Genomic DNA, 135,074 nt, shown 5'->3' on the forward strand with positions numbered 1-135,074 from the left:
GAGACGACCCTTTTATTTTCATTCTTTAACATACACAGGGTGGGATGCCTGGGTGGTGATGGGTCATGGCCAGCTCTGGGTCATGATCCCAGAGTTCTAAGATTGAGCCCCAGGTCCGGCTCCTTCCTCAGCGGGGAGCCTCCTTCCTCTGCCTGCTGCTCCCCCTGCTTGTGCTCTCTCTGACAAATAAGTAAAACCTTTAAAATATATACATACATGTGGGGTTTTTCGAGAGGCTACCTGATGTGTGATGAAACTATGTAATGAAATCAGTCAATATTTGGAAGATCTGCAGGACTTGGAGGACTGATATTTTTCAGAAGGCTAATGCGTGTCCTTACGTAATCACACGTGGGTAAAAGGCCAGTTCAAAATGCCAGATAGGGGCGCCTGGCTGGCTCAGCCGGGGAGCGTGTGACTCTTGATATCAAGGGTGTGAGTTCAAGCCACACAATGGATGTAACACTTACTTAAAAAAAAAAAAAAAAAGATCAGTGGAGTTGGGTGTAACAGAGCATGAAAAAGTAGTATGTCAATATGGTTTCAGATCCTACGTTGTCTCAACTTCAAGGAGATAGCACACATTGTTTGGGCGTAGTAGCAAGGAAAAATATCCACAATTTTCCTCTTTTTTCTTTTTAAGATTTTATTTATTTATTTGACAGAGAGAGATATTACAAGTAGGCGGAGAGGCAGGCAGAAAGAGAGAGGAGGAAGCAGGCTCCACGTTGAGCAGAGAGCATGATGCGGGGCTCGATCCCAGGGCCCTGAGATCACGACCTGAGCCGAAGGCAGAGGCTTTAACCCACTGAGCCATACGGGCGCCTTTTTTTTTTTTTTTTTTTTGAGATTTTATTTATTTATTTAAAAGAGAGAGAGAGAAAACAGTGAGTGGCAGTGCAGGACAGGGAGGGCAGAGGAAGAAGAAGAAGCAGGCTCCCCACTGAGCAGGGAGCCCACTGTGGGGCTCCATCCCAGGACCCTGGGACCATGACCTGAGCCAAAAGAAGACGCTTAACAAACTGAGCCACCCAGGCGCCCCTATCCACAATTTTCTGAAAACACTGTTAAAATATTAAAATACTCCTTCTTTTTCCAACTATGTATTTATGCATATTTCCACAAGCTTCCACGGAAACAAATGTATCAAAACATATTGAGAGCAGAAGGAGCTAGGAGAATCCAGCTGTCTCCTGTTAATAGCCACAGCACAGAGATTTACAAAGCCACAAAACAGTGTCACTCTTGTCCCCAAAATTTTTTTTCCAAAAATATAGTTTTTACTGAAAATAAGTTGTATATGCTAACATATAGCATGTATTGTTTTTAGTGAGTTGATACAGTTTTTAAATTTGTTTAATTTCTAGTAGAGTAAATATCAATAGATACAATCCACATAAAGCTGATTTTATAGATTTCTTTTTTTCTAAGATTTTATTTATTTATTTGACAGAGATCACAAGGAGGCAGAGAGGCAGGCGGTGGGGGGGGGGGGAGCAGGCTCCCCGCTGAGCAGAGAGCCCAATGTGGGGCTCGATCCCAGGACCCTGAGATCATGACCTGAGCCGAAGGCAGAGGCTTAGCCCAATGAGCCACCCAGGTGCCTTGTAAAGCTGATTTTAAAACATTTCTTCCAGGGGTGCCTGGGTAGCTCAGTTGGTTAAGTGTCTAACTCGGTTTCACCTCAGGTCATGATTTCAGGGTCCTCCTGAGATTGAGCCCCTCTTGCTCTCTCTCTGTCAAACAGATAAATAAAATCTTTTTAAAAATCTTTTTTTAAAAACTCACACCCTTTTTTATTTTTTTTTTTTTTAAGATTTTATTTATTTATCAGCGAGAGAGAGGGAGAGAGCGAGCACAGGCAGACAGAATGGCAGACAGAGGCAGAGGGAGAAGCAGGCTCCCTGCTGAGCAAGGAGCCCGATGTGGGACTCGATCCCAGGACGCCGGGATCATGACCTGAGCCGAAGGCAGCTGCTTAACCAACTGAGCCACCCAGGCGTCCCCCACACCCTTTTTTAAAAAAAGATTTTATTTTAAAAGATTTTATTGGGCGTCTGGGTACTATAACAAAGTATCGTAACAAAGTACCATGCACTGCGTGGCTTAAAACAACCGAAATTTATTTTCTCACAGTTCAGAAGCCAGCAGTCCCCGATCAAGGTGTCAGCAGGGCCACGGTCTCTCTGAAGTCTAGGGAAGAACGCTCCTGGGGTGTTCTGGCTTCTGGTGGCCCCACTTTAGTTTCAGGCTGCACCACACCAGCCTCTGCCCCGTCTCCGCATGGCCACCTTCTCTCTGTGTCCCTGTGGTCCTCACTCTCATCCGGACACGAATCACTGGATTTAGAGCCCACCTTAATCCAGTGTGACCCACCTTTACTTAATTACACCAGGAAAGATCCTATTTCCAAATAAGGTCACATCCCGAAGTTCCTGAAAGACAGGAGTTTTTAGGGGGACACAACTGAGGCCACTGCAATTGGTCCGTTACTGGAAAGAAGCGCCCTCCACGGTGTGATCTTTCAGGAAGTAAAGTAATGTGCTGGGAGCAGGAGCGAGGGAATGTGGGACTGGCCTCGTCCCTGTAGGACATGAGCTTTGTAGGACCTGCCCTGTCTCCTGTCCTGGCCATGAGGTTCATAACTGGGATTAAATTACCGCAGAGCCCGGCTGGGCCATGCTGAAGCCGGTGATGGAGGACAGGGACCACAAGCCAAGGAGCTGCAGGTTCTGGAGAGAAGAGATGGCGGGAGATTCCAAGGATCCTCAAAGGCGGTAGAAAACAGAGTCGCTAAAGGGAGCTGGTATTGCTCTGACAGCGTCAACCCAGGACACGGGCTCTATCACAGCGGCATTTATCTGTTGAGATGGTGCAGTCTTGTGGTTAAGGTGGCTCTTAGAGGCATAATCACGTGATGACTCACTCAGAGAGGCCAGGCGCGCCTAAAGTGCTCAGAGAAGGGGCCAAGCTGCTATGGACATGTCAGCTGTGTAAGGCTAGAAAAAGCCCCCGATGACTTGGGAGATAGACATTTACCAAACCAGGAAGGAAGGCACGGCAAAGGGACACCAGCATCCCTGAAGCGGATGCCACTGCAGGAACAAGGTCACGTCATCCCGGGATGACAGACCCCAGACCACAGAGGCCTGACGGTAGCACTGACCTGTGAGACGCCAGGAGATCAGAATGATTGTAATGAGGGACAGAGACAAGGTGGCACCCAGGGAGGCCGGATCCACCGAGAGTTACGGGTCAGCTATGAAAACTCAGCCTCCCCGGGTGGGGGGGGCAAAACAGACAGGCAGCCCACGAGGGGACTGCTCAGTCTGTACAAACAGAAGAAATAAAAGATGGTCACCAGGGACTATGGCAGTGGCCCCAGTACAAAATAATGAGTCCTTGCCTGCGTGCCGTGAACCTGAGACAATGTTGGATCTGGAATCCACTGACCAAAGCAAGGCAGGGACCCCAGGACCTCAAGACACAAAGCAAATGTATGGAGTCATGATTCCTCCCAGACTCCCACCAAGGAACCCATGGCACTTACATGAGTAACTGTGCCCTAGGCAAGGTGTAATGCGCAAACATTTCCTGGACACAGGAACACAGGACACTGGACACAGAGTCCAAGTTCACATGGGTCCTCGGAGATCCAAAATGTCATTTTATGTCCCTCTTTGGGTGGGGATGTCAGTGGAGTCTTGGTCCTGTCTGGCTCACGATGGGTCCATTAAGTGTGTGAACACTGTGGTCATTTCTCTGGTCCTCCAAAGTATAATTGGAATATAGAAACTTTTATTTGGCACAACCCTTAGCTCTGTGGCCTGTGGGGTAAGACCTATCCTAGTGGGGAAGGTCAAGTGTAAACCCATAAATCAGGAATCTCCTGGGGGTTTCAACACTTGCATCTAAACTATGGGGAAGCAGTATTATGACGTGTGGGTTAGGAGACTACAGAATAGTGAGACATGGGACAGTCTGCCACTTTGGTTCTGTTTGCACGACTCTACACACATCCTAGAATCCTTTCATACCTGAGCCAAACGTGACAGAGTCGTATCACTGAGGTCGGGGAAGCGGGCTCAGTACAATATGCTTTTAGGCAGGAATTGAAGAAAAACCAAAGGTAAATTAAAAAGATGCAGAAAGATGAATGAAAACATTCGTGGGGAAAATACTGTCTCTTAATTGAAGCCCTCCCAGGCCATTCTGTGTCTAGAAGTGAAGCACTATCACACACATCTATCTGTGCATACAATTTTTTTTCTTTTTTAAAGATTTTATTTATTTATCTGACAGACAGAGATTACAGGAGATCACAGGTAGGCAGAGAGGCAGGCAGAGACAGAGGGGAAGCAGGCTCCCTCCGAGCAGGGAGCCTGATCCCAGGACCCCAAGACCATGACTGGAGCAGAAGGCAGAGGCTTAACCCATTGAGCCACCCAGGCGCCCCCTTTTTCTTAAATAGAGTGCTAATTTTGGAAGAGGATACTTAACGTCTGTTGAACCATCAGTATGTTGCTAAAACATACTGATGTTGCTAAAACATACTGATGTTGCTAAAACATACTGTGTGCTAAAAGCAAAAAGTTGCTAAAGTTACCATTAAATTACTAACAAATTCTTTCTTTCTTTCTCTCTTCTTTCTTTCTTTCTTTTTTTTTTTTTTTTTTTTTTTTTTTTTTTAAAGATTTTATTTATTTATTTGACAGAGAGAGATTACAAGTAGGCAGAGAGAGAGAGAGAGAGAGAGAGAAGGAAGCAGGCTCCCTGCTGAGCAGAGAGCCCGATGCGGGACTCGATCCCAGGACCCTGAGATCATGACCTGAGCCGAAGGCAGCGGCTTAACCCACTGAGCCACCCAGGCGCCCATCTTTCTTTTAGAAGAAATGTAAACACGGGCGCCTGGGTGGCTCAGTGGGTTAAGCCTCTACCTTTGGCTCAAGTCATGATCCCAGGGTCCTGGGATCGAGCCCCGCATTGGGCTCTCTGCTCAGCAGGGAGCCTGCTTCCCTCTCTCTCTCTGCCTACTTGAGATCTCTCCCTGTCAAATAAATTAAAAAAAAAAAAAAAAAAAAAAAAAAAAAAGTAAACACTAGGGCGCCTGGGTGGCTCAGTGGGTTAAGCCGCTGCCTTCGGCTCGGGTCATGATCTCAGGGTCCTGGGATCGAGTCCCGCATCGGGCTCTCTGCTTGGCGGGGAGCCTGCTTCCTCCTCTCTCTCTCTGCCTGCCTCTGTGCCTCTATGCCTACTTGTGATCTCTGTCGAATAAATAAATAAAATCTTAAAAAAAAAAAAAAAAAAAGTAAACACTATACCCAACATGGGCCTCAAACTCATGGCCACAAGATTAAGAGTCACAATCTCCAATGACAGAGCCCACCAGGAACCCCTTTTTCCTTTTTTCTTTAAAACAAATTATTTTCTTTTTCTTTTTTCTTTTTTAAAGATTTTATTTATTTATTTGACAGAAAGAGAGATCACAAGTAGGCAGAGAGGCAGGCAGAGAGAGAGGGGGAAGCAGGCTCCCTGCTGAGCAGAGAGTCTGATGCGGGGTTCCATCCCAGGACCCTGAGATCATGACCTGAGCCAAAGGCAGAGGCTTAACCCACTGAGCCAACCAGGTACCCCAACAAGTTATTTTCTTTAATGTGCAAACCTCTCAGAAAACTGGACCCCTTTCTCACACACACACACACACACACACGCACACACACTCACACACACTCACAATGGATTAGAGACCTAAACCTGAGACCTGAAACCATAAAACTCTTAGAAGAAAACACAAGCAGTAATCTCCGTGACATCAGTCACAACATTTTTCTAGATCTGTCTCCTCAGACAAGGGAAACAAGAACAAGAGGAAACTATTGCGACAACATCCAGATAAAAAGCTTTTGCTCAGCGACAGTAACCACCAACAAAACAACAAGGCAACCTACCGGATGGGAGAAGATATTTGCAGATGATACATCCGATGAGGGGTTAATTTCCAAAATATAGGAAGCACTTATACAACTCGGCACCAAAAAACCAAATAGTCTGATTAAAGTGGGCAGAAGACACAAACAGACATTTTTCCAAAGGAGACATACAAATGGCCAACAGACACATGAAAAGATGCTCAACATCACTAATTATCAAGGAAGCGCACATCAAAACCACAATGAGACATCACCTCACACCTGCCAGGATGGCCAGAGTCAAAAAGACAAGAAACAACAGGTGCTGGCAAGGATGCGGTGGGAAAGGAGCCCTCATATGCCGTTGGTAGGAAGGCAAATTGGTGCAGCCCTGTGGCAAACAGGTTCTTCCAAAAATTCAAAACAGAACTACCATATGATCCAGTAATTCCATTACTGGTATCTACCCAAAGAAAACAAATATATATAATATATTTGAGAGATATATATTGAGAGATAAATAGAATGTTACTCAGCCATAGAAAAGAATGAGATCTCGCCATCTGTGACAACATGGGTGGGCCTAGAAGGTATAATGCTAAGCAAAAGAAGTCAGGGAAAGAGAAACATTGTATGATTTCATGCAAATGTGGAATCTAGGAAGCACAATGGATGAATAAACAAAGAAAAAAGAGACCCAAAAACATAGACCCCTAAATACAGAGAACAAACTGGTGGTTGTCAGAGAGGGCGTGGGTGGGGACCGTGGAACAGATAAAGGGGATTAAGACTTCTCTGGGGCGCCTGGGTGGCTCAGTGGGTTAAAGCGTCTGCCTTCGGCTCAGGTCATGATCTCAGGGTCCTGGGATCGGGGCCCGCATCGGGCTCTCTGCTCAGCAGAGACCCTGCTTCCTCCTCTCTCTCTCTCTCTGCCTGCCTCTCTGCCTACTTGTGATCTCTCTCTGTCAAATAAATAAATAGAAAAAATGCAGAACTCTGCCCCCAACCAGGATAGTAAATCAAAAGTCTAGATCCCCAGAGTGGCAAAAATTTGTGACAGTCTTAAAAGACCGAGACGATGCACCATAGCTTAATTTATCTCTCTGCCCAACGTGGGGCTCAAACTCAAAACCCGGAGATCAAGAGTCACATGCTCTACAGACTGAGCCACCCAGGCGCCCCGCCTACCATAGCTTAATTCAATCGGCCAGTCTACTTCCCGCGAAAACCGGATGGATCTTCTGAAACAACCTATTGCAGACTGAATTGAGGAGTCGCCCCAACTGCAGATATGGTCTCTTTTCGTTCATTTATTCTCTCCGTGTTTTCCTGCTCCTCCTCCTCCTCCCTGCCTCCCCCCTCCTCTTCCTCCTCTTCCGTCTTCTTTTTTTCTTTTTTAAGATTTTATTTATTTATTTGACAGAGAGAGATCACAAGTAGGCAGAGAGGCTGGCGGGGGTGGGGGACGGGGAAGCAGGCTCCCCGCTGAGCAGAGAGCCCGATGCGGGGCTCGATCTCAGGACCCTGGGATCATGACCTGAGCTGAAGGCAGAGGCTTTAACCCACTGAGCCACCCCGGCGCCCCCTTCCTCCTCCTTCTTTGGTGGTAAAATACACATAGTATTTATCATCTTAAGGATTTCTCAGTGTGCAGTTCAGTGCCATTAAGTACATTGACCTTGTTTTTTGTTTGTTTTTTTTTAAGATTTTATTTATTTGACAGACAGAGATCACAAATAGACAAATAGGCAGAGAGGTGGGAAGAGAGAGGGGGGGGAAGCAGGCTCCCCGCTGAGCAGGGAGCCCGATGCAGGGCTCGATCCCAGGACCCCGAGATCATGACCTGAGCCGAAGGCAGAGGCTTAACCCACTGAGCCACCCAAGCGCCCCTACATTGACCTTCTTAATGGAACCACCAACACCATCCACCCCCAGGACTCTTTATCTTGCAAAAGTGGATCTCTGTTTCCCCTGAGCACGAACTCCCCCTTCCCTTCTCCCAGTCCTTGGCACCCACCATCCTCAGAGGTAGTGTCTTTGCTGGAGCAGACTAACCTGACCTCAAGTGCATGGTGTGAGGCTACTGACTCAGACACCGGCCATCAGAAGTCCTGGAGGCGGGACCTGGAAATCTGCTTTTCACAAGCTTTCCAGAAAGAGGTAAAGGGAAAAAAGTGTCACAAATGTTGTAAACGTTCATGTAAATATATATCTTGTAAGTCATTTACCTTATTATTGTCATTTGAGCATTCTGGACTCTTAAATTGGAGTGTTGAGAGTCCATTCTGAATTTGCCAGGGGGCTGACAAAGCTCAAGCTCAGATCTGCTCCCAAGCCAGGGCATGGTGTGGTAGAACGTTCTGGAACCGAGGAAAGGCCAGGGCTGTCACCAGGAAGTGTGTCAGATGAATTGCTTAGAGAAAAACTGGAACCACGGACATCAGTCTGGAGGCACCACTGGCTTGATGTGACTTATTTTTTCATTCTGAGTATTTATTTTCACACCAAGTCTGTATTCGTAATTTTATATTAGAAAATATCCCTACAAAACCTGGATCTCCCTCTGATTTCTGAGGTCTCGAAAGGTTCTTCGTTCTTTAAGATGTTGGCCCCATTCTCCCTCTGGTTTATAATCTTCCAAGCACCATGGCGGGGAGCTCTGGACCCAGCCTGTGCAACAGAACCAGCTGTGGGCTCATATTCGGTGTGGGATCTCCTTCCTTCGCCCGCAGGGTGGGGAACCTCGCCTCCCAAAGCAGGCTCCTGTCACCAGCCACCGGACCCGGCTCCTCCCTGCACTGCAATGGATCTCAGTGACAAGACACCACGCGTGCACGTGGGCATACTGGGCGTGCCCATTAAGCGCCTTTCTCACGCCCCTGAAACCATTCAAAGTTTCTTTATTGCTGCCTTAAGTGCCTGGGGCTTTGCCAGGCCCTCTTAAAAGCCAGAGTGAAACTAGTTGCTCCCTGGGAACCCTCAGTGGGTGGCAGCCTTCTCCTCCACATCACATGCCCAGGCAGCTCCCTACAGGGCGGTCACTTGGCTGTGCAGGGACAGACACACACACACACACAGACACATGTGCACATGCAGGTACACAGTCAGTACCCTCAAGACACCGCCACACTGGTAAGCAGCCAGTCAGGAAGTAAAACCAAGAGGGAAAAACACCTTTGGCTAGGTTTGTTCTTCTCTGGGATATCTACAGCAACCTGGTGTTTTTTGTTTGTTTGTTTGTTTTTTGTTTTTTTTTAAGATTTTATTTATTTATTCATTTGACAGAGATCACAAGTAGGCAGAGAGGCAGGCCGGGTGGGGGGTGCAGGGGGAAGCAGGTTCCCTGCTGAGCCGAGAGCCTGATGTGGGGCTCAATCCCAGGACCTGGGATCATGACTGGCGGAAGACAGAGGCTTTAACCCACTGAGCCTCCCAGGCGCTCCGCTGGTGTATTTTTAAAAAGTAGATACAGCTGCAAGCTGAGGGTTCTAGCAGGAGGGAGCTGCCCACAAGCACCTCCCTCCATCCCCCCTCTTCCCAGCGTGGTCATCCCAAAGCATGATGGGGATGGGGTGGTTCTGCAGAGCCGCAGATTTTTTTCCCCCAGACATTGCCCTCAGGCTATGCTCCTTCTGACCGTATTACAGAGAAACCAGTGGGAGACTCATTGGCAGAGTCTGGGCATCCCAGGCAGGGCACAGCAATTTGCAAATGTTTGTTTAAAGAGTCCTCCTGGGCAACCTGCGCTTCATCCTCACTCATGGAAACGAGATTTGCCCTTTCCAAATTACCTGGCACCGGGGGTGGGGGACACATGTGGGTTTGGCCCCAGCCTGAGCTTCCCAGACAGCTCCGTGCTCTCGTCAAAGGATCATTTCACCCACCGGTTGGTGAGACGCAGGAGCCTTTTCTCCAGCCAAGCGTGATAACCAGACAGAGTTCAACAGTTAGACTCAGTCATGGGACCACGGCAGAGGAGGCATCATAAGAGCTGGCCAGCGGGCACATCAGCCTGAGCGAGGCCGCCCCTCCCCCACAGAAAAGGCCTGCAGGAACACCTGGGTAGCCTGCAGGCATCCCAAGGAGGAAGCCAGTGTTCTCCCAGGTTCAGGAGCTCAGCACAGACCTTCTGGGCAGCTCTTGCTCATCCCTGCTGGGAAACTGGCCCAGAACCTCGCCCACCTGGGCATGCCTCAGCTCCCTGCCAGGGCCTGGGGGGCCGCCCGGTTCAGGTTCTCTGGAATGCCTGATCCCGTGAGTCACTGGCTCGTGCACGCTCCTGTCCTCCCTGACTCCTGGCATTATGGCTTGACTGGAGTCAGGGGCTCAGAAGCAGGAATGACCCCAATATGAGCAAATATGACCCAAAGGAGGAAAGAGGCCTCTGGCGGACCAGTTTTTACACAGTTCAAACCTGTATGGAAAGCTCTTATTTATTAGGAAAAAGGAGCCTGCTCAGTGTGTGCCCAACCCGGAGTCCTTGACCCAGCGAGGACACTTGCCATCATGTGGTGCACGTGGGTTACCTGTCCCTCCTCCACCCGCTCCCAGCAGCTCAGGAGAGCAAGCTTACATTCTCAAGAACAGTGGAAGCAAGCAGACACTGCTCTCTGCTCTCCACACACTCCCCCACATTTGTCCTCGGGACACACAGGCTTTGGTGGATCAGATTTTCTTTCTTTCTTTTTTCTTTTTTTTTTTTTTTTGTTTTTTTTTTTGGTTTTTTTTTAGGATCAGATTTTCAAAGTGACATTTGGGACTGGGGGTAGCAGTTGAGGCCAAAGTGTTCAATACAGCTGTGGTCCGGTGACATCACCTGCTCGTTAGCTCACGATATTTACTGAGCAGCCATCACGTGCTGAGGTCCCTGGGGACACAGAGGTAGGCTCAGTCCTTGCCCTGAGGACTGAGGACTGCACTGCCCTTGCAGTGCAGCCAGCTGGGGCTGTGAGGACGCAGGACAGCACACCTTGCTGGGGGCTCCCCTGTTGTCTTAACATTGACTCCTTTTATAACGCCCACAGCTTCCCACATCTGGCCCCCCAAATCAGTGCCCAGGTTCCCATGGGTTTTTGTGCCATCGCTGGATCTAGTGAACATCCCCACCCTGGCAGCTCCTCTTGTCCCTAGTGCCCTGGTCCCTCGCTCAGGATGTCGGACTGGGGACAGCGGGGAGTCCCAACCTCCTTCGCGTGTTCAGTGAATCCCTGTAAACCTGCAGAGTGACCACAGGCCGCAGGTGCCCCTGCCTTCTCCTGGGCACCCATGACTGGGGGCCACAGGCTCCTCCCTGAGTCTCCTCAGACTCCCCTTGCTTCCAGACAGAGGGACAAGAAGTCTGAGAAACAAGTGGCTTCCCGTGACCTGTCCTGACGAGGAGCAGGGAACAGTTTGCAAGAGAAAATGGGGGAAGGGGTTTCCTGTCCCCTTACTGGCTGTTATCTGCAAGTAAACGGAATAGGCCTGCTCGCCAGACACCGGCACGGACTCAAGCTTCCTTGAGGCCACAGGGCACCCTCTTTCTTAGCCTACCCCTTCCTCACACCCCAAGGCCCCCTAGACAAGGTGTGTGGTACACAGGTGGGAACTGAATAGGGGGGAAATAAGTCCTTCCCAGGGCTGCACCCTGTCCCTATAAACAAGAGAGCCCAGGAGTGGAGGTGATGGCTGCCCAGCCGGGAGAGGCCCTCTTGTGTGTGTCTGGAGGTGCCTAAGCCCAGCCTTAAGGAGGCAGCAAGCTGCGAGTCAGAACAGAGGCCTGCACCGGGCCCAGCCCTTTGGCCGGTGCCAGTGCTGGGCTCGGAGCCTCAGCTGCCTGCTCGTAGCTGGCCTAGTTGTACAGCCACTTCCAGCAGCGGAGGGGGCAGGGGGGCTCTCCCTCCCCACCTGCCCCCTTGTCCAGCCCAGGCACACAGTTTGCGCTGCCCTCCTTATTTCCTCCAGCTGAGCCCGCATGGCCTTCAGACGTCCGCACAGATCACAAACAGCCGGGTCCAGCCTGGTGGTAGGTGCTGAGCTGGTGGCCCGCGCCGGAAACAGCAGCCGGCACCGCGAGTTTCCCGGGTCTGCTCGGCGCTCCCGGTCTCTTGCAGTCAGCAGGGTCCGTGGACTGGCTGGCGGGCTACCAGGGCCTCCAGAGGCCGAGGCCAGGGCCGCGGGGAGGCGCGGGCGGCGCGGGCGCAGGTGCGGGCGGCGGGGAAGGCGCGGGCGGGCCGCAGGAGACCCCAGCGCGCCCGCCGTCGGGGGTGGTGCCGGCCGCCCTCCGCCGCAGGTGCTCCAGGAGGCGGGCGCTCACGGCGGGCTCCAGCACGCGCCAGGCCGGCAGCAGGCGGGCCAGACGAGCCAGGCAGGCGCGGTAGCCCTCGCCGTAGCTGTCCGGGGTCGCTGCGGACGGAGAGAGGCGTGAGGCGCGCGGTGGGGTGCGGGACGGCAGGCGTGGGGCAGGGCTGGGGCGGGACGGGTCACTCACTGGGCGCCGCGGCCGTGCAGGAGGACGCCGGCAGCTCCTGCAGGAAGCGCACGGTCATTTCCAGGATGTCCGCCTTCTCCAGCTTCGAGTAGCGGGAGCTCTGCGCCCGGCCACGAGGGAGAGCAGAGACACGGACAAACGAGACAGATCTCCAGCGCCAGCCCCGCTCCGGCTCGGCCCCCTGCGCCACGCGGAGCCTGCTCGCCGACTCCTTGGGCGAGGGCCCCTCAAGCCACCCGTCCTCCTCGCGCTGCACCCCGGAGCTCCCACCCCGGCCCCCGAGCGCCCCGGCACCCACCTCCCTGCCCAGCAGCGGCAGGATGAGCCCCTTGAGCTGCCTGAGGCTTGCGTTGATGCGCGCGCGGCGGCGCTTCTCCAGCAGCGGCTTCAGGCTCTGCGGACGGACCCGAGGCCGAGGTTACGCGGGTCATAGGCCCGGTCCCCGCCCGGCCTTTCAGCCCTCACTCCCCCAGCTCCTACCTTGCGCAGCTCCGCCGGGTCCCCGTCTCTCCGTGGCAGCCCCATGCTCGGATGGGAACAGGCGCGGCTGCGGGGCCCGCGTGCGGGAGACCTGTGCTCGCGCGGATACCGAGCGCAGACCAGGGCCGGAGGGGATGTCCGGCGCTTTGCAGGAGCGGGCGCGGGAGGGTTGCGCACCACGCCAGCCGCCCGGCTTTAAGGAGGCGGTGTCGCCCGCCCCGCCCCGCCCCATCCCTCCTCACCGAGTCTGGCAGCCTGCCGGTCCCACCTCCCGCCTTTGTTCCCTGGCGGGGTAGGGGCGGGAGGGGGACAGCGGAACCCCGGCGGTGCCGCCCCTGGCCTTCGCATCCCATCTGCAGCGGGGTCGCGGGCCGAGGGCGCACCCCAGCACCTGCACGGGTGTGTGTTGGCGCCATCGAAGCCTTGGCTGCCCTGAGCTCGCTCAGCCTGAGGTGCCGCCCGTCGAGCTCACCTCCTCCTCCTACGCCCGGGCGGGGGACGAAGCGGCGGCCGAGCCGCCGAGGCCCGGGCCTCAGTGAGCTCCCACCTAGGTTTCTAGCCAAAGGAAGGGACTCCCCCCGCGAGCTGCTCTGCGGACTGAGAGGCCGAGCTGGAAGAGGACACGAGGCCCGGAGGGAAGAGTCGACTCGCTCGGACCTAGCCACTGGGAACTGGCTGGTCGCCGACCTGCCTGCCCTGGCTCTAGGCACTCGGGAGAACCTTCCAGCGGCTCAGCAAGTTAGGAATCGTGTCCCGTGCTCAGTTTTGGATGGATAAACTGAGGCCCAGAGAAGACGAGGCAGTCCAGGAGCCCTGGGCTCATTTTCATTAACGCGGGCTCCAGCCGCGGGTTCCTACCGCCGGACGGCCAGAGCGCACGTGACGAGCGGGGCGGGGCGCTCCCGGCGCCGGTTCCTCGCTGCCCGCCTCCGCCCTAGCGGTCCGCCGGGCCCGCCTCCGCGCCGCGTGGCCGTTGCTGTACCAAACTGGCTGGGCGTCCCCCGCCCATATGCTCGGGGCTGCCCTCCCCCAACCGGCTGGCGGGGCAACGGACAGCCCGGCGGCGGGCACTGGGGACTGCGGGGCCGACCCAAGGGCGGATGGTGGGCGGGACCCACGGAGACTGGGCGGGAGGAGGTACCTGGCTCGGAGCCGACAGGCGCTGTCCAGGGTGCTGAACGGGTCCCCCACTCGTGCCGCCCAAACCCTGCCTCCGAGCAACACACCCGCCGCTCGCTCCAAGTGCCCCTATCCCATGCCCCCCAGCAGCGCCTGAGACGACCAGTATGGCTATCAGGAAGGGGCCCGGAGCATTCGAGGTGACTGGGAGCTCAGGCCACCCATCCCTGTCTGTGGCACTTAAAGGAGAAACTGGCCACCATTTATGGAGCACGTACTGTATGTCATGCACTTTTTAGCCCTCACCTCCATTGTCCCCCCTAACAGCCCTAATTATCAGAGTAAAACATTCAACACATTTGGCCCAGCAAGGCCTGGGAATGCCCGAGCCCCTGTCCCCGTTGGCATCATTGAGCCCAGAGTACCCACAGGCCAGCCTCCTCCAAGGCAACAAATTGCTCTTTAAGGGCTCAGAAAAGGACTCTGTGGATTACTTAGTGGATCACTAATGCCTCACATGTTCCCCCTCAGCACACAGAGTGGCAGACTCAACTCTGTGCCCGCGAGACCACCCTACACCATTGTCTGCATCTTTGTTGAGAGACCGTGATGCGAGCTCCTGGGGAAATGGTCTGGGGAGGAAGACTCCTCCTAGAACATCCCCCTCTGTGCCTGTGGACCACTGGAGAGTGAGATTGGGGCAGCAAACTCCCTTTTCAATGCCAGTTACTCCAAATTCGAAGTTTCTTCTCCATTTTCCCATTGCTGTGAAGGGCTTTGACCACATGGTCCCACCTCTCCTTGCCACCAAAGGATTCTGGAGGTTTTGTTGGTTACCTGGAGGAAGCCGTCCTTTATAACCAAGGAAACAGGTAAGGCAGCTGAGCTGAGTGGGCAGAGTGGGGGGGGGTGCAGGCTTTAGGGAAGGGTACAGTGAGAACACACTCCACCCCTGGTCCCTGCCCTTGAGTGGGGGGGGGGAGAGGTCTGAATGGGGTGTGAATGGCCTGAGTCCAGGGGAAGGATGAGAGGAGGCCTCCTGGGGGACGGAGCTGACACCCAGGGAACACAGTGGAGGTGCTCTAAGCATTTTTGTCTCCTTAGGCAAGATGCATTAAAAAATAGAAACAAACAAATCTCCTGGTGCCTCAGTTTCCCCAGCTGCAAAATGGGGGTAATGATTGTATGTCTCTCATAGTGTCGCTGTGGAGATTAATATGCAGGTGAAGACAAAATTGTTGTGTCTTGCCCTGGCCATTTGTATCACTCATTCCATTTGTTGCATAAAGGGTGAGTCACAGAAACTGAGGCAGCCTGGGTGGGCAGGCTACAAATAACAACCCACGGAAATACACCTCCATCTCATCATCTGTCCAAAGCAGAGCCTGCGGCTAAGAAGGCAGCCTCAGACCCTGTCCCGGACCCGCAGCCTCAAATCCAAGCATTTGATTGGCTTTGCCATCTCTTCCAGACTGGTTCTCCCCACAGAAGTCTCCTAGGATCACAACTACAGGCCAGGTCAGCGGCTCACAGGGTGACCTTGCTTTTAACAGCATCTCCCAGAATGAGACCTTCCAGCCGCACTGTGTCCCACCACCTGTGACCGAGGACTGAGTCCTCTCTGGGGTCTGGCATTGGGGACCAGAGACAATCCCGAGACAACTGGGGAGGGAGGGCCTCTCCAAGTGGCTTGGCCCCTCTGCCTCCCCAGCTTCTGAGCAGAGGTTCTGACCTGGACTTCTGTGCCTGGGGCTTTCTCCCTGCCCACCACTCTCCAGGGCGCTCCCTGCTTCTTCCAAGATCCTGCGGTAGCATCAATTCACCAAACCGGTTGATTCTGTTTTGCTTGTTGAGCAAAGGCATGTCACATACCTCCCTTCAGCTTTTGCAGAAAATGCACTTTGACTGTTGGGAATGTTTCCTGTTTCCCTGAAGCTTAGAGAAGTTTAGAGAAGGTAGGGCTCTGGCAGGTGACATCCTAGAGTCTGTCATACACTGTCCCTTCCAGCTGCTGGGTAATAGGGACAGACTTGAATGGTCGCTGCTGGGACGAGGGAACAGTGGTCAAGCTGCTAATGGTAGAACTGAGCCCTGCACTGGAGGAGCCAAAGACCTGTGAAGGCCAGGGCATCTCTGATCTCATGCCTTGATGTTAAAACCCTGTCGAGGGGCACCTGGGTGGCTTAGAGGGTTAAGCCTTTACCTTCAGCTCAGGTCATGATCTCAGGGTCCTGGGATCGAGCCCTGGATCGATCAGTAGGGAGCCTCCTCTCCACCACCGGACTGTCTGCCTGCCTCTCTGCCTACTTGTGATCTCTATCTGTCAAATAAATAAATAAATAAAATCATAAAAGCAAACAAACAGTTGAGTGTAAGATTGGCTCTTTGTGGCAATAAATGCCTCTGTGTTTAGGTTCAAAAAATATATATATATATATTATATATTATATAATATATATATTCCAGGAATATATATATTCCAGGACAGCAGAGGGTCAGGAGAACATATATATATATTATATATATATATATATATATATATATATATATATATATATACACATATGCAGGTGAAGCTTAGCCTAGTGTCTGGGAAGCAGTAGGGCTTCCATAAATGTGTTCTTGTTGGCCTGGGCTCTCTAGAGGCTTCCTGGCAGGACCTGGTAGACCCAGGGGAGCCCAGAAGGCCTGGGTCTCAGCCTGAGTGTAGGCAGTGTTCTCAGAGGAGTCTGAGAAGACAGTCAGCAAGAACAGCTGCTCACAAGTAACCTATCCATGGTAGAAGAGGCTAGGGCGTCTCCTCTGGGTTTGATGCCACATCGGCAACCAGCTCTGGTTTACAGAGGCACCTAGGAGCCCTGGAGGTAATCGTGCACAGTGCCACCAGGTGGCAGCCCCTTGAGGCCCACACTAGGACCCCCACTGTTCCTGGAAAGGGGTTCATTCTGTAACATTTCTGTAGCTCAGGGCCTCCCTGAGTGGGGCCTAGCTAGGTGCTGGGTGAAACGGCCCATGGCCGGACCCTCCCAGGGCTCCAGTGGGGAGGTGGGAGAAGGGAGGAACAGGAAAAGAAGGACATGGGCTGCGTCAACTTCATGAGACGTGCTGACTGTGCTCCCACAGCTACGCAGCCCCCGCCTTCTGGCAGCTCTCCCTCCTGTCCAGGGACTGTGCCTCCCTCCAGCTCCCATGAAAGGCTTCCGGCTATGCAGGTAGGCTGGTTTGGCGACTGTGTGTTCTCCCGACCCTCTGCTGTCCTGGAACCTTCCTGAGCCCTCAGAGGAGGGTCCTGGTCCTGCTCCCTGGATGACTGCTCGGGTGCATCTCCCCACTGCCCCCAGCCTTTGCATTCCCACTTTCCCTTCTCCCCCATTAGCCAGCCCCAGGCCCTCAAGCTCACCGTTGACTCCCCCCACCCCAGACAGAGGCTCTGGGTGCTCTCTGAGCCCCACAGCCCCTGGATCCAGAAACCTGAGCCTCAAGCGTCCCAGGCATTCCTGCCTTTTCCTCCTCTTTCTCCTGCCGCCAGGAGGCTCTGAGGACAATTCCTGGGGCCTGAAGGAACCCCAGAAGACTGAGGGCCCAGCACCTGTCGCCCCACTTTGGCACAGACCCAGAGCCCCTCAGGGATTTGCGTGGCCTGTTCCTGCCCCCCAGGATCTTTGCCTTTGCAGTCTGGCCTGCCTGGAATGCCCCTTCCTACCTTTCAGAACCCAGCCCACCGCACCTCCTCACATGGACCTTTTCCCTGACCACCAACGCAGTCCAACCCCATAGTCCCGTTCTGGTGACACTCTTTACTCTCTGAAATGGCGGTAATTGTTTGCTGGCTTGTGCCCCCAGGGCCTGGAACAGCACGTCGTGGACACTGGGCTGATGAATTAATTCCCCCAGCGCCTGGATCTCAGATTTGAACCGTGCGGCCTCCCCGGGCGGTCTCTATTTATAGGTGAGCTAAAGCCAGGAGCGGATTCCCGGGCGGGCGCCCTGGCCACTTGCAGCCTGGAGTCCGGCCCTCGGCGCGGCGGGGGCGGGGCTGAGGCGGTGCGGGGGGCGGGGCCCAGACTTAAGCCCGGCGCCCGCGGGGGCCCCCGAGGCCCAGAGCGCCGCGGAGGCGGAGCGGATCCGGCGCGGCCGTGCGGGCCGGAGACCGGGCGGGCAGGCGCTCCGCCTCCCCAGGCCGCAGGGCCCCGACGGCTCTCCTGCTGCCCCAGGACGGGTGCATGGCGCCCGGGGGAACGCGCTGAGCGGGTCGCGGCGCCGCGGACGGCATCATGGCCCTGGAGCGGGCGCTGCAGGCGGCGCGGCAGGGCGACCTGGACGTGCTGAAGTCCCTGCACGCCGCCGGCCTGCTCAAGCCCTCGCTGCGGGACCCGCTGGACGCGCTGCCGGTGCACCACGCCGCCCGCGCGGGCAAGCTGCACTGTCTGCGCTTCCTGGTGGAGGGGGCCGCCCTGCCCGCCACGGCCCGCGCGCGCAACGGCGCCACGCCCGCCCACGATGCCGCCGCCACTGGCCACCTCGCCTGCCTGCAGTGGCTGCTCTCGCAGGGCGGCTGTGGAGTGCAGGTGGGTCTGCTCCCCTCGCTGGGCGCCCTGAGGCTTCCTCCCCAGGGGACAGCTCTAGCCTAGAGCCCCCGTGGCTCAAGGGTGGGTGAGAGTGGGCACCTCCCTACTGAGCTTGCTTTTGAGCTCCTTCCGGAGGGCTTGGGATGGAGTGGGCTCCCCAGGTCAACGGTGACGGTGGAAGACATCCTGGCCAAGCTTTGGCCACTGCCTAGAAGAGCACTGGGTAGTGGGGAGCCAGAGGGAATTGGGCTTACCTGCGCCAGTATTTAAGCCAGGATGGGAGTGGGGGGGAGAAAAGCACAGATCCAAGGGAGTCCTGGAGAACGGGCAGGGCACAGAATCAGAAGCCCAGGTCTTCTGGGATCAGGTCTGGAAGAGGGGTGGGCAAAGTCCTACAGTCCACCCCAGGCCCAGACCCAGGTGTCCCCAGGGCCAGGACATGGGGCAGGGGTGATGGGCGTGGTACATGGGGCCTCCCTGGAACCTTAGCTGACCCTGGGACATCCACACCTTCCTGCCTTCCAGCTGTGAGTTGCTTCTCCAGCCCAGCCTGAGTCTTCCTGCCCTGGGACCCCACCTGCTCTCACTTGGGGTCCCCCAGGCTGATCTAAACCTGGTCCCTCCTGAGCTAGAGGCGGGGGCAGCTCAGGCCCTGATGTGTAGCTCTCCGGCTTGCTCCCTCGGGCAACAGAGCATCCAACAGGCACTAGGCCTGGAATTCAGGAGTGCCCCGATCTCCCAGAGCTGCCAGTCTGTGGGGGCAATGGACAGCCACCGCAGGTACCATCAGGTCTTGCTGGGCCTTGTGGTGGGGGGTTTCGGGGAGCTAGCTGCTTGGGTGAGGTGGCAAGGAGAGAGTGACCTCTGAGGGGAGTCTTAGATGATGAGAAGGACATGGTCAGGTGTGCTGATCAGAGAGTTCTAAGCACAAGGAACAAGAAGTGCAGAGCCCTGAGGCGCACTTACTTGTCCTGTGGCAGGATCAGCAAAGAAGAAGGCAGCTGTGGCGTGGGGGGAGGGCAGAGAAGCCACCGTAGGCTGGGGTTAGGAATTTGGATGATATCCTAGTTGCGGGGAAAAGCCACTGGAGGAAGGAACCAGAACTGGTTTTCCACTTGGGAAAAAACACTGGGCTAACTGAACGAAGGAGAAGAAACCGGGGTGACTCTGAGGCGGCTGGTTGTACGTTAAGGATGACCAGACCCTATTCCCCCACGTCGCCCTCAGGATGGCAAGGTCCCCCTTCCGACGCTTCCTGGGAGATGGCCGGACCCCTTATCTCCTGGCCCGCTCTGTTATCAAGACTTCCTGGCACATGGCCCCTGCCCACTCATTCGGGAGGTGGCGTGCCTCCCTGTCCCAATGTCCAGGCTTGGCCGGAAGCCTCCCTAGCCCCTGCAGAGGAGAGGGGGGAACAAGTGGCCTTGTGCCCAGCTTATCAAGTCTCCCTCCCAGCAAGCTTGGGTCCTGGGGACGGAAGTGTGTGTGTGGGGAGGATGACCTCGATCCCCAGCCCCGCTCAGCCCAGAGATAAGCAGCTTTGTGGTGTGGACCACAGCACGTGAGGGCCTGCAGAGCTGTTGGAGCCTTGGGGACAGGCCAGAGCCCATAGGCCCAAGTCCTCTCCTTGTTGCCCCTCCCCCTCCCTGGAGATCTGGGCTCAGGGGGACAGACTGGGCATCCCAGCACACGAAAGGGTCCCAGTGTGGTCCTCAAGTGCCTGTGAGCCGCTCACTCTGCCTCACCTTCTGGCTACCCGCTTCCTAGCCCCGCAGCCACCCCCGAGGTCTGACAGATGACTTACTAGTCATGGCCCCCGGCCCCTGGCCCCTCTGTCCTCTCTCCTGTTTTTCAGGAACCTCTGAGATTCACTACCTGCAGCCACCTTGGCCACACCTGTCCCCGCAGTGCCTCTCTCTGTGGGGAGAGGGGCTTCCTTCCCTGATCCTAGGAAACCACGCCCCCCACGGCTGCCCCATCTGTGCCCTGCCCCCCCCTCTGCCCACCTCTCCATTATCCCGCCTGCTCGGTGCTGGGAGTTCGTGCTGTTCCTGCACTGGTGCCCGCTCACCTACACCCGCCAACCTTTGAGTCCTGATGTGGGTTCTCTGGGATGCCCCTCCTTGCCCAGGTAACATGAGTGGCACCTACCAGCCCCTCCTGCAACAGACACACACACACACACACCTGGAAGGTCATGGATGACACATGTGGTACTTCTGGGCCCAGACTATCGGCCAGCCCTCTCTGGGGTGCCCGGGAGGTGGGTCTAGCCCAAACCCCTCCCAGGGCCGTCTCTAACCCACACCTGATTGTCCAGACCCTGTGACCAGTACCCGGAAGCTTCCTCCTCCACAGAGCTAGAACACAGCCCGTTTCCTGGGCCAGGAGCAGGGAGTCTGCCGCGTGCCTGGGCAGGAGCCGTTCCCCGCACCAATGTTGGGTTATTGGAGGTCCACCAACCTGGAGGCCTCTTTTCATGTGACACCTGGGGAGGGGGAGCAGGGGAGGAAGGGGCCAAGGGTTAGATGCTGGGGGTGCCCCCCAAAGTCCTGAAGCCAGCCTGGGACGGCCAGAGCGGCCCAGCCCCAGCCGCACTTGCTCTCTCCCTCGGGCGTTCCCTGAGCATCTGGGCAACCATTGCTCCTGTGGGGAGCCCAGGAGTGCTGTGTCCTAAAAGCCTCCTATATGCGAGCTGTTCACAGTCATGGCCAGTAGGCCTCAGGGAGCCCAGCACAGGTGGCACAGGTGTGGTTCAAAGAGGGCCAGTTAGGGGCCCAAGGACAGAAGGGCCTCCGTGGCTGGGGAAGGCAAGGACTAACGGGCGCTTCTCCCACAGGACAAAGACAATTCTGGTGCCACAGTCCTGCACTTGGCTGCCCGCTTTGGCCACCCCGAGTTGGTGGACTGGCTGCTGCATCATGGCGGTGGGGATCCCACCGTGGCCACGGAAACAGGCGCCCTGCCTGTCCACTACGCTGCCGCCAAAGGAGACTTCCCCTCCCTGAGGCTTCTCGTCAGGCACCATCCCGGGTAAGGCCGCCCCTCCTCACCTGTCTTCTGGGTAGTATGGGCCGGGGCCCTACCCTCCTCTGGCATCCTGGGGGACTCGCTGCTTCTGGGCCGTCCCAGCGGCTAGAGGGCCAGGGCAGAGATGTTTCCTGAAGTTGTCCCCTTCCTGGAAGGCTGCCCACAGCCGCTTGCCCCAGAGCTTTGCCAGCAGACGCTCCCATGCAGAGCTCACGGCCGCACCTGGGACGCTGGCACACGGGCCCAGATCACCTGCGGCTCTCCAGGAAGCTTACGAGCCTACAGCAGGTGGCTGTCTTGAGCTCTGGCCTGTGCCCATTCGCAGGACTGTTGGAAGGGGGGTGGGTGACTAAATGGCTGGTGGCTCAGTCAGTTGAGCGTCTGCCTTCGGCTCAGGTCATGATCCTGGAGTCCCGGGTTCGAGCCCCACATTGGGCTCCCTGCTCAGTGGGGAGCCTGCTTCTCCCTCTGCCCCTCCCCCTCCCCCGGCTCGTGTTCTTGTTCACTCCCGCTCTCTCAAATAAACAGATAAATAAAAATCTTTAAAATGGGGGTAGGAATGAAGATATGGGAGACTGTCCTAGAGCCCCTAGTCAGGAAGGAGGAGGAGGACTGAAGGGAGAGGGCTGCCCGTGTAGACCCCCAGGCCGCCTCCCAGCCCCACAGCCCCCTGACAGCAGCTGCTCATTTCCCGGGGCCCGTCCGCCCACTCCCACTAGCAAGGGAGGTGCGGCCCCCAAAGCTCCCAGGGTCCCCAGCCTGAATGGCAGTTCTGAGAAAGCAGCTGAGCAGTGGGCTGGGAGCTACCCAGGGTAGCGGAGGGTTGTGGAGAATGGGGCTTGATGCAGAGCAGGGAAGTCCTGGGGGTTCTGGGGGGAGGGAGGGAGCCAGGTCTTCGGTGCACCTGAGAAGAAGCAGGGGTCCTGGGGAGTGTCTGAAGGAGGACAGTAGTGGCCTCAGGGACCTGACAAATGGGGGCCCTGAGCAGTGACTTTTCCATCAATCCAAATGGGTGCCCGGGACATTAAGTGGTGACGGAACACCGAGCCTCGGGAGGAGAGCAGCCACAACACGAGGGGTCAGCCCTCACCACTGGCTCCGCGCTGCGGGAGCCTGCAGGGCGCGGACTCCCAGGGAGCAGGCAAGAGACCCACCTGGCACCGCGGCCCTTGGGGCAGGATGGCAGCCTGTGGGGCCCAGGTCAGCGGGGTGGTATAGGGCAGCCCTGAGAGACCCCGGCCAGCCTACAGTCCATTTGCTGAAGGGAGTTCCCCGGTGTGGTTGGTGGGAGCTCGCAGACCTGCTTCCTGGACCACAGGTTCTCCTGGCCACCCTGCCAGAGGCCACTTGGTGGTTCCTTGCTCTCGACGAGCTTGGGCGTGGGTCACGTCAAAGCGGGGATTTAGAGTTGGAGGCCCCCCATGAGGCAGACTCCCGAGCTGGCACCAGCAACAGCACCCTGGCGGGCTCGGTCCCAGGCTCCCAGCTCCGACTCTCCAGGCTGAGGCCAGGTAGTGGCCCCTGAGACAGGCCTGCAGACCCCCTGTGACAACGCCAGTGCCCCTGCCCCACCCCCTCACTTCACATGGAGGACACTGAGATCCTGCGAGGAGAGGAATGGGCTGTGGCCCCCTTTCTGCACCCATAAGCCCCCACACACATAACGGGCCTCCAACAAGCCAGGCTAATGGCGATGCCAACTTAGCCCAAATTTTGTAAACTGAGAGAGGACCCCCAGCCCACCTCTGGAAGTGCTGATGAGGACCTGGGCCTGGAGGGGTAGGGGCGAAGACCCAGGTTGCCCCTGAGCCCCTCCTCACGGAAAAGCCTGGGGCCTAGGATGAGCTAGAACCCTCCAAGGGCTGGGTTCCCACTGTTAGTGCCCCTTCTTGGCCTCAGGGCCTTGGGAACCCTGATCCCGCCCAGGCCATGCCAGGTGCTGACCGTGATTGGGCCCTGGTGCCAACCCTGAGGCCAGATGGCCTGGGCTGATGAGCCGTCAGCCCCTCCGAGGCCTCTATGAATCTCACAGACGTGGTCAGAAGACTTGGGCCCATTCCCGCTGCAGCGAGTGACCTGGCTGATAAGAAGGTGCTTTTCTGAGGTTGCCAGGCTGGGCTCAGGCAGGAAAGGGCAGATGGGAACTGAGGTGGGGCCTGCTGGGAGCTGGAGGCCAGTGTCCCCATAGCCCTCTATCTCTGGGATGGAGACTCCTGCTCCCCCAGGCTGCACAAGGAGAGGGCAGTGGCTCAGGCGGCCCCAGGCCACAGGGCTCAGTGCGGGGACCCAGGCAGCCTGGCTGTGGAATGCCTCGGCTCCAAGCTTTCACTCTCGTGAGCCTCCCAGAGCTGCTGTGAACCGCAGTGAATTATTCACAAGGGCTCAGCTCCACCGACCGCAACCGCCGTGGAGGGAGGAAGGGACCTACGGGTGAGAAACTCGATCCCTCCCCGGGAGGCTGTGGGCCGAGGCCCTGACGAGCTGCAGAGGGGCAGGAGGGCAGGACCACCTGCAGGGGTGGGCTTCCTCAGGCCAGTGCACCTGGGGCTGTGAGAAAAGGCCTGGCTGCAGGAACACACTGCGCCCACCTGCCCCTCGCCCAGTTTATCCCAGTCCCCCAGGCAAGTCCTTCCAGAGGTGGGAGTGTTGCCACAGGGACCTCTGGCGCTCTTGCCCCGTGATGAGCCCCCCTGTAGAAGGGGGTCCCGAAGGTGGCGTGGAGGCTGGTGGGAACCGGGCTGACGCTGTTTCAGGCCCTGGGTCTTGGGAGATGGAATTGGGGGGCCGGCCCCCCCGGCCAGTCGCATTCGTGGTTGGCAGAGGGGAGCCGGGTATCCAGGCCTCCAGTCAGGGCCGACAGAGAAGGGGCCAGGAGCAGGGAGCCTCGGAGTCCGGCTTGCTTGGCCACTACCATGTGCTCCCCTGGGCTCTGTGCTGCTGGAGGGGAGCCCCAGGCTCAGCACAGACCCCCAGACTCGGAGAATGGCTAAGGAGCTCTGGGCTCTTCCTTTCTCTGGGGCCCCTGTGCTCTGCCGTTCAAAGCAAGCAGGAGAATCAGTCTGCCTGAAGGTTTGTGCCAACTGCACCTCCCTGCAAGGTCTCCTCTGCCTGAGGCCAGGCCCGCCGGGGACAGAGATTGGAAAACGCCCTAGCCAGGGGTCAGGATGAACTCAGATGAGCCCCAACCTGCTGAGGGCTTACTGAGTGCCTAGCACCACCTGGCCATCCGCACCTTATAACCACCCCAGGTGGCAGCTCTGTACACGGCCCAGGTCACAGACTGATTCATTCAGCTAGCGCTTATGGAGCGTCCGCTCTGCGCCAGGCAATATTCTAAGGGCCAAGTATACATCCGTGAGCCAGACAGATATCCCTATGGCGCGGTGCTGATCAAGGGAGAAACAGCGTCTCAGAGAGGCTCACTGAGCAGCTGAGGTCCCCCCGTCCCCTGGGTGGCCTTGATCAAACCGTACCTCCTCTCCAGGCCTGTCTCCCACTCCTGCTCTAATTCCTATTCTCTCAGACCTCCCCGGCCCTGGCCTTCATCCCATCCAGCTGTGCCCACCTTTGAGAATGCAGGTCAGACTGCTGGACTGCCCACAGCTGCCTGCTCACCCACAGGAGAGGCCGTTTCCTTCTAAGAACCCAGGGGCCCTCCCGCCTCTGCCCTGCCCCCACGCCTCACCTTTACGGCTCTCCCACCTGTGAGGCTCCCCCATTCCCCTACCCCACCCCCTTCCACCTCCAGAGCCTTCTTGCAGCTCCTCCCAAGGGCTGGAGCCTTCCAACCTCCCACAGGCTCTTCCTGCTGCCTAGAACCCCCCCGAGTCTCGGGGGCTCTCTCCTCCCCTCCAGGCTTTGGCGCCCTTCCCCTTCTCAGCAAGTTCTGCGCAGAGCCTCCTTCAGATTCCACCTGGTTCCTTGCCTTATCTTCCTTCCTGTCCTTATCACCACCTGTCCTTACGCTCCGTGCACCCTGGGGTATCCTCATACGGTGTCTCCCCAACTAGTGAGGGCAGACGTCATCAGCCGCCCAGTGCCTGACACGCCGTGAGTGTTGGTTGAGTGAATCAGGAGTCTGGGAGCCCTGGGACTTGCCTAGCCCTGCGGGCAGCTCACTGCGGGTGACCTCAGATGGAGCTCCCCACTGGGTCTCCCCGGCCCATCCGGCAAATGGACTAGCCGAGGTCAAGAGCAAGCAGACGGCACAGAGTTCCTAACCTCACTGCCCATGTCTCTCGTCCCCATAGCTTCTCGCTCAACAACTAGCAACTGGGCAGGCCTCCGGTGCTTGGGAGGTAGTGAGCCCTCCCAGCTTCTTGGAGCCGGCTCTCAGGGAGGCTCCCAGAGCAAACAAGGGGACAGATGGAGAGCTTGAGCGGTGTTCAGAGACGTTCTTGCTAATGTGCCTGTGTGTTGGTTTGCCAGCTGGTGCTCCAGTGGAACCGAGCTCTGGGACAGCAGGGGTCTGCTCCATTCACGGCTCTGTCCTGTCCTGGCTTGTGGCAGCCTAGTGACATGTGTCCCTGGAATGAACCAGACAACTCCAGTCACAAGTGCCATAATGCAAAACGAGCTACCTAGGTAGAAACCAGTGAGGTTTTCTTTAAATTGAGAGAGTCAAGAAGGCCTCCTAGGGCAGGTGCGAGCTCATCTGAGACCTGGATAAAAAGCGGGGCCAGTTCTGCAAAAATCTGGCTTGGCAGCGTGGCAGGTAGAAGGACCCCCCAGAGGCGGAGGCTGAGGTGGAATCAAGCTTGGGTTCACTGAGGACCAGAAGGAAGGCCTGGAAGCCTGGGAGAGTTGCAGGGAAGGGTAAGCTTCCGGAAATATTCCAGGCTTGGAGGTGGGTTGCGTATGAAGGTGACTATTCTAGAACCTTCCTCAAGTAAGGACTGCATTTCTTCCCTGGGCCAGGCCTAATTTGGGATCTTTTCAAATAAGCCAGGAGGCGCAGTGAGAGGACAAGAGAGATAGAGCCACCACAGTACCCATGACTTTTCCAGGGTCGCCTTAACCTACAACGGCGAGACCTGATACTTGTGACCTTCCTTGGGGCCAAAATTATTGCGGAAGGGGAGGGCCGCTGGAAATGCTGCTCTTTGATCCGAGTCTGGTTCCGTGGGCTGGTAACTCCTAGCCCCTGGAGGCAAAGGACGGAGATCTCCAGCAAGCATTCCGGGCTTGTTTCAAGTCATCACGCGGCGACCTGCTTACTCTTTGAAGTTCATTCGTGTCACCTATTTCCCAGAGGGGAAGAAAAATATGATTTATGTGATTGTTGCTAGAGAACTGCAGACCATAAAGATGTCTTTGAGGGTCTCCAAAGATTCCTAGGGTTTGGGCTCGGGCTACCCTTAGGGGAAGGGAGCATAGTGTCCTTTACCAGAATGGAGTTCGCAGCTGGGGAGGGTTTGAGGGAGAAAAGCGAGGTATCCACTCCAGGCACATGAAGTTGCAGAGGCCTGGGCAGTGCACACACGGACAGTGGGTAGACATGGGGACAAGATGTGGACTCCAGGTCTAAGCCAGAGAGAGGGAGAGTGTCAGGTGCAGGTGACCTTTGACCCCAGAAAGTAGATGACCTCACCAGCAGGGAGAGAGAGTGTGTTCAGAAAGGAGATTCGGGGCATCTCCACCTTTGGAGGGCAGGTGGAGGCCAGGGCTCAGCAAAGAAGGCTTAGGAGACTTGGCCAAGAAGAGTGGGAAGAGACACCTGTTAGGGAGCGCGCGCGACCTTCCAGAACTTCCTCTTCTGTTCTCTTATAAGAGCCAAGGAGATGCTGGACAATTATGATGCCCGATTGCCATATATGGAAACTGAGGCTCAGGAGGTTAAACACCCACTAGGGCCCTGCCCAGTGAGCGAAGAGCCAGGGTATGGGTGGTGGCCAGGGCCACAGACAGGGGCTGGGACTGGAATGGTCACCCTTAGCGTCACTTGGGTTACAGCTCGATGGGCTAGTGGGATGCTGAGGCCAGAAGGACCCCCGGACCCCGCCTCTCTCCTCTGGGGGACGCTCCACTGCAGAAGCAATGCCTCACCTGACCTGTGGTTGGTTGGGTCTGGCCACCCCAGGCCCGCAGTGCCCCCACCGAGGTACAGTGGCTCCCGGCTTGTGCCAGGTGCTGAGGGCTCTCTAAGCACGTCTCAGGGATGCTTCCTGCTCCTGCTCCTGCTCCGTGGGTGACTTTGAGACAGAGACAAAAGGCAGGACTGTGACGCAGCGGGGTGGGGCTCACGGCCCCCGGTCCTTCTCTGCCTCTCTCTCCTCCGGCGAGCTGAGCCTTCTGTGCACAGCACCTACCCCGTCAGGTCCCTGAACAGACTAGATGAGACAGCATGTCCGTCTGCTCATCACAGGGCCTGGAACAGATCCATCGTCCCATGAACGGCACCTGCTGACCCTGTCATCGATCATTGTGACTACTGCTATAAATTTATCTCTCTCCCCATCTAAATTAATTGATTTTGTTCCATGTGCTCATCCATAGTTTTATAATCCCCCCCCCCCAGTGAGCATTGGGGGCCCCTGCCCTTCTTGCCTCCAGGCCAGAGTACAACAGGGTAACAAGGCCAGCTCCCGCTTGCTCACTCTTGCCCGTCTGCGTATCTGACTGCCCCATGGTGCTGGGGCCTCCCGGGCTGGGGGCTGTGGCTCCAAGGATGCAGAGACGGAAATACTAGTAGGAACGGTGGTAAGCTGGAGCATTTGGGGCTTCCTCTGTCCCAGAGACTCCAGCTGAGGGTGGCAGCCACTGGCCTGGCAGGAGGGAGGTTGTGGCCATGACTGCCCCCTCCTGCTCAGGTCCTGCTCTGCACCAGCTTCTCAGACCTTCTAAGACCTTCCCAGACTGACCAGACCCCTCCGGAATATGGACACCTACCAAGCGGGGGGTGCTAGGAGGGGCTGAGGTCCTGGCAGATCTGGTACCCCAAGTTTTATACATTGCCTTAGGCTTCCCCAGAGAGATAGCAGGGGTCCTGGCTGGTGGACCCCTCAGCCTCTGATCCCCAGATCCCAGCACTCCCTGTGTCTTGGTTACGGGGTGAATAATTCAGGCCGCTGAGTGTTGGTCATGAAACATTAAGCAGGCTGTTACTGTCACATCAGTATGTGAATGTGTGTGTGTGGGGGGGGGGGGACAATGGCACTGGGGCGTGGAGGCTGGTGGCTGCAAGCCAGAGTGTTCCTGGGAAGAGGCGTGTGGGCGAGTCTCTGTCGCCAGGTGCCGTGTCAGCTCGTGAGCACCACTGCCCCGACTCAGGCAGGGAAACAGAGGGCAGCCAGGCACGGTCCCTGTTCCACCCCAAATGAGTGAATTGTCACACTGGGCATCAGGCCCAGAAAAACGGCAGCTCTGTGTCTGGGGTGATGGTGCCCGTGTAGGAGTAAGGAGAAAGCAGGGAGGTGCCCAGTGAGGGCTGCAGGTGACCAGAGGGGCGGGGTCAGGGAAGAGGGCAGGGAGGAGGGACTGAGGAGTGTGTGAGGGGACAGGACCAAGCCTTGTCGGGAGTGACAAGACGGTGGGCACGTGGGCAGCTAGTGGAGGACTGGGTGGCCCGGGGCCCATATTAATGGACAGCTGGGCTGGCACTTGGATGCGGGAGGGAGGACATGCATGGCCGTTAGTGGAGAGTGTGAGACTGATGTCACCAGTGGGTAGATCGTGGGGCAGACGGACGGGACGACATTTAGTCAGGTGAAGAGGTGCGTTTCCGGGGCTCGGAGGGCTGGTCCTGCTTCCTGGGACTCAGCCCCAGCCCAGAGCTTCCCTGTGAGCCAGGCGGCTGCTCCTGCGTCTGGGACTAGATTGTGGCCCCACCTAGTGTCTAACTATAGTAACTGTGCCCTGGGCTGTCCACCCTATTACGAAGTCAGAAGACCGGGGGCTCCTTCAGTGGCGGGTGCAACTTCCCTGCTTCCCAGCAGCACTCCACCTCATGGGTCTGATTCCCAGCTCCCCAGATAGGACTCCTCCTCAGCAGCCGAGGAACAGGGATGAGGGACAGAGCCAGCTGCAAGCTGGACCTTAGGAAAGCCCCAAGAGTGAAGACAGGGATGGTCGTTCCTGTGTGCCTATTGCATGCACTGGGCCCTGCATCACAAACATACACTCAAGTGCCATTTACCAGTTGTTTTACCTTTAGGAGGTCACAGCCCCTGAGCCCCGACTGCCCATCTGCAAAAATGGGAAAGACAGTAAGACCTAAGTAAGGACATCCAATGAGAACCTGTCCATCAATATCACGGCACACCAGGATGCTCCGTGAATGGTGGCCGCCTGTAGAGCTGTCGAATTGACAACAAGATATCCAATTGAATTTTAATTTGGATAAACCGCAAATCATATTTTAGTATAAGTATAGTCCATGCCTTGTTTGGGATATACTTATACTAGAAAATGATTTCTTGTTTCTCTGAGTTTCAGAATTAACTGGTTATCTTGTATTCTATATGGCAGCCCTACTACTCTGCCCCCTGGGGATTCAGTCTCCTGGGGGAGGCAGAAGCCAAAATCGCTTAAGTTCAATCAAGTGTGACAGGCAGTCTTTGGAGTGAGCCCAGGGCCATATGCGACATGGAGGTAGGAAAGGCCTGCTCTGCCTGGGGAAATCAGGGCACGCCTCATGGAGGAGGGGATCTGGACTGAGTCTTAGGGAAGAGGAAGGAAGGGCATTCCAGATAGAGGGGGACCCGATCAAAGGCATACAAGTAAGACAGAAAGTTTGGGGATTCACAGTGATAATGGGTTAATGTGGCTGAAAAGGTAAAGAGGCCAGATCTCCATATCCTTGTAGGCCTGGGTGAAAAGGGGGGTTATTTACTGAGGACAGGGACTAGAAGGAGGGGGGTGACCGCGTCAAAGGGGACACCCTGGAGAAGACTGGCATAGGACCAAGTGTCCAGAGGCAGTCAGGGACAGCGGGACCCGGTGACTAGACTTCTCCAACCCACTCTCCCAGCCCTCCAGAGCTCCCCTAAAGAGCGCCAGGAGCATAAGAAGGGTTTGGAGGGAGGTGGGCGCTGGGAGCCCACGGTGGGTGCTGTCTCCGCAGGGGAGTGACTGCCCAAACCAAGACCGGTGCCACGCCCCTGTACCTGGCGTGCCAGGAGGGCCACCTGGAGGTGACGCAGTACCTGGTGCAAGAGTGCGGCGCGGACCCGCACGCGAGGGCCCAGGACGGCATGACCCCGCTGCATGCCGCGGCGCAGATGGGCCACAGCCCCGTCATCGTGTGGCTGGTGAGCTCGCGGTCAGGGCGGGGCGGGGCCTGGGAAGGGGCGGGGTTTGCTCGCGAAGCGGCCCGCGCGGACGGGGGGCGGGGCCTGGCGGGGCCTGGCGCCCAGCCCCCGCCCCTCTTTCCCGCGCCCCCTCGCGCCCAGGTGAGCTGCACCGACGTGAGCCTGTCGGAGCGGGACAAGGACGGCGCCACGGCCATGCACTTCGCGGCGAGCCGCGGCCACGCCAAAGTGCTCAGCTGGCTCCTGCTGCACGGCGGCGAGATCTCCACCGACCTGTGGGGCGGGACCCCGCTGCACGACGCCGCGGAAAACGGGGAGCTGGAGGTGGGGGCGGGGAGCTGAAGGTGGGGGCGGGGTGGGGGCTGGGCGAGCGCCCTCTGCTGGCGCCGAGCCCGCCGCACAGCCCTGCCGCGGCGCGAGGGGTGGCGGGTCTCGGCGAGGGGGCGGGGGTCCTCAGTACGTGGCGCCTCGCAGTGCTGCCAGATCCTGGTAGTGAACGGCGCGGCGCTGGACGTCCGCGACCGCGACGGATATACTGCCGCCGAGCTCTCGGACTACAATGGCCATAGCCGTTGCACCCGCTACCTGCGCACCGTGGAGAACCTGGTATGACCCCGAGCCCCTGGTTAGCTCGTCCCCCTCCCCATCCCCGCCTCCCCCCAGGGGCAGGTGTTCTTACCCCTTTAACACGGAGGAAGCTGAGTTTCGGAGACATGAAGCCCTGTCCGAGGTCACAGACCATCACCCTCTCTCCGCCCACAACCACTGACCATGGAGGGGCGAGGCGGTGTAGGAGAAAGGGCCAGGGGGAGAAGGACCAGCATCATCCTGGTAGGGAGGATGGCGCCGAGAAATCACAAGACACACCTGCCGATGGGAATAGTCGAGTTCATTCACCTGCCCACAACCCACACTAGTAGCTCATTTAACTGTCCACTGCCTCTGAGGTAGGTGGTGGTAATGCCCCCGGTTCATCCAAGGTCACACAGCTACGTTGTATGTTCCCTCACTTCATGGCTACCTCATAACTGGAAACTTGTGTGACTTTTTAAAAATTATTTTATCATGGCTGCACAGCGTGAAGTCGCCTCCTGGGACTTGAGCTCAGGTGTGGTTGGCTCCGAGTCCAGGGCCCTGCCTTTTCTGATGTAATGCCCGCTTTGGGGCAGGAGGGAAGACAGAGGGCAGGTCTCACAGGGGCCTTCCGAAGGACCAGCCCCAGGGGGCAGCGTGGCCAGAAGAGGCCTGGGAAATGGGAAGGGTCGGGGAGAAGGTGGGATGGCCTCTTGCCTGCAGCACTGTGTCTGCCCCTTCTGCAGGCGCGGGGAGGGGGGCACCCTGGTTCTGGGTGCCTCAGAGCACAGCAAGGCCCAGGGGTCAGAGACGGCAGCTGGACCCAAGGAAGAATTTTCCCCCCAAAAGGCCACCCAGAGAGACTAACAGTCCAGCAGATAATGAGTGTCCTGTCAGTAGGGTATATACCAACACGGGTGGATGCTGTGAAGGGCATTTCTGCACCACAGGTCCTTCCTTCCCACTGAGGGAGCAGTCTGAGAGTGGGATGGGGGGGCACAAAGCCCCAGCCTCTGCAGCCTCCCCCTTTTTAAGATTTTATTTATTTATTTGACAGAGATCACAAGTAGGCAGAGAGGCAGGCAGAGAGAGGGGGAAAGCAGGCTCCCCGCTGAGCAGAGAGCCCGATGCGGGGCTCGATCCCAGGACCCTGGGATCATGACCTGAGCCGAAGGCAGAGGCTTTAACCCACTGAGCCACCCAGGCACCCCCTCTTCCAGCCCCTCTTTTTTTTTTTTTTTTTAAAGATTTTATTTATTTATCAGAGAGAGAGGGAGAGAGCGAGCACAGGCAGACAGAGAGGCAGACAGAGGCAGAGGGAGAAGCAGGCTCCCTGCTGAGCAAGGAGCCTGATGTGGGACTCGATCCCAGGACACTGGGATCATGACCTGAGCCGAAGGCAGCTGCTTAACCAACTGAGCCACCCAGGCGTCCCTCTTCCAGCCCCTCTTAACAGCAGCTCCAGCCAAGAGAAACATGACTGCCTGAATTCTGACTCTGGCAGGCACCCTGCCCAGTGCTCTATGGTCTGATCTCAGTCTCTGCTGGAAATTAATACTACTAGTTCACATTTACTGGCTACCATACCCTGGCACTTCACTAACTTTGAAAATCTTTGTTTATACCCTCACAAGGCAAAAAGTACTGATATCAGGGCGCCTGGGTGGCTCAGTGGGTTAAAGCCTCTGCCTTCTGCTCAGGTCATGATCCCGGGATCCTGGGATCGAGCCCCACGTCGGGCTCTCTGCTCCGTGGGGAGCCTGCTTCCTCCTCTCTCTGTGTGCCTCTCTGCCTACTTGTGATTTCTGTCTGCCAAATAAATAAATTAAATCTTAAAAAAAAAAAAAAGTACTGTTATCCCCATTTACAGATAAAGAAACTCAGGGAAACTCAGGGGCACCTGAGCAGCTCAGTTAGTGAAGCATCTGACTCTTGATTTCGGCTCAGGTCATGATCTCAGGGTCATGAGATCGAGCCCCTCGTGGGGCTCTGCACTGGGTGTGGAGCTTCTTGAAATTCTCCCTCTCCTTCTGCCCCACCCCCATCCCACACCCCCACAGGCTCTCTCTCTTTAGGTACAGCAAGGATAAGTGACTTGCCCAAGGTCATGTAGCTAGTAAGTGGGAGAAGTGAAATTTGAAGCCGACATTCCAGGCCGCAGAGCCTGTGCCCCTAACCTCTGCTATCCATGGGGTCAGGGCTGGGTACCCCCAGTGCCCACTGCTGTCAGCTGTCAGTCACAAAGAGAGGCTTTTCAGCTGCCCACCTCCACCCCGTCCAGCCCAGCCCCTGTGCTTTCCCTTGGCTCCTGGAATGGACAGCAGGGCCTGCCCCGCCCCTCTGACCTGGGTGGGGGATGGGAGCCCTTGGTCCCCTCACGCAGACAGGCCCAGCTACAGCAGTGGAGGATCCAAACTGTGCAGGATGTTGGCCCAGAAAAGGCAAACACTCCCACAGAGCCCCTAATTACAGGGCCAATGAGCATGGCTGCCGAGCTGTTACCTGGTGCTAGGCTTGCCTCCCATTCCCGGGGGGCCTGTGACACTTCTCGGGCAGGGAGGGGGCCCCAGGCAGGGAGGAGCATACTTGGGCAGGAGGCAGCCAACGGAGCCAGCGAGCAGGCTTGCCGGCAGCAAGGCCAGCATGGGCAACGTAAGCAGGACCCCTCCCCCATCCCGCTCCCATGCAGGGAGGGTCAAGCCTGTGGTCAGGGACACAGGCAGTGGTGGGGACAGCAGGCTTCCAGTCTGAGCCTGGGCTGCCCACCAGACTCAGCTGGGCTGCCCCAGACACCCCCCGGCTTTCAACAGCTCCACCGGGGGATCCAGGCTGGGCTGGTGTTGGGATTTGCCCCAGTAGAACAAGGAAAGACAAGGGCTGCTGGCCAGGTAATGGGAAATTAGTCTTTCCTGCAAATTGTGGGGGCCCTGCATGCCTCCCCTGCCCCCTGGCAGCTGTGACACCTGAGCCCTTCCCACAGATACACTGGAGCCCAGTTCCTCTAATGAGGAAGGAGAAGGCTGGTGCCATGGTAGTCTTCCCCTTGGGGTCCAGGCCAAGGCCCCCTCTTCTGACAGTCTCTCAACCCCCCTGAGCAAGGAATGGCTGGGGTGGGCGTTTCCCAGAAACCTGTGGTCCTGCTGCCAGGGGGCCAGGCTTGGGCCTGAATCTTCCCCTGGGAAGAACCCAAGAGACATTCTCAGAAAGGGGAGGAAGCCCAGAAAGGGAAGCGGCCGGGCCCAGGTCGCACCGCAAGGACTAGCCCCAGCAGGACCCTGGCCTGGAGCGCCCTGGTCTCCAGGTCAGGCTGTCCTTCCTGGCTCCCTTCCCATTCAGAGTGTGGAGCACCGTGTCCTGTCCCGGGATCCGTCTGCTGAGCTGGAGGCCAAGCAGCCCGACTCTGGCATGTCTTCGCCCAATACCACCATGTCCGTCCAGCCGCTGAACCCTGACCTCAGCTCGCCCACCAGCACCCTCTCCAACTACGACTCCTGCTCCTCCAGCCACTCCAGCATCAAGGACCAGCGCCCCCCACGCCGTGAGTGGGCCGGCTTGGGACGAGGGAGGAGGGAGCGAAGACTGGGACTGGCCTCTGGGCACTGAGGGCCGGCCTCGGCCCACTCTGCCTCCAGCGCTGGAGGCTGCCCAGGTCTCTGGGAGGGCGGGGCTCCTGCTTGTGGTGAGGGGACAGCTGTGCTTGTGTGTGCCCATCACAAACACACCTGTATCTCCACAAGGACTGTTCCCCAGACGGAACCCCCATACACCCCACAAAAGCTTCATTATCCTCACTCACATGCACAGTGTTCCCCAGACTTTATGCACACCTGGTCACACTCAAGTGTGCACACTTGTACGTGTGTATGCACAATATACAGATGGGAACACATGCGCACATGTAACAGCCCCATGCAGATGCATGTGCACACCTGTGCTATGGCCCAGACACATGGCCTCCATCTCCATACTCCAGACGTGCGCACCCATGCAAACACACGCAGACACACCCCACGTCCACAGCCTGTTGCAAACCCCTTTGTACGACGAGGAAACTGCGTGGACTCACAAACAGGGACCACACCCTGAGCCTGGGTGGCCACCTGCCGGTGAGAGCTGCCCCAAGCCACTGGGTGGCAGCCTGCAGAGCTGGTGGGGTGCCTGGTAATCTGGGCCGTGGCCATCCATGCTGCCGCCACCCCACCGTGCCGGGTCTGACCCCAGGAGCTGTCCCTTCACCCTCCAGGTGGCTGAGCCCCCCTGGCCTGCTCTGGCATCAAAAGCCCTCTAGGGCCTCCCCTCCAAACTTGAGTGCATGGTCTTGCCCCAACACATGCATCGCCAGAGCAGGGGAGGGGAGGGGAGGGCAAGATGGGCCGTGCCCTGCCTGGGCCCACAGCGGAGCCGTACCGGGCTGCGTCCCTAAGCCCACCTGGTCCCTTGGTGAGTCGCTTCTGGGTGGAAGAGGGTCTCAGTCCTGGGGGACAGCCTCCCTGCAATCTCCCACACCCAGTCTTCCCTCCCTCCCCAGGGCTTCCCAGCTCAAGAGCTGCAGACATACAAAAGTACATAGACAAGCTGAGCCCACAGCTGGGCCGGCCCAGGGGCAAGACGGAGAGAACCACACCACTGCCACCACCGCCCAGCTTCCCTCCGCCGCCCCCGCCCCCGAACACCCAACTGCCCCCACCCCCACCAGGCTACCCAGCTCCCCAGCCCCCCGCGGGACCACAGGCTGCTGACATCTACCTGCAGACCAAGAGCAAACTCCGCCACGTGGAGACAGAGGCCCTCAAGAAGGAGGTAGTGAACCTTCCCCCACCTGCCTGCCTCCTAGCCCAGGGACTGGGCGGATAGGCCGCCCCCGAGGCCAGGGGACCAGCTCTTGGGCACAGGGTCGGGGGGCCTTGGGCCAGTGTGGCAGATTCAAGAGTCAAAGCTCCTGGCCAGCCCCATGGGGCACTAGGGCTGGGTCCTGGGGACAGGCAGATGAGTAAGACAGAGCCACTACCCTCTCAGGAGCTGGGACTGGGTGAAGGAACGTATCATCAGACAGTTGGGCCTCTCAGGGAACTGGAGTGCAGAGCGCAGAGAATTGGCAGAGACTATGGACAGACTGCCTCCTCACAGCCCTACCCATGCCCATAGCCCCATGCTCAGGTGGAGAATGGCTCCCAAGGGGGTGTCTGGCGGAGAGTGGGGAGAGACACCAGTGGCATGGCTGTGAAGGGCCCCAGAGGCAGGGACAGAGAGCACTAGCAGGACTCCGCCCTCACGGGGGGCTGAGGGAGGGTGAAACTGCAGTTGGCTCCCTAGTTTGGGGCTTGGAGTGCCCAGGTTGGTGGGAAGGCCAGTCCTGGGATGGGGGCCATGGGGGCATGTCCAGTGCGGGCACACTGAATGTGAGCTGTCCTGGATGTTAGGGCCTCTGGGGCCCTGGCTGAGGCTCTGGAGCCAGAAGGCTGGTCTGGGTAACTGAGAGTCCCGGCCTGGGAGCCCCATAGGGAGTCCTGGGGTCCTGGCTAGTCTGGGAGGTGGGGGACAACTGAGACTCCAGGTGGCTGAATATGGGGTAGAGGACCCTGCGGGTCCCGTGGGAGCCCTGACCTGCAGTTCTCGCTCAAGCCCAAGGCAAGCCATTCCAGAGGCAAGACGAGGAACCAATTTGCCCACAGGTGACCCAGGTCACAAGGCCACTGGGTTGGGGAGGGGAAGGACAGCCTCCACAGAGACTCCACCCTGCCCTCACTGCCATCCTGGACTAAGTTCCCAGTCGGGTCCCCTTTCATCTCTGTGAGGTGGAGAGAGCCCAGGAGAGGACTGCAGGGGCCTCAGGGCGAGCCGACTGTCCCTGCTGGCGGCTTTGTGAGCCCTGCCCAAAGCCACAGGACAGGTGGCCCAGCCTGCGCCCCCTCCACTCCCTTGAGCAACAGGATTTCGAGGTTCCTACCCGGTGTGTGCGTGCGGGGCTGCAGGCGACCAGCAGCTCCACAAAGAGCCCTTTGTGTGTCCGCTGCTCCTCGCCCCCCGCCTCCGCCCCCTGGGCCTGGCCGTTGCCTGACCGCGTCCAGAGCGGGGTCGTGGCATCCGGGCCTTGGGCTGCAGGGGGCGCCGAGGGGGGCGGACTGGCCCAGAAAACAAATCCTGTGGTGTCGGGTTTCCTGCAACAAGAGCCGGTTTGGGTGGGGTGTGGAGGTCCGGGCCATGACGGGGACGCACGGGGGGGGGGGGCGTGGAACAGGGGACACCCCCCCGCACGGTGACTCGGCCTTTGGCCCTGCCGGCTCAAGTCCTTTTCCCTGGGCTGGGCTTAGTGGGGGGCCAGCTGCGACGGGGCGGGCCACCGCGCGGTCATCTGAGCCCGCCTGCCGCCCCTGAAACCCGAGGCTTAGGCGCGGGTGTCGGTGTCGCTTACGCGGATGTCGATGGTTTCCAGATGCGCGAGGGGAAGGGCGGGGGCGTGACCCAGGACCCAGGGGTACCAAACGTGGGGGGCTCCGCTGCTCGTGGTCAGGCCTGCGTTCTGCCCACGGGGTTTGGAAGGGATCGGTTGGGAGAGGAGATGGAGGCCGGGTCGCCCAGCACCTCGCGGAGGGAGAAAGGCACAGGGGGCGGGGCCACATCTGGCTCGCGGGACCCGTAAGAAGCAGGGGCGGGTTGCTGCGATGCAGCTGGAGCCCCCGTGGCGTCCCCTATTTCTGGGAGTGGGTAGGCCCGGGATTGGCGGGCCCTGGGTGATGTCAGGCCGGCGGCGCTCATAGGCGCTCTTAGGCGCGGGCGGGCAAGGGCTGGGCTGTAACCCGAGAGGAAGGATCAGGTAGCGCAGGTGTCGGGTCCATGCCGCCCCCGCCGCCAGGTGCACAGCGGGGGCCACCGGCACAGGCGCAGGTAGGAGCAGCCCCGGGGCCGGGCGGCTGAGAGCCCTGGGCAAGCAGGAGCCTAACAGGACAAGGGATCTGAGGCGGGCTCCCTCGCCGGGGTCCCCGAAAGAGCGTTCCGCAGAGCCGTGGGGACGCGCGGGACGGTCGGGTGGCCGGGAGTCGGGTGAGGCTGAGGCCTTAGCGCTGGCTAAACGGCGAGCTGCCCCTTCTCCGGCTCCCCCTGGCGACTGGGCTGGGTCAACCCGCCCCTGGTCCCGCCCCTTCTAGCCTCCGTGGGGGCCCTGGTGGCCCTTGGCCCGCGCCCAGAACCCCTCCCTCTAGGGCCGACCGAGCCTGCCCTTCCCCGGGACCCTCGCCCCATCTCCGCTCTGAGAACAGGCGGGTCTGGGGAGCCGGCTGGCTGCACCCTTGGACGGCCGCTGGCCGGGAGCCTCGGGAATGGGAAGAGCTGGGGGGGCGGGGCGTGGGAGGCCGCGGGGACCCGAGCCTGAAGCCCCCGCACCGCTGTCTTCCCGCAGCTGGGCTCCCGCGACGGCCACAACGGGCTGAGGAGGCAGGACTCCGGCCGCAAGCCCCGCGCCTTCAGCAAGCAGCCCAGCACGGGGGACTACTACCGGCAGCTGGGCCGCTGCCCCGGGGAGCCGCCGGCCGCGGGCCCGGGCATGGCGCACAGCGAGGAGGTGCGTGCCTGCCCGCCCGCGCCCGCCGGCCGCCCGGGCCCCGGCCCGGCCTCCCGCTCCTCACTCGCGAGCCCCTCCGCTCCCCCGCAGGCGGCGCTGCTCCCCGGGAACCACGTGCACAACGGCTGCGCGGCGGACCCCAAGGCGTCCAGGGAGCTGCCCCCGCCGCCCCCGCCGCCGCCGCCGCCGCCGCCGCCGCCCCTGCCGGACGCCCTGAGCTCGCTGCCGCCGGCTCCACCTCTGCCCTTCGAGGGCGCTGGCCCTGGTTGCGGGCAGCGTCGCTCCTCCTCGTCCACTGGCAGTGAGTAGGGGCGGGTTGAGGGGCGGGGGGCGGCGCTAGCCCTGAAGGGGAGGGAAGCCTAGACGTCGCTCCCGTCCGGTCCGGCTGCCACGGTCCGGTCCCGGCTGCCACTGCCCTAGCGCTTACTCCCTTCCTGCTGGTTCTGCCTGCCGCAGCCCCTGGCCCAAGGAGGACCCCGGGGGAAGGCTCTGAGCGGCATTAGTGTGAGCCCAGCCAAGTCCCCTTCCCTCTCTGGGCCCACGTCCCATCCAGCAGCGAAGGCCTCCAGCTCTGGTGGCTGGTGTTTCCAAGGAGCAGGTGTTAATGGGAAACTGGGAGAAGAGCTAGTTTCAGGGAGGCCGGGCTGAGGGCCGAGCCTCTTCCTGCCCCACATCTATCCTCAACCCTCTTCTGCTTGCCTTTGTCTTGCTCTTCCGAGCTAGCTACGGCGGAGCTCTCCCCAGATGCTTCAGGGACACTTCCCAGTCAGACCCCCCCAGAGGCCCCAAGCCAGCTAGGACCTGCTCTGGGGACAAGGCCAGTGACCCATCACGCCCTGCCCTTTCCCTCCTGATGACCAGTCCCCCACTTGGCAGCCCCACATCCTTTGTAAGGTGTAGGCTGGTGACCAGGATTCCTGAGCTTCTCTTCTGTAACATGGGCCAGACTCCTGCCTGCCAAGGCTCGTGTAAGGCCCAGGAGGTGGTGCCCCGGGGACCTACGCTCCCACCTGAGCCTGAGGGGAGGGGTTTGCCCAGCCACGCACTGCAGGGACCATGTTTAGTGACACCAACCAAAGTTTCATCTCCTTAACTAAAAGTGCAAGGGTATGACGGAGTGCAGAGTAAGAGGAGCTTGGGCTCCCTAGGGCACCTGTGGAGCCTCAGCCCCTGCAGCCCAGAGCCCATGGTAGCATGGTCACCCCCACCAGGGCCTCCAGAATGGCCCCCCAGCTCTGGGGTGAGCTTGTTCCATCTGGAGCAAGGCTGAGGCTAGGAACAGAAGCAAAACAGACTCTGGGCTTCTCGAGACAACGCTTCTCATGGAAGAACCTGGGCTGGGTGCCCTATCCCAACCCAATGCCAAGATTGAGGCCCTGGCTGGGGGGCAGGGGGTCAGGGCCAGTGGCAGCTCTACCCAATCCCCAGGGACCAGTAAGAGCCAGAACTGGGTAGACCACCCTCGTGGAGCCCCAGAGCAGCCTGAGCCAAGTCAGATGAGCTGGAAAATTCCTTCTGTCCTCTCCCCTCCTCTGTGCATCTCCCTCCCATGTTTCTGCCCTCCCCTCTCTTGCTGTCTTTGCCCCCCCTGCCCCCCCCCGCCCCCGCTGTCCTAGCCTCACCCGGCCCCTTCCCCCTCCCTCTCCTAACTTCGCTGTCACTTCTCTCCTCTCCTCTCGGTCCCTAGAAGTGAGAATCCTGAGGCTCAGGAAGAGTGAGTAGCTGTGTTGCATGTGTGGCTCCTGGCTGAGGTGTGGGGCGGGGAACGAGGCATGCTCAGGGAAATCAAGGCCGAAGGACAGGGCAGGGCCAGGGGCCAGCAGGCCGGGGGTCTTCTGCACTACAACCACTCTCCTACCTGCACCTCACCCGCGTGCACACCCACGAGTTCTGTCCGGGGCTTTCAGTTTTGCCTAAATAAATGGGCCTGTTGCCAGTGCCCACCTGGCACCTTTTCCTTTTACCCCTCCTGCTACTCAGTCAGGGATCCCCCGCCCTGGGGGAACCAAAGAGTCCCCTGCTGGCTTGTTTTGTTGCCCTCACCCAGCCCTCACCCCTCCTCGGTCTCTAAAGACAGCCCTTCCCAAACCCCAGTCACCTCCGCTGGCCTTGTCAGAAAATGCAAACTCCGTGCGCTGGATATTTGCATGTTTTTCACCTGGCTCTTTTTCCTGGGTGTTTTCACCCCATATCCTTAGTAAGAGCTCCTCTCTACTAGGTCTCCCCGAGCTGAGCAGCGCTTTGCCATAAGTGCGCTACGGGCTTGCAACCAGCGTGTCTGTGTGTGTCTGTCTATGGGTAATGGTGGGGGGGAGGGACCGGTTGGGTTCCGACATTCAGAGTTCCGAGTCTATATGGCCATGGAGGCCCTGGGTGATTCAGTCCAAGGGTCACTGAGCTTCGCTGATTCAGAGAAGGAGGGAGACTCCACCCCAGCAGGGCCGAGCCAGGGAACCCAGGACAAAGGTCGGGTGGCTTTGCCCCCAGGTAGTGTCTTGAAGCTGGTCAGTCAGTGTCCTGGGCGGAGACATTCACTGGAGTCCCCGGGGCAGTCCCAAGAGCCAGCATGTACTCCCGGGGGCCTCCAGGCGGGGCCCCCATGCCCTGTGAGTAGGGCCGGGAGGATGGTGGGGCCCCCTGAGCTGGGAGCAGGAACCTCCCTCTGGGGGTCTGCGGGAGCCTCCCAGGGGCCCCGCCCTTCCTGATTAGGGAAGGGGGCAGCAGAGGGGCAGATGGGGGGCCTTAGCGATGCAAGCCCCAGCCCCAGCCAGCACCTCCTCTCCTGCCTTCGTGTAGGCACCAAGTCTTTCAACATGATGTCCCCGACGGGTGACAACTCCGAGCTACTGGCTGAGATCAAGGCGGGCAAGAGTCTGAAGCCAACGCCGCAGAGCAAGGGACTGACCACGGTGTTCTCGGGCAGCGGGCAGCCGATCTCCCAGGTAGACGGCGCGCCCGGCCCTCCCGTCCCGGCTCCCCTCGTCCCTCCCCGCCAGGCCCTCAGTGTCGCCGCTTCTCCCTGCAGTCCGACTCGCCGCTGCCTCCCGCGTCGCCGGCGCCTTTACGGGCCCGCAGCCCCACCCCGCCCGCCGCGGGGCCCCAGCCTCTGCTCAACGGCAGCGTGGCGCCGGCACCGCCCGCCACCCCGGCGCCCGGCGTGCAGCTCGACGTGGAGGCGCTCATCCCCACGCACGACGAGCAGGGCCGGCCCATCCCGGAGTGGAAGCGGCAGGTGATGGTGCGGAAACTGCAGCTGAAGATGCAGGAGGAGGAGGAGCAGAGACGGAAGGTGGGCGGGGCGGGGCTGCCTGAAGTCCCGAGGGTCTGCCCCTGGGCCTCCGCCCATCCCCCACATCCGCCCACGGCAGGCGGGTCCCTTCCACCCCGGGCGGCTCCCACTACCTTTGGGGGGGAAAAGCAGGGTTGGACGACCTCCCTGACCTGGGGCTGTCCCCAGTTTCCACCCCTACCTCCACCTCCAGCAGCCCTTCTAGTGAGATGGCAAAGTTCATCAAACTCTAATGTGCTTCAGGCTGCCTGGAATCTCGTAAAAACTCTGATTCTGGCTCAGGAACTCTGGGCGGGGCTGAGCTTCTGTTTTTCTGGGAAGCTCCTGGGAGAAGTTGTGCATCCTGGTCCAGGGACCACACTCAGAGGAGCCCGCAGGGACTTTTGGTTGCCGTCAGCCTGGCCTGGGCCCGGGCCCTTTCCCTGCACTGCCACTTTCTAGGCACCAGTTCTGAGCCTCATCTAGCCCAGGATATTTTCTTCTCTGTCAGATGATTGATCATGACTGGTTGGTAGGATGGTTTGCCATCGACCTGCTCAACACACGTTTCCTGAGTGCTGTGTATATGACACACACTGTGGAAGCCTCTAGGGGTTCACGACGAACATATCAGGGCCTTTTCGAGGTGGCCGCGAGGGCAGCAGGGGTGCCAGGGGGTCAACCAGCAAGCAAACACAGCACCTTAATAGAGCCGTAAGTGCCCCCAAGAATAAAAAACAAAGTCACGTGAGAGCCTGAGTGGGCAGGGAGGCCAGTGGCTGGGCTGTTGCAGCGCACTGTGACGGGGCATGCAGAGGACTGAGACGGCCCTAAACCCACCATCCTCTTTGGGCTGGAGGCAGCGTTAGGGAAGAAGGAAGTGATGTCCATGGTGGACTTGGGAGATGAGCACGAGGTTGACTGGGAACAGAGCGGGCCAAAAAGCAAGCAGGCTCTGAGCCTGTCTAGGAGAGGGCTGGAACTGGAGAGGCCAGTGCGGATCAGATCACCAAGGCCTGGCCTTGAAGAAAATGGACTTTCTCCTGCAGCAGTCGGCAACCTGGGAGAGGGGTTACGTGGGGGAAGTGGCCTCATCCTATTTGTCTGTGGGGAAGGGATTGTAGTGAGTCAGGATGAACCACCAGGAAGACAGCACCCCCCCTCCCCGCCCCCAGGGCTGGAGAAGCCCTCACTCAAGTGAGGAATGAACAAAACTGTTGGAAGCTCCTGGCGCGCCTGACCCCATCAATTTATTATTATTCCTGTTGCGGGGACTAGGGGCTGAAGCCACAGCCTGGCCGCGGGCTCCGCAAACACGCCGGCGGAGCGCACAGGGAGGGCTTGGGCTACAGAGGGCGCTGAGAAGGGGTCCTCCGTTTGGGTGAGGCCTCGCCGGGTCGCAGACCTGAGGCGGGGTGGGGGAGGGCCACCGGGCGTCGCGGCTTCAACGCCTTTTGCATGTTCCTTCGGTGGTGTAATGAGCAACCCAGCCGAGTGTGGAGACGCCGTCCGCGCCCTGTCTCTGCAGCAGCGCCCGACGACCCCGCCAGCGACCAAAGAGGACACTGCCCGGCGCCCGGAGTAGCGGCCTGGGCCGAAGCCTCGACCCAGTGTAGTGACCTGCCGGCCGGCCGGGCTCGGCCCATCCCCGCCAGCACAGCCCCGCGGAGCCATTACACCACCCGGGACATGCAAATGGCGCCCCCGGCGGCCGCTGCGGGAACCGGGCCAGAGGGAGACGCGCCTCCCTCCCCTCTCTTGTCTTCCCCGCCTTAGCTGACCGCCGCCAGCTCGTGCTGCTACCCCCGCGAGGGCTGGAGGTACTCCAGCGCGCACAACGCCATCCTCGGGCCCTTCGGCGAGCTCATGACCGAAGCCGACATCCTCCGCATCGAGCAGCAAATCGAGAACCTGCAGGTGCTGCACAAGGCGCAGAAGCTGGAGGCGCGCCTGGAGCAGCTGGAGCTGGAGCTGGAGCAGCTGCTGCCCATCTCGGCCGCCCTTTCGGCGCCGCGCTTCACCGTCGACCCGCGCCGCATGCACGGCCGCGCCGCCAGCCTGCCCGCCTGGTGCAGCAAGATCTCCACGCTGCTCAAGAGCATGGCCACGCTGCTGGCCGCGCTGGGCGGCCGGCCCGCGCACTTGGCCGAGCTGCTGGCCGCCGACACGGGCCAGCCGCTGGCCCCGCTGCCCGACGCACCCTGGCGGCCGGGCCCGCTCTGCCTGGGCCGCTCGCACTCGCTGAGCTGGTGCCGCGAGGCCGTGGCGCGCGAGATCTTGGAGTGCGGCGTCTCGGTGCAGCACCTCCGCGCCGTCTACGAGCTGCGCGCCCAGGGCTCGGCGCCCGCGCGCGACTCGCGCCACAAGCCCTCGCTCCCCGCCGGCGCCTCCGGCCGAGAGCCCATCCTCGAGGAGGACTACGTGGCGGCCAGCGCCGGGGAGCCGGACCCCCCCGCCGCCAACGGCTTGCCGGCCGCCGGGGACTCCCTGGGCGCCCTGGGCCCGCCGGACGCTCCCGGCCACCAGGCAGCGATGCCCGAGCCCGAGCCCGAGCCGCCCGCGCGCCGGCCGCCGCTGGCCCCCGAGCTGCGCGGCGTCCAGGACTACATAGATATGCGCAAGGAGCGCATCGTCTACCTCTTCCTGGAGCACTGGCGCAAGTGGACCTTCCGCGGCCCCGGGCGTCACGCCCAGGCGCGCCTACGCAGACTGCTGCCCCGCGTGGTGGCCGCCGGCGCGCGCCCGGCCCCGGACGCCGCCGACGCCCCCCAGCCACCGGCCGCCGACGGCCCCGACGGACGGCTGCTGCGCCTGCTCAAGCAGCGGCAGGTGGTGGGCAAGCTGCTGGGCCACTGGCGGAGCCTGCTGCGGCAGGTGCCCGCCCGCCCGCCGGGCTCGGGCCTGGCGCACGGCCTGTACTGGCCTGAGCACTTCCTGCCGCCCCTCGACGGCGGCGCGCCCCGGCGCTACGACAGCCTCACGCTCGACCTCTTCATGCTCGGCTACTTCCAGCTGCTCGAGATGGGCCTGAGCCGTGAGGAGCGCAAGTTCCGCCACCTGCTGTGCTACGAGATGTTTGACCGGCTGGGCAGCCACCCGTGGGAGCTCATCCGCCTCTTCCACCGCGTGGTGCTCGAGGAGGTGGAGGCTGGTCGGCGCAGCTGGAGCGACGGCTTTGAGGACCTCAGGTGCCAGTTCTTTGGAGACAGCCCAGAGGCCGAGCCAGCCCAGGAAGATGAGGAGGCCCAGAAGGAGCAAGAAGAGGAAAAAAAAGAGGAGGAGGAGAGGGAGCCGGTGGAAAAGATGGCTTCGGCTCAGACGGTGGACTGGCCAGAGGGGCAGCCCGAAGCCCCAGCTCCTGCGCCGCAGCTCCCCACCCCACCCCCGCCGGCTGCACCGCCCCCCACATGGGACCCTCCTGGTTCCGAAGCCCCCGCGGAAGATCCCCTGGAGCTGGTGTCTGAGATGGGCGAGTTCAGCAACGAGGACATCTGCCGCTACATCGATCGCAGCTTCTCCTTCTGGAAAGAGAAGGAGGCAGAGCTCTTTGATATCTGAGCAGAATTTGGAATTTCCCCTCAAGCACCTTAACCAGGGCCTGGATGCCTGTCTGATGCCCTCTGGAGGCCAAAAGTCCGCAGGAAGAACCCAGAAGCCAGCATGGTGGCTTTGGAGAACCCAGAGTGCCCAGGAGGACCAGGCTGCCGCAGCCTTTGAAACCCCAGCATGGCCAGATGTGGGGCGGTGGCCAGAACGGGCAGGGCGGGGCACAGGGCAAACCCGGTGTTCCCCTCTGGCCCTACAGTCTTGCCTGGCTCTGTGTTGGAGCCAGATGGAAGAAGCCACCCCCTGAGGGACCGTGGGTCCCCCTTGGGGCAGTGGGGCTCTCCTCTCTCTGGTTTTCCACTGAATTCACAGCTACTTCTTTGAGGTCATGGAGCGACGTGTGTAGTGTTCCGTGTGACATGTTCTCCTGTGTAAACACCCAAGTAATAAAACTCTTTGCTGTGAGCCGCCTGTGTTGGATGCCCGCCCCCACTCCTGCCAGGTCACTACAACCACACAGTTATGGAGTAGTGTCTGCTCACTTGGGAATAGGATACATGTGGGGCAGAAGGTTCTTCACGCTGGAGGCCAGCCTGAGCCTCTCTGAGCTGGCTGGATCTGTGGGGGCCCAACTTGGGGTCTGCCCAGAGAGTCGGGTCAGGGGCCTGGGGTCAGCTGTCAGCCTGCCCCAGTGGGGAGGAAGCTCATTCTCTGCTTCTCTCCCACACCTTAGCTCTGACCTCTCTGGTGCCACCTTTAGGATCCGGGAAATGAGTTACAAGGAGGCAGAGCCTAGGAGATTCCCTTTAAGGGGATTGTGGCCAGGCACCTTCATCAATGTGCCCTGTAGGAGGGCACCTCTAGCCCACTGTCCCTGACTGGTGCACATGCCCCCGGGTTGGGCGTGCACCCCCCTCTGATCCCCTACCTCCTCGCCCATGCTGGTCCTAAAGCTCTGTGCTTGTGTTTCAGGAGGAAGAGGAGGAGGCCCGGCTGGCCAGCATGCCTGCCTGGAGGCGAGACCTCCTGCGGAAGAAGCTAGAAGAGGAGAGGTGAGCTGGGGAACCGGAAGCATCAGGGCTTGGTAGGATGTCCTGATCGCGTCCCTGACATGGTGGCACCAAATGATGCTGTCTCTTTTTCCTTCTAGGGAACAGAAGCGGTGAGTGTGGGACTGGGCCCAGCCTGCCACCCATCCCCAGTCTGGGCACCATGCTTTTGCCCCCTTGTCCAGCCTCATCTTGAGCACACCCCCTTTTCACTCTGGTCTGTAGCGCCACCTTTCTGCTCCTAGTGATGCTACCAGACTCCTCTCCCCCAGTAACTGAGCCCCTGCCCCAAAGTCTACATCTTATGCCCTACCGGCCTAGTTCCCAATTACCCAGGCCCTGTCTCCCATTAACCCGGCCTTCAGTTAACACAGTCTCACTGTCAATAACCTTGATCTCTGTCCCTCAGAACATAGTTTCCACCCCAGTAATCTAGCCCAGTGCTGATGGAAGTATAATGTGAGCCACTCTGTAATGTCAAAATCTCTAGTAGCCACCTTGAAAAAATAAAAAGATATAGGTGAACTTAACATATATATTTTATTTAACCCCACATAAAAAATACTATTTCAATACATACTCAGTGTAAAAGTTATTAATGAGATCTTTTACACTTTTTTTTAAAAAAGATTTTATTTATTTGACAGACAGAAATCACAAGTAGGCAGAGAGGCAGGTGGAGAGGAAGGGAAGCAGGCTCCCCGCCGAGCAGAGAGCCCAACTTGGGGCTCGATCCCAGGACCCTGGGATCATGACCTGAGCCGAAGACAGAGGCTTTAACCTCCTGAGCCACCCAGGCACCCCTCACAAAGTCTTTGAGATGCCATGTGCATTTTACCCCTACAGTGTGTCTCATTCTGACATTTCATACGGTCAATGGCCGCATCTATTTAGTGGCTATCTTGTGAACAGTGTGTACTTAGCCCTTATTTTATTTTTAAAAAGATTTTATTTATTTATTTGACAAAGAGATACAGTGAGAGAGGAAATACAAGCAGGGGGAGTGGGAGAGGGAGAAGCAGGCTTCCTGTTGAGCAGGGAGCCGGATGTGGGGCTCTATCCCAGGACCCTGGGATCATGACCTGGGCCAAAGGCAGATGCTTAATGACTGAGTCACTCAGGTGCCCCTAGCCCGTTTTATAATAACTGTCCCTAAGTACCCACCACTGCCTCTCAGTAATGTGGTCCTTCTGCTGTCCAGCGGCCCAACCCCAGTACCCCAGAACTCATTCCCCCTTACCCTCCGCCACACCCCTGACCCAGCACCACTGTTGCCAGTAATACCCCAGCCAGCAGTAATTCAGCCATAGCCTCTCACTCACCCCCCAGCTCGTGGGTGTGCCCGGGTGACTCCAGTCTGCCCTCAACCAAGCCCCCCTGTGCCCACCAACCCTGCCCTGTGCCTCCCCACGCAATCCCCATCCCCTAGCCCTTCTGCTCCTGGAACTCATTGCCCTGGCCACCAACAACTAGCCCCTCTGTCCTTAGCAACTCAGCCCCCACCCTCCGGGAGCCACTACTTGACAGCCGTGAGCCCCTCACGGTGCCTGGCCCCCCCTCACCCCTGCCCGCCCTTCTGCCCCCACACCACGCCTAGGAAAGAAGAGGAGCGACAGAAGCAGGAGAGGATGCAGCGAGAGAAAGAGCAGTCGGAGAAGCTGCGGACGCTGGGCTACGACGAGACCAAGCTGGCGCCCTGGCAGCGACAGATCATCCTGAAGAAGGGGGACATCAATAAGTACTAGATGCCGCCCTCCTGCTCGCAGCCGCGTGAGCTCGAGGGGCCCCAGCCTCAGCCCCTGCCTGCCCGGCCCCGGGCGGAAGGGCTGGGAGCCGCGCTGCTTTCCCCCTCCCGCGCTGGAACCCCTCCCTGCCCCCTCTCCGGCCTCCGCACCCCCAGCTCGGGGCGACGCTGGAGCGCGTCCGCCGCCGCAGCCGCCCAGAAAAAGTGCCCAAGCAAGCTGCTGACGCAAAAAGATGCTGCTTATTTGCATACCTATTTACATACATTTGCATGCGCGTGGAAGGTCGCGCAGAGATCTCCCCGGCCCCGTGGGTGGCGACTTTGTTTCCCCGCGGGGCGCGCGCGACCGGCCGCAGCCCCCTCCCCCGTAGCCCGGAACCCGCGTGGCTGGCGCATCCTGGGCGGAGGCAGGCCCCGCGCTCGGGGAAGGGGTTTTCCTCCAGTCCTGACCCAGATCCGCGCCCTGCCCGCCCGGGCCGCATTTCCCATCCGCGCAAGGCCTTCCTCTCAGTCACTTGTTTACCAGAAGCGGTAACAGCAACCTGCAGTCGGGACGGAGCTGCCGCTCGGGCCCGGCCCCTGCCCGCCCGCCCCCGCCGTGAAGTCTCCGCACCCACGCCCCGCGCTCCCGGGCCCTCCCGCGGCGCGGGTGGGGGTGGGGGGCGGGGGCCCCGCACTCGTGTCCCCCCACCCCCAGCTGCCTGCCGCCCCGCTCCCCTATTAAAGCTCTCTCAGCCGCCGGGGCTGCCGTTCACTTTCTCGCGCCGTCGCCGCGACTTCCTCTGCCTTTCGGGGTAACTGGGGCACGGCCGAGGGGGCGGGGTGCGGCCTGGGAGCCGAGGGCCGCACCGGCCTCCTACGTGGGTCCCCGACCCCGGGGTGACGAGACTTCCGGCTCCCTTTCGACGCCCCCAGGAAGCCAGGCCAGGGCCACGTAGCGCCCCAGCCCCGCGGAAACGCCACGCAGTAGATGTGTTCACAGATTTAATAGCGGGGCCTCCCGCGCTCGGGCGCGGACAGTGCGAGCCGCCGCCGGCCGCGCCCGTCCGCGCGTCTGGGCCGCGGGCAGGAGCCGGGCGCAGGCGGGGAGGGCGGCCGGCGCAGGGCGGGGTCGGGCTCCGTAAGTGACATAAGATGTCTACACGCATAAGTAACCGTACTTAGGGCTCTGTTAGGACCGCCGAGCTCCGGGGCGGCGGGGTTGGGGGGGGCACGCCCTGGGTCAGGGGCCGCGCTGCAGGCGGCTGCGCAGCTCCTCGGCGCAGCCGTCCAGCCCCATGCGCTCCAGCGCCGCGTAGACGGCGCCCAAGCCCGCGGGCTGCTGCTGGCGCCAGCGCTTGAGCATCTCGTACTGCTGGTCGCGGAAGCGGCCGACCTCCACCTCCACGGCCTCGATCTCCGCCTCGCGCAGCCCCAGGGTGCGCACGAACTCCTTCCAGCGCCGCACGGGCACCGCGTCCATCACGTCGTAGAGCTGCGGGCCGGGCTGGAGCGTGGCGGCCGCCGAGCCTGCAGGGGGCGCTGGCGAGAGCGTCGGGGGCGGTGGCGGGGGCGGCAGCGGAGGGTCTGAGGGCGGGGCGGAGAGGGCCAGTGGGGAGGACGAACCCGTGCCGGAGGTGCGGCAGGGATGGCGGCAGGGATGGCGGCAGGGGAGGGCAAGGGCGGGAACCGCGGTTAGGGCGGGCCAGGGACGACCCCCTGATCGGCTCGGGATGGGAAGGGGCCAGGTGGTGCCCCAGGAACCGAGTCCGCGTCTCGGGAGGGTGGGGTCTAGGCCTCAGGCCAGCGAGGTCCCTTACCAGGAGCTCCGCTGGTCAGCGTGTTCCAGGACCATGCCACCTGCGGGCAGGGCGCCTCCTGGGTCTGGGGGGAGCCAGGGCTCCAGCCGTTGCCAACCAGCTGGACGGTGTGGACCTTCTCACTACTGCCGACTGGCATTAGGAGGGCGTGGGTGCTGTCCCTGGGTGAGAGGTGGGTGGCCTGGAAGCCAAGAGAAGCCCCAGGTCAACCCAACTTGACTAAATAAGGCCCCTTGTCTGCGGTCCCTGCCCGGAGCGGCCAGTCCCTGGCTGGGTCAGCAAACATTCCCCAAGGCTGCCTCCCGCAGTTGTCCATAACCTTGCGCTGTGGCCCAGAACGACTATTTCCTCGGCCTGGAATACCCTGCCCTTGCTGGCCTGCTCTTGTTCCCCCAGCCCAGTCTGAGGCGGGGCCTGGGGCACTCATCCCACAGAACCTGTCTGGAGCCCAGCCCTTTGAGAGCCACTTAGGAACAGGTGCTATGCTGCTCTCAGTCGCTCAGAACTCAGTGAACTCACAGGCGTTCATTAGGTCTACTCTGTGCCAGGCCCCATGCCAGACCCTGGGGATCACGGGCTATCATAAGGCCCAACCTCTCAGCTCCAGAACGTTGCGGCCTGGGTGCCGGCTCGCCCTCTTCCCAGAATACTCCTTCTGTGCTTACCTGTAGGGGAGTCAGGGCCTCTGTCCCAGCTTCATCTGCCGAGGGACAAAGAGAATCTCATCAGCAACCAGGCAAGACTCCTAGACCTGGGTGCTGGTCCAAGTCCTCTTGTGTTCCCCTGTACACCCCCGCCCCAGCTCTCTGCATCAGGGCTGAGTGGGCTCGGGGCAACCCATGCTGACCACATGCCCCTAGAAACGTGTGCATGCATGCGCCCCTGGACTTACTAACAACACTGGGCTTGCAAGGCTGGCAGCGGTGGTAGGTGTAGGTCAGCATAGCACCAAGCAGGAGCGGGACCACCAGGCCAGCCAGGAGCACCTGGACCCAGAACACTGCGAGAAGAGCTGGTGAGCGGTGGGGTCGCGGCCTCCCCCAGTCTTCCCCAGTCTCCCCGGGCCCATCCCAGCAGTCCTGCTCCAATTCCCAGCACCCACGTACTCTGCCTCCAGCCACAAACAGTCACGCAGGGCTCAGGACAGCTCCCGAGGGTGCTCCTGCAAGGAGAGGGGAGGGGGTGGGAGTGAGGGAGAACACACCCAAGAGGGGCTGCTTCTCCATCCCAGTGGCCCTTTCCTCCCTAGGCCTCTTCCCTGGGAGCCACACTACCAGGAATGTTCCCAAAGTAGTGTCCCCAGGAACAACAACGACAGCCACTGCTTAAGAAGCTTCTTGTAGACTAGATTGAGGGTCACAAGAATGTCAGCCCCGTGAGCACCGGATTTGCCTCCTTTGTTCCCTGTCGTGTCCCCAACACCTAGAGCATCTCTGGAAGATGGCAGGTGCTTAATACAGCCGGGGCTCAGGAGATGCTCGGACAAAGTGCTTTACCCCTTACTCTCAGCCCTGGGGAGAACCTGCACACGGGGAAGCCATGGATCAGAGAGGCGAAGTAACTTGCCCAAGATCTCCCAGAGGACAAGCGGCAGATCTTGAATCTCAGCCCAAGTTTTGAAAGCGTATCAACGTGGCTCTCTCTATAAACTGACAAAGCCTATACTTCTTTAATGCGTAGCTGGAAAGACCACAGGAAAGTCTGATGAAGGGTGAAGATACGCCCCCTGTTTATCTGTCCTAAGGGGAACGCAGATTTCCCTCTAGCATCCAAGGACCAAGCTCCCTCCCCTTCCCTGAGATCGGCACTTGGCTCCCAGTCTCCCTTTCCCTGCCCCGGGGCAGCCAGGAAGTTACGTGGGGCAGGGCGCGCAGCTGTTGCCCTCTTCATAGAAGCCAGGCAGGCAGGTCCCGCAGTCCGAATCGCTGGCAGCACCTGCAGTCCAGGAGACGGCTTGTGGGTCAGGAAGGGAGAGAGGGAGTTGGGGGGCGGGGGAGGTAGCCCGGAATGGGGGTACTCACAGGGCACCCGTGTGTGGCGGTGCAGGGCCCTGCAGTCTGAGCATGGGTGGCAGCGGAAGGGCGAGCCGACCTTGCAGGGCTTGACCAAGCACTCCGGGAACCGGCCTGGCTCACAGCCACAGTGGGTGTCCGCCACCGTTGAGCAGTTCGTCACGGCCACCTGGGAGACTGGCCGGAGTGTTCAGGAGATGGGGGAAATGGAGGCCATCAGGGCCAGAGCCCCCTCCCCCGGGGCCTGGGGGCAGATCCCCTGGAAAATGGAGACTGGGACAGGGACAGACCAGAGACAGCGCCACCCCCAAAGGGAGAGAAGCATGGAGATGGCCACAGGTCCCAGGCTGAGGCACACGCAGCGAGAGGAGGGGCATCAGGGAGAAAGGGGCAAAGGCATCTCAGGGCAGGATCAGGGCGGAGGCCCGGCACGGGTGGACACAGGCCTGTCACACCCAGAGGTTAAGTCCAAGCCAGCCCCTCCTTCAGAAATACCTGGCCATGGACTGCTCGAGCCCCCCACTGAGCACTAGGCCCCTCACCCTCCTCATCACAGGCCCGGCAGCGGGTACAGCGGGTCTCATGGTGGTTCTCCCTGGCCAGGAAGGTGCCCCGGGGGCACGGAAGGCAGGTGGCGGTTCCGCAAGGCTTTGGGCAAGGGGCCTTCAGGTAGTGCCCTGTGGACATCAAACCTGGGTCAGACAGTCACAGGGGTTCCCACGTTCCCCTCTCTTCCTTCCTCTCTCTGGCTCCCTACTCCCCCCACCTCCCGTCTCCCTGACCCTGCCTGCCCTCAGTTTCCCCCAAGCCCTCCCACCCCTTCAGCGGCTCACCTGCTGGACAGCCCTTGCAACAGAACCGACCGCTCCTCTTCTGGACATTGTAGGCACAGTCACACGGAGGACCGGGAGTGCTGTGCTGGCCCCGGGCGCCCGGCAGCACAAGGAGTAGAACCTGGAGGACGGGCGCTGCTGGCTCCAGCGGGGCTCGCCACACCGGCCCCTCCCTGCTCCAACTGGTCTACTTCGGGGGGGCACCCCCGCTTGCCCTCAGAGCAGCCCACTTCTCGGGTTCTTGAGTAGAAGAAGTGCCCCTGGCTGTGGGGTCACGAGCTCCCCTTCCCACCCTGTGAGGACCAGACTTGGGGGAAGCAGAGCAGACGTCCCCAGCCAGCTCCTCTGGCGCGTACTGCCTCCGCTAGGGCGCCGACATCAGCGGGCCACCCCATCCCCTGATGCTCTCTTTAAGGTGGGGGACCCAGATCTTTCCCCACCTAGGGCCCCTAGACCCCTCTGGCCCCGGGGCGCGGGTTTCCTCTCAGCGGAAGGGCCCCGCCCGGCTGAGCCTCTAACTAGCTGAGTCTCTAAGTAAGTTGAAAGGTGGGGGGTGGGGCTGCCACACTTCCCAAGGAAGTTGGGCCCCTTCATTCACAGCACAGGGACCGAGCCTGAGGTCAGGCTCCAGGCTGTCCACCCCCGCCCCCCGCCATGCTCCCCCACTCACCGCAGCCACCGCTGCCATGTAGCCCCCCAGCCGCAACTCCATGGCTCTTGGCACCTTGCTGGGCCCTCCGGCAGCAGGCGACAGGCATGCGCCAGCCCGGGGGCTTCCCCGCTCTGCCCGTTCTGCCTGCCTGCTCTGCCCCAAGCCGCCCAGAGAAGCCCGCCTCGGGGGTGGGGGTCAGGGCGGGGCCCCCAGCCCACGCGGCCTGCCCCTGGGCACCTGCGCTCACCTGAGGCGGCCTGGGGGCAGCAAGGTGTACACAGGTCAGGGCTGCATCGTGGTCCCCAAGCCTGGGTTCTAGCCTCAACCCCGACACTACCACTTCCAGGTGCAGTGACTTCCCTTCTTCGGCCTCACCCCTCCCTCAGCCACGAGGGGCTGGGCCAGAACTACGCAGGACGCAGGACGGAGATCCAGCCTCCCCAGATCCTGCCGGGCTGTGGGTTCAGGGACCCGCCCCTGGAGGGGGGATCCTAGGGGGCATTCTTCATGAAGCCTTAGACACATCGCCCACCCTGCCATAAACTTATGGGGACCACCAGGGTGGGGCCCTCCAGGGCACCTCCTGGGAGGGAGCACTTCATGGGGGCTCTAGGGTGGACCTTGTGGTTGAGGCAGGGGTGGGGCTGATTTCTTTGCTGCTGTGTTAATGCACTAATGCTCGTCCACGGTCTCCTCCAGTGGTGCCCTACCACACATGGAGGGGGACAGGAGTGACAGGTACCTGCGCCAGGGCTCCAGCGCACCTGAGTCAGGAAAGGGGTGGGTTCCAAAACCAAAGGACTCCTTCCAGTAGTACATACAAGTCTTTATAAAAGAATCAAAAGCTCAATAAATATGGAAACTTACACAGCGCCGAACCCAAGCCTGGGGTGGCCTGTGGGACTGGGAGGGAGGAAGGCCAGACCAGGGGAACAAACATCCCAGTTGGGGCCAGATGAGGCTGGAGGGGAAGGGCCACCCCGGAGCCCAGCCCAGAAGACTGGAGTGGGTGATCCAGGAGCAGCGAGCAAGGGACTCTGTGGGGTTGGGGAGGACTTGGTGGTGGGGGGGTGGACAGGTTAGTGAAGGTGGCCTTGTTGGGGGTCCTGAGGAAGTACTGCAGCCTGGGCCTGGCACTCAGCTCAACGCTCCTCCACTTCCATCCAGTTCGGCAAAGTGCAAATCGGGGGTCCTGCCCGGCAGTCTGGCTGCTGCGGGCACAGGCAGCAGCCAGAGCTGGGGGCGGGATGCCCCAGTAGGCACGCTGTCTGCTGTCGCTCGGTCAGGGGCTCCCTTGGGGGCCTCCCTCTGCTCAGACCTCCCTGCAAGAGAGGGGAAGGGAAAGATAGTCCTTCTCTGGTTGATGCCCCTCGGAGGGGCCCTGGCCGCCCTCCTGCCCCACTGGAACTCTTAGGCCCCTTCCCCACTGCCCTCTGCAGATACCATCGTGTAGGCTCTGGAGCAGGCTCCCATCCCCATCCCCTAATGCCACCTGCTCCCAGCTTTAAGAGTGCCCCTACCCATTCCTGAGGCTCAGTGCCCCCCACTGCCAGCACACGGGGCCACCAGCCTTCGACCCCAGGCCACTCACGAGGCAGTAAGCGTCGAGTTAAGCAGCAGGGTGGTCCTGATTCGGTAGAGCTGGGCGAGCGTCAGCTTCCGGTGCTGGGCAGAGATCCCTGGGGGGGGCTCGGGCTGGACCCTGGGCAGTTCTTTGCTTCTCCTGGCGGGTCTTTCAGGCTCCCCCACCAGGCAGCTGGTTCTGCCCTCCAGCTCTGATGGCTCAGAGCCACAGCCAGGGTTTTGTGTCCCCCGGCGAGCCCAGCTGGACCCAGCTTCCCGAGGGAAACCCTGAGTCCTCGTGCCGGGGACTGTGACGGCCAAGCAGAGTTCTGACAGACTGCGGCTAGGCGAGGAGGGTGCTCTGCACGTGGTGGCCCCTGACAGCAGCTGGAGGAGGCTGGCCTCAGATTTGGACTTGAGCAGGTGGGGCAGACGGGGCAGCAGCTGAACGGGTGTGCGGCGGCGGAGGCGGGGTGAGGGTGGAGGTGAGGGGGCTTGTGGCAATTCTGGGGGCCGGGGCACTGGCTCCCCCGCAGGGGTGGGGGCCGCAAAGTCTTGCAGGGAGGTTGGGGAGAGGGTGCCGTAGGCGGAGTCCATGGAGCAGGAGCGGCCATCCACGGGGCCCAGGGGCAGCAGCTCGCTGGTGGGCGTGACAGAGGAGGCCGTGGTGCTCAGGGAGGTCTCGTCCGACTGGGAGCTGAAGGGGCCGCCCTCGAACTCCGGAGAGGATGGCGTCTCCCCAGGCTCCACCACAACCATGGCCAGGGTCTCGGTGGAGCCATCGGAAGCACTGCGGAGCCAGGAGGAGATGCTCAGGCCAGCTGCCCGGGTGGCCTGGTACAGCCCCTGCTTGGGCACCCACAGGTCTACAGCCTCTGGCCTCTCCAGAGCAAGCGTGTGGCCACCAGCCGGATCTCCCAACTCCTACACCCGTAACGCGGACCCCGGGAATGGCACCTGGCACCACCACAAGACTCCTTCTGGTCGGACACAGTTCGAGAACCCTTGGCTTGGCTCTCCGCCCGGCTAACACCAGACCATCAGAGTTGGCACTCCAACTAAAAACCCTTTGCCAAGCCCACCTGGACTCAGGTGGGTGGCACAGCCCTCTCCCCCACACGGAACCATTCGGAGGAAGGGGCCGTGCCTGGGCCCTGTGCAGGGTCAGGTGCCTTGGGGCCGGGTCTGCTCTGCTGGCAGGGGCTGGGGGGCGCATACCAGTGCTGGGAGTTGAGACTGTTGCTGCTTTTGCGCAGGATGGTGGGGGAGCTGGCAGCAGAGGTGCTACTCTCCCCGCCTTCCTCCTCCTCCTCTTCCTCGTCGTCTTCCTCCTCCTGCTCATCCTCCTCCAGGCTCTGCAGGTGCTGCTGGCTGCCTGGGTGCTCCTGGGCACGCAGCTGCTGCAGCTGGTTCTGCAGGTGGGGGCGGGGGTTGTGAACAGCCGTCCCCCCGCCCCCCGACACCCTGCCCGCGCCCCCCTGCACCCGTACACCCACCACCCGGTCCCCACCTGGGCGTTGTAAATGGCGTCCACCCAGCCACGGCACAGAGCCTGGCCGCTGGCCTGGAACGTGTAGGCGCCCACGGCACTGTGGAACTCGTTCAGATAGATGAGCAGAAAAGAGCCTGGTGAGGAGGCGCTCAAATCAGCATCGGCGAGGACCCAGAGCCCCTGCCCGCCAGCTCCTGGCCTGCGATAGGCCGGGCTCCTCACCAGGGTCTCGTAGCTCTCGGCACACAATCTTGTCCACCAGCAGTGGGGGGCGGATGACCTTGGTCCTCTCAGCCTTCTTCACTGCCTTGGTCACCAAGAGAAGGTCCGTAAAGAGGAAGCAGTACACGTCCATCTGCAGGGGTGGGGGCAGCGAGGGGAGCGGGCAAGGCCGGGGATCAGGGCCAGGGTCCTGCGACCGCAGCCTGTCTGCTGGGACACCCTCTCTTGGGCTGGGTCCTGCACCAGCCCTTCCTTACTGCACTTTGGTGATGTCGCTGGGGGCACTCAGATTTTGTCAAACACCTTCCCTGCTCCCTGCCTCCCATGACCCTGAGAATAAAATTAAAATGAAAAGAGGGGCGCCTGGGTAGCTTAGTCAGTTCAGCGTCTGCCTTCGGCTCAGGTCACGATGTCGGGGTCCCGGGATCCAGCCCCACATCAGGCTCCCTACTCAGTGCGGAGTCTGCTTTTCCCTCTGCCCCTCCACCACTCATGCTCTCTCTTTCTCTCAAATAAATAAATAAAGTCTTCTAAAAAACTAAAATAAAGAGAGCAAGATTTTATTCTTTCATGGAGCTATACAGATATAATTTATTTCAGTAAAAAGTTCACATTAAAGAGAAAAAGGGAATTTATGATCTGTGATTTTGAAAACCACAATTTGGGGGTTCCTGGGTGGCTCAGCTGGTTAAGCATCCAACTCTTGGTTGCAGCTGAGGTCATGACCTCGGGGTCCTGAGATCAGTCCCCCACCGGGCTCCGCTCTCAGTGGGGAGTCTGTGTCTCGCCCTCTCCCTCTCTCCCTGCTTGCATGCACTCTTTTACTCTCTCTCAAATAAATAAATAAATCTTTAAAACCACAATTTGCAGGCTCTGGGTTATGCACCTGGGATTAGTAGCTCAGAAGCCACGCTCTGGGCTGTTCGTGACCTGCTCTTGGAACGCACCCCCCCCAACCAAGAACCCTTATGGCACCAGCAGGGGGGCAAGCCCAGCGCCCCACCGGCTGTGCCCATGCCGCCACACCTGTACAGAATACACTACAGGAGATCATTGAGCCCTCAAGTGACCACAAAGCCATTCCTTCTTGAACTGCTGCCCCAACTGACACAGCAGCGAAGAACCATTAACTAGGGCCCAGAAGGTTCCCACGAAAGGGTGGTCCAAACCCACAGAGCAGGAGGTGCGGAAGGGGCCCTGCGGGTGGAGGGACCCAGTCACCTTGCCGTCCTTCCCCTCCTTCATCCGCAGGCTCCCCTCCAGCAGCAGCTGTCGCGTCTCCTCAGGGGAGGCGCCAGGGATGGGTGCTGTCAGGTCGAGGTGCAGAAACTCCTTCAGGAGCTGGTGATGGGTGGGGGGTGGGGGTGTAGACAGGTCAGGGTCCGACGCCCGCTCTCGCCCCGGCATCCTCAAGCGAGATTCCCAGCACAGCCCCGGGCTGCCAGTCTGGCCTCCCTCCGTTCCAGCAGGGCCAGGGGTCCCCCACCTTGTCCACCTCGTCGTTGCTGCCCTCCACCACCTCGTAGGCGTCGATGCGGCTCACCACGGCCGCCAGCCGCTGTCGCTCCTGCCGCTGCCGCATGCACGCGTTCACGTGGTGGATGAAGCGCTCGGCGGAGTCGATCTGCGCAGCGGGCGACGCCGGGGTCAGGTCTGGGGAGGGCCCCGAGCGGCAGAGGGGGGACCCGCCCGCCGCCCCGGTTACCATGGTGACGACGGCCTCCTTGGCGCGCGGCTCGTCCGTCCTCCTCAGCACCGACTTGAGCAGCAGCGGGTACTTGGTGAGGCGCTGGTGGGGCTTGGCCAGCATGTCGCTCAGCTTCAGCCGCTGGCACTGCGGGTGCTTCTCGGCCCACTGCGGCGCGGGCGGGCCTCAGGTAAGCTCCGCCCCCGTGCTCCTGGCCCCGCCCCGGTCCCGCCCACCGTCCTGCGCCCCCTCCCCCCCACCTGCGCTCACCGTGACATAGGCCCGGAAGAGGTCGTTGTCGCGCAGCAGGCCGCGCATGTACTCCATGCAGCCCTCCTCCTCCAGGCAGTACCGGACGTAGGGCTTGAACAGGGAGCCGAACTGGCCCGGGGCGGAACAGGCCCGGTCACCGCGCGCTCTCCGCGGCCAGGCCCTGCGCCAGCCCCTCTTCAGGCACTTTCGGGACCACCTCAAGGTGTGGCAAGTGTTATCACCCCAGTGTCCACACCCAACTTCCGCGGAAGTGACCGCCCTCCCCAGGGAGGAAAGGCGGGTGGCCTGGTGGGGTTCAAACCCGGCGACCGACTCGGAGTTCTTTGTCCCGGAACACTAGGGGTCCTCTGGGGCCACTGGTGGGTGGGGGGGAGGGGCTGGGGTGATGGGCAGACCGGATTGGCGCTCCGGCCCTGACGCAGTGCCCCCGCCGGGGTCCGGCCCGGCCCGTACCATCTTGAAGCCTCTGAGGAAGTCCCCGGGCTGCAGCAGCGCCCGCGTGCGCCGCGCCTTCTCCAGCACCGGCGCCATCACGCTGGCCCACAGTCCGCGGTGCAGCCGCGCGATCTCGGGGATGTTGCTGAACAGGCGCTCGGCCTCCACCTGAGCGGGGCGGGAGGTGCGCTCGGCCCCGCCCCGACGACAAGCCCCGCCCCAGCCCCGCCCCTTCCATGGGCACCCGGGCCCAGGCCTCGCCTCACCTCGCACAGCAGCCCCGACTCTTGCAGGTTCAGGAGGCAGCAGAGGAACAGCTGTGGGGGCAGGGAGCGAGGTAGCTGGGGGGCGTCCCGGTCCCGACGCCCCACCCAGACTCAGACTCCCCTGTACCCCTTCCCCCTCCCAGGAAACCCTGAAGCGGCCCGGGACAGAGCCGGTTCACCCCATCAGAAAAGGCCCAGCCTCCACAGCCCAGCTGGGGGTGAGCGTGCCCCGCCCCCACCTGCAGGGACATCTCTGGGAGACCGGGCCTTGCAGTCACACCTGGAGCTCTTTCCTCCCTCTCTGCCCTGACTCAGCCTCCGAGTTTTAACGAGGACGTTTTCCATGAACCCCAAGCTCAGGATAGGTGCGCTCCCCTGGCTGAAGTACACTCACTCACACACACACACACACACACACACACTCTCTCTCTCTCTTTCTCCATCTCCACGTCCAGGGGTCCAGGGCGTGGCTGCTGGACAGCTCGTACACAGCAAGTGCTCGGGAATAATCACTGAGTCAATGTGCCCAGTGTCCACCCAGCCGATGCCACACACTTGCCCAAAGTCCCCTGCAGGTGCCTGGCCTGTGGGGACTCGTCTCCTCCTCCCTGGGGAGCAGCCCTTTTCCCTCTCCTTCCCATGTTCCTTCTGCAAAGCCCCTAACTCTGCTCAAGGGCCCCCCGTGGGAGGCTACGGGGCTGGGGCAGGAGGGAAGGCTGGCTCTGGGCCAGGTGTGGTCCCACACTCACGTTGGTGATCACCCGCAGTTTCTTAATGTAGGAGGCCTCCGTGTGCAGGAGCTCCCACACCGCCTCCTGCTGGTGGCACTGCCTCCGCGTCAGCTTCTGCAGGAAGGGCAGCGGGTCGGCCAAGAGGTCCAGGGAGGAGACACGCAACCTTGCAGGCCGCGTCCTTTTCCCGGCGGGAACATGGAGGTCCCCCGAGTTCTGGGCCCTCCTCTCCCACTGAGTCAGCCAAGTGGCGCTGCGCTTTCCTTGCCTCGGTTTCCCCACGGTGAGTCAATGATGTCAGCAGCCTGGCAGGGCTGCCCCACAGAAAGTCCTGTCACTGCGGCGGTACCAACCTCATGCCCGTCAATGAGCTCCCGCCAGCTGTCCTCCAGCTGTAGGCAGGCGTGGTCCTCCTCTTCCTCCTCTTCCTCCTCATCCTCCCACGAGTCGTGGTCGAAGCGCAGCCGCCGGGCCAGCCGGGGCAGCCCAAAGAGGCCATACGCGTGCAGTTTGCCCTCCAGCTGCTCCATCTTGTCCACCTCCTGGAAGGACACCCATGGTTGGGGGCAGGGGACAGGGCCAGCCAGCTGCCCCGCGCCGGGCCCCTGGGACCACCTACCCGGCCAAAGGTGCTGGTGCTGGGGCCTGAGCTGAAGAAGCCACTGAAGCGACTGGCAGCCCTGTTCTTCCAGCTGTCACCACCACCACTGCTGCCACTGGGCAGAGAGCAGCTGGAAGGCGCGGGGGCCTCCTGGCCAGGGATGCTCGTCTCCCCCAGGAACTCTGACATGTTCTTTCGGCGGCGCCCAGGGGCCTGGCCAGGGAGGGGGATCAAGGCCAGGCCCACCCCGGCCCCCACAGTCCCGCCCCACAGCGGGTTCCCTAGACCTCCGGCAAGCTTGAGATGTGGGAGGGTTTCTGCACACCGCCCACCCCGGGAGGCCACCTCTTCTGAGATCCGTACCTGCTCTGGGGCTGGAAAAGCCAGGCACAAACGCACCTGGGCCACCCCCCGCAGCCCTAAGCACACACAGTCACATGCATATTTCATGCACGTATAAGCACAGCCCCAAGCGGATCCACAACACACACACACACTCTGGGGCACCAGCAGACACTCAAAGACAAGACCCATTATCTTGGGGTCCCCTGTCCTCAGAGCCAGCCTCGTCTTCCAGAGGGGGAAATTAAAACCCAAGAGAGGGGTGAGGGGCCCAGGTGACCCCCCGCTAAGCCGCTCCCCACCCCCAGTCCTGACACAGTGCCTCACCAGGATGTCCAGGCTCTCCCGGCGGCTCTGGGGGTCCGCACGCTCCAAGAAGGGGGTCCCGGCCCTGGCCGGCCGCAGGACCGGCAGACTCAGGGACTTGGAGTCCTTCACTCCCTGCTCCACCTTCCCCTCGTCCCCTGGCTTGGCTGGGGCAGCATCGGGGGGGAAGGAGAGATCCTCAGCCCCAGTGGTGAAGGGGACCACGGACCTCTCTCTCCTGAGGATCCAAACCAAGACCTGGCTGCCCTCGCCTGGGGCCCCGCCCCCCCCCCACCTAGAGCCCGGGCCCGGCAGAGACACCTGTATGGTAATGAGCCTGCTCAGGGCCGTGGCCAGTGGGAATCTGAGCCTGGGAAGAAGCAGCCGTCTCCAGGGGGCCCCAGCCTGGGCCCAGCCACCCTGCCTGCCAGGGTCACCACTCACCTTTGACCCGCAGGTAGTGTCCCCCGAACCGGTAGGCCTCAAAGGTGAGGGACAGGGGTGTGTTGGACTGGTCCAGGTAGATATCCACTTTACCCAGGGCTACGCCCTTCCTTTCAAACACCGGCAGCAGCACCTCCCTGCCTCAGGATGGGAGGGGTACGGGTTAGGGGGCAGGCAGAAGGACCCCCTACCCTGGGCACAGCTCCAGCTCCACCCCACCTTACCGATGATGAAGGGAGACACCCACAGGATCATACAGAGGCACCAAGACATACAGGTGTGCATGCACGCACACACACACACACACACACACGCACACAACTGCCAACAGAGGGTCACACACTCCTCCAAGTGTCTCCACACAAGCCAGCATGCCCACGCCCTCACACTTGCGGGTCTGCACACCAGGGCAGATGCTGTCACATGCCGGGCCATATCCAGGAACTGGGCCACGCGCACATGTGTTGGGATACACAGGGGGCTCTGCCCAGAGGTGGGAGACCTGCTCACTCACAGGCCACCACACACACACATACACCATTAGGCCTTTGCGAAGCCATACCTACCCTCCCCCGCCCCACTCCCTCTGCCTTGGCCCCACCAAGCCCTACCCCAGCGACTTCTTCTTCATGGCTGGAACGATCTCTGTCTCAATGTCCACATTCAGGTCAAATTTCAGGGTGAAGCACTCCTTGCTTGGGTCCTGAAAGGGCACGGGTCTCTTCACTTCGGTGCCCCTTGTCTCTGAACCTCCTCCCAGGGTCCAGGATGGAAACCCCAGCATGGGAGTGAATGCAAGGATCTCCCCAGCCTGCCTTGGTCCCAGGGAGGTCCCCTGTATCCCTCTCGCCCAAGGGAGGAGTTCCTGTAGCATCTGGCTCCTGGCTAAGGTGGGCAGTACTGGGCTGCAGGGCACAGTGGTGGGGGAGGAGGACCTACTCACTCCAGACCCCATCCCCGGTCCTGGAGGTCAGAGCAGACAAGCCCAGCCTTGGGGATGGAAAGGGATGGGCCCAGGAAGGGCAGGGGCTGGCAGAAGCCCCCTTGACAGCCTGGGGACTCCTTACATCTGTGTGTCTCCTTCTTGCCTTCTTGGAGAGTTTCAGGCCTGTGCTCTTCCGGTCACTGCAGAACAGGGGGCAGAGGTCAGAGGGCATGGCCAGGCCCTCACCAAGGTGGGATGTGAATGGGCCCTAGCTGGCCAGGCACTCCTTGCTCACCCCAGGGGTGACAGATAACTCAGGTGTGCTCAGGCAGCCCAAGGCCCACAGGGCCTGTACGCCCTCTTGTGGCCAAACACAGGAGCCACACCCAGTGGTACCCAGTCCCGCTGAGTCCTAGCCCTGGAGCTGGAGGCGGGCCCAGGCTGGACAGCCTCCTCCAGGAATCAGGGCGTCCATGGTGGCAGGGAGGGGTCTCCAGTCAGGCCTTCGGAAGCCTCTGGTCTTGGATCTTAGATCAGAGTGTCTGCTCTGCCCACCTACCCTTTGCCGTCCACAGAGCTTTCCTCTTCCTCCTCCAAGTCCACCGCAGGGCTGGTGCGCGGGGGGCATGACCGGGTAGACACATTCCGGGCCAGGACAGAGCCTTTGGAGTAAAGTGAGAGGAAAGGTCATGCCTCCTCCCTCTCTGGCCCCGTTTTCATCCCGCTACCAGCCCTGGGCTCCCCCTTCCCCGGAGGAGCGAGCGCCCTGCAGGTCTGTGAGGACGGGAAGGGGCTCTGTCATTGCTTCTTATCTCTCCATTGCTAGACTCAAAAAGACACAGGGATGACACCCCAGGCGATGCCCCGCCTTCAGTACAAACCCACCTGTGGCCTCAGTTTACCCTTCTTTTTTTTTTTTTTTTTTTTTTTTTTTTTTTTTAAAGATTTTTTATTTATTTATTCGACAGAGAGAGATCACAAGTAGGCAGAGAGGCAGGCAGAGAGAGAGAGGAGGAAGCAGGCTCCCTGCTGAGCAGAGAGCCTGATGTGGGACTCGATCCCAGGACCCCGAGATCATGACCTGAGCCGAAGGCAGCGGCTTAACCCACTGAGCCACCCAGGCGCCCCTCAGTTTACCCTTCTATAAAATAGGATAAAATAGGGATGAGGAAATCCTGCCTCTGGGATTGTTGCAGGAAGGGACTGACATCTACAGCTGTTCCCCGGGGCCTCCTCTCCCTACCACCGTGACGACACCCAAGGTCCCGGGGGCTCGGCAGAGAGTCTTTTCATCCCTCTGACCTGCTATAAGGGGAGACAGGTCTGGCATTTTTGGCCAGGCAGCCGGTGGCCAGCAGGGCTCGGGCCAGGTCCCTACGCAGCAGGAGGGGTTTCTTATTCCCGTGACCTGCCAGCCCCACCCTCCACCACTCTGCTCGCAGTCCCCAGCCCTAAGGACAAGAAGAAAGGAGACTCTTCCAGGACGGCCCGGGGGCAAGCTGGAGGAGGAACTCCTGGAGACCCACAACCTGCAGACCCACAACCTGATAGAGACAAGCCTGCTCTTGTGATGGGGCACTGTCCCCGGACTTCTCTTATTAAAACACTGGGAGCACAAAAGGGGACGTAACATTCTTGGGTTTCACTGTTTTCGGTCACAGCTCCAGTCCTTGTGACGGCCCTGTTGCCACGCTGACAGTTACCAAGACGCCATGCCCTAGACAGGGAGTTTGCTGCTGCTCTGAGAACTCGAAGGGACAGGCTGGGGCCCCTCCCCACGCTCACCTTGCGGGGGCAGGTCAAAGCGGACGTGCCCATCATAATGCATGATGCTGTGGAACTTGCTGTCACAGGCCTCACAGAGGTTGAGGGGTCCCCGGCGGTGCAGCTGCTGGCACTCAGCGTGGTGGCATACCTTTTGGGGAAGGGGGGATGGTGGCAGGAAGGGCCCCCAGCGGGCACAGCGGCAGCGGGCACAGCGGCAGCGGGCACCGCGGCGGCCCGGACCACTGCAGGCCACAGGCCCAGGCTCCTGGTCACTCCCAAGGCTGCTCGTTTCTCAGCCATCCATTCCGCAAGGGGGGCCTCGTGCTCCTTAATTCACTCTGTGGACAGTCCCCCAGCCCCACTATGTGTCCACTGTGAGGAATCCGCCGGGAAAAGCAGATCCCTGCCCTCGAAGAACAAAGTGTGGAGGGGAAACTTCCAGGGAGGAACCACGAGGCCGTTGCTACCAGGGCCTCTTCCTGGGGTTCAGGAAGGAAGGGCACCCCAAAATGCTCAGGGGTGACATCTGCTTCGGCCAGCTCTGTGTCAGAACCGGCAAAGCCCTTCCCGTCCGCCCCCCACCACCAGCCCCTCTGCCCTAAGTTCTGTGAGGTGCCTGGCCCCTGCATGCAACCTCGCATGGGGTGAAGGGGGCGATGCTGGAGTCCAGAAAGGCACTGGCATCCGGTGCTAAGGCAGTGCTTCCCCCCCACCCCCTCCGGGTATTTACCGTATTTACTCTGTCACCCTATGTTCTCCCCCATCCCTGGGGAGGACTGCCATGCCTCGTCCTCTGCCCTCTGGCCCCACAGCTCACCTCCAGCTCACTCTGCTTCCCACTCTCCTTATTCCCCACCAGGTCCACCCACCTGCCCCACACTGTGGGGGGGCTTCACCCTGCTCCAATCCAGCGGCCCGCCAGGGAGAGCCGCCCAGCTGCCGGGTGTGGAGCTGCGCGGCGCCCTCCCTCCCCTACACCCTCAGGCTCCCTATCCTTTGGCTCACAGGCCCTGTTCTCCGCCTTTCAGTGAAGACCCTTTCAGTGAGACCCCATGAAACAGGTCTCCATCCTGACCACTTCCCCGTTTTCCCTCCCAGTACTCATTAACGTGTCTTCCCTGACTTTCCATTTTTAAGTATTTCAGACTTACAGAGAATTGTAAGAACGACACAGTGACCTCCACACGCCCCTCTAGCTTCCCCAGTCGTGAGCATTTGTCGCGCTGTGCTCCCCTCCCGTTCCCCCCTCCCCAGGTGTGGAAGAGCACGGCCATTCTCCTACAAAACCCCAGTACAACTGTCACGGTCGGGAAACTGATCACGGATATATGACCCGGTCCGTGGTCTAAGTTTGCATCCGCCCATCTGTCTGAACCACGGCCTTTACGGATGTGTTTTCCCACACAGGAGCCTGTTCAAGATTCACACACACTCTCAGCCGCGTCTGTTTATTCCCTCAAGGACGAGTTTTCCACATGTGTCTGTTGTTTTCTTTCAGGACATCGATACTTTTGAAGCATTCAAGCCAGTGGTCTGGCAGAAAGCCCCTCCGTGGGGATCCTTCCGGAAGACCTCAGGTGGTTTCAGGCCGAGCATCTGGGCAGGGACATGAGAGAGTGGACAGCAACCCCCTCCATGCAGCCGGCTGCCGGGTCACCCGGGAACCCCCTGTACTGTGTAAAGATCCTTTTTCTCTTTGGGATGAGTAAGTAGCCCGTGGGGGGTACTCTGAGATACCAGAGCCCCAGCCACTCCAGGGTCCTCACACCCACTGGTGATGTCCACCTAAACCGAACAGGACTACAATGGTTGCAAAGAAGATTTTTCCACCTTAGAAAATCTTCTCTTCTCTCTCAGACCCTCTCCCCTCGTTTCCCCGTCCATCCCCAACTCCCTCCTCTGGGCCCCCAGCCGCCGCGCGCTTCTAAGTCCACCCATGGGACGCAGCCCTTGGCACGGGGGGGTCTCTCCCACCATCTCGTCCTCCGTGGTTCCCCAAGCCCCACGCTCTGCTGTCCCCCCGCAGCTCTCAGCACCCCCTTGTCCACTTCCTGCTTTGGGGGGGCATGGGGCTGAGCAGCAGCCCCCCAGAAAGACGGGTCAAGTCCTCACGGCCAGGACTTCAGAGGATGGCTTTATTTGGAAATAGGGTCCCGGCAGATGTGAGCAGTGAAGACGAGGTCATGCTGGGCTCTAACAACCCTCCGAGCAGGGTCCCTACCAGATGAGGAGGGAGAGACAAGGACACACGGGCAGATGATGACGCCGCCGCTACATTGTGTGGGTCTCTGTGTGAGGCTCAGCTTCCGCCCACCCGGGGGGTGCTCCGTGTTATGGCGGCCCCCGGGGAAACAGATCCATTAGGCCAAAATCCTTGGGGTCACTCTGATCTCTGTCACACCTCAGCCTGGGCCAGAATGCTGGCGGCCCTCCCTTCCAGCCGCCCACGCCCCCTGGCCCACTGCTGCCCCCTGGTCTCCATCAGGGTCACCGCTCACCCCACCCACAACAATGACCTCATCACTGGTCTCCCTGTTTCCACCCTTGCCCTCAATCATTTGCTCGCCACGAGCTGCCCAAGCAGCCCCTCCGCCCCCTCGGCGGCTTCCCGTCTCCCTGCAGGAAAAGCCAGAGTCCTGTGCGGTGACCGTGGGGGCCTCGTGCCCTGTCCTGCCATCCAGGCTCGCTCCGCGCCACCCGCCACCCCCGTCGTGCCCCTGTGCTTCGGAAGCCCCACATCTGCTGCTCCCTCGGCCTGGAATGCTCTTCCCCGGACACGGAAGTGACAGACCTTTACTCTAAAATCACTGTCTGCCAGGGAGCAGCCTGCCTGTCTCTCTCTGCTCCCTCCACACCTCGCCGGCCCCGAGGACTGCGATGTCAGTCTGCCCCACTCACTGCCCTATCTCCAGTCCTCGCTGCTCAGAGAATACTTGCTTAATTCAGTAAGTAGGGCGATGGAGGGTCGTGGGAGGGCTCTGGGCTGGGGAGAACCCGATCAGAGATTTCCAAGGTGGCAGAATGAGGACAGACGGCCTCGAGACAGCAGAGGAAGGAGTCCAAGCGAGAAGAAGGGGCTGAAAAGTCTGATCTACACTTACGACCTGATCACCATGTGCCTGGGGGCTGGGCTAAAGGCCCCTCGCCCCAGAAGGTAGAAGCTGTGACAGCCCCTATCTTACAGAAGAGGAAAGTGAGACTCGGGAGGTTTTCAAGTAACTTGTTGAAGGTCCCCAGCCAGTGGAGCCGGGACCCGAAGCCAGTGCCGTGAAGCTCCAGCTCCTAGATACCCAGCACGGTAATGCGTAGCTGAGAAGGGAGACAGGAGCAGGGGAGGCTGGCCCCGGGGCAGCCTGGGGAGAGGGGGCAGCGGCTATAGAGATCAGAGGGAAGCAAGCATAGTTTGAGGCTCACTGTTTGGCTCCTGTGGCCCCTCAATCATCCATTAGACCGAAACATAAAAATCCAAACCCCCAAAACCATGGGCACGGAAATGACAACAAGCAGGGGACTGACTGGGCCCTGGGCAGGTGGCTGTGGACACGATGGCCCAGATTCCTGATGGCAGCCTGAGCGCCAGGTGCCCCCCCCACTGCCACATCCTCCTCAAATGGTCTTCCAGTGTGTTCCTGGGGCTTTGGGCAGCCTGTGAGTTGTGCCCTTCAGCCAGAGCCATTGTTTCTATTCTCATTTAATCTACTCCAAAAGAGCATGAAAACTGCTATCCTCAGCCACAGCTCTGCCTGCCCGCACCGTGCGTCCCTGGGGCGCTGCGGACAGAGTGAGCACTGGCTGTGCGGCTTCTGGAACCCCCCCTCCAAAAGCTGCAAGCTTCTCCTCTTGACAATGAATCTAGGGAAAGCGTCAACCCCACTTCAGCCCCTTCTTCGCAGAAGCCCCAGTCTGCCAGCTAGACAGCCGTCCCCCAGCCTTGCAGGCAGCCTGGCACAGGTACCCCCCCACTTCCAGGCCTCTAGTGATTTCCCTGACAGCTTCATTTTGCTGGTACCAGACTTGGAACAGAACAGTGGGGCTGCTGACCTTCAGGTCACCCAGGCCCTAGTCGCACAGTAGGGGGTGACATGCCAGGACCCATGCTAGGTTGGAAGGGTCCCGCAGTGGGCCTCTGGGACCTTCCAGCCCAAGTCCCTGGTTCCCTGCCACAAGCCTATCTTTAAACCAATCTAATATATAGACCACCGATTTTCACACGAGAATTCACTCCTGACAGCCACTCCGGCGGGCGCTGGGGAGTCTCACCACAGCTCCTATTACTACTAACATAATATTGTTACCATCGCTACTACTGATGGTGGTGATGATGGGAGCCTGTGCCCGCCTGTGGCTGACGGCCTCTGCTCCCAGCCTCCCAGCAGCCCCTGCACTCAGGGACAGCAGGACATGTGAGGGGAGGAGCCGGATCTGAACCAGGTAGGTGTTTCTTCACTTAACTCAACAGATCTGTTGACAATAAACTTCCAGGAACCCCCACCCCAAGAATCACAAGCCTACCTGGGAGCTCAGGCTGGGCTGGGCACAGCCCTCTTGCTCCTGAGTCTCGTCCCCACCCCTTCTCATACCTCCATCCCCAGACGGCGGGGTCTCCACAGCTCCCTTCAGGAACCAGGGTCTAAAGCAGGGCAGTCCTTTCCCAAAGCCAGACTCTTGGACCTTCTCTCAGACCAAGGTGCCTACTCTCCACCTTGGCTGCCCTCTGAGGGCAGCAGCACCTCTGCCCATGGGGGAGGGGCTTGGGGGGGGGGGGGTTCCCAGGGCTCAACCCAAAGAGAAGAGCCCCCTGGACCAACAGGCCAGATCACTCAGGACCTCCAAAGGCAGAAGATGGACCCCAACTTTACAAATAACAGAAGGGGCCCTTCCGGGAGCATGGTCAAGGCTGCCCCCCAATGGGGATGGGGTCAGAATTCTGACCAGAAGTCAGAATTCCCCACACACACTAGGGCTGGGGCCAGAGGCGGGAGCAGTGGGCTGTGGGCAGGGCCCGGACAGAGGAAGGGAAGGGGGGGGGGGGGCTCCAGCGCAGGGCCTGGGACCCGCAGGTGTGTCCGGACGCAGCCCCAGACACAAAAGGCTCAGCGCTGGCCGGCCCCGCCGCCGCCTGGGCCCCTCGGCGTGGGGTGGGGAAGCATCCCGTGGGGCGGGCAGCCGCACGACCCCCCGCCCCGCGCCCCGGCGCCCCGTACCTGGCCTTCACCGTCGCGGGCGTGACCCCCCGCCCGGCAGGGCAGCTCGGGGCCCGGCCTGGAGGCCGCGCGGCGCCCGGAGACGCCGGGGCCCGTCCCCATGGCGGCCGGAGGAAGCGGCGGTCTGCGCCGCCCGCCGGACAAAGCGCGGGGCTCCGCTTCCTGCCATTGTGCGGCCGCGCCCGCCCCCGGGGCCGAGCGCGCCGGGACCCCGGGGCCCCCGCCTGCCTGGTCCCCGCCCGCCTGCGCCACGCCGGGGCGGCTCCGCGGCGCCCCCAGCCCCGCCCCCGGGGCGCTCCCCGCAACCCCTCGCTGTCCCCCGCCTCCACTGCGAAGCCCAGACCCCAGCCCAGCCCCGCGGGCGCCGGGCCCTGCCCTGCCCTCCTCCCCACCCCCAACGCCAACGTCTGGGGCGCAAAGACCCCTCCCTGCAGTCCCGGAGACCCCTCCTCTGAGCCTCAGGTCCCGGCCCCCCGCCCCACTCCCTCACCCAGAGGAGCTCCCGAACGCTGCGGCATAAGGAGGGGGGGCAGGCCTGGGGCACATCCCACCCGTGTCCTCGACCCCGCTCTGTGTCCTGTCCCAGGGACGCCTGTCTCTGCTCTGACCTCCAGCTGTGCGGACCGCCCCTCCGGAGCTCAGAGGCCCTCCTGAGGGCCACCCGAGCGCCCGCCCGCAGTCCTGAGTCCTGGGCCTGCGACACCCTGCTCCTACTGCCCTGCGGTGGTGCCCAGGAACGGGGGGGCGCCCGGCCACCGGGGACGACAGGATGAGGCAGCGGGCGATAGGCAGGCGTGTTGGTGGAAAGGGCGGAGAGGGTAGTCCTTTGGGAGCCCCCGGAGTTGAGTGAGAAGGAGCCTCAGGAAAACCCCGAAGCCCAACTGGGCTTTCTCCCAGATTGCGAATCTTAGCAGCTCCAGGCTGGGTCCCTACCGCCTGCCCCACCCCCCGGGGGGGGGGGGGGGCCGCACTCATGGAAACCTGAGAGGGGAGGATTAGGGAATGGGTGTCCCCGCTGTAGGGTGGGGTAAGGTGAGGGTGGGGTCCCCACTATAGTTTGTCAACGAGTTTTTCCACTCATTCCCAAGAGGTGGGGGCAGGCGCTACTATCCCCACTCACTGCTGGGGGCAAAGGGACGTAAAAGGCCACAGGCAGGACTGAAACCCAGACTTCTGACCCCCTCTCAGTACCTGTGAGGCTGGGGCGGGGGTGGGGGTGGGGATGATATCATCAGACCCCCACCCCCACCCCCGCCCAACCCCTAGACAGCTCCTTCTCCTTCTGGTACGGTGGGGAACCCAGGCGCGGTCTCTGTAGGCAGCAAGCGTTTCACTCCAGCCCGCCGGTTTCAAGGGCCGCCTCCACTCCCAAAGCCCAAGCCGTCCCTGTCCACACCACAGGCAAATCTTCTGAACACTAAAACCTGATCATGTCACTCCCCACTGAAAACTCTCCAATGGCTTAGAATAAAATCCTACCATGCCTGGCTCCCACCTGCCCCCTGCAAGGTCCCTTGCAGTGGTCTCCAAGCTGGCCTTGTCTCCACGGCTGCGACTCACCAAGCTCAGCGCCTGTACCTTGGCCTTCTCTGACCCCCGATCTTGTAACGGCTGGCACCAGACCCCCCACTTCAATGCCACCTCGTCAGTGAGGCCTGTACCTCCTCTCAGAATGAGTAGCCCCTGCATCCCTCGTTCTCAATCCTCTAAAGAATTATTTCCTCCTAAGCATCCAAAACTACCTGAACTTGTTTTACTTCTTTGGTCACTTCTCGATTATCACTCCTCCGTGCTAGAATGTCCTCTCCAGAGGTCAGGGGCCTTAGCTGTCTGGGCCACACTCATCGTTCACACTGAGAATAGGTCTGGCCCATGGCAGGCGCTCAGTGAGACTAGATGAGAAAAGACGGAGGAAGGCAGAGGAAGGGTCTTCATGCCAGAGTGGGCCATGGGGGCAGGGAAGGTCTCGGCCTGGATGTCCCTTCCTGCTGCTGATGGTCAACGAAGCCGTCCTAACCATCTAACCACAGGTTCTCTTCTGCCTCCTAGCATCCGTGACCTTGGGCCTGACGGCCTGGCCAGCACAGTTGCTACCACAGATCTCTGTCCTCATGGCCCCACAGCACTGACAGCTGAGTGCCAGGCCTGTGCCAGGGGTTTGGGGCACCAGAGGTCACCCAAGTGACCAGGCCCAGGCCTTCCCCAAGTCATGCCGCTGCTGAAGCACCCTCCAGGCAAGGCAGAGGGCTGCTCCTTTGAGGACCAGGGCCCTAATGCCCCAGGGCCAAGAGTGCAGGGTCAAGGACTGCAGAGCAAAGGCAAGAAAGGAGCCCCCAGCCCTTGCAGCGCGGTAGGGGGAGGCCTCAGCAATCCGGGGTAGGGGGAGGCCTCAGCAATCTCCTGGGTCCCCACCCCCTCTGTGGGAGGGAGCTGAAATAGCCCATGCGCAGGACAAAGAGGTCCCAGCCCCTGTCTCCCTGGGGAGGGGGCCCCTCTTCAGCCCAGCCCCAGCTCCAGGCTCATGAGTCAGGGCTGGCTTGTTGAAACTGATACCCAGAAACCAGATGCTGGGCTGATGAATAATGGAGTCTCCAAGGCAGGAGCCCCCTTTCATTCCCCCCAGCACCATCTCCCCAACCCCAGCAAAGCAGAGGATGGTGGGAGTCGAGCCCCACAACAGGTTGGGGATCGGCCTGGTCTTTGGTGGGACAGAGGAATTCCTAGTCCAGGAGCGACCATAGGTCTGGGTCCAGCTCATGCTCTGCTCATAACTGACCAGCTTGGATGGAGAGTCTTGGCTAGAGGGACAGGACTGCCCAGAAGCTCCTGATCCCGGGCTAAGCTCCCCTGGGAGCTGACTGGCCCCCAAGGCCCCATGTGGCACCTTGGAAATCCAGGGGCGGAGGCTGCAGGTTTGAGCAGGCTGGCCAGGGTGGGGCTAGCTCTGCCAGGAGGCTCTCCTAGTTCCAAACAGCCCACCAACCCCTCCCTTCCCCCCAGGCCTGGGCCTCACTCCCTTGGATTCTGGGGCCCACCTGGAGGCAGAGCCTGCTTTAAGGCCCTGCCCTGTGCTGAGCAGATGGCAGGGGTGTAGAGAACCTCTCTGCGGGCCAGGCTAACTATACAGGCCCCAGAAGTCAGTAAGGCCCTTACCAGCCCCATTATCCCAGGGAGCGGTCCAGCTGGGACCCAGCGCTAAGGAGGGAGGTAGAGGCTGTGGTCAGTGGACTTCACCTCACGCCCTGTCCCAGCACAAATGTGCCAGATCCTGGAGTCCAAGATCCTAGGCCTGAAGCCAGTGCCTTCTCCTGACCTCTCTCTCTAGTGAACAAGAAGGCTCCTTGGGAGGGCCTGAGGGAGGAGGCGAAGGCCTGGGCTTCGGAAGACCTGCTTCTGGGCTCCACCTACCCCCGCCCTCATCCACCTGTGCAAAGAGGGCATTGGGCAGTTCTCTAGAATATTCTACCTAGGGATGGCCCCTGGGCCCTAATGTGTGCCTGGACCCTGGCCAAGGGACAGAAAATAGTAAAATCCTCCTAGAGCCCCGCAAACCTGGGGAAGGTTCCTTCGGAATTTGTAGGACCCAGGGCCCCCTCTGCCTCCATTTCCGCGTCTTTGATCAAGGCCAGCCAGGGCCTCTCCAGGTTCTTGGGTCCTCTCCCTCTCCCCTCCCCCAAGCGGGTCCTGACCAGGCCAGGCCTCCCGACGCTCAGGCTCGCGCGCCCCCTGCCGGCTTCGAGATGACTTTCCGCCTGGGACCAACTCCCCGACGCCCAGCTCCCGCAGGGTCGCGGAACCCTCCCAGCACCCCGCGCCGAGGCCCCTCCGAAATCTTCTCGCCCTGCCAACAATCCTCGCACCGGGGCTGGGGCCCTATAAAGCTCCTCACGGCCACAGCGCCGAGCCAACCCCACCCTAGAGTCCCAGGGGCGGGGACGGGAGCTTGAGCCCATTCCACCCTCAAGTAAATGGAGGCAGAGCCACTGGAGCCCATCGATTACCCCCCTCCCCCCGCGCAGCCCTAGGACTGCGTGGGACCCTCTACTCCCGGTTCTGTCCACTAATAAGGGGCCGGTTTTGGAGCCCAGACCCACAGCCGGCCCGATCCCAGCCCCGTCTCGTCCCCAGCTACCCCGTGAGACTCACCTTAGGGACATGGGTCTCCTCCCCTGTGGCCGGGGCTCTGGCCAAGGCTGCCAAAGCCTGGGTGCGGGGAGGGAATGGGGGAGCCCGCGCGGAGCCGGGGGCACCCGAGCCGCGGGGCGGGCTCAGTCGGCGCAGCACCGGCGTGGGGCGCGGGACGTAGGGGAATTACGGTAGGCCGGCGCGGGCGCTACCACCTGGGCGGGCCGGGACGTACCATCGGAGCGCCCGGCGGGCGAGGGGGGGGGGCGCTGGGAGCCGGGGGAGGGCGGGCGCTGGAGCCCGCGGCCCTGGGGGCGGCAGGAAGGGCGGCTGGCGCTTGGGGGTCATCTAGGGGCCGGGGGGTAGGGACTGTCACTGGCCCCGAGGGCGCTGGCCCTTTCCAGGCGTGCGGAAAGTTCGAAGTCCCCAGGCCTTAATGACCCTGGCGCCGGAGCCACGGCCCCGCCTATCTCGGCGCCCCTCTTTCCCCCTGGCGCAGGCCCGGCAGGGCTGCAAACGGGGCCGCTCCGCCGTTCGGCGCTCCCCGGTTCTCGCTCTGCCGGCCGCCCAAGTTCAGAGTAACTCTGCCCTCTGCACAGAGGGTGCGGGGAGTGCACGGGACACAAGCGGCTCGCTGGAGGAGTCAGGCAGCCGGCCCCAAGCACACCTCCCGCCTTCGCCTTCCCTAATTATGACCGCGGGGTGAGGTGGGTGGAGCGGGCATGGCCCCTAGGGCCTGGGGCTGATCTGGGGCTGATCTGGGGCTCAGGCCCACCTGCATTTTCCCAAATCTAGATGCCCCTCGCCAGGCCCGGGCCTGGGGGCTGCCGGTTCTCCCTCCTGGCAGGCGCTGCCCTCTTTGGCAGTGCTGACCTCCCTGGGGCTGGGTCCACTCCAGGACAGCTCATCTTGGCTATAGCCCATGTGGGGGTCCCTCTGTCCTTGCCTCCGGGGCCAGGCACCCCATGCCCTCAGCTGCTCCCCCCAGGAATGAATTCACCAAAGCCCAGGAGTTCCTCCTTGCTTCTCTGGTCCGGCCACTCCCCCAAGCTGCAGACTGGACTGCCACCTGTCTACAGCTGACCAGCGTCTGAAAGTCACCCCCAGAAATCCCCAGACTCTGGCCACTCTCAAGGACACCCTGGCCTCCCACCTCTCACCCCCAAAGCCTTGCCCGGGAGAATAGGTGACTCCCTCTCCCATTATTCACCACATCCTGCCCATTCTTTCCCCACAAGGATCCCAGATCCACCCCTTCCTCTGTCCACTGGTCTTCATTTGGCCGCCCCTCCCTAGCACCCCTCCTCCTGACTCATCCCTGCCACCGCACAGCCTACTGTGAAGCTGGAAGGGAACTCCACTGTCTCTGCTTGAATACCTCTAGAATGGAGTGCTCACAAACACCAAATCTGAGTGAGAATTTTAAATTTACCTTAAAAAGGAATGGGGTGATCACAGCCTGTACACTGGGGTGAGCCTCCCCGCTGCCAGGACCCTTGGAGCCCGGCGGAAAAATTCACCTCCCTTTCTTCCTGACGGATCCTTAGAAACAGGGAGGCTCTGGGGACAGACAGATCTGGTGTGAGTCCCGGCCTGACCGTGGCAAGTCATTTAACTCCCTTCTTCGTGGTGTCCTGTCAGGAAGGTGGAGACGGGGAGATGGGGTGGTCCCTACTGCAGAGGGTGGGTGTGAGGACAAGAACATTTCCTGCGGGGCGCAGGAATGAAGGGCGGCTGCCAGGATCGTTCCCTTTTAGGATGATACCCTGAGGCTCCCATCTCCAGGATAAACCAGTTCCCTCCAGTGTCACGTGCCAGTGTCCCTTGGGCCTGTGTCAGCCCTCCTCCAGGTCCCCTGGCGCCCTGCGGTGCCCTGCACAGACTGTGACCAGAGCACCTGCCTCAAGGGGGCCCCTCCAGTAGCTGGGAAGCCAAGACCCCATCTGTCCTGTGATCTCTCTGCAGGAGGGCTGGGTACCCACTGTCACCGCCTGGCCCTCCACAAGGGAGGAAGATAATACTTCTTTCATCTCCCTCCTTTCCGAGACTCCAAGCTCCACCCGCCCTGGGAACAGAACCAGACGCACCATGAACCTTTGCCATGCGGGGTGGGGCTAGGTGGGGTCTGGGATGGAACCCGGGGAGCCCTCAGGTCTCAGGAAGGGGAGGAGGGCACAGTCTCAGCTGAGGGGTTTCTCTTCCCCTCCAGGGTACGTGAACGGCCAGCGTTCTCCTGAACATCTCCATCATTCCTCACTCCACGCGAAGCACGGCGTGTTCATCCTTCCCGCAACCCGAGAAGCCTCAGCTTTCGATGAAGAAACTGAGGTCAGAGACGAGTCGTGATTTGCCCGGTGCTGCACAGCTGGGAAGGAGTGGGCTTTGGCCCCCGAGTTCACAGGGGTGGGCTACTCTCCACACCTTCAACCTGAGGAGGGGCAGGGATACAACTTCTCTCCTGTGGTCTCCGAAGCTCTGACCTTAGGGTGCTCCCAGTCCAGTTCTGCCTCCCCCTGCCATCCCCTGGCCCGGCTCCCTCCTTAGCACCCCAGCATGCCTCCCTGCTCACTCACCTTCCTACCCCTGGCATTCCTCGGACGCCAGCAGCCTCCTCCAGGAGCCTGTCTCCCGGAACGAACTCCAGGGGTGGGGGGAACCCCAGCACCCATGAGAGGCTAACACAAAGCCTGGGGACCAGTTGGGCAAACCCACGTCCTGACTTCTCCCCTCCTCCCAGCGGAGCTAGGATGTCGGCTCCTGGAGGCCCTGGGCCTAGAACGGGGCCTGGCATAGCAGATGCGTTCGGTGAACGCACAAATGACGTCATCTCCTTTACAAAGCTAGTCATATCCTGCTAGCCTTCTGAGCCTCGGCTGGGGAGGAGCGAGAACGAGGCTCTGGATTCCCCTCCAGACCCAGCTCTGCTCATCAGGCTGCGCAAGGTGGGCGAGGTCTCTCCTCTCCGGGCCCATTTTCATCGAGTCGAGGGAGAATAAGGCTTTCCTCCTGAGGTCTCTGTGGGCTCAGGGAGACAAGCAGGAGGGCCTAATGCCCCACCTAGTGCACAAGCCTGATTGGTCAGTGGTGGTGATTCTCACCATCAAGGACAGTCTTTGCTCCTCTTCCTCACCGAAGCAGGATGTCAGTCGCCCTCTCTCTTCTCACTGTCTGCTCCAGCCAACTTGACCCCTTACAAGACAGGCCCCCTGCCCCGTATTTCCCGCCCTCTCCTGTGTCTGCGGCAGCCCCCCCTTCCTGGGCCAGTCCTGTCTGCTGCTCGGCCTCTCTCTATTTTGTCCTCCACTGGAGGCCACCTTCTCCAAGACGTCTGCCCTCACTGGGCCCCCAAGCCTCTGATCACTCAGCATCCCTGTCCCCAAAGTGAGTCTGCGCCACTGGTCCTAACAGGGGTCCCCCTGGGGACAGGACTCGGGACTCTCCCCCTGCAGGCTGCATGACCCTCTGGCCAATGTCAGCCACGCTGAGTTCCAGGCAGGCCAGGGCTGGGCTGGAGCTAGGACCTAGAGGCCATGGGAGGCCCACACTTGCTGAGACCTGGTCGCCACTTGGAGGCCTCCCCTCTGCACAGCCAGGCACCTCCCATCCTTGCCCCTGTCTGTGGCAGCTTGGGCGCCTGGCGCAGGAGCAGCTGCCTGCAGGAAGGGCCCCTGGTAGGATGTACTTTGGGGGCTGCTGAGGCCGGTGTGTTGCCAGGAGCCCCCATCTGGGAGAGAGGCAACCAGCCAACACCAGAGCCCCAGTGCCAGGCACCAGCCGAGCCAGCACGTTGTGTCTGACATCACAGCCACCCCCTCGCCTGGTGACCACGGCAACTGAAAGCCTCCCCCTCCTGTCCCCGCCCCCAGAACAGTCCTCCATGTTCCTTCTAACCTGGTCTTCCTGTACAGAATGTATGAGCATGTGTCTGGGCAGAGGGGGGAGGTAGGGGGAGCTGGGCGGTGGGAGGGTGGCATTTTTAATTTCCTGCAGCTGGCAGAGCTGAGCTACAGGGCGGTTCGGAACACAGGCTCTGCCATGACACAGATCTGGGCTCTGGGTTCCAATCCCAGCTCCACCACATCCCAGCCATGTGTCCTTGGGTAAGCCACTAGCTCCCTGAGCCTCAGTTTCTTCGTCTGTAAAGAAGAATAATGACAGGACGCACCTCCGAAGGCCAGAAGGAGACAGGGGGCCCTCCGCTCCCAGGCCGGACCCAGTAAGTGCTGAAGGTTTTCATCGTGGTCACTCAAATGCATGCTGGAAGAGGCCAAACTTGGGTTCAAGCCCTGGCTTGGTCTCTCATGAGCTGTGGGGCCTCAGCCAAGTCACAGGACCTCTCTGAACCTTGGTCTCTTCTTCTGGAAACCGGGGCACCCAGGCCTTCCCAGCAGAGCTACCACCAGCAGCACATAGGGACAGAGAGCACGGGGCATCGAGCCTGGCGCGTTATGGGTAGAATCGCCCAGCAATATTGATCATCCTCACTCTCCTTCTGCCCTGCTCCCGGCTCCCGAGTCCTGGCTCTTCAGGACCGGTTTTCCTTCTTCCCTTTGTCATTCCACAGCACAGTCACTCTCACCCACTACCCTAAGTGTCCCCAATCCATGCCCAGGCCTGACTAGTGGCCCAGTGCTGTAGGGAGGGTGCCAACCGAGCACTGGAGCGAAACCTCCGGCTGGGGGCGGCCCTTCCCTTCCTGGGTCTCAGCTTCCTTTCCCTGACACGGGGCCACAGCTCCCATCGCCTCAGCATGGCTGCAAGGACTGCAGGGCAGGAAAGGGCTCTGGGGCACCCCTGCTCCCCTGGCTAGCAGAAGGCCCCTCCATTTTGCTGTTTCTGAGCCAAGGGCAGGCCCTCTGCCTCCTAAACCAGGGCCCTACCCACACGTGAACGCAGAGGACACCGTGGCTGGGCCAGCTGCACCTTTGCCAGCGCCCTGTGGGTATCCATGCCTGGAGAGAGAGAGGGTCAGAGCGCTGTCCCCTCTGCTCCCGGCAACCCAGGCCCTCCAGCCTCCCTACCTTGGCCGCACGCCCCTTGTCCATGCAGTCTGGGTTCTGACAGCGCAGTCCTCTCTCCTCCGCCAGGCTCTGGTCGTCTGCAGAGGAGAGAAGCAGTGGTTATCTGTCGGGTGGGGCCCAGGGAAGCTGCGCCCCAGGCCGGGGGCACCCAGGCGGCCCTGCCCCCCCCCCGCCCCCCCCCCCCCGTGGCCTCCAGACTAGAGGATGGGTGGACCGGTCTCCTCAATCCTCCCTTCAAAGGAGGTCAGTGTCCCTTTCTCTTTTAAATGCCAACTTATCTGCACGGGAATCTGTTTGCAGAGTCCTTTTCTTGTTGCAGTTCCCCAGGGAAATTATCCAGATTCCACGGGGAGAAAACGTCTTTAGAAATAAGCGGCTCCCTCCCTCTGTCCCACTAGTGGGGGGCGGGGGTAGCTCAGTGACCTTGCGGGGCTCCAGACTTCCTGGGGGATCCCCGTAGGGCTGCCGGTCCGAGATCCCTTCTCACCCCTGCCCTCCACATCTCAGCCTCTGTGGACGCACTCCTCCTCAAAGGGCCGGGGTGTCCCCTTTCCCCATGGTCCATCTTTGACCAGGAATTTGGCCCCCTCCTAGCTGCCCCTCTTCCCAGGGGCTGGGGCGCAGCAGCGGAGGGGGGCAGGGAAGGGGCAGAGAGGCTGCCCGCCCCAGCCAGCCTGCAGGGCTAGGGAAAGGGGTGCTGCTGAAGCGGGCCCCAACATGGGGGCAGAGTTTGGACCCCCACCGCGCCGATTTCGACCCCGGCGTCCACCTCCCACCTTGAGCGGGCCTTCCCCAGAGCGGGGTAAGGAGCGCGCTCTGGCTCCCCACGGCTCCCCACGGCTCCCCGCGCCCGCCCCGCCGGCCCGCCGGCCCGCCGGCAGCGGCGCCCCCCGCCCGCGCCCCTCCTCGAGCCGGCGCGGAGGCAGCCCGACCGGCAGGCCTGCTCCGCGGGGCCGGCCGGGGGCCCCCCGCACTCACCCATGGAGGAAGCGCCGAGCGGCCGGGGACGCGGGTGGGGCGGGGGGCGCCGCGGGCCGGCCGGCTGGGCGGGCGACGGCGGCGGGGGACGGGCGCCAGTCGGGTGCCGGGGGACAGGCCGGAGCGCCGCAGCCGCGGGACCCTCGGCGGCCGGAGGCGGGGCGGGGCAGGTGGGCGGCGGGAGGAGCCCGGCGGGAGGCCCCGCCTATGGGGGGGCTGGACTCCGCGGCCCGGCCCGCCCCCCGCCGCCCGCGCCCCGCCCCTCCGCCCGCGCCCCGTGCCCCGCCCCCCGCGCCCGGGACCCGCAGACTCGCCCTCCGCGCCCTGCCGCGCGGAGCCCGCACCCTGCCTCGCGGGGCGACCCCCGGCGCCCTCAGCCTCCCACACACCTCGAATGGAAACACCCCGGGTGGTCGGGAGACGGTCTCCATCCCTGGGCACGCGGGGATAAAGGCGTTTTCGGCAACTTTGCTCTCGCCCCGGGTCCGAGAGGTACCTTGTAAGTGGGAACGGTGCCTCCCTGTAGGTGGGAGCGCAGGTCAGGACCGCTCTGTGGCCCCTCGTCTTCCTCCCCCAGCAGAGGACCCCCGTTTGGAAATGCTGTCGTGGTTGGGGGTGGGGCTGCATAGGTGGGAGTGGGCTTGGTAGCCGCGGCTGTTTGGTTGGTTCGCATTTTGAAAACTTTAGGGAAGTATAAGTATGTACAGAAAAGTGCAGCTGTCAGGCGTGCGTAACTCAGTAAATTTTCACAAAACCTATTTTCACAAGATAACCAGCTCCCAGATCAAGAAGCAGAGCATCGCCAGGCCCCCTGCAGAAGCCCCCTCCTGGGGGCTGCCAGCCACTCCCACGAGGGGCAGAGACTTGCTGACCTCTAACCGCATCGATTAGTTATGCCTGGTCTTGTAGTTTATGTAAATGGCGTCACGCGGCAATCGGACAGCATTTTAATGGTTACAAAACACTTTGCACTGCAGAAATGGAGCCTGGGGAGGCGGCCAGGGCTCCCCCGAGGGACTGAGTGCTCCCAAGCCTGCCTAGACCCCATCCCATAGGCAGGTTACTGCCAGGAGGCCCTGGGTAGACCCCTCTCCAAAGGTTCCCTGCCCTTCCCCAGGGCTGCTCCCTCCACCCCCCACAACCCCCTCTGGCCCCTTGCAGGTGGCAGGTCTGCAAGCAGTGGGGAGGGGGCTCTCTTTGAAGAGCATCTGCCCTGGGGGCTTAAATGGTGCCAAGCCTGTGGGGCTCAGGGAAGCAGTGGTCCAGCGGGCGTCTGTCTCCTGGTGCCTGTGGACCTGGGGCTTCTGAGGAGGGCCGCCTGCCTGCCTCAGGGCGCTCAGGCCAGTCCTGCCCAGCTCCGTTCACAGAAGCACAGGTTCCTGTTTCCCTGTCGGAAGCCCTAGGGGCCTCAGCGGTCCAAGGGCAGTAAGGCCTGTCCCTGGAGCCAGTATGGCCTGTCCCTGGGGTCTGGGGGTCCCCAGAGCCCTGCCCAGTCTGCCTGAACGCCCATAGTACCTCCTTTGTCGTCTGGGTTTCCATGTGGACCTGGACCCCTCACCTGGATTGGGAGTGCATTTCCAGACAAGGTCTGCTGCCAGCTCCAGGTCCTTGGGCTCTCCCAACTCTGGGCATGGGGTCAGGTTCTCACACCCTTTGCCTCAAGACTTCTGGGTTCTCGCTCTAAATTCGGAGGGCTCCGGGCTATTTCCTCCACCACAGCATGCTGGAGCTGCCTGTCCAGCTGTCTGTATCCTGCCATGAGAGCTCCAGGCCACAGCCTCTGCAGGGCCCGCTCCCTCTGCAGCAGCCATAGCGTTGTTGGCTTGTGGTTCCGGAGTCCCTTGTCCTGCTTCTTCCAGCAGCTGTGGTTCTACCTGGCTGGGCTCTCTGGCCTCGGACCCCCCAGTTCAGCTACCTGGAGATGTTCGATCTGCTTTCGAGACCCCCTCTCTGGTCTGCTTGACCCTCACTCACCCGAGGTCTAGCTTTCTCTGTGCTAAAGCTGTAGCTTTCTGGGGCCTGTGGGTGTGGTTCTTTATCCTAGAGACTCCAGACACAGGAAGATCAGTGAGGGTCCCCTGAGAGGGAATTCTGGGGGCTGGGGTGGCTCAGGTTTGAGTACAGGTCCTCCCTGCCACGGGCCGTCATGATCTCTTCTCCAGGCAAGCGCCCCTCAGTTACAGCCTGTGGGAAGGGTGGGCCTGGTCCGGGGGAATGGTGTACCAGGTAACATGGTACCCTGGGCATAGATTATTGGGCCAGAGGTGGTCACCTGGCCCAGCCCATTCAATGAGATTTGCTCTCTTGAGAATTTGAATTGAGACAGGCAACACCTGTGGGGCCCTGCGATCATGAAAGTCAGTCTGAGCCCACAGAGCCCTGTGATTGTTGAAGACCAAGAATGAGGGGATGCCAGAGCAGAGAGGGAAAGGGAAAGTGGTTCTGTGACTGTGCGACAGCTCCTGGGGGCCCATCTCCACTGCCTGCCCTTGGCTTCCCCAGGGGTCCCCGCTCTCTGGTACCCGTCCGACTTGAGTCATCCTGAGTGGGTGTGTGCCTGCAAATCCCAAGGCCAACTTCAGACAGACCCGGAGCCCTGAACTTGTCCCCCATGCCCATGATGCCAGAGGCTGCCTCCCTATGGTCTGAGACAGGCCCTCCTAGCTCCTCCAGCTCCCCCCATTGTGGAAAGCCATGGCCCCTGGGGCTGCAGACAAGCCAACCGCCGGTGCCCCCCATCCCCACCCCGCTTCTGTCTTAGTCATGGGATGCTGCTCTTGCTTCTCTCCCAACACGATCTCTACCACAACTGGCCGACAGGGCGCCTGGGCAGAAGCCGGCCGGCACACATGTTTTGTTTGGCCAAGCACAGCGCTTCAAAAGAATTTGAATCGGTTGCCAACTTTGAAAAGTCAGATTTCACATAAAAATCCAGATTTCTGGCTTCCACGGACAAACCAGAGAAGGCAGGCAGCTCCGGACCCATATTCCGGATGGCTCCAATTCCCAAGCTGGGTGTGCCCTTGGCGGCCCCGCACCCCACAGTCCCCACCATGGCCTGTCACCTCACCAGGAGGGAGCTGAGCTTCTACCCCAGCCCAGCCCTCCCTGGGCCTGTTCCTCTACCCCCTGCCACATCCTCACCTCACAGCCTCCTAACATCCTACCCATTCTCCAAGGCCTCTCTGCCTCCCCATACCCAAATTCCAGAGGCCTCTCTCCCTCCTTGATGCTGCTGTCCGGGGAGGGGATCCCACCGCCCTGTGCTCCCCACGCCACAGCTTAGGGAAGAGCATCTGGTACGCAGCTCTGGCCTGGTCAGGACTCTCTGCTTCCCAGACCTGGTCCAGCCCCCTGCAGTGTGATCTAACCCCAGGTGGCAGCCACGTCCCCTGGGGCTCCCGAGCACCTACAGTGAGGCTAGTCGAAACCCAGGTGTGCGGTGCGTGTGAGATACACCGATCCCAAAGGCTTTGTGGGGGAAAAGAACATAAAACCTCCAGGACCGTTTTCCCTGTTGATGCCGCGTGGGGGTGGGGATGTTTGGAATGCATTGCGTTGAAGGCAAAGGTTATTCAAATGCGTTCCGTTGGCTGGTTTTTAATCTTTGTTTTGTTTTTGAGGTGGCTACTGGAGGTTTTAGTGGATAGCTCTGTTCCACTCGACGGAGAGGGAGGGGTCTTCATTTGCCAGGTGTACAAAAGAGACTCAGAGGACTGGGGAACTTGCCTGAGGTGACGCAGGTGTGTGAGGGACAGCTCCAAGTCTGTGCTCCTAACCTTGGGGCAACACTGCCCCGGGGTGCCCCCACAGCACCGGACACACAGAATCCATCCCCTCCCCCGCCCCGTTGTCAGGGAAGTGCCCCCCTTCTCTGCCGCCCACCCCCGCCCTGCCCTCCGCTGACACAGGGTACAAGAAACCACCTCTGTTTTCACTCCTCAGGAACCCCTCACTGCGAGCTCCCTTCAGTGAACGCTTCTGCCCTGAGGAGGCAGAGCCTCTCCTACCCACCACCTCCCAAACCCAGGCCCGGCCACGAAAAGGCTGCCCCTCCCAGGAAGCAGCTGCGGCCTTAAATGCCCGCTTGCACGCAGGCCCAGCCCTCCCAGGAGCCTGTCCTGGTTTGGGCAACCGCCACCAGCTGCGTACGGCCCCCCAACCAGGGTAGCCCATGGAAGGGGTCTGGCCCAAACCTGGCCTAGAGCCAGAGGGCATGGCCGGGACAAATGACTGCGGGCCCCAGGAGCCCCAGGAGCCGCTTGCCCCTCCCTACCCTGGACACTGGTCAGAGCACCACAGGTGGCCTGGGAAAGAAACGTGGTCCCCTTCCCAAAGCCCCATGAAACATCTTGGGGTGCGGTGGCCACGCGGGGACCCAGCTGGAGCAGGGAGCATGGGCTGTGGCCTCGGATGCTGGCCCTGCCCGAGGCCCAGAACCATCCCTGGCATCCTCTTCCAGGGCCTGGAAACCCCAACCGCTACCCTGCCCGGCCCACACTCCTCAGGCTCTGTCCGAAGGGGTGGGAGGCACATTCAGAATTCCTTTCTGGGGCCAGAGAAACTATCTGGACAGAACATGCAGGCCTGGAGCCAGCCGGCCACTACCTCTGGCTGGGGCTGCTATGGGCACCTGCCCGTTTGCCCACCACGTGCTTCCTCCCAAGGCTCCTTGGAGGACCCGAGAGTGACTGCGGACAAACAGGAGCCGGGCTGCCCAGGCGGGTTCGAGGTGCCCACCCAGGACGGTCCCTCTCCGTGTGCGAGGCCTGCCCCCGTCACAGGGCTGTCAGGCTCTCTACCCACCCTGCTGGGCCCGGGCCAGGGGACAGAGCCCACACAGACAGCTGCGCGCCGCTCCCCCACCCAGCGCGTCTCAGCTCACTCCGATGCCTGCGCACGCGCTGCCAAGAACCCACTGTGTGCCGGGGCCTCGCTCCCAGCCAGGGTGCAGAGCCCCTGGGGACGCTGCGGGCAGGCCTTGTGTGGGGGTGGGAGGGGTGTATGTGGGCGCCCCCACTCCGGAACCTGCTTCTAGTGTCAAGGGGACACCAAGAATCATCCCTGCCTCAAAGGGGAGGCCTGAAGATGCCTTTCTAAAGCCTGGGCGCCCGGCAAGTCCCCTCTACACGTTCGCTGTGGGGCCTCCAAGCTGGAAAAGGACGGTCAGAGCAGCGGGCGGCTGCGTCCCGGAGGCAGGGGCGACAGGGGAAGGCAGGGGGTGGGGGGCTCCACAGACCATGCCCCAGAGCCACGCGGGCCGGTGAGGGCATCCCAGGCACAGGTCCCAGCAGCGGCCAAGCTGGGGCTCCTCGGATGACCCAGACCGAGAGCAAAGAGGAGGGGGGGACGCGGTCCCTACGGGGCCTCCCTGGCTTGCGGCTGGGACAGTCGAAATGACCTCAGGCAAATCTCTGGCCCTGTGGGGACCTCTGCCACCTTCCCTGCCTCAGGGGTACAGGTGAAGCCGCATCAGCAGCCGGGACACCCACAGCCTCTCCCCTCGGCCACCCTCCCCCCAGCCCACCTTCTGGTTCCAGAACAGGGCCTGGCTGAAGGAAGAGAGGAACTTCCCCAGCAGCGGGCCAGCCAGCACACCGGCCAGCCCTGTGCCATTGTCCCTCCACCGCTGCTCCACACCTTGCCCAGCAGCCCAGGCCCCTCCTTACACCATCCTGTGGACTCAGCCGGCTGCACACACCTGAAGGTGCCCAGTGCTCCTGGGGTCCAGGTGGGCACTGTGCCTGCCCCTCCCCTCTAAGCAGCCACGTCTCCCCGTCCACTTTGTCTGGTGGGATTGGAAGCAGGAGGGACGCTGATGGCACCTGGGACATCTGTCGCTGATGCCTGCCCAGCGCTCCCCTTGCCCACTGGTGCAGGAACAGGTCCGAGAAGCCCCACGCCGGGCTGGGAAGCTGCGCTCGGGAGAGGGGCCACGCCTCTGGGCCCATGGCCTGGGGAGGCCAGCGCCTGGGGCCCAAGATGAGGCAAAGAGCAGAGCAGAGGCCCAACTTTTGCAGGCCACACCGGACAGTCTGGGGTCGCCAGCCGGAGGCTGCGTGTTCTGCTGGACCTCCGATTAGCTGAGCTCTGATAACATCACGACGACGACGACAGCAGGCAACGGTGCCCCGATCTGGGCCACACAGCGCTGGGAGTACTTACTCCACATGGGTCACCCCTCCGTCACCCCACAGCGCTCCTGACGTCATCACCCCATTTATAGGGTTCTCTTCACCTCTGACGTCTGAGAAGGGAAAGGGCCGCTTGGGCACCCGGACTCAGCGCCCACCACCACCCGGACTCAGCACCCCCCACCACCCGTCCTGCCTCTTGAGACCCTCCGTCTTCTCTGTGCTGCTGTTCCTCATCCATGTGGGGTAACAGGAGACATGACCCATGCCCTGGGACCCTGGACGCAAACATTCCAGAAAGTTGCATCCCGCTACCTTGCCTTGATCTTGGAGGCAGAGGACAGACGGAGAGCCCAGGCTCGACGGCCAGCCCCGTCCCTGCTGTCCTCTGCTCCGGCTGCCCTGTCCCAAGCCCAGGCTGGGGGACCCACACTGCCGGGCCAGCCCTTGCCTCTCCTCTGGTCCCCAGGGTCCCCGGGCCCCTGTCCTCCACCAACAGCAGTGCTCAGAGGGGCCCCGGCCTCCACAGCACCACTGAGTACAGGACCAGCGGAAACACACGCAGGGTGAGGGGGTGGCCAGTGGCCCAGGCGTCGGAGCCTCGCAAAAGCCCTCCTGGGGAAGTGGGCCCGCACCTACCCCCGAGGTCCTCGATGATGTCCAGGCTGGAGCTCCAGGAGAAGCGCTCCACAGCCCCCAGCTCCAGCTCGGCCAGGGCGCCGGGCAGGGCCTCCAGCTGGTAGGCGCCACGCTTCCTCCAGTAGAGAAACATGTTGAGGCCCGAAGGGGCCTCCCCACCAGGCCCGTGCGTTCAGAGCCTGGGTGGCCCCGGGGACCCGGGTCCCCGAGGCCCGGACACAGCGGGTACAAGGGCTGTGGAGGTGCTGCAGGGACCCCAGGGCTGGCCTCAGGCCGGCAGGCACGGCCCTCCCCGGGGAGGGGAGCATCTGGGGGCCTTGGAGCTGACCAATGGCCGGGGCCCCGGCCCCACACAAAGCGCCTTTCTTCCCCTCCTACAGACATTTTACAAATTTCAACTTCCCGGCCCCCTCGGAGCCCCCACCAAGGGGATGGGCAGGCCGTCTGGGGCCGGCTGAGGCCCGGAAAAGAGTGCAATTGTTCCGTGGTCTCTTTGCTAAGATAAATTTCCAGAGGAGAAAAATGTGCTGCCCCAGGAGCAGTTCCAGCCCCCCACCCCTGAACTCGGACCCCAGCCCCCAGCCCTCGCCGGGCCCCGGAGGATTTCTCAATGAGGAGTGGAAGCACCCATGGGGGTGCCATCAGAGGGCTCCCGGAGCTGTTCCAGCTGCCTGACTGGGTCCCCTCCCCAGGAAGCCCGAGGCACGTCCCAGCTCCACGAAGCAAAGGCCTGGAGGCGGTGTCCGGGGTTGAGGGGGCGGGAGCTGCTGGCCAAGCCAGGCCAGGAGCGAGGCCCAAAATCTGCCCTCAGGGCTCTCTCCAAAGGCCTCTCCCCTCCCCGGGCTGGCCACAGTTCACCAGGCTACCCGCCCACCCCTGTCGCCCTCCTGGGACTGGGTGTCTGTCCCCCGCACTAAGGGCAGCACAATGCACGGAGCTGGGGTCAGGCCAAACCCATGGAAGGAGGCTTCCGTGTCAGCACGAAGCTGTACCGCCCCTGCACAGCTGGGCTCAAGGGTGGGTGGGCCAAGGAGGTGGGGGGAGGCAGGGGGGCGTTAGGGGACACAGAGCCGCACACAAGGAGAACGGCGAGCAGGGTAAAAACCCAGCTACACAGCAGACCAATGTCCCCGGCCCATTCATTCGGAGCCTGTAAAACCTGCACATTGTCACCTGGGTCGAAAAGGGACATGGAAGCCTGTGGTCGCCCTCCTGGGGAGAGACCTCTGCCCTCACTCCGGGAAAGCGGGGCCTGCCTGGTCCTTTCGGTTCTCCCCACAGAGGTGGGATTAAAAGTCCACGGCCCAGAGGAGGAGACTGGGAATCAGCGAACAGAACTTGGATTTGAACCCACATGGGAGAGAAGTCAGGTGGTCAGAGCGCAGCGTCTCGGAAATCCCGACCGGAGGCGGACGGCCAGCGTGCCGTGCCGGGCCTCCTAGGCAGGAGCAGCCGAGCCAGGCCTCCCCGGTCTGAGCCTGCCATGGCTCCCCCGGCTGTCAGGGCTGCCAAGGAGGTGGCCTGCGCGGGGCAGGGGAGGGGGTGCCGAGCTGGGGCACAGCTGGCGGGCTCCCCACCCCAACCAGACGGCTGGCAACAGAGAGGCACAAGTCTCAGGCAGGGGGAGCTGGCGGCAGAGGCTCTGCTTTTGGGGGGGGTCCCTCCAGGGCTGTGTCTGGTGAGAGGGTGGCAGGGGTGGCCATCCAGGCGGTCTGCACACCCCCAGCTGAGGGTTGAGGTGCCAAGAGGCGGCTCCAGTAATTCAAGCCATATGCTTGCCTGCCTGCCCACCCTTCTCCCCCACCGGCAAGGGGCCAGCAACAGACAAACAGGGCCCCTTGGTCATCGATCACCGGCACCCACAAGGCCCCAGTGCACAGGAGGTGGGGGGGGCACCCCAGCTCGGGCTGACGAGCAAGTGGCCTGCATCCGGTGTCAGATCAGGCTCAGGGGTGTGAAATGGTCTGTCCCCGGCTGCCACCACAGCAGAGGCCCGGGCTGCAGAGTGTGGGGCTGATCCCAGAACCCCCAGAGCCCCCAGACCCTTCTGCGTCCACGCCTGGCAGGGGCCACACTTGGTTATGGGTTCACAAGCAGCCCTGCCTGTCAGGGGTTTGGATTTCTTCTTACCCTCAGCTCTCGGTGAGCTCAAGGAGTCCCCACTCTCCGCACGCCTCCCCTACAGAGGCCCCACCGGGGAGGGGGGCTGCTTGCGTTGGCCCCCGATGCTGCAGAGAGGTTGGGCCTCACTCTCCCGCTGTTCAGGACACATTCAGCCTCATCCTCCAGGTTTTCTCTGTCCCCAGATGTGTCCCCTGCTTCCCACCTCCCTGCCGTGGCTTCTGCCGCTGAGCCCTGCTGCTGGGTGTCCTCTCTGGCGCCTGTGGGGGAGTCGCGCACACTCCTCCTGTCCAGGCCAGAGGACCCCACCCCCAGCTTGCCTCCATCCTCCTGGAGCAGGGGTGCGTGAGGGAGCCCCAGGCTGGGGAGAGGGCCCCCAGAGTGCTCCCGGCGCTGCACCAGCCCCCACCTCTGAGAGGCAGCCGGTGTCCACAGCAGAGGTGGACACACCTGGGCCTTTGACTCAGTCTGGGGGGAACTTGGACAAGAGCCCGCTGCTTCTAAACGTGGGGGGGTTCACTGTCACTTCTGAGACAGCTGGGACACATGCCGCCATGTCCCTCCCCGGGCAGACAGGGAGTGATGGCAGCCGCCTTCACTGTGGGCTGATGGCCTGCTGAGCACTGTTCCTACACCACCGCCTTGAGCCCTCACAGCAGCCCCACGAGGCCGGTGCCACTGTCCCCACCACAGGGGTGGAGAAGCTGAGACCCAGGGCCTGTAACTTGCCCAGGACCCCACGGAGCTGGGGGGGGGCAGGTGGGAGACGGCGAAGCTGACGGCTGCCCTTTCACCTGCGGGCTGCCCGCCTGGCCCTCCGCAACGTGGTGACCGCGCGTTTCAGAGAGGCAGCCAAGGCCGGGGGCGGGCAGGGCAGTCTCCCGCTGGAAGCCTGTCCTCCCGCAGTTTGGGTCCTTGTCTCCCGCCTCAGCCTGCTGGAACCTCAGGACCTCTGGATGGGACAACCTGAGGACAGCCCAGAGACCAACGGCCTCCACTCCTCTCACGATGCCTCTTTGGGGCTGAGAGCCTTAGCCCCAGGCAGGGAGAACCCAGAGGTTTGCCCCTTGTCCCCACCACTGTGACCTCCTGCTGGCCTGGGGTGGGCGCCAGGACAGGCAGAGGGATGGGGCACTGGTCCCAGGGCTGCTCCATCCAGTGCCTGGCCATGGCCTTGGGTGTGGGGAAAGGCTGAGCCCTCTGCAAACCACAGCTGTTTCCTCGAGAGCGGAAGTGCCCTGTGAGGATCCAAGTGAGACCCCGAGAGGCTGAGGAAGGGGATCAAAGAGGAAGGGGAGCAGGTGGCTTGAGCCAGGCGTGGGCCCTCCCTGGCCACCTCCCCGAAAGCCATGGCCGAGAGAGACCTTGGCCCTGGGGTCACCTTCTCTGCCTGAGCTAATGGAATTGGGGGGTCCCTGGGCCCTCTAGATGCCCCTCCCCCTCAGCCACCCTCGCTGACCCCTTTCCTACTGTGCCAGGCCCTGCCGCTCCCTGAGGGCAGCTCCCTAAGCGGGGAGGACTGCCTCTGTCTTGCTAGCTGCGCCGCCCCAGGGACAGCACTTCCCGAGATTCCACATCTGTGCAATGGGTTAAGGAACGAGACCCCCCTGTGTTGTCTCCATGAGATGTTGCCCACGTAGGGCTGAGCAAGGATTCTGGCACAGAGCCCCACAGGAATGAAAGCTTGGGGGGGCTTCCTACCTTCTGCCAATGGGCCCTGCCTCTCCCCCTCCCCAGGCAAGGTCCATTAATGATGCTCTGTGGTCCCAGAAGCCCCTCGGGAGCAGGGAACCACATCCCTTCTTCCTCCTCTGGCATCTGGGGAGGCCTGTCTGGACCCCGAGGGCAGGCCAGGAGTGCCAGCTGTGTGGGTTGGGGGAGGGGGCCAGGAACAGAGCCGGAGCTGCGGGGCCAGACGCGGAGCCAGCCCCCGAGTCGTGAGAAGCGGCCTTGTGGGCTATGTCATACGTAAGTGCTCTCAGGTTGGGCTACAGAGGCTGTTAGGAATGAGCCCGGCCAGGCAGCCAGAGGCCTGTTATATAACCCGGGGGGTGGGCACTAGCCACCTCCCAGCCCCCCAGCTTTCTGTCTCTGCCCCACCAGCCAGGCCTGAGACGAGTTGCATCCCACCAACCACACACTCCCCGACACCAGGCCTCCAGCTCCTAGTAAAGAGAAGAGTCTCCCTCCCTGCTGGGGGCCCAGGCTGTGGACCCTCCGGGACTGTTGCCTGGTGGTGGGGGTGGAGGGGTGGCGGCCACAGGGTGGAATGGAAACCAGCCAGCTCCGGGCAGGGAGGCAGTACCCTCAGTCGGGCAGGCCGGCACCTGCAGGAGGGGTGAAAGAGCGGGGCCTGGCCTGGGTGGCACAGACCCTCCCCTGCAGAGTGAACCCTTCTGAGCTGGACCACGTGTGCCTGAAGCCCCAGGCCTAGGCGGGCCCGAGTACGGGGGAGCCGCTGGCGGACAGCTGGACCACAGCCACCTGGCCAGCCGCCAGCCTGGCCCGTGAGCCTCAACCGGGCCCCGGGCCTGAGCCCTCTCCCCAAACACCTGGTCACAGCCCGCAGCTCAGCGGGATGCTGAACGCCAGCACATGCCGCCCTCGCCGGTGCCTGGACCACAGCACGAGAGAGGCCGTGCGGGCCCAGGAGAGCCCAGGAGAGGTTGGCAGAGCCTGGCACAGAGGCGGGCAGGACCTGCCTCGGGTTCCGGCTCATCCTCAGCCCCACTGTTCCCCTGCCAAGCCGCCGCCCCAGCGCAAGGATGTGAGGGCGCGTGAGTCATGACCGTGCGGGCGGGGAGGCTGCGGCCGCGGAGGGAGGCTGCGCCCCTGTGGCCAGGGCCAGGGCGGCCTGTGCGGCTCTCGCTCAGGTGTTCGCCCACAGACCCTCTGAGGCAGAGGCTCCTGGTCGGCTGCAGACTCTCCCCCTCCTCTTTCTCGGGCCCCGGGCTGGGCTTGCGGGAGGGACACGAGGGACGGGCCAGTGCAGGTGCCCGCTCGGCTCTGGACAAGGGCCTGTGAGTAGAGCTCCCGGACTCGGCCCAGTGATCTTGTCGTGCTGTTACCGTTGCCCCCATTCTATAGAGCGAGAAGCTGAGGCTCGGCAGGGGGCCTGACCGGCCCAGGTCAGCCGGGAGGTAGATGGGGCATGTCACCTGTTTCGCCACCACGCTCCGTGCCACTCATGGCTCCCTCCGCGGCCAAGACGTTCAAGCTCCACATGTGGCCAGCGTCCAGTGAACGGCCCCTCCTGCCCCTTGCGGCTCTGTGTCCTGAGCCACACCACGGGCACCCGTCTGAGGTGACTTGAGTCCTGAGGCCCTTCCTTCCCCAGATGCATCCCTGCCTCGGGACTCTGGGAGGACTTAAGGGCCTGGACAGACCTCCCTGTCCTTTGAACCCACTGGCCCAGGCCTCAAAGGAGGCGGGTCCCTCCCTTGGCTCCCAAGTGTCGGGGAGACAGACGACAGGCTCCTCAGACCCAGGCGGCTCCCCAGAGGCGATGGGGTGGGAGGTCTGGTCACTGTCCAGCCTCGGGCCCAACCGCTATCACCCACTTGTCTGTCCACTGCTGCCTGGGGACAAGCACAGCCTGGGGTGGGCTGGCCAGGGACCGGCTGCCCACGCCGTTTTAAGCTTGGAACCTAGAGTGCTCTGGCCTGGCTCAGGCTACCGCCGCTCTCCCTGGGGACCCCCCCTGTCGGAGGTCCCAACCCCTGCAGCTACAGGTCCCTGAGGGCAAGTTGCGTCGCCTCAATGGGCCACAATCCCCTCAGCCCTGAGGAGGGGAATTCTCGGCACTATCTAGGGGGTCACTGTGGGCATCGGGGGAGTTAATGCGGGAGAGTGGCCTTCACACTCAGGCTCTGTTAGGGTAGGGTCTCCGTGGACAGTGGCTTCCAGTCACAGCGAGAACACTGCTCCCACCCCCTGCGGGGCAAGGCTCCCCCCGCTCCCAGACTTGGCCACTCAGACCCCCCATGCTGGTTCCCCGCTGGGTCGACAGTGCTGTTCCCCAGCTGCTGGGCCGCCTTCCGGTCCTGCCTCGGGGGCACGTGATCGCACTGGTACAGGGGAGTCTGGGCTACATCTAGACTGGGAGCCCCTGGAAGAAACCACTGGCTTCATTCTCCCCCAGACGGAGGGCCCAGGCCCGGCCTGGCCCAGAGCAGGTGCAGGCACTTAGATCAGTTCACAGTCCACCATCCCTTGCCAGGGCTAACGCAGGAATGCCTCAAAGCTTGGCCCATCAGGGCTTCAGCTCATCCTCAAAGGTCAAGGTGGCAGGGCTCCCTGGCCTCCAATGAGGACCCCCACTCAGAGGATGGCCTGCAGGCTTGGGACACCCAGCCTGGGGTCAGATCTGGCCACCCCCTGAGAGAAGCAGAGACCCTGCTGGACCCAGGAGCTCTGGCAGCCAGGGTGCCAGGGATCTCCCAGCCTGGGGAGGGGGCAGAGGAGGAATTGGACGCCTGAATTAGCCAGGCCGTCTGTGGCCCTGGCAGTATGGCCACATTCCAGTCTCACTGCCGGCTGCTGGCCACCGCAGACTTCTAAACCTGGCCAGACAGACTGAGAGGCTGGGCTTTCTCAAGGGCCAAGTCTGTCCAAGGAACAAAGGCTTCTGGGCCAGGTTCCCAACCACAGAAAAGACCCGGCCAGACTTCCAGGATAGCTGGGATTTCAGAAATATCCATTGTTGAAACACCGATCCCAATGGTTAGAAACTATCATTACTGCCCCCTTGGACATCCCCAGCAGAGATCCGGGCTGCCTTGGACAGGCCTTGTCTCCTATTTGGCCCATTGAGGCCAAGGATGTCTCCTCTCCCCAAGCCCAGGATGCTGGGCCAGCCTGTAAGCCCGGCCTATAGAGGCGATTTCTGGCCTGGGTAACTGCTGGGCCTTAGGCTGTCTTGGCTTCGTAGCAGATGCTGGAGCTCGAGAGCCTTCCATATAGGCCTGGAGATGTTCTGCCTGGGTCCTGTTCATGCGTATCTCAAGAAATGTAAAGAGGGGTGCCTGGGTGGCTCAGTGGGTTGAAGCCTCTGCCTTCGGCTCAGGTCATGATCCCAGGGTCCTGGGATCGAGCCCCATGTCAGGCTCTCTGCTTGGCAGGGAGCCTGCTTCCCTTCCTCTCTCTCTGCCTGCCTCTCTGCCTGCTTGTGATCTCTGTCTATCAAATGAATAAATAAAATCTTAAAAAAAAAAAAAAAGAAATGTAAAGCAGGTAACGGAGAGAGGGGGAGAGAGCGCGCGCGTGTGCACACGAGCCTTATTTCACATTCTCCCTCTCTGAGGAAGGTGACTATGAGCCGAGATTGGCTCGACCGGAGCAAGCTAAACGTGCAGACATTGGAGAAGAGCGTCTCTGGCTGAGAAGACAGCAAGCCAAGGGCCCTAAGGGCGGGACGTAACTTGGGTTCGAGCAAAAATGGTTCAAGCAGGCTCCACCTCTGCTCCAGACTGAGAGGATTCCCAGCACTTTCCATGTTAAGCCAGGATGAGTGTGTCTCGCCAGCAAGGGAGCCTCGAAAGCCTAGCAAGACCCATGGCCAGAGCCAGGTAAGCGAGAGGGAGGAGACTGTCCGAGAGGTGATGGGGATTAGGTCCCGTGAAGACCTACGAGGACTTCGCCTTTTATTCTGAGTGAGACAGAAGCCACGGGAGCGGTTGCTGTTGTTAGGATTATTTATCTATTTATCTTAGAGGGAGACAGAGAGTGTGAGCAGGGGGAGGTGCGGACGGGGGGGAGAGAGAGAGAGAGAGAGAATCCCAAGCAGACTCCATGCCAAGTCCCACTCGGGACTCAATCTCACAACCCTGAGATCATGACTTGAGCCCAAATCAAGAGTCAGATGCTCAACCAATTGAGCTACGCAGGCTCCCTGTGGGAACCGTTTTTTTTTAACAGAGGATGGACTTGATCTGACTTAGTGGTTGTGGGTGACGTGGAAGGCGCTCAGGACGTGTGGAGATACTAGGGCGTTCGGGGGACTTGCTGACACCGCTGTGCCTGAGCTGGTCACAGAAAGCTTCTGTGTGACTTCCTTATGAGTCAAACTTGAGTTTCTTGTCCTTTGAAAACACACCAAAGCTTTGGATATAACGACAGCTACAAAGAGACAACGTGCTAAAATGATTTGAACATTTATTTACATCATTCACTGGGGCTTCTGTTTCCTACAAAAGTGGATTAGATCAATCAGATCTTCTCATTTGAAACAATCAAAAAAGCTGGATTGAAAAAAAAAAAGTTTAGGGGCACCTGGGTGGCTCAGATGGTTAGGTGTCTGCCTCTATCTTAGCTCATGACCTCAGGGCCCGGGATCAAGCCCTGTGTCAGCCTCCCTGCTCAGTCAGGAGTCTGCTTCTCCCTTCCTCTGCCTCTCTCCCCGCTCCTGCTCGTTCTCTGTCACATATATAAATAAAATAAAATAAAAATAAATAAATAATAAAATTTTATTAAAATAAAGTATTTTTTAAGAAATTTAATATTAAAAACATCAAACCAGCTAAACCCCAGAAGAAGAGGTCTAAGGAAGTAAACTCAGATGGTCGTGCCCTCAGGTTCCTTATGGACTCTGAGAAGAGAGCTGGGGACCTGACCTTCACTTGCAAATGGCCTTATGAGGCTAGGGGAGCAAAGTTCTGGATATGGGGAACCTTCAACTTGAATTTTGATTAAGGTCATCCCAGACTGGCAGGGTCTGCAGGCATACAGCCAAAGCACATGAGAATCCTTGATCAGCCTGGGCCTCAAATTTTTCCTACAAATAATTTTATTTTTTTAAATTTTTATTTACTTATTTGACAGAGAGAGATCACAAGGAGGCAGAGAGGCAGGCAGAGAGAGAGAGAAGGAAGCAGGCTCCCTGCTGAGCAGAGAGCCCGATGCGGGGCTCGATCCCAGGACCCTGGAATCCTGATCTGAGCCGAAAGCAGAGGCTTTAACTCACTGATCCACCCAGGCGCCCCCCCCCAAATAATTTTAAAAGTACAATGTCTAAGATACAGTCAAAGGTAGCTAGGTACATAAGGTAAAAAGTCCCTATGATTGAAAACCAACAGAAATCCACAAAAACTTGAAATACTGGGGTTCTCAGTAGGCCGAAACACCCCACCATCCGATCTCCAGAAGAACTCTGGGTGGTGAACACTACTGGTACCTCTGCTTCCGAGACCATGAAATGGACGTGCACAGGCTGGGGACTTGCCTAAGTTCACCCAGCTAGGGAGCGGGAGGCCTGGAACTCAGCACAGGCCAGTTGCCTCCCATCTGCGCTACTGAAAGAAAACTCACAGGGGCGCCTGGGTGGCTCAGTGGGTTAAGGTCTCTGCCTTCAGCTCGGGTCATGATCCCAGGGTCCTGGGATGGAGCCCCGCATCGGGCTCTCTGCTCAGCAGGGAGCCTGCTTCCTCCTCTCTCTCTGCCTGCCTCTCTGCCTGCTTGTGATCTCTGTCTGTCAAATAAAAAAATAAAATATTTTTTAAAAAATTTAAAAAATAAAATACAAGTCCGATGGTTCTGCCTACCTTGCTAAAGACGCTTAAACTCTCAATGCCCTGGGGATGAAAGGCGAGTTCTGTGAGATGTTCTGGTAGCCTCTCCTTGGACTGACCTTGTACCAGCTCCTCGCCCCTCCCCCCTCCCACTGCACCTGCCACCCCAGCCATCCTGGGTCAGTCCGCGTGTACCCACTGGGTGCACCCCCGCCACGCCACCCCAGTCCCAACTCTGCTGTCCTGTCTTCCAGAACCGACCTTTCCACCCCTACTCCCCATTCCTCCCCCGCCCCCACTTTTGACCCCACTGACTTCAGTTTACCCTTTAGCTGAGGTCACTTCTTCGGGAAATCCCTGAGCTCGGTGTGAGGAGAGGGAGATCTCGTACGGATGATCTCTCTGCTCCGCCATCTCTGCATTTTCACACACGATCTACTTGTCGATTTCCTGTCTACATGTTCTTATCACTCAATAATCAGCAAGATTCTAGACCGATGGGCCTTTATCTTGCTCAGCATCATCTCCCCAGCCCCTGGCACACAGTCTGACGACTTACAGCATTTAATAAAATTAATTTAGCTAACCACGACATGCAATCTATCAAACTCTAAAACTTGGAAGTAATCAAAAGAATAACTAGTTGCCTTTTTTTTTTTTAAAGATTTTATTTATTTATTTGACAGAGAGAGATCACAAGTAGGCAGAGAGAGAGGTGGGAGGGGGAAGCAGGCTCCCCGCTGAGCAGAGAGCCCAATGTGGGACTTGATCCCAGGACCCTGAGATCATGACGCCAGCTGAAGGCAGTGGCTTTACCCACTGAGTCACCCAGGCGCCCCACTAGTTGTCTTCTTAATATCAAAGGAGAAAAGAGAAAAAAATTAAAGGGCTTCAAGTCACCATCAAGTGTGCACTGAAGACGACCAGGGGGTCATTCTCTGCCATCCGCCTGGAAATCATCTCCCCTTCATGAGGAAGCAGTGATGGACCTTGAGTTAACTGGACATCGGTCCCCAGGGTGTGGATATTCGTATGGCAGACTCGCTCACGTGGATGGCACACATTCATTTCTTCTCCGGCTGTTCCCAGCAGAGACCAGCCATGAGAGGTAAGTTCTGCTGGGACAAGCCACAGGGAGGAAACGTTGGCTGTGCAGACGGCTTCCCAGGAAGGGCTCACCCCGAAGTCAAGGGCCTATGTGGGTATTAGGAGGAGTTCTCCACGACTGTCTGCTTCCTACAGGTCTTGGGCCGGCCCAGGGTGTGGCAGGCGTGGAGGCCAGAATGGGTGTTCTTGAGCACACAGAAGTCAGTGGCCAATGAGTGTCCAGGCTCCGGAGGGCTGGAATGCCATCGGATTCCACGCGCACATTCCTGACCCCCCACGGCCAAAACGTGTCGTGACATGTATTAAAAGAGAACTTAAAACTATTGATGGTATATGAGAATTTTTACCAAAGACAAGGCCGGGAACCTCTTCCAGGCCATCCTAGCAACGGGGACACAATTGTAATGCACCAAATGTGACCGTTTGAATGGTCTTGGGGCACCTTTCCCATCCGCCTTCCCACTCCCGGAGAGGAAGCTGGGCAGCTGCTGCCCGTCACCGCTGACCCTCCCGGCGCCCTCCTGCTGCAGCTGGTCAGCTCCCCCACTAGAGCGATTCCTAACGTGGGATCACGCTCTTCCTTCTTTTCAGAATTTGGATGGCGGAGACGGAAAGCCTCCCACTTCTGCCTTCTCAGAAGACAGGATGTTATCCGCACCCATAAATCAGAGCGGACGGCTGAGCCTGGCTGGGCTGGGCAACCTTGCCTTCCATGTCCTCAGTTCATTAACTTACCAATTAACAAGGACAAGTGCCGCCTGGGAGAGCTTCTTCCAGGGCTCAGACTAATTCTGCAAGTGTGGGACTTGGTGGCCATATATATTTTTTTAAAGATTTTATTCATTTATTTGACAGAGAGAAAATATAAGCAGGCAGAGGGAGAGGGAGAAGCAGGCCCCCCACAGAGCAGGAAGTCCAATGTAGGGCTCGATCCCAGGACCCCGGGACCATGACCCAAGCCGAAGGCAGACGCCCAACCGACTGAGTCACCCAGGCACCCCCTTGGTGGCCCTTGTGAGACCTACAAAGCCTATCTATTCCTGCTCTGGGCTGTCAACCCTCCTTTTTGGACAAAGAGGCACAAAACACTCACTGGCTCCTAGACAGAGGCTGAGCCAGCCGGGAGGCGGAGGCCCATGTTGTGTCGGGACTGAATTCATGTGTGCCCTCGGGCATGGTGGCGCCTCGCCTGGCTCTCGAGCCGCATGCTAGACCCACAGCTCTGCCCCTCTGCCCAGCTACAGACCCAGCAGCGGAGGGCTTCTCCCACACCCAGCTCCAGGCTGAATTTCTCCTGCTGAGCTGTTGGCACAGAAAATCAGGGAGCTCTCAGCCTGGCCAACCTGCTTCGCCTCCAACACAGGCCCCCTGGGCGCTATTTTAACCTATAGACTTTGTGGCCACGGTTCACAGTTTCCTTGCTGGTGGTTTCCGCCCTGTGGAGTTTCTATTCCCAAGTACCCATTTGCTCCCTGGAACAGACTTCGCATGGTGCTGGCTGCCGTAGTGGGGGCCCTCCTCCTTCCCTGGAGGGCAAGTCCCTGAAGAGCCTTGTCTCTGCATTCCGGACAGCCAGCAGCATCTCCCCGTGGCTGGCCTCCTGGCAAGGGGAAAGGTCAGAGTTTGGTGGCTTCTCCCTGCCCAATAGACATTCACAGCCCAGACCTTCCAAGCCACAGTCCGTGGAGCACCAGCACGGCAGCATCAGTGCCCATCACCATGGCAACCCCAGGCTTCCCAGCCAGGCCGGACTCCTAGTCGGTCCCACGGCTCAGCTGTTTGCCAACTCCCAAGACTTTGCTTACTCAGCTCCCAGGATTTCCGGATGGACCTGCCGCCCCCCGCCTCCAAGCAGGTTTTTTTGGACTGCCTGCCCGGCACCCTGCTCTGCCCCACTCTTCCCTGGCAAAGCCTTGGAAATCATTCCACTTAGCGAAGCCTTTCTGAAGAGGCCCCTAGCGGCACAGGCGGCCCCAGATTTATTTCAGCCTCCGTTCGGGCTCAGCTGGTCCGGCCAGCGCCTGCTGCCTCCGCCAGCCCTGCGCGGGGAGAGCGAGGCCGGGGCTGCTGAGCCTGCACTTGCTGAGGCAGCAACGGGCACAGGCCCTGGGCTGGCTCCCCTCTTTTAATTCGAACTTCTCCAGCAGCAAACCTCTTCCAGCACACGCTCACAGATGGTACAGAAAAGACAGCGCCTTTTCTTTCAACTTACAGCCTGGGCCCCCCAAAAACTCCCAAAAACTCACCCGACAGTGAGGAGGGGTGCCGGAGCGGGCCGGTCAGTTGAGCGTCTGGCTCTCGGTTTCGGCTCGGGCCGTGATTTAGAGCCGTGGGATCGAGTCCTGGGTCACACTCTGCGTTCAGCGGGTAACTGCTTGGGGATACGCTCTCCCTCTGCCTCTCCCCTCTCTCACGCTCACACTTTCTCCCTCTTCCTCTCAAAATAAATAAATAAATCTTTAAAATGCACACTGAGATGGAAAAGAGCAGAGGCATCTGCTAGGTGTCCTGTCTGCTCTGCTCCGGCACCCACATGCGGCATCTGCTAGGTGTCTTGTCCGCTCTGCTCTGGCACCCAGATTCCCTGCCATTGCTTTCTTTTCCCCAAAGTTTTTGCTGTAATTTCTCCCAAGTGTTTTAAATAATTTCCTGGAATAAAATGATCTGTATCTGTAACAAAATACACAATTAAATGCATGTTCTCAAAAATATTTAATGATACAGAAGTTCACAGTTAAGTGAAAAGAGCTGGATTAAAAAACCACACATACGGCAGGACACCAATTTTATAAGACACACACACAATTTAGAAAAACACCAGACAACACAGCATCATGGCAGGGACCCGGGTTACCTACACGGCGGTGACTGAAAGTCGTTTTCTACACGTGCAAACGGTTCGTCCAACTTTAAAAGCAGCTACGTGGGGGTTTCTGAAGAACTGCCAGGAACAGGGAACGGGGCTCGGGGCTAACGGAAGACCGGAACCGGCCCGCTGGGGCACCCCAACGACGGCTCACCGGGCTGGAAAATGCTGCGGAGGGAACCCTGCCTGCAGGCAGGAGGGTGAGACGGCTGTGGATGTCAACACTTAGTTTCTTCGTCGTCCCAATGTGACCAAGGAACACAATCTTGGTCCCTGCCTTCTCAGAGTTTACAATTTAGCCAAAGATGGAGTTCTGCCCCGCCACGTACAGACAGTCCTCGTGCACCCACCACACAGGCACCCCAAGGAACAGCCACCAGCATTCTGAAGACATCAGCAGGCTGAGGTCGAGTATCCCCCACGAAGTCCCACGGCTGGCCCGCGGGCCCTCAGGGCTCTGACTCAGAGCTCTACTACCAAAGCCTGCTGCCTGGACCACCGTATTGCCATGTCCAAACCTGAGGGATAAAACTCCCAACTAGACAATGAAAACAAAAACACAACACCCTCTGGGCACAAGCACAGGAACCTGGGCCTGCATGAGTGGGTGCTCCCGCCACGGGCTCAAATCCCCCCCGTGCTGCAGGGAAGCAGCCACTGGTCCCAGGGGTCCCAGCCCAGGCCGCGCCCCGCCCTGCCCCGCAGGCCTCCTCCAGATTGACTTCACGAACACTCACGGCCCCTGCAGGCCAGCTCGACTGTCCTGCCCTCTCTCCATCCCAGGCCACGCTCTAGAAGGGCCACCACTTCAGCAAGGAACTGACCTTTGTTTACAAACTAAAACCCCAGAATCCAAGAATCGTGTCACCTACTTTCCCATCTATCTTTCCTGTGAGGGATCCCTTCTAAAGAACTGCCTTTAGAGAACCACAAAATCAGCAACCAGGGCTTTCGAGTTCTAAGTCACGTTATTTTTTTCTTCAAATAAGCATGTGCTTTGAAAATCACACACACACAACTGAGTTTTTGTTAATTTAAAAACAATTCAAGGGTGGATCTTACCACCATATTCTGAACCAAAGGCCGGTAGAAGCGACAAGAAGCCCCAGCTGCGGACATCGACAATCACAGGCACAGACATCCAGGGTGGATGGCACGGCCGCGGGTCTGACCAGGCCCCCCAAGCTGGCCAAGTCTCCAGGAAGCCTGAGCCCTCCAGTCTCGGGAAGGGCAGGCTCCAGGCTGCGCTCGCCCCTCGGCCACCAGACCAGTGGCTGGCAGCTCCCTCTAGCGACAAGGCCTGCTTCCTTCCCAGGCACAACCCTCGAGGGCGGCAGGAAATCAGGCCAAAGGCAAGCCTGCCTGGACTGGGTTGCCAGGGGCACCACCTATGTTGCTCCTGAGACCTGCGGCTTGAGCCTAGAGTGTGTCACTGTGTGTCTCCTAGAGAGTCACTGTGAAGACTCAAGGAACTAGGGAAGGAGGGTGGCAGATTGTCAAAATTTTGGCAAGACCAAGACAGAAAACAGGCACAAGGTAAATTTAAATATAAACAAGACAAATGAAGTTAGACCTTAAACAGTCTCTAGGGAGTTGAAACCAACCCTGGGGGGTGGCAGAGCTCCGGGGAGAATGTGGGAGCATGGGTCTCTGAGACACCGAGGGGTCACCCCAAGAATCAGGACAATAACCAACTGTTTAAACTAACACGATGTGAAAACCCTTATCCGAGTAACCAGCCTTCGGCCTGTAGGAAGCTGAATCCACAAGTGTGAAACGCTACCTCGGTATGACTCTCACAGATTTAAACGGACAAATGACGTGACCCCGCCTAATGTTCTTGTTTCCTGAAATCACTCTGACCCTGGAGGGTCAAGAATTGTGACAACCAGAGAGAAGATGAAGAACGGGTTTCCCCTATATCCCTCAAAGCCATCCGGGAAAGCAGCATCACTCCCAGCCTCCTGAAGCCGCCCCCCAACCCCCCACCCCGCAGAGAAAGTGCTAAGTGGCACCAGGTCCTCCGCAGGTGCAAGTTCCGTCTGGTCCAGACGTCAAAGGCAAGAGGGGGCTTTCCAGACGCTGCTGATGGTCCTTCTTCCAAACAGCCCGGTGCCAGGGCAGCCTACGCGCGTCCTCAGCGTAAGACGAGATGTCAGTTAGGACCGAGCTGGTTCTAAGCAGACCCTAGGAAAGGTGTCCTGGGTTTGAGAGCAATTTTTTCAGCATAAAGTCATCAGGTGAGGACAAAAACAAAAGATGAATGACTCGAGTCCAATCGTTTTATCTACGAAACCCTGATTACACTGAACAGACGAAACGAAACCTTTGAACACTGGACCACGGGAATGACCGAGGGTACGGACGGCATCAGAGGAGCAGAGGAGGAGCGCGACCCCCCAGTGGCGACCATCCACCGGTAGACCCTGCCGCCGGGACCCCCTGCTTGTCGGCCATCGCCGGGCAAGGACCAGGAGAGCCCCCGCATCCGGTTACGCTCGAGAACCCACTGGCCAGCCTTCCTTCTTTGGTAGATTTTTGTGGCCCCTGTTTCCCTATTTTTATTCAGATTCCAACAACCAGGTCTTTGAAGGGCTTTGTGAGGAACCGACTATGTTCTGTTTTAATGGTGTACAAACTTCTCCCTGCTGCTTTGACTCTTTAGAAAATAAAACAGACAGTAAGTACGAAGCAGCATACAGAACACTAGGGCAAAACTCGAGGTCACGCAGCTTTCAAAAGAGTTAAACTGATTCTGGATCCACGAGTTGCACAGGAGACACCGTCTGCGACAGAAGCGCGCCGTTCCCGGCCGCCGTCGCTCTGGCGTCAGGCTGGAGACAGGTCTGCTTTCCCGGGAAGAGCACCTTCCCTTACTGACGACGTCAGCGTCAGTTTACTTTTCGGTAGAGTTTGGGTTTTGGGTGTACTTTGTCTTCACGCGTCTCCTTGGTTTCTCTCGCTCCAATCTTCTCGGATGCTCCAGGAAGTTTACAGTTATAATCGGTGGTGACGTAAGGGATTGTCCCTTCCAGCCCGCGCTGAAACAGAAACACAGAGAACACGTGGAAACACCCCCTCCCCGCGCATCAGACTTTGCGGCGCTGTACCTCTTCCCCAGAAAACACTGTGGAAAGGGAGAGTCTGAGTGAGGTCCCTGCACCCCAAGACCTCCGGTTCCCCTTCCCGCAGGGGTCCACCCGACCCAATGGGCCCGGGTACAAAGGCGACTGCCGCCGTTCGGTCCAATTCCACCGCACAGAGACATCGACCAGCAGGAGAGAAGGGGACGCGCATGCATTTCTCTCAAACAAGTTAAGACAAGCAGCTGAGAGGGGAGAATGTCCGCTGCCTCCCCAGGCCACCACATGGATGTCCTCGGCCAACATGACCGTCCCGTGACCTTCTCACAGGTGGACCCACAGACCGCCGTCAGGAAGGAGTCCTGGAGAGACCACCTCTGTTCTCTCTCCCATGACCTACTCCTGGGATAATGGCACCACCATGGGGCTCTGGGCCACCAACGACGGCCATTCATGGCCCTGAGCCTCTGAGGCCGCTTGGACCCTCCATTTGCCTCGTTCAGCCTCTCCAATGAAGTGTGAGTTCCCATACGGTCACCTGTTGCCGCGAGCTCTCCGGCTACCTCCAGGGCTGTCCCCGGGAGTGGCACTCACCTGGCTCTTGAATACACACTGGGGAATGGAAATGGCCCCGACCAGCAGACAGTTGACATTTCTTAGCTCCTCTGGGGGCACCGGAGTGAGGATGTGGTAAAGCCTCTTCTCCATGTCGATCCCTCTGCAGATTCCTTGAGGGCACAACACACACACACATAATCCTTTCCGGAAGATGCTCTACCTTCCTACCACTGAGAATTGTAGAATGGCTTTTAAAATAAGAATTTCAATTTCAACTGTGTTTCACTTTGAAAATATAAAGTTCCAAGGCATGGGAGTACTTGACCATTCTCAGCCAGGAGTGGTCGAGTTCTCTTGGAACCCTCCCCTTGTTCAGCTGTGAGCAACTGAAGTGCCCTATTGCTGAAGTCCCAGACTGTCTCAAGTTAAGGCACACCCAGGCCAGGAAGAAAAGCCACTGTGGGGAACACGCAAACGACTCAATCTTTCCCTGTCATCAATTCCTTCTTCATGGTCTGTACCAGGTGACAGTTTCTGTGGAAACACTTCTCACAAGTCATGTTGTCTAACTCGGACACATGTATTCGATTATGTAAGGGTTTTGCTCATTTTCGGCTACTTAGGTCCAGCACCCTTCCAGAAACGTACCCTGACATTTAATGACCTCAGTGACCAGGGGGACAAGCACATGAGGCAGGCTTGGCGAAGGAGGAAGGGCCCAAAGCAGTGCCAGGCCAACAGGCCTGGCCGGAGTGACGGGAAACACCAGGATGTGACATATTCACATCTGTCCTCAGATCACCCGACGGTGCCAAGCCCAGCAGAGCAGCGGTGGCTCTGACTGGCAGAGTGAGAAGAGATGAGATGGAGGCATCGGACAGATTCTGCGCACAAGCTCCCACCCCTGCCAGTGGCCTGGATGTGTCGAATGAAGGCAAGGGGTGCCAGGGTGGACCCAGAGGTCTGGCATAAACACCAGAGTGAATCTTCCAAGGACTCCTCACAGGCCTGGGAACAGGAGACGGTGCAGTGTGGGAGGGCATTTGGGGAAAAAACTAGGACCTCAGTCTTGGGCCTAAGTCTCAGATCCCAGTGAGATACCCAAGCGGAGAAGTGAGTGGGCCCTTGAGCTCGGACACACAGCTGTGCCGATCCTGTGTAAAGTCAGCCTAAAGATGGATCTAGGGCCCTAGCAGGTGGACAGATGTCCTAGGGAAAACATGTCAAGTGACAAGAAGGCCATGACCAGGCCCTTAGAAATCCCAGATTTAGAGCTAGCAGGAGCAGCAGAGAAAATGCTGCTTCCTTCCTACCCGCCAGCCCCCAGGGCCACTGTCTAGAAGGCAGAGACACTGACCACTCCAGCCGAGAGACAGCTCCAAGGTCAAGACCAGCCAAATACAGCTGGAGAAGGGGATCGATTCAGTAGGTATATAGACATGTTTTACTTTGACTCACCAAACCCCAAACAATCACAGATCGGAGTCTGGGCGAGTAGGATGGGTCCATGTGCGTATCCTCTGACATCATCCAGGATCTTGCAAAGACCAACCCAGCTGGCATTCACAGCGTATAGTATATGTGTGGGAGCGACATCAGCGTGAATAATCCGGAGCGCAACCGCATTGAAAGGGACCTGGAAAATAAATCCGCACCTCCCTCTATTAATTCCACTGGAAAAGCTACTTCTGGTTTTTATAAGTTGACTAGGCAGCTATCTAAAGTCACACTGGCCAAACTGCCCACCAAAAAGCGTCTAAACAGAACAGAAATGCTAACGAACCCTGGTCAGTGTTCCCCTACTTTAATATACTGAACCTAGGAAATTCATACGAACTTCCTGGCCAGCCAACACTCGCTAGAAATCCAAACTGTTGCCTGGAACTTTCTTATCTAAGGAGACACATTAAGACACAAATCTGAGGATACCCTAAAGCATTGAAGTCAAGGGGGACCATGAAAACCCCACTTGCTGAGAGGTCTCCTAATGTCAGAAAGCGAACCTCCGTTCAGTGAGAAAAAGCTTCCATCATTTCACTATGTAACATACGGAAGTAAGAAAAAATGGATCGAACTCCAGGAGCACAAATGGAGGCCTGAACAGCACAGAGACTAGGGGCACGGACTCCCCACCCCACGCAGTCAACGTCGACAAATAACTTCTGACCATCCCCCCAAAAAACTTAACCACTAGGATGGTTAAGGTTAAACTTAACCTCCTGGTGATGGAAGCCTTCCCGATGACATAAACACACACTTTGTGCGTTGTTATCACATACTGTACTCTCACAATAAAGTGGGCTGGAGAAAAGAAAATCTCATTAAGGAAAATCACAAGGAAGAAGACATTTACCACATGGGCTGACTGCATTTATCAAAACACCCCACATGAAGATGCTGTTTACCGGTCAACTGTAACGACCTTTAACGTGTAGCTCTCTGGGTAATTCCCAATTTGTAAAGTACAGAAGTATTTGGTTATACTGCTTAGATTCCAAAACCAAATTTGAAATAGTAACAGGCAGATACAGTTACTGGTGTATAAGCTTCAAGGTCCGCTGTAGGGCATCTTGGAGTAAACGACCCCACTGACCAAAACCCCATTCCACTAACTGCCTGAGTGTCTCCAGGGGAGACGATCTCACCACCAGGCCTGGGAGACACGTCCTCATGGGCCAGCCCCACTGCTCCTGCCTCAGGAGTGCCCCCAGAGGGTGACCTCAGGCCAGCATCTCGGAGGCTGTAATCAGGGCATGAAAGAGCTCCCCCCTCCGCAGGCAGCCAGGAATCCACCCCCTCTGTGACGTGCTCAGCAGAACGCCAGCACACAGGGAGCGCTCAGTATGGACAGCGGAGGGTGAACACTCTGGGCTCTAGAGTCTGGCTGCCTGGGCTCCAGTCCCAGACCCCACTTTTACTAGCCACCTCAGGCAAGCTGACTCAAGATCCTTGCATCTGTAAAATGGGGAAATAACAAAGCCATTGTGAGTAAAGAAGTTACCACAGGCTTAGACAGAGCACGCAGATGGTAAGCATGTAGGAAATGCTGCCTAGTGCTGTCCTCATCTTTTGCCATCTGGAATTTCAATATCATGGTCGTTTCTTTCTTTCTTTGTTTTTTTTTTTTTTTAAAAAAAGACTTTATTTATTTATTTGAAAGTGAGAGAGCACAAGCAGGGGGCGTGGCAGTGGGAGAGGGAGAGAAAGAAGTAGGCTCCCCGCTGAGCTGGGAGCTCAATGTGGCGCTCGACCCATGATCCCAGGATCGTGGGATCCTCACCTGAGGCAAAGGCAGACACTTAACCGACTAGAATCCACTTAACCCTAGAATCCACTTTTCACAATAATATGAAATGCTTTCAAGACTGGTCTCTGGGGGGTTCCTGGGTGGCTCAGTGGGTTAGGCCTCTGCCTTCGGCTCGGGTCATGATCTCGGGGTTCTGGGATCAAGCCCTACATCGGGCTCTCTGCTCAGCGGGGAGCCTGCTTCCCCGCCCCCCACCTGCCTCTCTGCCTACTTGTGATCTCTCTGTCAAAATATATAAATTAAAAAAAAAAAAAAAAAGACTGGTTTCTGGGGGGCTCCTGAGGGGTGCAGTTGGTTAAGTGTCTGATTCTTTATCTCAGCTCAGGTCATGATCTCAGGGCCCTGAGTCTGAACACAGCATTGGATTTCCACATTGGGTATGGACTACATTTTAAAAAAATAAAAATAAAATAAAATAAAATAAAATAAAGAGTGAGAGAGAGAGTTCTCCAGATGCTGGGAATCACTGTGAACACTGACTGAAGCCACAGAACTGTCCTAGGAGCTCTGGTACAGCCTCCGAGCTCTGGCTAAGACACAGACTCACAGCCAGCTCCACAGCGGGAACACTGGAGCTGGACTGCCCGGTGCCACCTCTGGGGTCAGCCAGACATTCTAGAGCAGCAGAGAAGCACAGTCCTGCCCAACACAGGGCAGCCGCTGAGAGCACGGACTCTCGAGCGAGGTCACTGCACCCCTGTCTGTAAACTGAGGTCGTCACCACAAAATCCACACCACGGGGGGGGGGGGGGGGGGGGGCGGGCGGGGCAGAGCGAAACGTCACCCCGCGGCTAGAGAACGTGCACCGGCAGCCCCACAAGGGCTTGGTGCATCCACAGAGAATTCCTTGTCCAAGTTCGATTACCTGATAGGGCGTCAGGCCATGTAAGGGACACAGCGGTTTTGGCACGGGCGGCTGCAGCTGGCCAAGGTAACCGAGGACCGCCAAATCCCGAAGAACCTTGTTGTGAGACTCTCTGCGAAGTAAACCGGGGTGAAGCAGAGCTTTAACCTCAGGACAGAGCCTGCCAGTCATTACACGGGTTATGCACTGAGAGACCACATGGTCCCACCGTAACGCCTGCAGACCCTCTCCACAGCCCCACTGGAGAACGTGACATGTAAAGACTCTCCTCCAAACGCTCCTGGAAACCAGAGCTGCAGGGCCCCTCTGGGTATGGGTCTTCCTCAGTTTACAAGGCAGTTCCACCCTCAGAAACCCCAAAGAGGGGAAAATACCGGATATCAAAGATGCCTTTAGGGGCGCCTGGGTGGCTCAGTGGGTTAAGCCTCTGCCTTCGGCTCAGATCATGGTCTCAGGGTCCTGGAATCGAGCCCCACATCGGGCTCTCTGATCAGCAGGGAGCCTGCTTCCTCCTCTCTCTCTGCCTGCCTCTCTGCCTACTTGTGATCTCTGTCTGTCAAATAAATAAATAAAATCTTAAAAAAAAAAAAGCCTTTATAGGGCCACCTGGGTGTTTCTGTGGGTTAAGTATCTGCCTTCAGTTCAGGTCACAAACTCAGGGCCCTGGGATCAAGCCCCACAAGCCCCGCATCGGGCTCTCTGCCCCTCGGGGAGCCTGCTTCCCTCTCCCCTCTCTCTGCCCGCCTCTGCTTACCCGTGGTCACACTCTGTCAAATACATAAATAAAATCTTAAAAAAAAAAAAAAAATGCCTTTAAGACACCTTGCCTACCGAACATCACAACTCAGCCTCACCTACTTTATTTATTTTTAAAATATTTTATTTATTTCTTTGACACAGAGAGACACAGCAAGAGAAGGAACACAAGCAAGGGAAGTAGCAGAGGGAGAAGAAGCAGGCTTCCCACTGAGCAGGGAGCCCAATGTGGGGCTCGATCCCAGGACCCTAGGATCGTGACCTGAGCCAAAGACAGAGGCTTCATGACTTAGCCATGCAGGCACCCAGCCTCACCTATTTTAAATGAGCTCAGGACACTCACATTAGCCTCTGCTAGGCAGAATCACCGAACACAGAGCCTATGTTGTGCGGGTGCCGAATGGCGTCAGTCCCCGCGGCTCACCCTCCGGGCTGACCCGGAGCCGGGAACCACTAAAACCGCCCAGCCTCAGGGCAGAGCACCGTACAGCATCGTGCTTGCCCAGGAAAAGACCAAAATCCAAAGTACAGTTTCTACCAAATGTGTACTGCTTTAACACCAACATAAAGTGGGAAAATTGAGAAGTCACACTCCCTCAAATTGGAGGCCGCCTGTGTTTCTGTTGGGATAGTAACAGCTCAGAAAAGAACAGATTCTCCTTTACGAACACTGGGCTGGGAGGCGGATTCGAAAGCTCGTGAAGGACTCATCCCTTCTAAGGAACCGAGGGCGGAGAACAGCTGCAGCCCCAGCCGTGGCGGTTTGATTACCTGTTTCTTGGAGTTTTCCTGAATGCAAAGTCCGACTGGACACACATCAGTTTGTGTCCAGTGAACACAACCGGACTCTCCTTTTCTTCGTCGGCGAACTCCAAGCTCTCCGTGAACTCCGCCAGCCGGAAGCCTCTGTTGCGGACTCTGGACTTGCTCTTGGTGTACAGGCCGTCCACGTCGTCCACGTAGTCAGGGGTCAGGTTGGGCATGTACTTGCTCCGGCCAGAGCTGAACTGCACGACGTGGCTGGGACACAGCAGCCGGATGAGATCGACGAGAAGCAGAAGCCCCTTGTCTGTGAGGAGGACACAAGCAGCTAGCGCGCTCATCAGACAGTGACGCGCTGCCAGGAGAAGGTGGCACAGCTGTGCTGAGACAAGAAAGGACCACGAGGAAGCGTCTCCTAGAACTGGGCCCGGCATTACTGCCTGAAGCCAGAGCCCTTCGCGCTGCCCCTCCTCTCAGGCCACACCGCCCCTGCGGGCTTACCTGACACCCAGCCCATTGTGTTGACGATGAGAGGCGACTCCCTCTTGTAGGAACTGAACACATACTTTATTATCTCAATATAATTCTCATAGTTGTTTTTACAAGACGGCTTCCCATAATACACCATTTTCTGTGGTGTCCTCTGGTGGGTGAAAGGTGGTCCTAGGAAGATGAAGCTTAGAGTTTGAATCTGTCACTATTTAAAAAAAGGTGAGGTGGAGGGGGGGGGCACCTGGGTGGTTTAGTTGGTGAAGTGTCTGCCTTCAGCCGGGGTCATGATCCCAGGGTCCTGGGATCGAGCCCCGTACCAGGCTTCCTGCTCAGTGGGGAGCCTGCTTCTCCCTCTGGCCCTCCTCCCTGCTTGTGCTCCTACTCTCTCTCTCTAATAAATAAATAAAATTGTTTATAAATGAATGAGTGTGAGGGTTTTGCTTCGGCCATCAGGAGTGACCAAGATCCTTAGGAAATCAAAGACATCCTACCAAACATCCTACTACTAGCAGCAGCTCGATCCCATTTTCAGAAATCTAAGCTTTGGGATGCCTGGGTGGCTCAGTCATTGAGTGTCTGCCTTCAGCTCAGGTCAGGGTCCCAGGGTCCTGGGATAGAGCCCCGCATCCCTGCTCAGCAGGGAGCCTGCTTCTCCCTCTCCCATTCCCCCTGCAGTGTTCCCTCTCTTGTTGTGTCTCTCTCTGTCAAATAAATAAAAACTTAAATAAATAAATCAGAAGAAATCTAAGCTTTCCCAGCACCTGGGAGGCTTAGTCGGTTGAGTGTCCGCCTTCTGCTCAGGTCACTATCTCAGGGTCCTGGGATTGAGGCCTCCACTGGGTTACCCTGCTCAGTGGGCAGTCTGCTTCTCCCTCTCCCTCACTTCCCTGCTCATGCTCTCTCTTAAATAAATTAATTAATTAAAAAAACAAAAACAAAAACAAAAAAACCTAAGCTTCCAACTTCACACAAAGACACGCTCATTTTTACATACAGTTAATCCACATTCTATCCTAATAAGGCCATCCACTCAACAAACACTTACTGAGCACCTGTAACACCCTGGGCTTGGTTCTAGGTACTTAGCATATACCCTCAAACAAAACACCACCCAGCCCTGCAGCGGGACATTCTAGAAAGGACAAATAAACAAGAGCAGGAACTTGTAGAAACCTAGCACTTACCACGTTCCACGCACTTCACACGTGGTCTCCAATGTTCATAAAAACCCTATGAGCTAGGCAGTATCACACCCGAAGAGCTCTAGGCTGGACTTGAACCCCGGTGGGCAGGCTCTGGAGCAGATGCTTCTACTCCCGGCCCCTGTCAGGCCTGAGCTAACTCCCCTCTCTGGCTGGGCTAGGAACTCACTCAGCAGGTGATAACCAGGACCACACTGCAACAGTGGACAGGGTGAGGGCCTTGGTCACTGTGGCTGGTGCAAGGCCACCTAGGACAGGGCTGGCGAAGCTCTCAAGGGTGCGGCTGGGGATCCGGGGCAGCCTACAGCTGAGGAAGGGGCCTGCACAGCAGAGGGACTGAGTAAACATGGAAATACACGGGCAATAATCACAGCCACAGTTCTTCTCGTCAGAGATGACACTTACAGACACGGAAGGGGGAGGCTAACCAGAAGAAGCCCAGACCGTCAGGCTGGGATCGGAACAACCACAGTAAACTCACAGCTCTTCATACACTGGGAATGTACGTACAGAGAGACACAGACATAGTGTACGTACACATACGTATGCATGTGCCCATACACACACACGTATGCGCATGTGCGGGGCTAAGCATGCATGCATTTCCTAGCTCTGTGCACCGAGGAGATCCACAAGCAGTGACACTCCAGAGGAAACGACCCACCTAGTTACAGAGTGGAACACGTTGGCAAATGCTTACTTGAACAAATGATCAGAGCTCAGCTCTGGTGACAGGGCAACTGACAATGGCCTGTTGATAAGATGCACTGAGAACCCAGCACCACATCTCAATCAAACCACAGGGACGCTCGACAAAGGCACTCCTCCTTGACAAGCCATCAAGGTCATAAAGGTAAGAAAAGCTGGAGGGGATGCTCCAGACGGGAGAAGCCAAGTATCTGCAAACACACACGGGCCTGGCAGGTGGCTGGAGGGCAGAAGAGGGACCGCACCACGGCCGAATCGCTACCCTGACTTGGTGGCCGCGTCATGACTATGTAGCAGAGTGTCCTTGTCTGGGGAAACGCCTGCTGAAACAGTAAAGGGGTAAGAAAGGAGAAGAAAAGTAAACAGACTTGGGAAGACGCGAAAGAAAAGGAAAAATGAAACCAGCAGGAAAGCAAAGTCCAAACAAGCAGTTTAGATAAAACTGTAAGAACGGGGGCGCCTGGGTGGCTCAGTGGGTTAAGCCGCTGCCTTCGGCTCGGGTCATGATCTCAGGGTCCTGGGATCGAGTCCCGCATCGGGCTCTCTGCTCAGCAGGGAGCCTGCTTCCCTCTCTCTCTGCCTGCCTCTCCGTCTAGTTGTGGTTTCTCTCTGTCAAATGAGTAAATGAAATCTTAAAAAAAAAAAAAAAAAACAAACCTGTAAGAACAGGGGCACCTGGGTGGCTCAGTGGGTTAAAGCCTCTGCCTTCGGCTCATGATCTCGGGGTCCTGGGATTGAGCCCCACACCGGGCTCCTTGCTCAGTGGGAGCCTGCTTCCCTCTCTCTCTGCCTGATTGTGATCTCTCTCTGTCAAATAAATAAATAAAATCTTAAAAAAAAAACTATAAAAACAGTATGAGTGCCCTACTTATTTTTGTCAAAAAGTCGGTTAGATCCACAACACATCCAGCAACCTGATCTATCATCTGCCTTTTTTGAAAGTCAACAAACAAAAAACCCACACATATCTCGACAGACCAGAAATAGCAGCTGACCAGTCCGGCGCTTTCACGATACAAACACTCTGCACATGAGACACATAAGGCGGCTTCTTTAGCCTGATGACAGGACAACAAACACCGGCACCTGACAGCATCCATCTAGGGAGAACACTCCCTCTAAGGTGAGGAACAAGAAAGAGACGTTTTCTTCTACGCAGCACTGTCCCGGAGGTCCCAGCCAGAGAGCGCCAGGAGACAAGAAAGAAATCAAAGGCATCCGGACTGGAAAGGAAGAGTGAAACTATTTCTAGTCACAGATGATGAGGATCTATCCAGAAAACCCAAAAATATTTACAAAAAACCTATGAGAGCTAACACAGGGATTCAGCAAAGTTGCAGGGTACATAGTCAACACACAAAAACCATGTGTGTTTCTACACACCAACAGTGAACAATCTGAACAACAAAACGGAAAGCCATTCCGTTGCAGTAGTAGCTAAAAGAATCCAACCCTTAGGAACGAATCTAACCAAATGAAAGACTAACACACCGAAAACCACAAAGTATTTGCTGAAAGAAGATGCCTGGGGGCTCAGTCAGTGAAGCGTCTACCTTCAACTCAGGTCATGATCCCAGAGTCCTGTTCGGGGCCCACATCAGGCTCCCTGCTCAGTGGGGAGCCTGCTTCTCCCTCTCCCTCTGCCTCCTTCTCTCTCTCTCATGAATAAACACAATCTTTAAAAAAAGATTGCTGAAAAATATTTTAAAAAGACCTAAGAAACTGGAAAGACATCCTGTATTCATGAACGGGAAGATTTATCATTAACTGAGATGCCAATGTCACCCAAAGAGAGCTAAAGATTCAGTCAACGCAATCCCTAACCAAAATCCAACAGCCTTGGGACGCCTGGGTGGCTCAGTTGGTTAAGCAGCTGCCTTCAGCTCAGGTCATGATCCCAGCATCCTGGGATCGAGTCCAGCATCGGGCTCCTTGCTCGGCAGGGAGCCTGCTTCTCCCTCTGCCTCTGCCTGCCTCTCTGTCTGCCTGTGCTCACTCGCTCTCTCCCTCTATCTCTGACAAATAAATAAATAAAATCTTAAAAAAAAAAAAAAAATCCAACAGCCTTTTTCACAGAAATGGAAAAAGTGATCTTCATATTCATACGGGATTGCAAGGTGACCAAGTGGCCAAAACAATCTTGAAAAAGAATGAAGCTGGGGGGACTCACGCGCTTCCATTAGCAGGGAACTGGCAAAAAGACAGATATCTAGGCCAGTGGAATAAAACAGAGGGCCCAGAAACAGGCCCTCATATGCAAGATCAAATGCTTTCCCACAAGGGTGCCAAGACCATGCCATGGGCGAAAGGACAGTCTTCAACAAATGATAACTGGAAAACTGGATATCCACATGCAAAAAATGACACTGGATGCTTTCCCTGTATCATATACAAAAATTAATTCAGAATGGACCAAAGACTTACTAAATATAAGAGCTAAAACTTACCAAACTCCAAGAACATCAGGAAAATCTTAATGATATTGGACTTAGCAACACTGCGGATATGACATCAAGAGAATGTCAACAAAAGAAAAAAGAAATTGGGTTTCATAAAAATTAAGAACTTCTGTGTATCGAAGGACACCGTCAAGAAAACAGAAAGAAGGGGGGAAAAAAAAAGAAATTAAGACCTAGAGGATGGGAAAAATCATTTGCACAGTTTATCTGATAAGAGATCAACACCAAGAACACACACAAAGGATGCCGACACTCAGTAACAAGGTAATTCAGAAATGGGCAAAGGACTTCACAGACATTTCTCCAAAGATCTACAAAAGCACGGGAACAAGAAGCACGGAACAGAGGCGCATCATCAGCCATCAGGGAAATGCAAATCAAAGCCACAGTGGGTTACACCTGACAGGACAGCTGTCACCCAGATGACGAGACGTGGAGAAGCGAGAGCCCCACGCACCCACGGTTGCAAAATGCAGCCGCTGCAAATAACAAGCTGGCGGTTTCTCAAAAGATTAGACACGGCGTTACCACATGACCCAGCAATTCCCCTCCTGGCATCTCACTGAAAGAACTAGAAGCAGGGACCTGCACAGGTAACCGTAAGCGGATGTTCACAGCAGCACGATTCCCTGTAGTCACCAAGTGACAACGGTCCCACTGTCCATCCACAGTTGAGCATGTCAACAAAATGTGATACATGTACACAATGGAATGATACTCGCCCACAAGGAAATAAATTTTTATTATCTGCTACGATATGGACTATCTTAAAACCCCGATGCGTGGAGGGTGCTGTGGATGAGGGCGATTAGGGGATGCGGATGGAGGAGGGCATTGTGGGGGACACATGGAAGTGCTGAGTCACCGTACTGTACCCCTGAAACTAACATGACACTGTGTTAACTAACTGGACTAAGATAAAAACATAAAAAAAATAAGCAAAAAGAAAAAAAATGCTTAGTTAAAAAAAAACAGACACAAGGCCAAATAGTCTGTTTTCACTTCCATGAGGTGCGTGGAGTGCGCAAATTCACAGGGTCAGAGTAGGAGAGGTGAGCAGGAGGGGCAAGTGTTCTTTATGGGGACAGCGTTTCACCTCAGGATGATAGAGTTTTAGATACAGACAGGGGTGAAGGGTATGTGACACTGCGAACGTGACACTATGAGCGCACTTAATGTCACTGAGCTGTACGCAGGGCAACAATTCGAACAGTAAATATCATGCTGTGCATATTTTACCATTAAAAAAAAAAAGCAACATGGGACTTTGGCTTGGAGTCTGAACCAGAAAAGAACATTATTAGTAGTGTAACTCATCAATTTTGAATAAAGCTAATAGTATCGTGTTAATGTAATTTCTTGGTTTACAATATCATATGGGTTTACATACGACGGGCGCACCACAGGAAGACATGTTTCTGGTTTATACAAAACTCAATGGCTATCAGCTCCATGTACCCAAACAGAACCCTAGAAAAGTATCATAGTATTTTTTTTAAGAGGCCAGAAGAGTTATGGGAAGACCATGAGTTTGGTAAGGGAAATGTTCACTTTTCTACGTTCCTTTCTAGTTTTTATTTGCTAAATTTTTTTTTCAAGATATTGTATTTATTGGAGAGAGAGCGCATGTGAGCACGAGGAGGGGAGGCAGAGAAAGAGGGAGGAGCAGGCTCGCCGCCGAGCAAGGAGCCCGATACACGGCCTAATCCTAGTACCCTGGGATCACCACCTGAGCTAAAGGAAGATTCTATTTTTTTTTTTTAAGATTATTTATTTATTTATTTGACAGAGATCACAAGTAGGCAGAGAGGCAAGCAGAGACAGAGAGAGAGAGAGAGAGAGAGAGGAGAAAGCAGGCTCCAGGCCGAGCAGAGAGCCTGATGCGGGACTCGATCTCAGAACCCCGAGATCATGACCTGAGCGGAAGGCAGATTCTTTTTTTTTTTTTTTTTTTTTTTAAAGATTTTATTTGACAGACAGAGATCACAAGTAGGCAGAGAGAGAGGAGGAAGCAGACTCCCCGCTGAGGAGAGAGCCCGAAGTGGGGCTCGATCCCAGGACCCTGGGATCATGACCTGAGCCGAAGGCAGAGGCCTTAACCCACTGAGCCACCCAGGCACCCCCGAAGGCAGATTCTTAACCAACTGAACCACCCAGGTGCCCCTGTTTTTAATTTTTTTAAAGTAGGATCCAAGCCCAATGTGAGGCTTGAACTCACACCCCCGCGACCGACAGCTGCATGCTCTACCAACTGAGCCAGCCAGACGTCCCTTAAATTTTTTGTTTTTTCAAGATCATTATACTTGAGTTTTTTTTTTTTTTTCTAGAGATTTTATTGATTTATTTGACAGACAGAGATCACAAGTAGGCAGAGAGAGAGGGGGAAGCAGGCTCCCCACTGAGCAGAGAGCCCAATGCGGGGCTCCATCCCGGGACCATGGGATCATGACCTGAGCCGAAGGCAGAGGCTTTAACCCACTGAGCCACCCAGGCACCCCAATATACTTGAGTTTTATAAAACCAAAACACGAAAGAAATGTGTAATACATACCTAGAACTGGCTCCGTAATATTGAGTAAAGAAATGCAGCCTGGAGGTGTGAATTCTGTCTGCCCCAGGTCACATTCCAAATAGTCAACGCAGGAAATACTGAAAATTTGAAAGAAATAAAGAAAATCTCAACTAGCTTTCCCCTGTCACAAGAATAAATTGGATCTTACAGACCTTATGCAATATGCAGGCCCAACCCACCCCATGCAGCCTATTAGGTAGAATGCTCCAAAGACGGCAATCAACATAAAAATAAATATAACAAGAAAATGGGGCGCAGGCGTGGCCACAGTACTCGTTCACAACATGGATACAACTTTGTCTTTCCTAAAACCTGATTTTCAAAACACAACAGAACGGCTCCCTACTCTTAACCTCTGGATATGGACAAAGACAGATTCTGAGACCAGGTGACTCTTCTCGCAAAGACACTGGTAAGTGACACGATCAATTCACCCCAAGAGGCCGATGTGCCTCAGTCCAAAACACGGTCCCACAGGGAGTGCCGTCCCCCCGCTGAGCGCCTTCGCACAGACTTGGGAGACAGTCCCCGCCGTGAAGTCAGGAGGGATTCCCATCTAGTTTCTTAAATCAAAAATCCTATTTCATGACCCAAATCTAATAAAAATCTTAACAAAAAAACCCCACTCTTACCTGTTTAACAACTGGTTAATGAGGTATCTATTAAATGTTGACTTTCCAACGTCTTGAGAGCCACAAACGAGAATGATAGGGCAGCCGTCTACTTCTTCTGGAGGCAAAACAAACATTGATGCCTCAAATTAGCCACCTTCTTTAGGGCTCGACAGGTAACTCATGATTCTCTGAGGCCCTGAGGGATGAATGCTCCCTTTATCACCAGGTCACTCACCACAGGACACAGTGACCAACTCCTCCATGGCCGACAGGGCACTCTCTGTCAAACGAAGGCCGTTTTTTTTCTTCTCTCTTCTAATGCCAACAGACCTCAGGGCTAAATGTTCAGAGTTAATCTGGAAGGTTGGACTCTGAAATTAACAATTTGAGTTTTAAGAAAACATGAACACAAGTGCACGTTTCTTCCTCCAGTTCTAAATTAGTAAGCCTCAAACAGTCGTCGAGCTAGGAAAGGTAGACCTGAGGCCCCCGCTTGCCCCCTCACAGCCACCCCTTCAGGGAGTCCTGTCAGCTACTCCTCCAGTCGTTTCCGTGCCTGTCCTCCTGGTTCACACGCACTTCCAAGCTGCCATCACCTCTGCAGGAGACCCCGCAGGGAAGGAAAAGGTGTCCCAGTTTAAAAAGCGGCTGCCACAAGGACAATCCAACAGAGACCATACACGTAGAACAGGTTGGTGCTTTAGAACAAAATCAAGGCCGTCTCCAAGACATAAGGTAAAAAGACAAGGAACACGTGCAGACCGGGCTGGAAGAAGGTTGAAGATAGGCCCAGTACGCCCACGAGCGCTCCAGCAGAAGCACCAGGAAGCCACCAACCAACCCACGGAACGGAGGAGCAGGCCCTCGCTGCAGCCGGCGGGGCTTGGAGGGAACAGGGTCTCCACGGTGAAGAGATCAAGGAAGGGACCCACTCACGACCATATCCTCATGCAATTCACCAACCGTAGGGTAAAGACATAAAAGGAACAAGAATCAGTTCCTATCAGCAGCTCTGGATTCTAGGAAACAGAGGAGCAAGGCCTTTAAGGTTTCGAGGGAAAAACTATACTGTGCTCAACTATCAATCACAGAGGATAAAATAAGGGCATCTTGTAAAATGACATCATATAAAGGTCACTGCCTTGTATAAAAAAATAATTCTACAATGTATTAAACATGGGCGGGAGGGAGTTACCCAAGCAGGAGCATTAGGAATATAAACAGTGGTGGTGAAGTCCCAGAAAAAAAATTAAGCCAAAAATGAATGAAAACAGAGTATTAAGGTGTTTGGAAGCTTCATTTGCAAGAGGCAAAGGCCTGGTGACACGGGGTTCCCATTTCCTCCCCCGTGGCCCTCACGGGGCTACTGGGTCTGCACTAGATGAAACAACAGTCTACTCACTCCCCCACGCTCGCTGCGGACCTTCTCCGCGCACTTCCAACCCGACACCTGCCCACTAGCTCTGCTCCCACTCAGTGATGGCCCTGACCCGTTTCCCGGAGTGGACCGAGACAATCAAAAGAGAACTTGTGCCTGCACCAGCTACTCCGGGTGAACTGCCAGAGCTCTCCAGGCCGGCCCCTCCCAGACACCAGAGCCAGAGGCCCTCCCTCGGTGGCCTCACTTCGGCCGTCACCTCCCTCTGCTGCGTCCTCAGCATCCTCCCCGCTCTGATCATTCCCACCTGTTGTGTTCAAACGTGCCTGGTTTTACATCCATTTTAGCAAAAAAAAAAAAAAAACAAAACTCTGGCCACACTTCTCCAATTATTGTGTCATTTCTTCCCTTCCCTTTATAGCTAAACTCTACAGAAGCAAAATCCCTTACTATTAAACCCGAGAGTTCCTCCCTCCCTAGACACTTGACCCTGATGTGGTGAGGCCACCCCCTCAGCAGCCTACTGCCCCTGCGCTTGACCGAAAGAGGCTCCTACCCCCAACTACCACCAGCGGCAGGTGCACAACCATTCACTTCCAGTTCCTCCGAAGACTTCCTGATCATAGTTGCCTGGTTTTCCTCCAACATCAGCGACCCCTCTTCTCAGTCTCTCTGCTCCCTCACCTCGACCTCTTCTTGGGAGTGCCAAAAGGCTGTGACTTTGAACTCCTTGTCTCTCTGTATCATCTTCCTTGGTGTTATTATCCTATCTCTCGGCCTTCGGGCCACTCTGCGGAAAGCTCCTAACTCCAGACTCCCATGTGCAACTGCCCACGGGACAACTCCAGTGATGTCTAACAGGCACGTGAAGGTGAAGATCTCAATCTGCCCCTCCCACATGCCCCCATTTCAGTAACCCCCTGCACCCAAAAGCATGTATTCCTCGGTTCTTCCCCATCTCACATCCAGTCAGCCTCATAATCCCGCAGAGTAGGTTCAATGTATGGCCCATGGGAGACAATTAAAGCCACAGAACTTGACTAAGAAATTAGTAACATGAAATAAGTCAATCAGAGTAACACAATTATCATATGATCTCGCTGATTATGTGGAATTTGAGAAACAAGGCAGAAGATGATGGGGGAGGAGAGGAAAAAATGAAATGGGATGAAACCAGAGGAGATAAACCATCAGAGACTCTTAATCTCAGGAAACAGACAGAGATGCTGGAATGGGGGGCGGGGATTGGCTGGGCCATGGACAATGGGGAGGGTATGTGCTATGGTGAGTGAGCACTGTGAATCGTGAACTAAGGACTCACAGACCTGTACCCCAGTACCCCTATATTTTATATTAAAAATATATATTTTTATATAATAAAAAATATAAATATTTTTAAAAATTTTAAAAAAGAAATTAGTGACATGGTCAGCAAAAACTTGGGAGGTGAAAATAGAGATGGGAGAAATTATTAAGTACACTGAAGTACATTCATAGAGGAAATTTACACTATCTCAAGTTAATAAATCAAGATAAAAAAATAACCATTTTTAGGGGTGCCTGGGTGGCTCAGTTTGTTAGGCTCAGGGTCCTGGGATCAAGCCCCACATCGGGCTCCCTGCTCATCGGGAAGTCTGCTTCTCCCTCTCCCATTGCTTGTGTTCCCTCTCTCACTGTGTCTCTGTCAAGTGAATAAAATCTTAAAAAAAAAAAAACTGATAACCATTTTAAAGTTTCCAACAGGCAGGGCACCGAGCTGCAGTCAGTAGAGCATGCAACCCATGCAACCCTTGATCTTTGGGTCATGAGTTCAAGCCCCACGCTGAGGGGTAGATTGTACTTAAAGTTCAAAACAAAAAACACTTGGGAAAAACCTAAATAAATAACTAAAAATTCCAAAAAGCATTTAAATACCTACATTATGAAAAGATGGCTTCCACAGAGGAATAAAACTAACACGGAAGGGGAGACAATGTTTTTCACGATACGCCTTTCTACGCTATTTTACTGTACTCACATATGACACTGTGTACAACCTACAACACTGATCTTCCGAGAGGGCATCCCATAGTCAGCTGACATGACTTTTCCTATGAAAATAATTAGCAAAACTGAATGAAAACTGGTCCTACCTCTTGTACGAAAACGTAAGATAAACCTGGATGGCTGACTAAGAAGTTCACAGTGGAGGTTTTCAGTTGTTCTAGCATCACGATGGAACACAGAGGAGAAAAATTCTTCATCAACCAACATCTGTCATCTGTAAAGAGAAAAATAAACTACCTTAGAAATAGTAACTCCATTAAATTCTACACTGTTTTAGGACCACCTTCTCCTCGGCTGAACTGTCAACTTTTTGAGAGCAGGAATTAAGTTCGAAAGCTTTCTTCAGGAAACCACACTGCATACAAGGGAACACACCTGGATGGAGAAGTCAATCCAGGTTAGCTTTTGCTACACGGTAGCTACTTGTGTGGCCTGGGGCCATTTTTCTCATCTGTAAAATGGTGAAAACCAGTTTCACTTTAAATAGAGACATAAGAGTGCGCCATATCTTGCAATAGGAAGGATCTAAAGATAGCAGCCTTATTCTAACATACCCTCAGGAAATTATCCAGTTTTTCCCTTACCCCGATTAAGATGAGATCTGAGCAAAGCTCGGGCTTCCCTTTTCATCTCCTTCTTGCTTTTCTCAGGCATGGAATAATGCACGGCATTGATAGTCAAGCGCGCGTGCGTGTAGGCAGAGAAGACCTCTTGGGCAGGCTGGCCTTGGCTGATGGTAAAGCCAAACACCTGCACCTGGCCATAGAGGCAAGTCACACGACAGATCCCGCTAAAAGTAAAACCCTAGGGAAGAAGCACAAAGAAAGGAAACTGTGACATTACAAATTCTGTTGCAGGAGACTGAAATTTTCTAAATTTTTTTTTTAAGATTTTATTTATTTATTTGACAGACAGAGATCACAAGTAAGCGGAGAGGAAGGCAGAGAGAGAGAGAGGAGGAAGCAGACTCCCTGCTGAGCAGAGAGCCCGATGCGGGACTCGATCCCAGGACCCTGAGATCATGACCTGAGCCGAAGGCAGCGGCTTAACCCACTGAGCCACCCAGGCGCCCTCTAAATTTTTTTTTTTTTTTTAAACTAGATTCTATGCCCAAGATGGGACTGGAAGTGACAACTTGAGATCAAAAGTAACATGCTCCACCCACTGAACCAGCCAGGCACCCCCCCCTTTTTTCTAATAGTATGTTTTCTTTCTTCTTCTTCTTTTTTTTTTTTTTTTAAGATTTTATTCATTCATTTGACAGACAGAGATCCCAAGTAGGCAGAGGCAGGCAGAGAGAGAGAGGAGGAAGCAGGCTCCCCACTGAGCAGAGAGGACCCTGAGATCATGATCTGAGCCAAAGGCAGAGGCTTAACCCACTGAGCCACGCAGGCGCCCCGAGTTTTCTAAAGTCTTAATTGCTATTCACGTACCCGAGCGGAGGAGATTTCCAAGTAACTAGGTGACCATCGGGTACTCAATCTCTCTAACCTAATTCCACATCCCAGGACAGCCAGAGCGCGAGCCGGTGTATCCGGACACACGAACGAGGGGGTCCCAAGGAACTGGGCCTGCCGCTCTCACGGACCCCTACCTCTACCAGGGCCCACTGCCAGACACTTTCCTCCCGCCCTGGAGGAAGACCTCGAAGCCGCGCCCGAGTGAGGAGCGCAGGACCCGCACTCCGGGGCGCGTGTGTGATCGCCTGCTCGGCCTCCACCGCGCCCCTCTCACCGGGCGACCTCGGCGCGTCTCAGCGTCTCCGTCTGCAAACTTGCGGGAACAAGCTAACGACTGCACAGGAGCCAGGAGTAGGAAAAGGGTCCGCAAGCCCGAAGCACGTACGACACCGAGCCTGGCATTTTCCACGCACCCAGTAAATGCGACCTACTAGTATTATTTACCACTAGCCCCTTCAGCTCTGGAAACCCAGAATCCCACAGCAGGTCGGTCCTGGCCCCCCGGCTCAGCACCCCCGCCAGGAGGAACGCGCGCGACCGGCGCCGGAGACCCTGCAGAGCGGCCGGGTCTCCTGCCAGCCCCGCCGGCGCGACCCACCTGCTCGAGCGGCAGCAGCACCAGCGCGCGGCCCGGGCCGGCCGGCCGCACCGGCGGTATGGGGAGGCTCGCGGGGCCGCTCGGAGCGGGGGCTGCGGCCGGAGCCCGGCTGGGGGCCGCGCTCTTGGGCCTCCGGGTGGCCGCGCGCGACACCAGGCAGCCGCTCTCCCGCCAGTCCGCGCCGGCTGCCTGGGCCTGCAGCAGCCGCCGCCGCAGGCGCCTCCGGCCGCACCAGCGCAGGGCCCCGAGCCGGCGGCGGGGCCGGCGGCTGAGAACGAGCTGTGTCCGAGTCTTGCGGGCACGCAGCCACGTGGAGCGGAAAGGACCCCGCTTCACGATCAACTGCGAGTCCGCCATGCTGGCCTCCGGCGCCTGCCGCGCGAGAATCTCGCGAGACCCAGTCGCTCCGCCCCGCGGCCCGTCGAGAGGCAGAAGGAAGCGTCCTGGAGCCGCGGGCGCCCTCTACCGGGGGGTCCCGGCAGCGCACCTGGGCCTCCACGGGCCCCTCCGAGGCTCCCGCGGGCCTGGGGATTCTGGGGCCTCATCCTTGGCCACACCCCTCCGGGCTGTCCCTCCGCGGGCCTCATTTACATTATGCAAAAGCCCCACCCCGGCCAGATACCCCGCTTTGAGTCCTGGGCCACCATTCCGGAAATCCACTTGGATTTTTTTTCTTGCAGAAAAAGAACCAGGATTGGCGGTTTAAGCAAAACCGGTCTATTTGCATACTGTGTTTGCATGCAGTTGTCTTCGGGCTGAACGGAGCCCCAGTGGATAACAAGGCAAACCCACCACGATTCACTCAAAATTTCGGTGTCAGAAAACAGGCTGGGAGCTCAACTCAAAGCTATGTGTCATTTAGTAAACTGAGGCCCCGGGTAAAAAGTTCTAAGATCCACAGCTCTCAGGGCTCCTGGGTGGCTCCGATGGTTCAGCGTCTGCCTTAAGCTCAGGTCATGATCCCAGGGGCCTGGAATCGAGCCCCGCATACGAGCCCCGCATACGGCTCTCTGCTCCATGCAGAGCCCGCTTCTCCCTCTCCCTCTGCCATTCCCTCTGCTTGTGCTCTCTGGTTCTCTCGCTGTCAAATAAATGAAATCTTTTAAAAATAAATAAAACCCACAGGAGCCTCCACATTCTGTCCCCCAGAGAAGCTCTGTCTCTGCCTCCTGTCTCTGACCACAATCCCCCCAAATGCCAGGGCTCCCTTTCTCTGTTTCTTTAAGTAGGATCAGTGCCCAGGGTGGAGCTCAGCATGGGGCTTTAACCCAAGACCCTGAGATCAAGACCTGAGCCAAGATCAAGAGTCAGCTGCTTAACCCATGCAGCCAGCCAGGTGCCCTTGGGGCTCCCTCTCTGAGCCAGGTGAAACCACAGGCACCAGAGCAAGGACAGAAGCCACAAGCATGCCAAGGAAGGGTCAGTGCGTGCCACCTGGTTTGCATCCGTGCCTTCCCCCTGCCCAGTTCCTGAGAAGGACCACAGGCCCAGAAGGCCAAGGCAAGCAGCCACGTTCCTACGACTGGGTTCCAGCCCCACCCCTGACACAGGCATGAAATTGGGAAGCATCTGGGCGGCTGCTGTCTATCCTATTTAAACGACAACGTGGTCAGAGAGCTCTGCTCGGCCATGCCAGGCGCAGGAGCGTCTGGCCAGCATGTCACTCCTGGCAGCTCACCTGGTCAGCCGGCTGCTCTCCCTCTCCTGCTGCTGGGCCCTCAGCTGCCACGACACAGAACTGTCTCCTGACTTCAGCCTCGCCGGGGATTACCTCCTCGCAGGTCTGTTCCCTGTGCACTCTCACTGTCCGGGGGTGAGACGCAGGCCCACGGTGACTGTCTGTGACAGGTGAGTGAGGGGTCCTGTGCCTAAAAGGCCCTCTGCCGGCCCTCCTTGGTGGAGACCATGCCCTTTCTGCCCCTGGGGCTGCCGCCTGAACCACCTCCAGTCCCTCGCCATCCTACAGCCACAACCTTCAAGCCCTGGCTAGACCTTCCCTGGCGCCATTTCTCCTTCTTCCTCCTCTTCCTCTTCTTCTTCTCCTCCTCCTCCTCCTCCTTCAACTTCTTTTTTTTTTTTTTAAGATTTTATTTATTTGACAGAGAGGGAGCAAGCACAAGTAGGGGGAGAGGCAGAGGGAGAAGCAGGCTCCCCACTGACCAGGGAGCCCAATGTGGGACTCAGTCCCAGGACCGTGGGTCACGACCTGAGCCAAACGCTGATGCCCAATGAACTGAGCCACCCAGGAGCCCCTTCCCTGGCACTTTTGCTCAGGTTCCACTTTGTAATAGGTCATTTTGTCCTGGCTATTAGAGTTATTTTTTTGTAATCCCCTTCCAGTGGTTTCTAGGCTTTGTGACATTAGGAGGTGACAAGGATTAAGCAAGCATGGGGGTGCTTGGGTGGCTCAGTTAAGTGTTTGCCTTTGGCTCAGGTCATGATCCCAGAGTCCTGGGATCAAGTCCCTCATCAGGCTCCCTGCTTGGCAGGAAGCCTGCTTCTCCCTCTCCCACTCCCCCTCCTTGTGTTCCCTCTCTCGTTGTCTGTCAAATAAATAATATCTTTTTTAAAAAAAGAGGATTGGGGCACCTGAGTAGCTCAGTGGGTTAAGCCTCTGCCTTCAGCTCAGGTCATGATCCCAGAGTCCTGGGATTGAGCCCCATGTTGGGCTCTCTGCTCAGCGGGGAGCCTGCTTTCCCCTCTCTCTCTGCCTACTTGTGACCTGTCAAATTAAAAAAAAAAAATCTTTAAAAAAAAGAGGATTAAGCAATTATGACTTTTCCTGGCTTCCATGCCCTCCCTGCTCCTCTCCAGGTTCAAACTCCTGAGAATCCCAATGACAAGCCTGGTTTCCCATGAGGAGAAAGGAAAAGCAGTAGATGCTTTAGGAGTTTAGTAAACATATCTTAGATCGGTGCCTTGCCTTCCTGAAGTTGAGAGTCGGTAGAGAAAAACATCTGCTTTTCTCCTAGAGAAGATAAGCTGTTTGCCCTCTGTGCAAGTTGAAGATTTGGGATTCTCGATGACGGACTGGGACTCAGTGGCAGGATGCCTCGAACATAAAGCACATCTGAGATTCACAGAGGAGGAAGGTTCTGGAGAGCCTAGTGCAGGAAGTCTGGCCCCAAGAGCTACAGATAGGAGCCAGGGAAGAGAAGATTTGGGGAAGAGGAGACACGTGGACACCCACTTCTGAAGGCAGCACGGTGGGAGGCACTGAGTTTCCTCTGAGGGACTCAAGGACAGAAGTGATAGAAATGATGATGCAAGACCCTTCCAGCAGGCACAGAGGGTGGGAGGGGGAATGTGCCTACACACTCTTTAGCAGACCTGAACCATGTCCCTGTAGAGACGCAGCCAGTAGTTCCCAAGAGGCAGTGAGGAACACAGGCCCTCACCACATTCATGAGTGTCCTAGTGAGAAGCACTAGTTAAATAAGGTTAAACAGGTGTGTGGTTAACTTTTTGTGTCAGCCTGACCAGGGTATGGTGCCCAGTTGTTTGGCCAAACACCTGGCTAGATGCTGCCGTGAAGGTTAACATTTAACTCAACACGGTGAGTAAAGCAGATGGTTTTCCGTCGTGTGGGTGGGCCTCATCCAATCAGCTGAAGACCTTAAGAGAAAAGACTGAGGTCCCCTAATAAGGAAGGAATTCGGCCTTCACACTCAAGATGGCAGCAGCAGCCACGGAGGGCATTTCCAGACTGCCCTGCACACGTCACACTTGTTGGCCCCACAACCACGTGAGCCAATTCCTTAAAACCACCTTCCTTCTCTCTGTACATGCAGTTGGCTGTTTCTCTGGAGAACCCCAGCCGCAGCAGGTGTCTCTGACACCGGACTTCATTGGCTTCCACCGCTAATATGCTCATCTGGGGGGCGTGGTTTGCGGTTTCTCCCACTTGTACCCCCCACCCCACCCAAAGGCCTGTTAACACAACTGTGTGTATGGCACAGGGCCCACACTGAGGTCACGGTTATGGGCACTGGACAGATGACCTCCGAGTTTCCTTCCTACCCTCCAAAGAGGGTTGCAGCAAGGCCTTGCTCTTCTTGGCTCTCAGCCTGGCTCTCTCCACAGACCCAACAGCTTCAACGGCCATGGCTACCACCTCTTCCAGGCCATGCGCTTTGGTGTCGAGGAGATCAACAACTCCACGGCCCTGTTGCCCAACGTCACCTTGGGGTACCAGCTGTACGACGTGTGCTCCGAGTCGGCCAACGTGTATGCCACACTAAATGTGCTCTCCGTGCTGGGGACGCATCACATAGAGGTTCGGGCAAACCCCGCCCACTACTCCCCTGCCGCGCTGGCAGTGATTGGGCCTGACACCACCAGCCACGCTGCCACCACCGCAGCCCTGCTGAGCCCCTTTCTGGTGCCCCTGGTAAGCTGGGGGCCCCGGCAGTGTGTCCCCCTCCCCTTCTGGCAAGGCCAGTTGCGGCTGGGGGTGGTGGGCTGGAACTGCTGGGCCCCCGGGCCAGTCTGGCCCCCTGCATCTTCTGGGTGGTCACCACTCTGAGTCACATTGCAGGGGGTTCTGCCCCGTCACAGTCCTGGCGCCACCATTTCTTTCTTCCTCCCCAAGTGCTGCTTCCAGACCTTCTTGCTTCAGTGGTCCGGAGAAAACCCATTCTCCTTAGAAAGCCCTTCACTCTGCGCGCACCGTCTTCTTTATGAAGGAAGGAACACCCTTCGTTTCCTGCCCCCAGACTCTCCACTTCTCCCCTGCGCTCCCTCTTCTCCTGCCTTCCTCTCCCTGTCCAGGCGCAGGCTTAGGCTCAGAGAGGTGCGGTCCACCACTCAGAGGGCTGAACCCCAGGCCTTGCCCCCTCCTCTGCTTGTCAGCCTTTCCTAGGCTTCCTCGTCAGCCTGTAAGCCTGTCAGCCGGCCTGCCCATCTTTTGGGCACCTCCCCTCCCAGCACTGTCCTCCCTCTGCCCCCGTTCCACGGAAACTGACCTGCAGGCCTGCTAGTCCTGTTCGCTCCCCTCTTGCCATTTGCTTCTCAACCTCCTGCCCTGGCCGCTGGCCCACCACTCCTGCTCTTGTTGTGATCTGGAGGGCTTTCTCGGTCTCCAAATCCAACAGATGCTTTTCAGTCCCTGTGTTCTAAGCTCTGAGCCTCCTTCCTGGAAGCTCATCCAGGGTCTCCACTGCATGGACCCAGCAGGCCCCAAACTGAGTTATCTCCCTAGAACACTGGAGCTTCTTTCTTCCTGCATCCCTCCCTCCTGCTTCTCTACTCAAGCCAGGAAATGGGCAGGCCTACCTACAGTCCTCTGCCCCCCACCCCCCAGTTAGCCCATCACCGTGGCCTCTGCATTTACCTTCTAAATGCTGCTCAGTCTGTCCCCTCTTCTACCTCACCACTGCCACAGCTCTAACTCAGACCACCAACTTCTGTCATCTAGACGGTTCCATCAGCCTTCTAAGGGTTCTCCCGACTCTGGTCTTGAGCCTCTTCTAACATGTTCCTCATTGAAATCGGAGATACACTCCTAAAGCACAAGTTGGACCATATCACTTCTCTGGCTAAACATTTAGGGGCTCCCCATGGTCTATAGATAAAGACCAGGTCTCTGAGCCTGACAATTAAGGCCTTCTGCCCTGACCAGACAGACTGACTTTTGTGCTCCTTCTTCCAGACAGGTCATCTGCCTCTGACCTCCTGGGTCATTTCACTCCCTCTGTGCAGCTTCTATTCCCTTCCCCTTTCTCAGAACTTCCCCTTGGGTTTCTGCCTCTTCTCCAGATGTACCTTGTCAGCCTCCTATGTCCAGAGGAGCTCTCCTTGAGGGCCAGGCAGGAACCAGGTGTCCCTCCTCCCCAGGTCCCAGTACCCAGCAAAGGGCCAGCAGTAGGGGGGGGGGCTGAGTTGAGACTGATGCCACTGAACTTGCTGAACGGAACCCCCACAGGTCAGCTACGAGGCCAGCAGTAGGATGCTCGGAGTGAAGCGGTATTACCCGTCGTTTCTGCGCACCATCCCCAGTGATGAGCACCAGGTGGAGGTCCTGGTGCTGCTGCTGCAGAGGTTTGGGTGGGTCTGGATCTCGCTGGTGGGCAGCGACGGCGACTATGGGCAGCTGGGGGTGCAAGCACTGGAGGAGCTGGCCCCTCAGCAGGGCATCTGCATTGCCTTCAAGGATATCATACCCTTCTCTGCCTACCCGGGGAGTGAGAGGATGCAGGCCATGATGCTTCACCTGGCCCGAGCGAGGACCACCGTGGTGGTCGTCTTCTCCAGCAGGCAGCTGGCCAGGGTGTTCTTCGAGTCCGTGGTGCTGACCAACCTCACCGCCAAGGTGTGGATCGCCTCCGAGGACTGGGCCATCTCCAGACACATCAGCAGCGTGCCCGGGATCTGGGGCATTGGCACGGTGCTGGGTGTGGCCATCCAGCAGAGGCTTGTCCCTGGCCTGAAGGAGTTTGAAGAGGCCCATGTCCGGGCAGCTAAGGGGGCCTATGGACCTTGCTCCGAGGGCTCCTGGTGTAGCAGCAACCAACTGTGCAGGGAGTGCCGGGGTTTCACGGCACAGCAGATGCCCAAACTCAGCGCGTTCTCCATGAGCTCTGCCTACAACGTCTACCGGGCTGTCTATGCAGTGGCGCATGGCCTGCACCAGCTCCTGGACTGTGCCTCTGGAGTCTGTTCCAGGGTCAAGGTCTATCCCTGGCAGGTAAGGGAGCCCAGCCCTTGGCACCCTGAAACAGGGTGATTACCTGAGGCAAGCAGAGTGATCACTCTCTGGCATAACTAGGTACCGGGGTAGGGGACAAAGGCCACCGATCAGAGGACTGATGTCCTCTCTTAGGCTTCGCTTCTCTGAACCTCAGTCCCTCCCACTCACCATGCTTCAGATCCAGGACTGAAAATCAGTGTAAAGGAGGTCCTTTGTTAGACGCTTCCTCTCAGGAGGCTGGTTGGGAGGGTTGGGGGGCTTCCTTGGAGGAGGAGGGATCTGAATTTCCAGATGGACGGAAGCCACCTCAATAGAAGCACAAGGCCCCAGGCACTTGCTTCCTGAGCCTTCTAGGTCGGGGCGACCGAGAAGGAACGGTCTTTGCTATCTAGGACAGCTTCCTGATGCCTGTTTATTTCAGCTTCTGGAACAGATCCGCAAAGTGAATTTCCTTCTACATGAGGATAATGTGATGTTTAATAACAAAGGGGATCCTCTCAGCAGCTATGATATAATTGCCTGGGACTGGAGTGGCTCCAAGTGGACCTTCAGGGTCATTGGCTCCTCCACGGGGCCTCCAGTTCAGCTGGACATAAATAAAACCAAAATCCGGTGGCACGGAAAGGACAACCAGGTAAGAGACATGGTCCCACGCCAGGGGACTGCCTTATGGGCAGCCTGGAGCCTGGGGATGCTCTGGACACAGCTTACAAAGAGCCGGAGGGGGATTCCAGGTACTCGGCCAACAAGGCTCTATCCAGCCCTGCCAGGGCAGCCCCCCAGGCAATACCCAGATGGTTGGCTGCTGCTGGTTTACAAAACCAGGGGCCCTGCCCTGGGAGTGAGCAGCGAAAACAGATGCACAGAGATCATTGCCCATTCTACACGTGAGCATCTCTTCACCTGAGCCACTCCGTATGGTTAAAAACACCTGTGGCTTCTTGCAGGTGCCTAAGTCCGTGTGCTCCAGCGACTGTCTGGAAGGGCACCAGCGGGTCATTGTGGGCTTCTACCACTGCTGCTTTGAGTGTGTGCCTTGTGAGGCCGGGACCTTCCTCAACAAGAGTGGTGAGTGCCCAAGAGAGTGGGCGATGACTGGGCACTCCCAGGGTCTATAGAGCAGATGAGGGGATCCCCCTTGGGTCACACATGTGCAAAACCAGGGCCTTGCTCACTTCGCTGCCTATTAGGTATGGGACGGAGAACACCTGCCACCAAACTGAATTCCGACAAAGCAGAAAGAAACAAGCAGTTGAAGTCCTCAGACCCACTATGTCTTTTACTAGAGAGCTCCCAGCCCAATTCCTACAGGAGCAACTTTATCCTAAATTTAATGTCTTTATGCAAACAGATGTAGCTATGTTCCCTTGGACACTCCCATGCTACCTGTGCAAAGTCCCTTCCATTGCCCATGCTGAAGACAGCCAGCACCTTGAACAGCTTGGCCTGAATGCAGACACTGTTGTATCTGCAGCTGAAGAATCAACATATTCCACCCAGCGATAGAAGGTTAAGATCAGAGAGCAAATTGGGGTAGCTAAGGGCTCAGCCCAGAGCTGGATCCCATGAGCCACATTCTTTCCTTCACCTCTCTGTGGGCATGGAAATGTGTGTCTTCTGTTCTCAGAGTCAGAGAAACCACAGAATGGCAGCACAGGAAGGTGGATTTGGTTAAGGAAAGTGCTGGGGAGGGATGAAAATGCCCTTCCTCCAGGGCTGACTGCTCCTATGGCCTCACTGGTATGTGGGCATAGTCCCCAGAGTGAGGTTCTCCCTAAGGACCTCTTGGTTTCCAAGCCCAGGGGTTCATGAGCTAGTTAGAACGTACCCAAGCATCGCCAGAATCTGTAATTCATACAGGCATCTTGAAGAAACACTTGGCCTGGGGACCACACTCAGGGCCACCCCCATCTCACTGCGCCCAGTAGCGCCCAGCTCCTGTGGGACAGCCCTCCCAGCACCCTGCAGGCCTATGTGGCCTCCCTTCCTCACTCCTGTTCTGCTCATCTAGCTCTCAGGAGCCTTCTGGCTTTCCTTCCAGACCTCCACAGCTGCCAGCCTTGTGGGAAAGAAGAATGGGCACCTGAGGGAAGTGAAACCTGCTTCCCACGCACCGTGGTGTTCTTGACTTGGCATGAACCTATCTCTTGGGTGCTGCTGGCAGCTAATACCCTGCTCCTGGTGCTGGTGACTGGGACTGCTGGCCTGTTTGCCTGGCATTTAGAGACCCCCGTGGTGAGGTCAGCTGGGGGCAGGCTGTGCTTCTTCATGCTGGGCTCCCTGGCAGGGGGCAGCTGCGGGCTCTATGGCTTCTTCGGGGAGCCTACCCTGCCCACGTGCTTGCTGCGCCAAGGCCTCTTTGCCCTCTGTTTTGCCATCTTCCTGTCCTGCCTGACAATCCGCTCCTTCCAACTGGTCTTTATCTTCAAGTTTTCTGCCAAGGTACCCACCTTCTACCACGCCTGGGTCCGAAACCATGGTCCCAGCCTATTTGTGGTCACCAGCTCAGTGGCCCAGCTGCTCATCTGTCTGACTTGGCTTGCGGTGTGGACCCCGCGGCCCACCAGGGAGTACCAGCGCTTCCCTCAGCTGGTGGTGCTGGACTGCACAGAGGCCAACTCAGTGGGCTTCCTGTTGGCTTTCGCCTACAACGGCCTCCTGTCCCTCAGCGTCTTTGCCTGCAGCTACCTGGGCAAGGACCTGCCAGAGAACTACAATGAGGCCAAATGCGTCACCTTCAGCCTGCTCCTCAACTTCGTGGCCTGGATCGGCTTCTTCACCACGGCCAGCGTCTACCAGGGCAAGTATCTGCCCGCGGTCCACGTGCTGGCGGCGCTGAGCAGCCTGAGCGGCGGCTTCGGCGGTTATTTCCTCCCCAAGTGCTACGTGATCCTGCGCCGCCCCGATCTCAACAGCGCCGAGCACTTCCAGGCCTCCATCCAGGACTACACGCGGCGCTGCGGCTCCACCTGACCGCGGAGGCGGGCAGGGCCAGCCCCGGGATGGGGGTGAGGGGCGGGCCGGACACCTCCTCCGGCTCGGGGGTCGCGGGTCGAGCGAGGCGCGCGCGGCCTGCGCTCTCCGGGAGGCCCCTGGACCCGCAAGGTGTACGCTCGCGGAGTCCGGCCCAGGCTCCGGGCTGCCAATAAAGCGGTGAAATGTGCGTCCCGGCTGCGCTTGCTGTCTGGGGCGAGGGTGGGGCGCTACCACCCCCAGGTCGAGGCCGCCGCGGGGCCCAACCGCAGCCGGAATCCCCTGACCGGGCCCCGGCCGGGCGAAGAGCCGGCGCCCAGCTGGGCGTTGCCAAGCAACTCCGGGAGGCGAGCCCGACGCCGAGAGAACTGGGCCCGGCCCCCTCGCCCCACCCCATTGGCCGTTCTCTGCGTGGCCCCGCCCCGAGGGCGGTGCCAAAGCCCTGCGCCTCCGGGTCTTTCGCTCCGTCCGGCGCGCCCTGACGTCACGTCCTGCGGAGGCGACGGCGGCGACGGCGGCGGCGGCGTCTCCGTACGGTCGGCCGTGCACGTAAGGTCTGGGCAGTTGGTCAGGGGTGCTGTGGAGACAACGAGGTCCGGGGTCGGTGGAGCCGACGCGGGGGGCACGGGCCGGGGTGAGGACATCGGGGGAACGGGGCGAGGGAGGGAAGCGCTGCGGGCCGCCGTGGCCGCCTTCCGCCCGGCCTCCCGGGACGTGTGGGCGCGCCGTGGGTTCTGCTCACCTGGCCGCCCCCGCAGCCCTCCCCTGCCACGGGTCCTCTGGCCGTGCCAGGCCGGTCACTTCGCGCCGACCCCCCGATTCTTTTCCCACACTGATTCCTCCCACCCGCACCTCCTCACGCCGGTCCTGTTCCCCGCCGAGCCATGCTTCCGCCCCCTGTGGTCCCTGCCCTACCCGGTGTGGGCGGCTCGCCGGGCCCTCACCCCCCGAGGCGTTCAGCCCATTCCTGGCTCAGCTGGCACGCTCTAACCTTGACCCAGGCCCTCGCTGAGATCAGTGGTGACTGGTTGAGCAGAGTGCGCCTCCCCTTTCCCCCTTTCCCTCGCTCCTGCTGGGATGGGCCGGCCAGGGTGTCACTTTTGCCTTCCTGTCCTCCAGACAGACCATGGATGGCTCCTTCATCCAGCACAGCGTGAGGGTTCTGCAGGAGCTCAACAAGCAGCGGGAGAAGGGCCAGTACTGTGATGCCACCCTGGATGTGGGGGGCCTGGTGTTCAAGGCCCACTGGAGTGTCCTGGCCTGCTGCAGCCACTTCTTCCAGAGCCTCTATGGGGATGGCTCAGGGGGCAGCGTTGTCCTCCCTGCCGGCTTTGCCGAGATCTTTGGTCTCCTGTTGGACTTCTTCTATACTGGTCACCTTGCTCTCACCTCAGGAAACCGGGATCAGGTGCTCTTGGCAGCCAGGGAGTTGCGAGTGCCAGAGGCTGTGGAGCTGTGCCAGAGTTTCAAGCCCAAAACCTCAGTGGGGCAGGCAACGAGTGGCCAAAGCGGGCTGGGGAAGCCTGGCCCCCGGAATGTGAATAGCCACCTCAAGGAGCCGGCAGGCTTGGAGGAGGAGGACGTTTCGAAGGCGCTGGGTCAGGTCCCCAGGGACCAGGAGATCAGTGGCAATCACAGCCCCGAGAGGCCCCACAGCGAGAGCCCCTCCTTTCACCGCGGGAAACTCAAGCCGACCTTAAAGCTTTGTCCCTCAGAGGACAAGGAGCCCGAGGATTGCAAAGTCCCCCCTAGGCCCTTTGAGGCTGAAGGTGTTCAGCTGCAGAGCGGGAATAATGAGGTATTGTGCCCAGGGTGCTGGGAATGGGGAGGTGGGAGTCAGCGGGAAGAGATTGACGCTCTTCTGGGGTAATCTGGACCCCTAAGTAGAATCTTAGTTATGTGGGTCTGGAATAGGTTTTCTTTGAACCTAGGAATCTGGCTC

At 58.7% G+C, this 135,074-nt stretch overlaps 7 protein-coding genes across 30 annotated transcripts in view; 3 read left to right on the plus strand and 4 right to left on the minus strand.

Moving 5' to 3' along the window:
* Positions 1-12,030: 12,030 nt before the first annotated feature.
* On the minus strand, positions 12,031-12,982 carry HES2 (hes family bHLH transcription factor 2). Its single transcript, XM_059135167.1, has 4 exons — positions 12,859-12,982; positions 12,677-12,772; positions 12,379-12,478; positions 12,031-12,293 (listed from the first exon to the last, which is right to left on the minus strand). The coding sequence occupies exons 1-4, from the start codon at positions 12,901-12,903 to the stop codon at positions 12,031-12,033; spliced, it is 504 nt and encodes a 167-aa protein (XP_058991150.1). The 5' UTR covers positions 12,904-12,982.
* Positions 12,983-18,091: 5,109 nt separating this feature from the next.
* On the plus strand, positions 18,092-49,297 carry ESPN (espin). Of its 8 annotated transcripts, XM_059135124.1 has the most exons (15): positions 18,101-18,545; positions 21,385-21,578; positions 30,637-30,823; positions 30,965-31,147; positions 31,298-31,429; positions 34,733-34,934; positions 35,925-36,196; positions 38,793-38,954; positions 39,045-39,255; positions 40,642-40,668; positions 41,751-41,896; positions 41,980-42,243; positions 46,741-46,820; positions 46,919-46,930; positions 48,415-49,297. In XM_059135124.1, exons 1-15 carry the CDS (start codon positions 18,252-18,254, stop codon positions 48,560-48,562), a joined length of 2,514 nt encoding a protein of 837 aa, XP_058991107.1. In that variant the 5' UTR covers positions 18,101-18,251; the 3' UTR covers positions 48,563-49,297. The 8 variants fall into 8 exon arrangements, with proteins under 8 accessions (XP_058991106.1, XP_058991102.1, XP_058991103.1 ...); XM_059135125.1 differs by lacking the exon at positions 40,642-40,668 and having other exon boundaries at positions 18,102-18,545; XM_059135123.1 differs by lacking the exon at positions 40,642-40,668 and having other exon boundaries at positions 18,092-18,545; positions 38,793-39,255.
* A 364-nt stretch (positions 49,298-49,661) lies between these two features.
* On the minus strand, positions 49,662-54,515 carry TNFRSF25 (TNF receptor superfamily member 25). Of its 2 annotated transcripts, none has more exons than XM_059135153.1 (10): positions 53,876-54,515; positions 53,206-53,326; positions 52,915-53,049; positions 52,382-52,549; positions 52,217-52,295; positions 51,467-51,522; positions 51,253-51,360; positions 51,026-51,060; positions 50,361-50,541; positions 49,662-50,070 (listed from the first exon to the last, which is right to left on the minus strand). In XM_059135153.1, exons 1-10 carry the CDS (start codon positions 53,915-53,917, stop codon positions 49,784-49,786), a joined length of 1,212 nt encoding a protein of 403 aa, XP_058991136.1. In that variant the 5' UTR covers positions 53,918-54,515; the 3' UTR covers positions 49,662-49,783. The 2 variants fall into 2 exon arrangements, with proteins under 2 accessions (XP_058991136.1, XP_058991135.1); XM_059135152.1 differs by having other exon boundaries at positions 49,662-50,127.
* A 153-nt stretch (positions 54,516-54,668) lies between these two features.
* PLEKHG5 (pleckstrin homology and RhoGEF domain containing G5) lies at positions 54,669-80,389 on the minus strand. 8 transcript variants are annotated; one of them, XM_059135129.1, is made up of 22 exons: positions 80,240-80,388; positions 79,262-79,338; positions 64,930-65,059; positions 63,704-63,806; positions 63,287-63,344; positions 62,831-62,922; positions 62,220-62,356; positions 61,797-61,942; positions 61,146-61,340; positions 60,880-61,068; positions 60,545-60,640; positions 59,796-59,846; positions 59,548-59,697; positions 59,092-59,202; positions 58,840-58,989; positions 58,621-58,758; positions 58,356-58,475; positions 57,135-57,267; positions 56,931-57,046; positions 56,639-56,832; positions 55,449-56,210; positions 54,669-55,179 (listed from the first exon to the last, which is right to left on the minus strand). In XM_059135129.1, the coding sequence occupies exons 1-22, from the start codon at positions 80,241-80,243 to the stop codon at positions 55,170-55,172; spliced, it is 3,162 nt and encodes a 1,053-aa protein (XP_058991112.1). In that variant the 5' UTR covers positions 80,244-80,388; the 3' UTR covers positions 54,669-55,169. The 8 variants fall into 8 exon arrangements, with proteins under 8 accessions (XP_058991112.1, XP_058991115.1, XP_058991117.1 ...); XM_059135132.1 differs by lacking the exons at positions 79,262-79,338; positions 80,240-80,388 and adding an exon at positions 75,673-75,799; XM_059135134.1 differs by lacking the exons at positions 79,262-79,338; positions 80,240-80,388 and adding an exon at positions 74,262-74,393.
* Positions 80,390-100,438: 20,049 nt separating this feature from the next.
* NOL9 (nucleolar protein 9) lies at positions 100,439-123,866 on the minus strand. Of its 3 annotated transcripts, none has more exons than XM_059138259.1 (12): positions 123,472-123,866; positions 121,998-122,217; positions 121,500-121,627; positions 118,225-118,360; positions 118,008-118,101; positions 117,355-117,452; positions 110,444-110,605; positions 109,952-110,324; positions 108,425-108,536; positions 105,711-105,888; positions 104,289-104,422; positions 100,439-103,652 (listed from the first exon to the last, which is right to left on the minus strand). In XM_059138259.1, the coding sequence occupies exons 1-12, from the start codon at positions 123,826-123,828 to the stop codon at positions 103,503-103,505; spliced, it is 2,142 nt and encodes a 713-aa protein (XP_058994242.1). In that variant the 5' UTR covers positions 123,829-123,866; the 3' UTR covers positions 100,439-103,502. The 3 variants fall into 3 exon arrangements, with proteins under 3 accessions (XP_058994242.1, XP_058994240.1, XP_058994243.1); XM_059138257.1 differs by having other exon boundaries at positions 118,008-118,104; XM_059138260.1 differs by having other exon boundaries at positions 109,952-110,249; positions 118,008-118,104; positions 123,472-123,864.
* A 1,109-nt stretch (positions 123,867-124,975) lies between these two features.
* TAS1R1 (taste 1 receptor member 1) lies at positions 124,976-133,393 on the plus strand. Its single transcript, XM_059138270.1, has 6 exons — positions 124,976-125,319; positions 127,555-127,861; positions 129,395-130,156; positions 130,581-130,793; positions 131,107-131,227; positions 132,201-133,393. The coding sequence occupies exons 1-6, from the start codon at positions 125,129-125,131 to the stop codon at positions 133,130-133,132; spliced, it is 2,526 nt and encodes an 841-aa protein (XP_058994253.1). The 5' UTR covers positions 124,976-125,128; the 3' UTR covers positions 133,133-133,393.
* A 215-nt stretch (positions 133,394-133,608) lies between these two features.
* ZBTB48 (zinc finger and BTB domain containing 48) overlaps positions 133,609-135,074 on the plus strand; it is a 7,272-nt gene continuing 5,806 nt past the window's right edge. Inside the window, exons 1-2 of one of the 7 annotated variants that reach the window (XM_059138263.1) lie at positions 133,609-133,686; positions 134,252-134,930. In XM_059138263.1, coding sequence (XP_058994246.1) covers positions 134,259-134,930 — 672 coding nt within the window. In that variant the 5' untranslated portion in view covers positions 133,609-133,686; positions 134,252-134,258. Of the gene's footprint in view, positions 133,767-134,251; positions 134,931-135,074 lie in introns of all 7 variants that reach the window. The other 6 variants (XM_059138264.1, XM_059138266.1, XM_059138267.1 and 3 more) reach the window with 6 other exon arrangements.

This window comes from Mustela lutreola, chromosome 10, assembly GCF_030435805.1.
Source record: "Mustela lutreola isolate mMusLut2 chromosome 10, mMusLut2.pri, whole genome shotgun sequence".
Lineage (NCBI taxonomy): Eukaryota > Metazoa > Chordata > Mammalia > Carnivora > Mustelidae > Mustela > Mustela lutreola.

Bases quoted from the DNA above. Each gene is read 5' to 3' on its own strand.
- HES2 (XM_059135167.1), bottom strand. From the start codon at position 12,903: ATGGGGCTGCCACGGAGAGACGGGGACCCGGCGGAGCTGCGCAAG. The intron at 12,773-12,858 runs GTAGGAGCTGGG...GTCCGTCCGCAG, and splicing joins ACCCGGCGGAGCTGCGCAAG to AGCCTGAAGCCGCTGCTGGA. The intron at 12,479-12,676 runs GTGGGTGCCGGG...GGCCGGGCGCAG, and splicing joins TGCCGCTGCTGGGCAGGGAG to AGCTCCCGCTACTCGAAGCT.
- ESPN (XM_059135119.1), top strand. From the start codon at position 18,252: ATGGCCCTGGAGCGGGCGCTGCAGGCGGCGCGGCAGGGCGACCTGGAC. The intron at 18,546-21,384 runs GTGGGTCTGCTC...CTTCTCCCACAG, and splicing joins AGGGCGGCTGTGGAGTGCAG to GACAAAGACAATTCTGGTGC. The intron at 34,935-35,924 runs GTGAGTGGGCCG...CTCCCTCCCCAG, and splicing joins GGACCAGCGCCCCCCACGCC to GGCTTCCCAGCTCAAGAGCT.
- TNFRSF25 (XM_059135152.1), bottom strand. From the start codon at position 53,917: ATGGAGTTGCGGCTGGGGGGCTACATGGCAGCGGTGGCTGCG. The intron at 53,327-53,875 runs GTGAGTGGGGGA...CCCGTCCTCCAG, and splicing joins ACATGGCAGCGGTGGCTGCG to GTTCTACTCCTTGTGCTGCC. The intron at 53,050-53,205 runs GTGAGCCGCTGA...TGATGTCCACAG, and splicing joins TTGCAAGGGCTGTCCAGCAG to GGCACTACCTGAAGGCCCCT.
- PLEKHG5 (XM_059135127.1), bottom strand. From the start codon at position 70,217: ATGGGGACGGGCCCCGGCGTCTCCGGGCGCCGCGCGGCCTCCAGGCCG. The intron at 63,345-63,703 runs GTAGGTGGGCAG...CCTGTTCTGCAG, and splicing joins AGCTCTGTGGACGGCAAAGG to TGACCGGAAGAGCACAGGCC. The intron at 59,698-59,795 runs GTGAGGCGAGGC...CGCCCCGCTCAG, and splicing joins AGTCGGGGCTGCTGTGCGAG to GTGGAGGCCGAGCGCCTGTT.
- NOL9 (XM_059138257.1), bottom strand. From the start codon at position 123,828: ATGGCGGACTCGCAGTTGATCGTGAAGCGGGGTCCTTTCCGCTCCACG. The intron at 118,361-121,499 runs GTAGGACCAGTT...TGTTAATTTCAG, and splicing joins CTTACGTTTTCGTACAAGAG to AGTCCAACCTTCCAGATTAA. The intron at 105,889-108,424 runs GTAATCGAACTT...TTTATTTTCCAG, and splicing joins ATGGCCTGACGCCCTATCAG to GTCCCTTTCAATGCGGTTGC.
- TAS1R1 (XM_059138270.1), top strand. From the start codon at position 125,129: ATGTCACTCCTGGCAGCTCACCTGGTCAGCCGGCTGCTCTCCCTCTCC. The intron at 130,157-130,580 runs GTAAGGGAGCCC...TGTTTATTTCAG, and splicing joins TCAAGGTCTATCCCTGGCAG to CTTCTGGAACAGATCCGCAA. The intron at 130,794-131,106 runs GTAAGAGACATG...GGCTTCTTGCAG, and splicing joins GGCACGGAAAGGACAACCAG to GTGCCTAAGTCCGTGTGCTC.